Source organism: Simochromis diagramma, unplaced genomic scaffold (assembly GCF_900408965.1).
Source record: "Simochromis diagramma unplaced genomic scaffold, fSimDia1.1 OVJJ01000026.1, whole genome shotgun sequence".
NCBI lineage: Eukaryota > Metazoa > Chordata > Actinopteri > Cichliformes > Cichlidae > Simochromis > Simochromis diagramma.
This window is the reverse complement of record NW_024386985.1, coordinates 482,056-603,951: the sequence shown is the minus strand read 5'-3', so window position 1 is coordinate 603,951 and position 121,896 is coordinate 482,056. Positions and strand designations below refer to the sequence as shown.

At 40.1% G+C, this 121,896-nt stretch overlaps 5 protein-coding genes and 2 long non-coding RNA genes across 10 annotated transcripts in view; 5 read left to right on the top strand and 2 right to left on the bottom strand.

Annotated features, from left to right (window-relative positions):
* Positions 1–13,715: 13,715 nt before the first annotated feature.
* LOC120738626 (tumor necrosis factor receptor superfamily member 14-like) lies at positions 13,716–19,193 on the top strand. Its single transcript, XM_040039979.1, has 7 exons — positions 13,716–14,101; positions 14,218–14,343; positions 14,582–14,737; positions 15,323–15,410; positions 15,484–15,666; positions 15,792–15,848; positions 15,943–19,193. Exons 1-7 carry the CDS (start codon positions 13,924–13,926, stop codon positions 15,995–15,997), a joined length of 843 nt encoding a protein of 280 aa, XP_039895913.1. The 5' UTR covers positions 13,716–13,923; the 3' UTR covers positions 15,998–19,193.
* On the bottom strand, positions 17,678–35,152 carry LOC120738634. Its single transcript, XR_005697034.1, has 3 exons — positions 34,647–35,152; positions 30,527–30,530; positions 17,678–17,688 (listed from the first exon to the last, which is right to left on the bottom strand). It is a non-coding gene; the product is annotated as an uncharacterized LOC120738634 (long non-coding RNA).
* Positions 35,153–38,189: 3,037 nt separating this feature from the next.
* Positions 38,190–39,702, bottom strand: LOC120738632. Of its 2 annotated transcripts, XR_005697032.1 has the most exons (3): positions 39,519–39,702; positions 38,952–39,290; positions 38,190–38,809 (listed from the first exon to the last, which is right to left on the bottom strand). It is a non-coding gene; the product is annotated as an uncharacterized LOC120738632 (long non-coding RNA). The 2 variants fall into 2 exon arrangements; XR_005697031.1 differs by having other exon boundaries at positions 38,190–39,290; positions 39,519–39,690.
* Positions 39,703–47,154: 7,452 nt separating this feature from the next.
* Positions 47,155–55,197, top strand: LOC120738627 (tumor necrosis factor receptor superfamily member 14-like). Of its 3 annotated transcripts, none has more exons than XM_040039981.1 (10): positions 47,180–47,622; positions 52,247–52,388; positions 52,697–52,790; positions 52,893–53,018; positions 53,263–53,418; positions 54,018–54,105; positions 54,184–54,366; positions 54,458–54,481; positions 54,577–54,621; positions 54,717–55,197. In XM_040039981.1, exons 2-10 carry the CDS (start codon positions 52,347–52,349, stop codon positions 54,769–54,771), a joined length of 813 nt encoding a protein of 270 aa, XP_039895915.1. In that variant the 5' UTR covers positions 47,180–47,622; positions 52,247–52,346; the 3' UTR covers positions 54,772–55,197. The 3 variants fall into 3 exon arrangements, with proteins under 3 accessions (XP_039895916.1, XP_039895915.1, XP_039895914.1); XM_040039980.1 differs by having other exon boundaries at positions 47,181–47,622; positions 54,565–54,621; XM_040039982.1 differs by lacking the exon at positions 53,263–53,418 and having other exon boundaries at positions 47,155–47,622; positions 54,565–54,621.
* On the top strand, positions 48,746–75,590 carry LOC120738981 (NACHT, LRR and PYD domains-containing protein 3-like). The gene is made up of 12 exons (XM_040040603.1): positions 48,746–48,756; positions 55,572–55,574; positions 58,312–58,318; positions 61,782–61,919; positions 62,004–62,123; positions 64,739–64,817; positions 66,049–66,277; positions 66,420–66,742; positions 68,183–68,226; positions 69,171–69,344; positions 74,352–74,525; positions 75,407–75,590. The coding sequence occupies exons 4-12, from the start codon at positions 61,831–61,833 to the stop codon at positions 75,573–75,575; spliced, it is 1,401 nt and encodes a 466-aa protein (XP_039896537.1). The 5' UTR covers positions 48,746–48,756; positions 55,572–55,574; positions 58,312–58,318; positions 61,782–61,830; the 3' UTR covers positions 75,576–75,590.
* A 12,096-nt stretch (positions 75,591–87,686) lies between these two features.
* LOC120738980 lies at positions 87,687–119,182 on the top strand. The gene is made up of 10 exons (XM_040040601.1): positions 87,687–87,852; positions 100,213–100,291; positions 100,456–100,660; positions 100,792–101,118; positions 101,662–101,672; positions 101,856–102,034; positions 111,747–111,920; positions 114,937–115,110; positions 118,018–118,064; positions 118,239–119,182. Exons 1-10 carry the CDS (start codon positions 87,692–87,694, stop codon positions 118,760–118,762), a joined length of 1,881 nt encoding a protein of 626 aa, XP_039896535.1. The 5' UTR covers positions 87,687–87,691; the 3' UTR covers positions 118,763–119,182.
* A 2,078-nt stretch (positions 119,183–121,260) lies between these two features.
* LOC120738624 overlaps positions 121,261–121,896 on the top strand; it is a 5,463-nt gene continuing 4,827 nt past the window's right edge. Inside the window, exon 1 of the mRNA XM_040039976.1 lies at positions 121,261–121,521. The gene's annotated coding sequence lies outside the window, so the exon portion shown is untranslated. The remainder of the gene's footprint in view (positions 121,522–121,896) is intronic.

The window sequence follows — 121,896 nt, the reverse complement described above, 5'->3', positions numbered from 1 at the left end:
AGTCATTTTTGACCAGGATATGTCCTTCAATGCGCATATTAAACAAATATGTAAGACTGCTTTCTTCCATTTGCGCAAAATCTCTAAAGTTAGAAATATCCTGTCTCAGAGTGACGCTGAAAAACTAGTTCATGCATTTATTACTTCTAGGCTGGGTTAGGGTCAGGATGTCCAAAAAACTCCCTGAAAAGCCTTCAGTTATCTCAAAATGCTGCAGCAAGAGTACTGACGGGGACTAGAAAGAGAGAGCATATTTCTCCTGTTTTGGCTTCCCTTCATTGGCTTCCTGTTAAATCCAGAATTGAATTCAAAATCCTGCTCCTCACATACAAAGTCTTAAATAATCAGGCCCCATCTTATCTTATTGACCTTATAGTACCATATCACCCCATTAGAGCACTTCACTCTCGCACTGCAGGCTTACTTGTTGTTCCTAGAGTATTTAAAAGTAGAATGGGAGGGAGAGCCTTCAGTTTTCAGGCCCCTCTTCTGTGGAACCAGCTTCCAGTTTGGATTCAGGAGACAAACACTATCTCTACTTTTAAGATTAGGCTTCGAACTGTGGAAAACCTGGAACACTACCAGGTCACTGGTTTATGTATGTGGATGACACCTGTCATCATCCACTGGAGCACAAACTGGTTGCCACCATGGCGCTAAAACACAGAGTGAATAACATCCCCACAGACAGAGTGGCCAGGGAAGCAGAAGAACATATATCAAGAAGGCACTGAGTCAATTTGGTTATCCCAGCTAGACAAAGCTGGTAAGCCACCTAAAGAAAGCTCCAGGTGATACAGGAGAGAAGGACAGCTGCTGCCTACGAAAAAAACTTAAGTGATCCCTTATGTGTCGGGAGAATTGGAATAGACGCATTTTCTCTAAACACCGCATCTTTGCAGCTTTTAAACCCCAAAACAGTCTGCGCCCCAAGAATCGTGTGTCCCCCAGAGTCTAGTGACTTGAGGTGAAGTGTCTGCTTCACACTCCTGCCCACAAACCCACTGAACGTGACCGTGAACCCGCCCCCTACACTTTTGACGTATTCCGGCTGCTCCAGTTTATCTGCTGACGGGTTTACTGCAGCTGTCGACTCATTGAATTAAGCTAAATACAACCATGTTACTATTACGAAAAAGACACACAGCTTAACATCTTATACTTCTACAACATCTAAAATCACTCTGTTGTTAACTTGTTTGCTACATTAGCCTCTAGCATGTGCTGTGTTAGAGGCTCCTTGCTAGCTAGTTAGCAATGCTGTTCCTCTCAATGGCTGTATCCCAATTCAGGGTCTGCAGCCTTAAAGGCCGCATTTTAAGGCCGATTACGTCACAGCGTCACGACGAAGGCTGTCCCAATTCAAAGGCTGCTCGAAATGCAGCCCTCAAATGCGTCCTTCATTTCCCTGAATTTTAAGGATGTGGCGGTGTATAGTGATGTGTCGGTCGCAAACAAATTCTTCTTAGAGCCGGATCTTTGAAGTGAACGAGGCGAGCTGGCTCCTTATAGCGAGCCGTGGGTTTTTTTTCTTTCTCTCAACCTCTCTCTCGAACTTTTTTCTGCTTCACTCCCCACGCAAGCCTTGTGCTTTGCGCTGTGCAGAGGGGGAAGGGCAGTAGTTACACTCGCAGTAGCTCGGGAACAGAACAGGAGGGAGAGACAGAGAAAGAGAGCCGGGGACAACAACGTCACATTAGAAAGGTACAGAAGAGGATTAGGGCCACAGGAAAAAAAATCTGAGAAAAAAGTCAGAATTCTGAGATTAAAGTCAGAATTCTGAGTTTAATCTCAGAATTTTGACTTTAATCTCAGAATTCCGACTTTTCTCTCAGAATTCAGGAAAAGAAGAAAAAAAAAGACGTGCCCACTTTTTTTTCCCCAGTGGCCCTAATCCTCTTCCGTAGAAAGGTATTCATCCACAACTATTTTCAGTTGCAGATGATAAAGGATTCAGAAAGTTTATTCATGCAGGCCCATATGACAAAGAATATGCATCTTCTTTTTGTTTTCATATTTTAATTTATATTTAATTATGTTGTGGTTTGCAGTGTTTTGTGTTGTTTCACTTTGAATTTGTTTAAAAAGAAAAAGCTGAAAATTTAAATAGTTAAAAGTTGAACTGTGAATAGTTGTTTTTTGTATTATATGATTTATTTATTACATTTTATGTGGAGTGAATAAATAAAAGTATGTTTACGGTGGCACCAAGAGACAAAGCATGTACAAACTCCAAAACACGTAAAAACTCCATAGCACATACAAACTCCGAAACACGTACAAACTCCAAAACAGGTAAAAATTAGTGATGTGCGGATCGATCCTGAAATATCGATTCCTCTGATACCAATCATTTATGTTCTAGAATCGATTCTCACATTAAAATATCGATATTTTAGTAGTTTAGAGTAAATTTGTAGTTTATCATTAACAGGAACACAGTGGAAAGAAACTATAACATTCAGATTGTTTACATTCAAAGGCACTACTTCCTCTTCCGCCTTTCATAGTCATGTGCTAAATACGGCTGTATAAATGTCTCGCAGCTGCTGGCTTGCGCACTCACAACACTGGCTGAGCGTAATTGGAGTCATGTGCGGACATATTTTACATCCACAAACAGCCGAGACGTGGTTTGCGATACATGTGGCAAAAAGTGAGGTGTTGTGGCCATACTTGCCAACCTTGAGACCTCAGAATTAGGGAGACATTCAAAAAGGCTGTTGGGGGGTTGATAAATAAATTTTACAGTGTTTATTTATCGGATAAAATACGTTAAATGTCACCGGAAACAGCGGGGGTGTCCAAATTCAGAGGCTGCTTCCACCTGAGACTCTGCTCCTTGCTATCTAAAATATAACAGGGCACTGACTTAAACTCTCGACCGTCTCACACTTCTGATTAAACAGTTTTCTGTTTGACGTTTATTCAGCTGTGTGAAAACCCCGGAAGAACCCTCTCGAGGGATTAATGAAGTTAAATTTAATTTAATCTAATAACTTTATTCTCAGCCAAACCGATTTACTCACGAACAAATAAAACACTGAAAAAGCCAAACAATAACATTTTTAAGTTATCAAAGTGACTTATATATCATGGTTAACCCGGATAGTGAAAGACGGGGGTTTGAAGACGATGTGTCGGTCGGTTCAGATATTTGAAGTTTACACAGCTACATTCTCACCTGAAAATATGTTAAAAGTTTTTTTTTTTTCGACCCAGAAAGAGAAATAAGAGTAATATTAAAACTAAGTATCTGGAAACTGGAATAGGCTGGGCCGAGCTATGAATTTTGCGACATGGTTTTGTCATCCAGGTGGAAAATCGGGAGAATGGTGGCTCCAGGAGATTTTCGGGAGGGGCACTGAAATTCGGTATTCTTCTGGAAAAATCGTGAGGGTTGGCATGTATGGTTGTGGCAACATCACTAACTTCGTCAAACACCTCAAAGTAAATCATATCACAGACTATGACGAGCGTATGTTGAGGCGAACTGAAGAGGAGGACAGGGACAGGTGCTGCTAGGGCGAGACAGACGTCTCTCACGGAGTCCTTTAGTGCTGCAGGCAGGCAAGGTGGTCAAATAGCACAACTTCAGTTTTTTTTTATTTCTATATGATGAACTCTGCATTATTAAGTGATAAGAACAAGTAATCTGATGTCCTGTAATCATTATTATGCTATAACTTGAGATCCAATAAATAAAATACATTTTTGTACAAAGTATCAGTATCGGATCAGTATCGTCACCCTGAATATTACTTGGTATTGGATCGGAAAGGAAATCAGTGGTATCGCACATCACTAGTAAAAATTCAGAAGCACATAAAAACTCCAAAACATGTACAAAAGACAACAGAAGTGCTCCAAGATGCTAGGCATAGTGTTGAGCTTTTGTTACCTAGTGGCTACACAGGCCAGGAAGGTACCAACAACCGAATTTGGTGTGTGGTAGTAACAGGTAAATGAACTTTTTTTTTTTTTAATTATTTGAATATATATGAGTGCTTGTGTATAAATACTAGAGATGGACCGATCTGATATTGCTTATCGGTATCTGTCTGATACTGACATAAATTACTGGATCGGTAATCGGAGAGAAATAAAAAAATGTAATCCGATCCATTAAATATCAAAAAAGCACCTCACATAACTTGCGACACGGCGTAACTCGGCCCATAACCGTAGCACGTCGGAGCAGTGTGCTGACATGATAGAGCAGCTGTGTGTATTTGGAGCCTTGCGACCAAACCGGCATTTCATCTCCGAGGAAGTTATCCCAGAGAGAAGTAAAGCAAGTGTGTAAGTTCATCTCTGAATGTTTGTAAAGCATTCCCACGTTAAGTTTAACAACCGATATATGGAGCGACTGCCTCTTCTCTCCCCCTCCCTCTCCTGTTGCGACTTCAGTCATGAAACGGCTTAATGATCAGCTGATCGGCTTTTCTGTCGCGAGTCCGTCTCTCTTCTTTGTTTTTGGCCCACTTTGCACCAGAAAGAGGAAACCAGCGGCTGAACAACAGCAGCACGTTTAAGCTTGATAATCTGTTGTTAGAATTTATTTAATATTAAGTTCTAGACCAGGATCCTTTTCTACGTAGCTGACGGCTGGTAACTGTGCAGGGGCGGATCTAGCAAAGTTTAGCCAGGGGGGCCGATAGGGCATTAACAAGGAAAAGGGGGGCACAAAGACATACTTTTCTTTCTTATTCTCATTTAAAATGTCTAGCTTTTAATAAATAATTATCTGAATCTTACACCCAAAGTTTTAATCTGATGTAAGATGTATAGAAGCCCATTACTGTATATAGTAACTGTTAAGTCTAATATACCCTAGTAAGCTATAGTATTTTTTCCTTTGGGAAGATACCATCTGTGCAGTCTGCAATTCTGTTGAAGAAAGATGTTGAATCTATTTAATTATTCTCAAAAAATAATTTATTTCTGTGCATTTTTTCCCCCAACCTGCATCAAATTAAAGTTGATTACGTCGATTAAGCATCATGAGGTGGAGGGTGGTTCCCTATCTTTTTTTTTGCTGGGAGTTTGCAACCCTATTAGTTAGGTTGCTTAATATTTCTGCTAAGTACTCTTTGTACCTCTAATTTCCCTCGGGATGAATAAAGTATTCTGATTCTGATTCTGAAATACCAGAATAGGAAGGATGGAGTAGGTTTAAGTTTATTAGATTGATCAGTTTTGCTGAACTATGAAATATTTTGGGTGCAGTGTATTTTTTACATACAGGTATAACAGAATAGCTTTAGTGTTGTTGTTTATTTAACCCTTTAAAACCGGTCAGCGGGCACGCTCCGTTTTGCTTAACTATTTTTAAATCCCAGTAGCTCTGCAACCACGTAAGCTAGCGCAATAATTTTTTTTGCATATGAAACCGGAGGAGTTGTACTTACATCTTATGCCATCAGCTTGTCCTAGGTCACGGTTTCCTTCCACATATAGCAGAAGTGACGTCATTTTTGCAGAAATGTAGTTTTTTACCATTAAGGCCTCATGAGCCTATACTGGTGTTTTTAAAAGTTATGTTTGACTTTATGACTTTTGTGTCGTTTCTGGGATGCTTAGGACTCAAATTGCACTGCTGGAAATAGTTTATTTTGATGCAGATGCTGCTTTTTTGCAAATTTGCATCATAGGATTGTTTTTTCGTTTTTCCTGCAGTATATAAAAATTGGTGTATCTCCAAAATAAAACTATGAAGACACTCAAAATAAATTTCCTGTGGTGGGAAACTATTTTTGTGCAACTTTTTTGTATTTAAAGTTTTGAGGGATAAGCCTCTTAAATTTCTCTAACTAGAAATATATGTTAAAAAACAAAAACGATTTTCAATTTGTTTGTAGTTTATTGCACTTTTTTACAATTTATGTAATTACTATGCACTTAATGCAGACATATTAAAATTTGGGCTATAATGGTTGTATTGATGTATAGCAACTTGAAATGCTCCCAAAACTGGCTCCACAGCATGTAAAAATATAATATAAGCTCTGGCAGAATTGGTTCTATGGTAGGTCTTAAAGGGTTAAACTTGAGTATGAACTTATACAAAAATGCAGTAAGATTTAAAAAAAAAAAAAGTTTTATTGATTAAAAAACATACTATATCGGATTCATATCGGTATCGGCAGATATCCAAATTTATGATATCGGTATCGGACATAAAAAAGTGGTATCGTGCCATCTCTAATAAATACACAAACAATACACACATGCTTCCAATTGTGTAATTTAAGTGATCTAAGTAGCTCTGTTTTGGAAGTTCAGTTAACGCTAGAAATGTGTTTTGCAGTTTGTACGTGCTTTGTCTCTAGGGGCCACCATAAATATTTATATATAAACATATATAAATAAAACCACTTTCTTTTACATTAGTAATTACTTTTTTGCATAATTTTATATTATTGTTAATAATAAATTAATTAAAGCAACAAAACAACCTGAAGAGCTGGTTCGGAGCCGAAAGAGCCGGCTCTTTTTAGTGAGTCGAGCCAAAAGAGCCGGAAATCCCATCACTAGCAGTGTAGACTACGTGGCCCAACATATCCCAGAATGCATAGCGCGGCGGTGGGTGTGGATAATATTGCCGAAAAAACGGCAGAAGAGGGGCGGCGGAAGAGTAAACTTTTAAAAGTAAGTACTGAGTAATATCATGTCACTTATTTATGTGCGAATGTTGAATAATTAAGAACATTAAAACATTACTGTTGCCCACATGTCGGCAGAGTTATGTGACATTAGTGATGTTTGTACTAACTTGATCTTAAAGCCTTTACTTCAAAATATACGCCGTTCAATAGTCGATCTTAATCTTACAGAGAATGTGATGATTTTATGGATAATTAAAGTCAGTAATATATCCACAAACACAACAAGCTGAAAGTCAGTGATGCTGCTCGGTTTGCAGTCCTGAATATCACGGCACAAGCAGGATCCACTGCACTGTTAATGTTAGCTATGTTATATTGCTGCCTCTGTTCGGTGGTGTCGAGCCAAACGGACTTTAACGTGTGTTTGAACGAGCTGACGGTTCACTCGTTAAGCTGAAAGAAAGATGCTTTAATCACAGGAGTCACACATGTGTCCACTGTACCATCTGGGAACTCTTCTTGTTTAGCACTCGTAATAACACAAACACTAAATCCTCCTTCTCTTGTGCTGTTTTGTAGCAGTGTGTACACCTGAGACTGTCACCTGTCTGTCTGTCCTGCACTCTCTCTCTCTTTTTCTTTCTCTCTGATTGTGGAATAAAAGTATGAACATGTTACACATAAGTTACACTTGTGTTTGAATCCTGCAGCTTATCACACATTTGATATCCATGTGTGACAACAGCAAGTGTCCAGAGTGAGGGACCCACTGCTGCACATCATCTGTGAGGCTTTGCACCCCTGATGATCCACCAGGACAAACTCAGCAGTGTGTGAGGAAGAGGAGGAGGAAGAGCCAGCAGCAGCTGACAGATGGAGAGAATAGACAGACTGTTCCCTGTTTGTGAAGGACTGCTAGAAAAGTTTAGAATAACTAATTGTCTGTCCTGAATCAGTCTTATTAGGTAATGTTCAAATCATTTTATCATTCCAGTGTTTTCAGTGTGGGAGAAAGTACTCAGGGCCTTCAAGTTACACACTATGAAAGGCAGCAACAAGTTTAATATTCAGAAACCTAAAGTATGTATCAGCAGCAGAATGGAGCTAAAAATAAATGTTTGTTTCAGTTCTATGAAGCTTTGAGTATTTTGGATTAGTCGTACTGCTGTGTTTGTTGCATTATATTGCTGTAATTGTTTATATGCTTTATATATTCTGAGCTGAGTTGATCTATAGTGTTACATCATATTCTATAAGGATGTTATGTGTTTGGATACTTTGTGCCCAGTTTGACCCATTTAGCAGAAGTCAGCCTGTTTAAGGCTCTGATCTCTATTCTGTATGACTTAAAGCAGTTATGACATGGTCTGATTTTCTCACCCAATAAAGGAATATTTCATATATCAGTCTACTCTTCATTTTATCAGAAACAGTTTTCACAGCTCGTACATTTGCTTTTTACACATGTATGTAAGCATTGAGCCAAATGTAATAATGCCAACATACTGGAAGGAACAACATTTGTCTCTTATATATAATACATCTATATATACACTGTCAAAGATACTTGAGTGTCTTTAAGTGAAGATTTAAGGTGATAGGACATATAAATAGCTGCAACTTGAATCTTTACTGAAGTTCAGTATTTGACACAGAGTTCACTCACATGAATTTCACTCACATGTGCTGTATAGTGTACCTGCACATGTGATGTGACAATAGAAGTGATTTGATTTGAGAGTTCAAACTCACTGCTGTAATAACTAATAATGATTAGCATAATAACTATAATATTGGCCATATCATATTTACACTGACTTTAGTCTCATGAACAACATTAACTATTTGTTATTTACTAGCTAATCTTATATGACTGTTCAGTACAGATATGAAGCCCATCAATCATGTTTTACAGTCCTGTGGTCTTAGCCTCAGATACTTATTAAATCACACAAAGCTCATGTAGAAACAAACAAACGAACGAACAAAACATGTTCTCCTTCATTTCAGTCAACCACACGTTTCCAGCTATCATGGTTGCTAGGCAACCTGGGCAGCGCGACGGAGGCTAGACCGTCCCATTTCACAAGCCTCACACTTCCGGCCTTAGCGGTCTTTGAGTACGCGGCCCTTGAGGATCGTTGAGGCTGCATACTTTAAGGCTGCAGACCCTGAAGTGGAATACAGCCATCATCTGTGCACGAAATGAAGGTGGATGTGGTGTGACTTTGGTTTGTTAACTTTTATGAAATCATCCTAAATAAAATGGCATCATGTGTTTATTTTCATTTTATTATATTATTGCACAGCAGACTGTTTAAAACAACAATCACAGAAATGAAATGAAATTCCACATACGTCATTTTCTGTTTGTGAGCGTTAGAGAACACCGGAACCTGAACCTGTCCGCTTTCATCTTCTGTGTTGGTCAAGCTGAGGTGTCTCTGTTACAGAGCTTTATCACACGGTCAGTGTAATATAGTCACACATAGTCGTACAGCTCTGTGGACCATGGGTTCAGCTTTTATTGTAATATTCATGGATGGATTGGCACTTTGTTTTATTCACTGTTTCCACATTAGCTCAGGTTAAAAGGTGCTCTTATTTTGAAAGGCGATGAGCAGGAAGAAGAAACAGGAAAAGAAGAACAACAAAATGGAGAAAACGGCGGAACATAGCTGGTGCTTACGGTGTGGTTGATGAGGATTGTGTGGATAACCCGTCTGTCATCCACGGACAGTAAACTGATCGCGAACAGTTGAACTAGCACAGAAGCGAGCACGTTCCTGTCTAAGGGTCAAGCTAGCAGCTGTCTAACTACGCTACTGTAGCTAGCGACATTAGAGCCGTTAGCAGACTTTGCTAACTTTCGGGTGGGGCCCGAAGGTTACATTGGTCATTGTAAGAGGACGTTCCCTTCTCTTCTTCCTGTGACACACAAACAGGTAATAACAATAAAGACACTTGAGCATATCGGAGCTCCGTGACGGAGGAAAGATGACATTTTTGTTGTTTTAGGCGGAGAGCCGCCATAAGCATCAGGCCGTGACGGGAGAACAGAAGGCTTCAGGCGCAGAGCGTGTGTGTGATTATAAATATGTTATAAAACCCCTCAGGATTCATCTTTAATACTTGTTCCTGACTTAGTATACATCAGATTCTCGAATTTTACCACCCTGACTTGTTTACCATCCCTGGTGTCGCTGCAGGACGCCCCCTGCTGGTTGTAGTGAACAGAAACAGGTGTCTGTAGAAATAAAGATAATAAATTTACTAAATTTTATAAAGTATCATGATCATAATACAGTCATACTGATTATTACAGTATGGTAGAAGCTGCTGTTCATCTCTGTGGTTATACACTCAACATGAATCGGTGCAGTAAAATCATCACATCGTCAAAGTCAACTTTATTTGTCAATTCTGCCACATGTACAGGACATACGGAGAATAGAAATTTCGTTACTCTCAAACCCTAGATGAAATAGCAAATGAACATTTAAATATAAGAGTGATTAAAAAATGCAAATAAAATAATTAAAAAGTAAAAATTTAAATAAATAAATACAATACAAATTAACAAGAAAGCTATGCAATATACAATATACAATATTCAGGTAAGGGTAAATGACATTGAGTGTAAACCAGGCAGAGTAGTGCAAATAGGCAAATAGTGCAAATGGAGATTTAGTAATGTACGGTAAGAGATAGTGTAACAACAAAGTCTTATGAGGTAATGGCAGTCCAATGCTCCACAAAGTGACTGGTAACTGGTGCAGGCCAGTGAGTGAGTCAGAGAGTGTGTGTGTGTGTGTGTATGTATGTGACAGAGTTCAGTGAGACCATGGAGGAGAAGAGGGGAGAGGGGGCAGAATCGGGAGGGAGTTAAGCTTCCTGACAGCCTGATGGATGAAGCTGTCCTTCAGTCTTCTGGTCCTGGCCTGGAGACTCCGCAGTCTCCTCCCTGACGGCAGCAGCTTGAAGAAGCTTTGCATTGGGTGCGTGGGATCAGCCGCTATGCAAAGGGCTTTTTTAGTGAGACGGGTGCTGTAAATGTCCTGGAGGGAGGGGAGAGAGACACCAATGATCCTCTCTGCAGCTCTCACTATGCGTTGGAGGGTTCTATGACAGGACGCATTGCAGGCTCCAAACCACACAGTGATGCAGCTCGACAGGATGCTCTCGATGGTGCCTCTGTAGAAAGTGTACATGATGGGGGCTGGTGCTCCTGCTCTTCTTAGTTTGCGGAGAAAGAAGAGACGCTGCTGTGATTTCTTGGCCAGTGCTGTGGTGTTGTACGTCCAGGAGAGATCCTCTGTGATGTGCACACCCAAGAACTTGGTGCTGCTCACTCTCTCCACAGACGCTCCGTCAATGGTCAGAGGAGCATGTTGGGTGTGCATTCTCCTGAAGTCCACAACAATCTCCTTCGTCTTCTCCACATTCAGAGAGAGATTGTTGTCAACACACCACGTGGCCAGGCGTCTCACCTCACTTCTGTAGTCGGTCTCATCCCTGTTGCTAATGAGACCCACCACCGTTGTGTCATCCGCAAACTTGATGAAGAGGTTGGAGCTATATGATGGAGTGCAGTCATGGGTCAGCAGAGTGAAGAGGAGGGGGCTCAGCACACATCCCTGCGGGGCCCCCGTGTTTAAAATGATGGTGCTGGATGTATTACTGCCGACCCGTACTGCTTGAGGTCTTCCGGTGAGGAAATCCAACAGCCAGTTGCACAGTGAGGTGTTGAGCCCCAGCTGGACCAGTTTTTGAGTGAGCTGTTGGGGGATTATAGTGTTGAATGCTGAACTGAAATCTATGAACAGCATTCGAACATATGAGTCTTTTTTGTCCAGGTGTGTGAGTGCTGAGTGGAGTGCAGTGGAGATGGCATCATCATCGATGCCACGGGAAAGGTTGGCCCTAGCTGTCCTCAGGCTCGCCTCGTCTCCATCTCTGAAGGCAACATTCCGAGCTCGTATTCTGGGATCAATGATCGATGGATTCATGTTACAGGTTTAAGTCGTACACTTCACCTGTTTGAACACCTTTTACTCTTCACGCTGTGATAACAGAGCCTGTATAAAGCTGTTCACTCTGTGGAAGGTAAGAGATGTACTGCAAATGCTCAGAGTGATATGTAAACACTGAAACAAGTCAGACCTGTCTGTCTGTGTCAGTGCTGTGGAAGTCAAGTCAAGTCAAGTATTTATTTATTGTCATTGTCAAAGAACAATGAAATTGCGTTTGGGGCTTCCGTACAACCCGTAAAAAAAAACAAATACCCCTTAAAACCCAAGTGTAAATATTTAACCCAGTGTGACTTCAGTGCAATGAGACAATCCTTAGCAACAACATGAGAACAAGACAGGTAATGTTCATAGGACATTCAGACAAAGACCTGAGAAACATGACAAAATGCAACAATGCAACCTGTTCAATATTATTGTACTGTGAGATATGATGGTTGTCTATTTAAGAAAGAGGGGGGGAGAGAATAAAGATATAATGCACCAATGCAAACCAGTTCAGTGCTATTAAGAAGTTGGATATGGTTATTGTCCGTGAGAGGGGGGCAGAGAGGGGAGGGGGGCAGAATTCAGGAGCCTCACAGCCTGTGGATACAGGCTGTTGGCCAGTCTGGATGTTCTGGCCTGTATAGACCTGTACCTTCTCCCTGAGGGCAGCAGGTGGAAAAGGTGGCACGCAGGGTGATGTTGGTCCCGCAGGATACTGTGCACCCTCCTCAGACAGCGAGTGGGGAAGATATTACTAATCTCTGGCAGAATTGTTCCAATAATTCTGCCAGCTTCTTTCACCACCCGCTGGAGTGCTTGCTGGTCGGCCTTGGTGCAGCTGGGGAACCACACTAGAAATCCATGCGTCAGAACGCTGCTGATGGCACAGTTGTAGAAGTTCAACATCAGAGGTCTGGGAATGTGTGCGCTCCGCAGTCTCCTCAGGTAGTAGAGGCGCTGTTGGGCCTTCCGTGCAACTAAGGTGATATGGTTGCCCCAGGACAGGTCCTCAGTCACAGTTACCCCCAAGAATTTAAAACTGCTCACCCTCTCCACCGCCTCACTACTGATGAAGAGAGGCAGATGGTTGTTATGACCCTTCCTCCGGAAATCTACAATGATCTCCTTGGTCTTTTTGGTGTTTAAGACCAAGTTATTGTCGTGGCACCATGACTCTAGTTGTTGCACCTCTGTCCTGTAGTTTGTCTCATCGTTGTTGGATATAAGTCCGAGCACTGTGGTGTCATCGGCAAACTTAACAATGAGATTGGACGCGCAGGAGGAAATACAGTCATGGGTGAAGAGAGTGTATAGCAGAGGGCTCAGAACACACCCCTGAGGGGCACCGGTGTTGACCACAAGGGTGGAAGAGGTGTTCTTACCCACTCTGACACTCATGTTTTGAAGGAAGGAAGGTTCAGGGCTGAAGCAATCAGCATCATGGGCTCATCCGGTTAGAATAAGAAAAAGCAGCCATCTAATTCAGAATTATTCTCAGGGTTCTCCTTTTATTCTCAAATAAATAAGGCAAAGAAGGAAGGAAACAAAGACACACATGGACTGCCACAGCTGAAAGAAAACAGGAAAACAGATTTAAGTTACTCATTCCCTTAAACAATACATAAAATAAAACCCAAATAGAACCTCACCTCAGCTGCCGCCCCGTGTGGAAGTGAAGAAAGAGTGAGCCAAAAGTGAATGCAGTCCTTATATATGTATATGTTTCGACTTAAAGAGGTTAAAATAAAGTGAAGGTTTGGAATGTGTCAAGGTTGAAGGTTAAACAGTTTGTTAACATTAACTGAAATCCTGCCTCTGTCTGGTTCAGTCTCACCTGATGCTCTTTCACACCCTCACCTGTGTCACCTTAGTGGCACAGGTCCAATGTCTTTTGCTGGCTCATCTCTAACCTGTCATTTCTTGGTTTCCAGATGTTGTCCAGCTGTTCTTCCTGTTAGAACTCCATCATCCCAAATCTGAGGGACATGCGTCTTCTTTTGGACCAAGGAAACTTTCGACCTGTCAGATCAGATGTCTTCTGGAAGGAAACCTGTGAATGCCACAGCATTTCTGGTAATATATTTACTGGAAGTTTCAGTTCACCTGGCTCAGCAGCTCACCTATAATCACATAATTGACATTCATATTTACACTTAAATAGTGGCCTTGAAGCAAATCAGCAGAAAACTTATTTAAAAGTTGGTGTAAAATGCATCAACAGAGTATGGATGACCTATAAGGGTAAAAGACACAGATTTCAAATGTTTGACTAAAAAGAATATTTCCTGCATTAGTCCATGTTACAAAACATAACACAGCCAAAATTAAAGTGTGCAGTAACAGAATGTCACCAGATGCAAAAACCTTTTATTTCTATTCAGATAATAGTGATGACAGTCTTCAGTGGGCTCAGCCTCACATGTCATCCAGCAGAGTATCAGATTGGAAACGAATGCTGTCCAAAGTGTCCTCCAGGTAAGAATCAACTGAATGATGAGTGTATGTGTTTTTCTAAGCACACAACTTAGATGAACAATGGGGAAAGAATTAAAAAAGAAAGCTCTGAATAAACTTGTATTTAATTTCTCCAGGAAGTCGAGTGAAAACTCACTGTAATGAGTACAGCAGCACGTCCTGTGCTCCCTGCATGGGTGAAACCTACACTGATCAACAAAATGGACTAGAACGATGTCTTTCCTGTACAAACTGTGACTCAGGTACATTTATGTTCACATCTTTATTCCCTGAAACGGGTAAAATTAACTGAGTAATTTTAAAACAGATCATTAAGGGAAGTCTCTGTCCATGGATCCATACATTCAAGATGATGATGATGATGGTGCACATTTAATGATGTCACAAAGACCAAAGGTGTTTGCCAGTCAGAAATCATGAACATATAAATCCTTCACAAACACATGAAACATGTTGAGTATTTTCTTTTTCTGTTGGCAGGTTCAGGACTGAGGGTAAAAACACCGTGTACATCAACATCAGATACAGTATGTGAACCACTGGAGAGGTTCTACTGTGTTTCCTATGAGAAAGACAGCTGTAGAAGAGCACAGGAACACAGACACTGTAAACCAGGACAGTACATCAGACAGAATGGTAGGGTTGTATTTTTAAATATGAGAAGTTCAGGGAAACATTTACTTGTTATATTTATTTTAGTCAAAGTCGACAGACATTAATAAACATCAGCTTTTAGCTCCATCATGTAGAAATGTCTGATTTGACCTCAAAGGCTAATATTCAGCAGGTAAAGGAAACCAGAGATGCTGAAACATCTGAGTGCAGTTCAGCGCCAGGAGCATGGATCAAATTTAGTCATCATTAAACTCATATTAAACATCAGAGAAAACTTATTAGACTCATAGAAGCACAGACATAGATGAAGACTATCAAAAACAGGATTATGTGTGAGACTCCGGCTGGAGTCCAACATTTTTACTTTCTCAAGGCTTCTTAAAATCTTCCTAAAAAACACTTAAAGACTTGCATGAAAAAAGATTTCATTGATCAATTTATTGTTGATCTATAACATGAACCTTTAATGTTGGAGGTTCAATATGAATGCAGACAGATGGATACTGGCTGGGAGGTGGTGTTCAGCATCCGTGAGGGCAGATTAAGTTAAAGGGTTCAGAGTGTCAGTCCACACTTATCTACACATGTTATTGTTGTCATCATCAGGCACAGCCTCCACAGACACTGAGTGCTCTGACTGCAGCAGTGGAACATTTTCAAATGGAACATTTCACTCCTGTCAGCCACACACACAGTAAGTGAAGCTTCAGAGACACATGTGCAACATCTGTACACTGTCCTCTAACAGTGTCCCTCTGTCCTTCCAGATGTCACTCACTCAACCTTCAGTTGATAACAGAAGGAACACTTGCAGCTGACAATCAGTGTGGAGAAAAAAGCAATCATGTGACCCTGACTATCACCGTGATTGTCTTAATTATTGTAGGACTAGTATTAGTGTTATTAGTATTATTACACTTAAAAAAGAAGGGGATTGTATTTATATCCAGGTGAGGATGATAAAACAATGAAAATGTTTTATTTACTGAATCATCATGTTTTCTGACAATGATTTATTTTACTTTTTATGATGATAACACTGATTTATCTAAAAACTAATGCTGTCTTTCTTTAGTTTACCCAAAAGCTCTCCAAAAGGAGAACAAGCAGAACTCCATATGCAAAGTCGAAGGTAGGTGTGTGTGTGAGAGTTGTTGAGTGAGTGAGCGGCACTGATGTCTCTACAGATGTATCAGAGCCTTAATCACATGTGCGTCTCTCCTCAGAGGGAAACCGAGTGAAGATAAAGAGAAAGAAAATGGTCTCCTCCCCCCAGAATAACTGGTAAATGGACTGGTCCGTACATGGTGCTTTTCTACCTGAGCACTAAGAGTGCTTATACAACAACATGCCTTATTCACACGAGCACTTTTTTTTTCTAAGCTTAAACGTTTTCTAGCATTCACATTCCAGAGAAGCAGCTTGGAGTTCAGTATCAAAAGACTTGTAGGCATGCAGACCGGAGCAGCCGGGCTTCAAACCACCAACCTTCCACTTAGTAGATGACCCTCCACCTCCTGTGATACAGACACATAAACATGTCCTGTTCGCTGACGCGTTGTGTTTGCAGTGGACAGAAATCAAACATCTGGATCATCATCTCACTGCACTCACACTGAAACCTGCAGTGCTCCTGCTGACATGCTCTTGGTCATGTGACTGTACACAACTCACAGAGCTCAAAGCAGGAAGTGGAACAGACTGAAAATGGACTCATGGAATATTTACTGAATATAATTTAATTGTTTAAAATAAATTTAAACTTAAAAAAGACAAGTTAAAAAAATAATTCCAGAAGAGTGTGTGTTGGGATCGTTTTTTATATCTGTACAAAACTTTGATAATTGTATGTATGCAGGAGCAGCAGTAATGACAGATACATCGTACAAATCATTTGTGTGCTGTCTTATTGTATATGTACCTGATTGTTCTGGATACACTTTGAAGTATTTGTGCAGATAATACCCAAGACTTTTACTTCATTCCATGTAAAGCTTGTATATAGATTTGGTGTTTTGAAAGATTTTGGACATAAACAGTTTATCCATTAAACATGTTTGTGTTTTTCACAGTACAAATCAGACTTTTGATTTTTATTTTTGATCAGAAACAGTTGGGAGGTCTTCAGTGAGCCTCCAAACATAGCTGCTGGTTGGTTTTCTACCTGTTTACGTCCAACGCTCTACACATCTGTATGTTTCAGCTTTGTCCTTCAGTCTCAACATGGTTCATCTTAACTTCCTGCTAGCTTCTATCATGGTTAAAGCTAATGAATTTCATCACAGGATTCATGTGAACACCAGTAGAACTTTGTTATTGAAAATGTTGTTAGTACAGAGTTTGGATAAAGCTCAGCTGTTGATGCTGCTCACCGATTGGATTGTTCGTTTCAGCTCTGCTCCCAGTCTTTACTGCATAGATGAAGATAGAAGGTGTGACTGGATCTATAGACAGAAAGACAGAGAAATATGCAGAATATTTGATGCTTTGCAGTAGAAATGTTCATATTTTAAATACAACAGAGCTGATCTGGGATGTTCACACCTGCAGATACAACAAGGCTTCATGTCTTCACATGTCAGCATGTGAGTTTTACTCTGACATAGACTCAGTCTGAGCAGCCAGATGACATATTTTTAAAGTTCACACATCAGTACACACAGAGCTGAGCCCCTCCCACCTGTCCTACTCCAGGTGGAGTCCCGTCTCCTTCTAGCAAGCAGCTCACCTGTGTGTCTGTGTTTAGTGTCCAGGTGTGGAGTGGAGCTTGTTGTTTGTGTGTGTGTTTGAAGAAACTAGGTTCGTTTTGTTTCCTCCTTTAACAGTTTGTCTTTATGAACTTTACTATTTGTTTCTGCTCTCTAGTGTTTGGACCAGATGTTCAGCTCTTATTTCAGGACAAACTCTGGATCACTCTTGTGTTTGAAGACTAATCCACATCATTTTAGATTATTGATTGACTGGAATCCACACTGGTTATCCGTCAGTAACTCTGCACTGAAACATTTGTTACTTTGATAAACAGTATATATGAAACTTTAAACACTGATCAGTAATCTGATGGAACATTGCTTCCACTTAAAGGGAAGAACAATCAGATAAAATCAGTTTGTTCTCAAGAAGTCGACCTTCAGGTCTTACTAATGTTGAGAAAACAAGAAACAAAGCACCTCAGTTCAGGATCACTGCAAGGAATGTCAGAATAAAAAAATATATTCTCACAAAACCACCAACATTTACAGCATGTTTTAAACCCTGTACCTAACAATAATATCTGCATGCTGTGACTTACATCATGGATAATGTGCAGAAAAGTTTATGAACTTGGCCACTTTTCCATGTCTATGTGTTGTTGTCATGTTCACTTGTTCTTAATAAGTGGATTTGTAGTTTTCTTCTTTAGCATTTGAAGGCTTTAATCATTAATAGTTGGTCAGAGTGTGGTCACTTGTGTTTCTCTCTATTTTGAGTTCCCAAGTATATGGATTTCTTTTTAACACTTTTTTCTACGTTTGAACTGTTTTCAATCTCAACGAAGGCTCGCATTAAGTTAAGTGAATCACGTCTTTACTGTCGGAGTAATGTCTCAAACACATTTATACCTCTCCCTCCATAAATGAAGAACGTGTAAGATGTAAAGTGCAGAACCTAACTGTGATACTTTTGAAAAAGTCTCATGAAACCAGAGGCTCCCTGAATCTTTGCACCCTCGGTGCTCTGTGGAAAACTTCATTATTCTGTAAAAAGACTGTTTTAGAGCAGCCATACTCATGTAAAGGTTAACATCTCCACACAAGATACAACATGAATCAGTGCTAGTTCACTGATGTCAGAGTCCTTATATACCAGGCACTCAGTATGTTCAAATTCAGTTGAGGATGTTCAGATGTGAAGATCTAAATCACTTTAGCAAAGACTACACAGTTGTGTCCAGAAGATCAGGTCTGAGTCTGTCTCAGACCTTGTTGTCAGCAGAGCTGAGGAACTACAGAGCATCAACAGTCTGATCCAGACTGTTAGTGCTTTCCTTTAACAATGAGCTCCCTAAACGTTGTTTATTGACGACAAGAGATTGCCGCGGAAGAGCCTGATGTCCGTATATTTATATATTTCCAAAATCACATTGTAGTGACGTATACAGAACACAATAAATTATATAATGTAAACAACTACCTGAGAAACAGCAGATAAATTAATTATAGGCTATTACTTTTGTATCGTTTATTGCATTTATGGAGGGAGTGGTGTATGCTGGGTAATGGCACAGCTAGCGACTGGGTGACTTTATTCACCCGCTTCGGCTGTTATCAGTCCATCAGGCGTTATCAGCAGACATCAGTCCCATAGATATGGGCCATCTCCACCTGCTAGATTGTTCAGAAGGTTGTTATCATCCATCCAGATGGAGGATCACTAACAGGAAAGTGGGAAGACTCCAGAATCCACTGGCATCCGGTGGATACAGCAGTGTGTACAGGTAAGACCATTTAAAAGGACAGCATTTATAGAATGACTATTAAAAGTCAGCGAGTGTCAATAATGTTAATGTGGTTATGTTAGTAATACACGGAGTGCTAATATAACAGCTTTAAGATGCATTTGTAGATATTATTACGTGTTTTACCGTCTTTGTGGTGCTAGCTTAAAGTTACGGTGTAAACGTTAGCTTATATTGGAGTAAAGTTGTTACTGTTTAAATGATGTTAGCACAGAAATATTAGCTTCTGTCATGACTGATGAAGTTACTAGTTAATAAAGTTTCCAGTAAAGTGTTTAATCGCAGCCACAGATTGACAGTAAATATCTCGATTAGCTTCAGTGCATCTATAATAAATATGTGCAAGTTTCAGTGCTTCGTTTAAACTGTATGATACTTATACTGACCCAGGGTCAGTGTAAAATACAATCCTAGCTGTGTGAACAAAGCCTGGCTTCTTTAGTCCTGCATGACAAACCTCAGGATGCAGGTTATTATTACTCTTTCCTGCTGGCACACCTGTCACCAGAGGTGTGGACTCGAGTCACATGACTTGGACTCGAGTCAGACTCGAGTCATTAATTTTATGACTTTAGACTTGACTTGAAAAAATGTTCTAAGACTTGTGACTTGACTTGGACTTTTACACCAATGACTTGGGACTTGAATTGGACTTGAACCGGTTTACTTGAAAAGACTTGATATTTTACCCCAAATATAAAATTTAACATGCATATTATATAGAGATTGAAAATGTGACGTCATTCAGGGGTAAAACCGCAAAGGATTCTGGGAACTCGTGGCATGAGGTACTACCTCATGCAGGCTTTCAATTGAAATCACAGCGATAAAAAAGAAACACAAAAATGTCAAGAAGCTGTTGTATTATTAACTGCAATAGCCGGTCGCATGACAGCCACGGGAAGCCGACGGGTAAAGAGATCGGTTGTTATCGGATTACGTCGTTGAAGAGAAATTGTTCGAGCCATGTTTCCGAAGTAACAAAGACGCGACGGATGGCCTGGATTGCAGCCATTCAAAGACCAAATATAACGTCCCAGAACACTCCAGCTCACAGGTTAGTCTGCTCCAAGCATTTACACAAAGGCAAGTCTTCTGTTGTAGTTAATGCGTCATTTTTCTTAACATAATTGGTGATATAGGTTACAAGCAAGTCTGGCGCTGAACAGAAATTGTCGCGCTATGCTCCTTTATTTATTGTGCATAAATAGTGAATTGTCCTGACACAATATTGCGTTTCGCTTCTGTTATTATGGTACATTGACAAAAACATATACTTTTATTCACAGGATAAAACAGGCTTTTTGTATCACTAATTGCCCAGTACGATTACAGCATACAGTATTATTGTCACTGCTACATTTCTGTGATGCTACCAGAAATTATTTCCACTGCTAATTAATTACCGTTGAGCTTAAAGGTCCTATTAATAAACGGTTAACGATTGTGTATTTATGACGACGATTTGTGAGACTGGTAAACTTATGATACGTACGATGGTCTTTACTTTCTACACGGTGCATTTCAAGGTCCTGCACCCATCCGTCGGTAAACTGTACCTGGGCTTGTTGCAGTGACCTGAAGTTACTATCGTGCCAAACTAGGTATCCCCGACAGAATTTGTTTCCCCTGCGTCGGGAGCACACGCTGGACTGTCCAAATCACGGACAAACAGTATCCCGCATTGCTGATTTTTAGTTTACAAACACTTCTTATAATGACTAACTACTCCTGACATTTTTGAGATCTTAGCTCTTTATACAACGAAGTTATAGTGGGATACAAATAATATCAGGCTGGTCCTGCCACAATTTGTTCCCCCTGTGTAAATCACGGACAAACAGTCTCCCACATTGCTGATTTTTCGTTCACAAACACTTCTTATTATGACGCATTTCTCCTGAAACTTTGGAGGATTTAGCTCTTTATATAATAAAGTTACAGGAGAATAAAAATAGTTATTAGCCAAAATGTTTATGGTTTATTAAAATAATCCCATCTGATACCCCGTGAGCAATAAATATATAATTTTCTGTTGTAACCCTCAAACTGAATGGTAATGTAACGATACTAATTTTTCACAAAATGAAAACATCAGTACTTCCTGCGTGCTCCCAGCACAGGGGAAACAAATTCTGTCGGGGATACCTACTTTGGCACGACACCGGTCCTACAACCGCATCCAAGAATAACATGCAGCTTATCTCAGAACTGTTGGTGAAAATTATTCTTGGAGCTAGGTTTAATTGAGCTGCATTTTAAAGAGGTGCAATTTCACAATTTGTGTATATTTTCTAAGTTCACTATTTTGTCATGTGTTGAGAAAAACACAGATTTAAAAAATTACATGGTCTAATATTTACATTTAGCATATAACTGCAACATTCTTTTTTCGTTTTTTTTTTTTTTTTTTTTTTTTTAAAGACTCGAAAGGACTTGAAATTCAAAATTTCAGACTTGTGACTTGACTCGGACTTTTACACCAGTGACTTGAGACTCGACTCTGACTTGCCTGACATTACTTGAGACTTGACTTGAGACTTGAGGATAAAGACTTGAGACTTACTTGAGACTTGCAAAACAATGACTTGGTCCCACCTCTGCCTGTCACACCTGAGAGTCAGCTAGAAACTTACAGTGACGTGGACATCATGCAAAGACTGCCAGACTCTGTAATACTGCAAATGATCAGTGACTCAGGTTATCACTAAACTTTAAACGGTACCTCTGTGTCTCTGTTGTGTGATTGAGTCAGGCTGCATTGACTGTGGGACTTTTCTGTGTTAAAAGCAGGTTGAAGACGGCTCAGAAACATTTGAAGATTAAAATTTAGCATTTTGGTTGCTGGTGGTTTGTAAAGCCTCTCTGTATTTTTGTTACTAATTTATGTTTGTTGTTGTTTAACACAGATTTCAGGAGAGCAAAGATGAGCACTGTTGCTTAATCCTTAATAGTTTAACTGGATTGGAAATCAAAAAAATCCAGATTCTTCTTCCACAGAAGTTTTATTTGTCAGTGTGGGACTGCTGAGGTGACCTGAAGAACTCATTTTATTCATTCTCCACGATGTTGATTTACAGAAATGTTTCAAAGGAACCGATTCCTCCCAAAGGGTGAACACTACAGCTGTGGCTACAACTGTAGCTTGCCTCCACCCATGTGTGAATGTGAGAGTGAATGAATAGTGGAATTGTAAAGCGCTTTATAAATGCAATCCATTATTATTATTATATTAAGGGCAGGCGGTCATCACTGGGGGAAGACAAGAAGCAGACGTACTTCCAAAAGGGAGCTGCAGTGAGGACACAGCCTGGTCACTGAGGTCAGAGGTCAGAATCTGAAACAGCTCAGATTTATATTTTAGGGGTTATAAAAATTTTTTAAATGTATTTATAAAGAAACCTTTAAATAATATTTCAAATAATAGTCATAATTATGATTATTATTAGAAATATCAAACCTATAAGTGGATTTTCTGTTACACGTATTGTGTTAGCCCTGCGATAAACTGGCAGCCTGTCTTTGTCCTGTATCAGCTGGGATAAGCTTCATCCTCCCGCGACCTTGAATTGGATACATGAATTGTATTGAATTGTATTCCAATTATGTAATCTCATCATTTATAAACCAAGGTATCTAATCAAAATGTAAGTAATAATTATAAAATGGGAAAGCAGAAATAAGTGTGACATAAATGTAAATGTGTGAGCTGACATAGAGGACAGCTACATGCAGTCTGAAAAAACCTTTGTTGTCAAGTTTGCAGGTATATCAGCACGAGACATTTTTACATAGAAGAGACTGTTAAAGTCTCTAACTCAGTGAAGCATTATTAATCCAGTCTGTTTGGATAAATATAATAACCTGATGTATGTCCATTTATTGACACATTTTCTTAAGTGCTTATCCAGTTCAGGATCACAGTGGAGCTGCAGCTGGATATGTTCAGTAAATAAACCTTACAAAAGTTAACAATAAACCTGCATCTCTGTACGTTGTTGTCCATAGGATGAGAAAATCAAACTGGAAGACTGTGGAACATGTTAATAAATGTTTGTGTGTTCATGCCTGTGTCTTTCATAGGAGGCGCTGGAAGGTTTCCCTAATAGTTCCTGGTGAATCAAAGCAGAACCATAAAGGTTGCTGGACTGCATGATGGCCTTACCCTTGAGCAGTCATCCTGTTAAAGCAGGAACCAGTTAGAAGCTGTTTTCAAAGTAGCTGAGCAGATTTCATCTCAAGTAAGCAATTAACTGTTTGTTCATTTGTTTTGCCACTTAAAGGACATTTAAGGACGTCTTTTGAGTGTCCAGTTGAATTAATTCTACTGGCTCTCATGGTCATTTGTTATTATAGACATATTTTTCATGTACATCAACCATTTAGTAAATTCTATCTATTTAGTAATATCTGTCAGCTATAAAATGTAATATAAATATAAAAATATCTAAATATCTCCTGCCCTTTATGTTTTAAGGATGTAAGACCAGACGTCTGTTATTGTGTTACATTAGCATTCCTCACATATCAATGAGATGCTGTACAGTACAATCCTACTGACAGAGCAGAGGGATAACGACGGCTATTCAACATCGTTACACGACACATTCGAGCTGCATGATGCAGACAAAGTGACTAAATCATCTTTTTTGTGGTTTATTGTCTTCAAACCAGCAGACAAAGCCGATTGCAGAAGATGTCAGAGAAGAACTTCAGGCCGTGGACTGAAAACATTTTTTTGTCTTGTTGTCAAAAGACATTTGGAGTGACGGCTTCTACAACTGGTTGTGCTAAAGTAAAGCTTACAGTCTAAGAAATCACAGTGTTGATATTCAGCACAAAGAGAAAAGCTCACTAGTTTGAATTTATTTACAATCATAGTTTTTATAAATTCTGACTGTAAACAGATTTTACAGCTTTGATATTGTTTGACACTCGATATCAGGTGATGGGATTTCATTTAAAGGTTTCTTTGTCCCAGTGAGCCATTCACACTGACCAGTGTTTCACTTTAACTGTAACACATTCATTATTTAGATCCAACAGTTCTAAGAAAAATAACTGAATGTAAAAAATGGCAGCACTCAGGCCAGGTTTAATTGATAGAGATACATGCATGCATTATGAAATTTATGGATCCCAGATAATTGTTATTCATCTAGTCCCGGCAGACCCACCCCTTCCTCCCAAGTTAACTGCAACCCAAAAGGACTAGTGGGGGTATTTACACACTCAAAACCAGTGTGGGGTAGAAAGAGCCACCAAAAAGCTGTCAGCCTGCACAGCTACAGATGTGCTAAAAGCTATAAGAGTTAGAAACTCTACTTATGGAGAAACTTTCTAAGTCTAACAGGGGACAGGAACTCCTGCCCAAATAACATGATATAACCCCACATACAGCCCAGCCATAAAGTGAACCAAGTCATTTAGTTAAAGACTGCATGGGACCAAATGCATGTAACCAGCCTGCACCAACCTGGCATTTCTTCCTCCTGAATTAAATGAATGAATGGATGAAAGTTAAATGACTACAAACCTAAAGCCACTAGTTCCCACACTGGAGCTCCCCGACACTGTGTGCTAACCGTATTTAGCTTGTATCAACAGTTGTAACAGGCTAAGCCACCTGAGACACTGCATTGAATGATTGTTTCTATCTTAATGGTTTCAGCTCAGATGTTCTGCTTTTTCCTTTCAGTAGATCAAAGCAGCTCGTGCTCTGTCTTCTTCCATTTTGATGGTAAGAAGAAGAAGAATGCTTCAGCGAAGTGGCATTCATGGTCTCAGTGAACAGTCACGGTCACACACTGCATGTGGTTTTAAAAGCAACATGTCTGTTCACCACAACGATCGCGATGTATAATATTAGTGCAGCTACGGTTTGTTCTTGAACATCAGTTCTGTTTTCTACTTTGACCACTTAGACCAAAAAAGTGTTGTTTTCAGATTCTTTCTTTTAAATCTATAAAGCACCTGTTCATTTTTTTTATTAAAATTAGTTTCACATAAATGTTAGTTTTTCCTTTTATGATCTTTTAATGCTTACACTACACTGTACACGTTTACATTAGGGACATTTCTGTTACCTATTTATGAGACTGGGCTGCTTGACTACAATTTGGAAATGGATGCAAAATCACACGGATCATGCTATTGTTTGTTTTTTTAATACGATGGACTGAACACAGGGGGTATCTGACTAGGTATTCAGATAATAGGTATAATAGGTATTTTATTTGTGAATTTGCTGACTTCTTAGGTTCATTTTTATTAAGTTATGACCAAGCTCTTATCACTGGAGATTTTAACATACATATTTGTTGTGCTGATGACCCCCTAGCCAAGGATTTTCTTGCCCTAATTGACTCTTTTAACCTTACACAGTGGGTCAGGGAACCAACTCATCTTAAAGGTCATACCTTGGATTTGGTCCTCTCATATGCTTTGGATATTTGTACTATGGACATTGATAATGCTGGTGTTTCTGACCATTTTTTGGTTATGTTTGATGTTGAGCTATGTGCAATTGATTTAAATTCTAAAGGCTGTCATCGCCCTGTACGTATCATTAACTCTGAGACAGTGGCTAACTTCATTACGACCTTTCTAAACTTTGCCTTTTCTTGATCCAGACTTCACTGATACGAACTGTTACACACCTCCATTGGTTGATGATTTTGCCAATGCTATGCTATCCACCTGTTGTTCCATCTTAGATACTGTGGCCCCTATAAAAATGAAACGTCCCAGAACTTCTCATCAACCATGGCTAAATGACACTATACGAGCCTTACGTCGTGTCTGCCGTCAATCTGAAAGGAGGTGGAAAAAAGACAGGCTTCAGATATCCTATGACATTCTTTGTAGGAGCCGCTTTCTATACCAGAACTCCGTGAAGGCAGCTAAAGCAGCTTTCCTATCAGACATTACTGAGACTAATAGCCACAATCCCCAAATGTTATTCAAAATTTTTAATTCAATGATAAATCCCTGTCCAGACTCTTCGAGCTCGGCCTCTCAGGCTCTCTGTGAGCAATTTCTAAATCATTTTAGTGGAAAAGTTTTATTACTGAAGGCTTCACACTCTCACCGTCTTGTGCTGAACCCTGTTCCGGTTTTAGGATGCATGTCCACCTTTTCTCATTTTGAGCTGTTATCACTCCCCACTCTTAAGGGAATAATTGAACAACTGAGAAACTCAAATTCTATGCATGATATCCTTCTATCCTGAATTATTAAGGAAGGTTTTGAGGAAATTGTGCCTTGCATCTTATTCTTAATGAATTTATCATTGTTAGTGGGCTGTGTCTTGACTGCCTTTAAACATGCGGTAGTGCACCCCGTTCTTAAAAGAAGTAATTTTGATCAGAAAGACCCTGCCAATTATAGGCCAATCTCGAAGCTTCCGTTTTTATCAAAAATTTTAGAGAAAGCCGTCTTTCTCCAAATACAGGCTTACTTAATTGCAAATAATATCACTGACAAATACCAGTCGGGCTTTAAGCCACACCATAGCACTGAAACAGCACCGCTAAGAGTCTATAATGATCTTCTTGTATTTGCTGACTCTGGTCGCCCTGCCGTTTTAGTTTTATTGGATCTGTCTTCAGCCTTTGACATGGTTGATCATAATATACTCTTGAGGAGGCTAGAGCATGTTGTAGGCATCAAGGGTTCTGCCCTTAACTGGTTTAATTCTTACCTCACAGATAGATCCTTCTCTGTTGTGATGGGAGGATACTCTTCCTCTGTTGCCCCTCTCTGTTGTGGTGTGCCCCAGGGGTCTGTATTGGGCCCTTTATTATTCTCTTTGTATATGCTACCCATGGGCTCCATATTTGAAAAATACAATATTTCTTATCACTTTTACGCTGATGACATTCAAATCTATTGTCAACTGACTGCTGATTTGGCAGCATCACTGAACTCCCTGTACGATTGCCTGAGAGAGGTTAAAGATTGGCTGTCAGAAAATTTTCTCGTTTTAAATGAGAAAAAAACTGAAGTTATGGTGTTCGACAGCCATATTCCTCGAGACTAGCTTGTTGCCCTGCTGGGGCCCCTTTCTAACTCTCTCTCTGATTCTATGCGTAACCCGGGTGTCTATTTGGATAGCTCCTTTAAGCTTGATAAGCAAGTATCATCTGTAGTTAAATCTGTTTTTTTTTTTTTCAACTGCACCAGATTTCTAAAGCTAAGCATTATATACCACAGAGGGACCTGGAAAAACTTATCCATGCTTTTGTGACCTCCAGGTTAGATTATTGTAATTCTCTCTACTGTGGTCTCCAAGCCTTCTCTCTTCGAAGGCTGCAACTCATTCAGAATGCTGCGGCTCGCCTTCTTACTGGCACTAGAAAATTTGACCCTATTACTCCGGCTCTTGTTGATCTACACTGGTTACCAATCAAATATCGCATTGAGTTTAAAATCTTGCTACTCACTTTTAAAATCCTGAATAACATTTCGCCCAGCTACCTCACTGACCTCCTCAATCTGTACACTCCTTGTCGTGCATTAAGATCTTCAGGTCAATTACTCCTGGCCCAACCTAAGTTTAGACTGAAGACCAGAGGCGATCGTGCCTTTGCTTCAGCTGCACCCAACCTTTGGAATAGCCTCCCAGCTTCTATTCGAGCCTTGGACTCTATCCAGTCCTTTAAATCAAGATTGAAAGCATATCTATTTTACTTGGCTTTCCCGACCAGTTAATACCCTTTTAAATCTTTTAATTTTTAAACTTTTAAATCTTTTATTAGATTTTATTAAATTTATTATTTTTTATTAATTTTACTGCTGTTTTTGTCTTCTTAGCATATTTTGTATTTATCTAACTCTCCTGGTCTGTTAGTGCCTCTATCCTGTCTGTGCTAGTGCCTGATTTGTACCCTGTTATTGACTTATGTTGACTCTCCATATTACTGTGAAGCACTTTGGTGTGCCTTCGGGTTTTTAAATGTGCTATATAAATAAAATTGTATTGTATTGTATTGTATTGTAAGGCAAGGCAAGGCAAATTTATTTGTATAGCACAATTCAACAACAAGGTGATTCAAAGTGCTTTACAGAGACATTAGAAACAAAAACAAATAAAAGGCATGATTTAAAATTGATTAAAACAAGCAAGCAAACTAACTAATTAACAAACAAACTGCCACCAGAAGTTCTTAGGTGGCTGCTGTTAGATTTGTATTGTTGATTGTCATTTATGCTTAGAAATATTTACTCATATATGTTTAGAAGTGTATAATCAATTGTAGATTGAAAGAATGTCTCATCCTAGGAGGTCTGTAACGGCTCTGTGTAGCATGAAGGGGGAGTGCGTTCACTCCCTCTACAGAGTGTTCTGGCGTAGATCACACCTCCTAGGAGAGGTCGTATCTTCTCTTGCTGATATATGGTATAGCAAACACACGTATATCTGTTTAAGTATAAGAGCCCTTTGTTCAGATAGATCTGCTAGACGCCTGGCACCAGCTAGCACCAGAGTCTTCACAGGGTCACACCTTGACCTCACACACACACATACACACACACACACACACATACACAGTATTCTTTGTTCACATGTATACCTATGTAGACGTCATATGTTAATGAACCTATGCATATTCATGTAACCTCAATAAAAGAACAGTGGTACGGGAGAACGGACGAGAGCAACTGGGGTCAAGCGAAGGAACGGCGCCTGTCCGGTTCTCTCCCGTGCACGAGAAACATGAAGAACTTTGCCTACTTGTGTCTTGCTTTGCAGTGTAATTATATTGTCCTCAACGTTCCAGCGGATAGGTTTGTAGCTTGAACCTATCATTAATTGGTCCTTCGATGCCGGAGCCCTGGAATCGCATTCACCGAGGGGAGGAGAGGCACGCTGAAAGTCTGACGTCAGCCAGGAAGTTCCTGTGGATTCGCTGTCTGTCTTTTCTCCTCGATGAATGGCGATCGGCGGGATTCGAGGCTGATATTACACGCTAAGCAACACCAAGTAAGTTTAAGTCTTTGCCACTGTGTGCGGCAGAGCACGCGGTCACTGTGTGAGACTGCGTTGTAAGTCTTTGCCACTGTGTGCGGCAGAGCACGCGGTCACTGTGTGAGACTGCGTTGTAAGTCTTTGCCACTGTGTGCGGCAGAGCACGCGGTCACTGTGTGAGACTGCGTTGAGACAATAGGCCTAATTTTTGTTGGTTGTGAGTTCAATTCAATTCAATTCAATTTTATTTATATAGCGCCAAATCACAACAAAAGTCGCCTCAAGGCGCTTCATAGATACAGAGAAAAACCCAACAATCATATGACCCCCTATGAGCAAGCACTTTGGCCACAGTGGGAAGGAAAAACTCCCTTTTAACAGGAAGAAACCTCCGGCAGAACCAGGCTCAGGGAGGGGCGGCCATCTGCTGCGACCGGTTGGGGTGAGAGAAGGAAGACAGGATAAAGACATGCTGTGGAAGAGAGACAGAGGTTAATAACAGATATGATTCAATGCAGAGAGGTCTATTAATACATAGTGAGTGAGAAAGGTGACTGGAAAGGAAAAACTCAATGCATCATGGGAATCCCCCGGCAGCCTACATCTATTGCAGCATAACTAAGGGAGGATTCAGGGTCACCTGGTCCAGCCCTAACTATATGCTTTAGCAAAAAGGAAAGTTTTAAGCCTAATCTTGAAAGTAGAGATAGTGTCTGTCTCCTGAATCCAAACTGGAAGCTGGTTCCACAGAAGAGGGGCCTGAAAACTGAAGGCTCTCCCTCCCATTCTACTTTTAAATACTCTAGGAACAACAAGTGAGGATATTTGTTGTTGTTGTTGTTGTTGTTGTGTGAGTGTGTGCGGAGTAGAACACGTGGTCTGTGACACCGACTGCTGTTGTTATCATGGTTTCCTAAGCAGCCAGGAGTGTGTGGACAAGGCCAGTCCACATCAGTAGCACTTGAGATATGCTCTGGTGGATGGCTTTCCCCCCACCCCTTGCTGACACAAAATGTTTATTCTTTAGCTTGCCCTGATCAACAACAGCCTGTGTGCCAGACCATAGACGTAATTGAGGTGGATAGTTGCTAAAAGTAATCTACATTAAGCTTGTGGTTGCTCAAATTTTGTAAAATGACATATGAGGTGAAGTGATATAGATAAATATTTAAACTAATGAAGTGCATAGAGGCACTTGACCTGTGTGAAAGACTGTCGTCTTATTATGAGCCATTGTTGAGATATAGAGCACACCTGTGAAAACAACTAATATGCTGAACCCTGTATGAAACATCTAAAAGTACATGATGGAGAAGCTGTATTGAATATGAAAGTGTAAGACTTTGCTGCTGTGGGCAGAGCATGCAACTACTGTGTGATGTTGTGTTGCGTTTTTGCGTTTTTTTTTTTTTCTTTTTCTTCTGAGCTGATGAGCAAGCTACTACACATTATCGGATCAAGAGCTGTCTGAGAACTACTCAAAGAGAGGGAAACAGAGCTCTGATAACTGTGATGACTGGAGTGTGCAGCGTTCCCGTGAGCAGTTTTCCTGCACCTTGACTCGTGTGTGTGTGTAGCATCAGCATCATGTTTTTGTTTATTTGTTTTGTTGGGTTAAAAATAATTAAATAAACTGGTGATCATATTTATGGATCACCATGGTATCATCAGACATGTGATTTTATTTATGCAGATGAAAAAGAGAAAGAATTTATATTGTAGATGAAAAATAAATCATAGGAAAAAGGTTTTGTGTTGATCAGCCAAAAGACAACTACAACTTCATTTTATGCTTTTAAGAAGGGATTGTTCACAAAAACACAGAGAGAGAGAGAGAGAGAGAGATGTGTGTTGATTAAGCAGCGATGATAATAATGAAAATGTCTTAGTCACTTTCAGGTGAAAAGCAGACCTGAATCAATTTTCCACATGCAGCAGTCGGAAGAAAGTTATAGTTTAACATCATTGGAAACATGCAGGCCAAGTTTCTGGCTGACTTATTTACAGCACCGTGTGTCTCTCAAACTCACAAGCGAGTGCTCACTCCTCCCTGAAGAATGTAGCTCCAAAGAGCAATAACATGGCAGATAAAGACAGCAGCAAGTCCTGAGCAAAGAGTCCCAGCAAAGCAGCAGCAATGTGGACAAACAGCATCAGAGAAGAAGAGCAAACCCATCATCCTGACTGATCGGATGAATGGCACTGTGTCTACAACAAGCTGAAACTTCACTGTGCATGTGAAGAAAACGTTTGAGGAGAACTGAACAGTTGGAGTTTGACATTTGCCACCTGTGGAGTAAAATGGCAAGAAGAGACAGTGGAACATAGGACAAAGCTGAAGGAGAACTGCCGGAACTGATGAAGTGGGAGAGGACAACAGAGTGAGAAGACTAGGTGAGAACACATAGGAATTATTTAATGTGGGAAATCAAAATTTGGGTTAGCAAACCTGGGGAAAAGAAAACTGACTGCTTAAGTGGGAAAATTGTGAAGGAGTCTGAAACACTGCGAAAATAGAAACATACAAAATCACACAAACAAGCAGAACATGAATTAACCCTACTAACAATTCCAAACACAAAATGACTCATGAAGACTCATAGCACATTAGTTAAGAAATGATTAAATAATAGCAGAGAAGTGTGTAGGAAAGGCAGCTTTTAAGAACATGCTCTGCTGGATATGCAGCTCCACAGACATGCATTAGACCTGCCTAATAACACAAACACCCATGCAATGAAAATTATCTTGTTATCTTTCATCAGTGTTAAAATAGTGTCAATTTAGCAGACACTTGTTATTAAATACTGAATTTATCCAATGCAAAAAATTGACTCTCTAGGTTGCAGGACAACAATTGAAACTTTTGTGGGGGAAAAAGATTCTGGTTTGAGCAACCAGTGATCAGACAATAAATTTAGTTGTTGATATGGTAAATTGGGAGAAGCTTCCTGCTTGATTGAGGCAGCACATGTAATTTACTGTATGAGGGAAATTGTCTTTTGTGATACTATTTTGAACATGCTTTTCTGTCGTCCTGTCAACTTAGTGGGTTAATAGCTGATATGCAAATTAGTTGATCGTTCTTAGATCAATGAAAGGTGACTGAATTCTAGCACGAGTGAATGAGGTGTGTTGGAGTTGTTGTGTGTTGAGTGGAGACTCTAAAACACTGAGTTTCCTGTTTTGATGTGCGAGTGAATCCTATATTTAGATACACAACTCTGAATACGTCAGAACAAACTTCTTTTGTGAAGTGCATGACAGCATGTCACATGTTTTATGATGAAGGGAAAAAAGGAAAATTGAATAAAATAGATCTGTGGCCTAGATGAGTGAAGAGCACAGACCTGGTGATTAAACTCATAGCTAATAAGACATTAGGCTTATGTTGTGTGTTGTGCAGCTGATGGTTGGTTTGGAGTGAATCTAGCTGATGATTCTTCTCCTGTTGTGAAGTTGATGAGGAGTTTGTGTCATGACTTAACAAGGCCTTTTTATTTTGATACTTTCACAGTGCACTGAGAGTTTGTTTTGATAATCTCTGTTATTTTTCATTTTTCATTTTTGAACAGGCACTGATTTTGTTTGTCTATTTCTTTTCTTTAAGCAGATCTGCACGTCAGAAATTAAAAGTGCTATACGACCGGTCGAGAAAGCTGTTACAAGTGAGTTTTCTCCACATTGAAATGGGCTCAGGAGAAAGCTACTTATTTGGGACAATATTAAATGAAAGTCCCGGCCTAAAAAGAATTCAGCGATGTAATCCAAACTAAAGTTCTTTTTCTTTTTGAAATGACGTCATTTTGCTGGAAGTGGAAACTAAATGCGACGATGGGTTCCACTATCAGCAAAGAATGAATGAATGAATGAATGAATGAATGGAAATAAAAAACAAACTGACTGACTGGTAAAAGCTGACAGGACTTGACCACGACTCAAGGTTAACCCCCACCTAGACAGGACACAAGGGTGGATGAATTTATGTGTTTTTTGTTACAGGAGCAGAAAGATGACAGCAACATTCGAGGTTGCATGACGATTTAATCTTTTAAATGCCATTTTCTCTGTCTGTGAATTTACTATGTGTGTGTCATTCACTAACTAGTGTTGCTCACAGACATTACTGTGAGAAAGTGTACACACCTGCGCAGCGCTAACATTTACATTTCTTTTTACAGCAGATGGTTAATCATGTGTTTGATCATGTGATTTATAAGAGGATTAGTTAATGTTTTCCTACTACAGGATTTCTGGGTTTATATGTGAATGACATTCTTTCCACGGCTAGGGATGGCTAACTTTATGGTGTTTTTATGGCACCTCTGGAATGTGGATGGCCGACGCCTGCCCACCAGGATAATCAATGTGTGTTGCTAATGTTTGTTTTTCTGAGACTGCATGTAGAGGAGTCAGCGGAAGCAGACAAGTGACATGTGAAAAATATATAAGGGATTGTTTATGGAATAGTTGAAGATGGGCTATTGAGCTCATAGTGATTGATGAGTTGAGTGACTTTACTTAAGAGAAGTCACTGATTACATTAATGTTAGCTGAGCACATGGGATGATCCATGTCTGAGGCAAATTAGGGAAATAATTGTAGTTTACTGATTTGAGAAAACCTGCACATGACACTTGTCTTGCCCGTGCTGAATGCTTATTACTCTTATGATATAATTGGTTACAAGTGTGAAGTTTGATTTTATTTCCAGATCTTGTTTTCCAGGCCATGATGGTGTGTATGCAGGCTCCTGGTGGAGCCAGTTTTTAAGACAGGGATCCAGGTTTGGTGAGTTGACGCATGGGTGTGTCCGTGCGTCAAGAGGTGGGGTCCAGAATTAACATTAAACAATGTTTTCTATTATTGTTGCAGTGATTTGTGTGATTAGCCGTTTATTTACAGGTATTAAACCTATGCAAGTGGTGCATCCATGTTCAGATGAGGCTTTGATGGCCTATAAGTGAAGTTCACTGAACTAAAGAATGTGGTTTGATGATTGTTGACATGCTCTCCAAATAGAAGTTTTCCCTCCTAGCAAGGAAATACAGGTGCAGCAGTAATCTCCTGAGAAATCTTAAGAGGCCCAGTAAGAAGCAAGAACCATTCCAGGCATAGCTGACAGCCCAGGCAGTGGTTGAGGTCAAAGATCAAGCTGGTTGGGGCCCATCATGAGATCAGACTTTGGAGCCACAGCAAGGACCATGAAACTGCGTTGGAATGAGAGCTGTGCCACGGGGGGTTTCCAGAGGCCAACAGAGGAGATTGTGGACAACGGACGGGCACCTGAAGGATGAGGGGAGCGTGCCAAGCTCCATCGACAGCGCAGAAGGAGTCTAAGGATGACATCATGATTCTGTGAAAAGCACAGGAACCAGAAGCTATGGTGGTGATAACAGCAGTTTCCTATGAGGTCTGCAGCTTTGGAAATAGCTGAGACCCATGTTGACAAACAACAAAACTAACTGGTATGTTTGAATGTTTATTCTACATACATTTGGACTCTGGTCCTGTGGACAGTGATGGAAACAACTGGAAGAGACATTAATGACGCCCTGCAGAGCTTAAACCACTCTGCAGAGAGACATGTGATGTGCACACCCGGAGGAAGCACCACCAAGCTGAGATGTTTTTGAAAATGTTACTTTCTTATTTCAACTATTACATTAACAATTTCTTTGTTTGCTCGTAGGATGCAGTTTGCCATTGGATGAGATCAATGAGGAATGGGATAACTGCTGATACATTTGTTAAACTGTGTACTTTTACAGTAATTTAGGGTGATTTGACATATGCTGAGTATAAAAATGTTTGCATTGAAACTGTCAGACATGAAGTATTCATAACTGGGAACTTTTCAAGCATAAAGGTCAAAAAGGGGGGAAATGTTAGATTTGTATTGTTGATTGTCATTTATGCTTAGAAATATTTACTCATATATGCTTAGAAGTGTATAATCAATTGTAGATTGAAAGAATGTCTCATCCTAGGAGGTCTGTAACGGCTCTGTGTAGCATGAAGGGGGAGTGCGTTCACTCCCTCTACAGAGTGTTCTGGCGTAGATCACACCTCCTAGGAGAGGTCTTATCTTCCCTTGCTGATATATGGTATAGCAAACACACGTATATCTGTTTAAGTATAAGAGCCCTTTGTTCAGATAGATCTGCTAGACGCCTGGCACCAGCTAGCACCAGAGTCTTCACAGGGTCACACCTTGACCTCACACACACACATACACACACACACACATACACAGTATTCTTTGTTCACATGTATACCTATGTAGACGTCATATGTTAATGAACCTATGCATATTCATGTAACCTCAATAAAAGAACAGTGGTACGGGAGAACGGACGAGAGCAACTGGGGTCAAGCGAAGGAACGGCGCCTGTCCGGTTCTCTCCCGTGCACGAGAAACATGAAGAACTTTGCCTACTTGTGTCTTGCTTTGCAGTGTAATTATATTGTCCTCAACGTTCCAGCGGATAGGTTTGTAGCTTGAACCTATCAGCTGCCTCAAAACTGTTTTGCATGCTCCTGTGTCGCATACTGTTGTTGGAGCGACAGTTGAGGCTCATCAGCGTCGTGTTTCTGGCACAGGTTGTGTTATTCACACCTGTTTGCGCGATCCGAACCCTTATCGTAAGGGGAGCTACCAGTCCCTCTGCGGACGAGCTACTTTCTATTTTAAATTCCCTGAATTTAAAATACTCTCTAGACCCAGTCTAGACCCAGCTGGGGAGCTACCCAGAGCTCTACAAACAAACAAACAAAACGGTATATAAAATCAAAACAGATAAAATCAGAACAGTAGATAAAATCAGTAGTTAATGTAAGTTTTGAAATTTAAGCTTAAAAGTGTGGATTTGGTGCTTTATTCAAATGCAGCTGAGAATAGGTGAGTCTTCAACCTGGATTTAAATAAACTGAGTGTTTCAGCTGATCTGAGGCTTTCTGGGAGTTTGTTCCAGATATATGGAGCATAAAAGCTGAATGCAGCTTCTCCGTGTCTGTAAGGAAAGATGAATCTGATCCCATTTCTGACTGTCTCTACTGTTTCAACATTTTACTGAAGTTTGCTCAACTGTAATTGTATATATTTATTCCAGCTCTCGTAGGGCAAAGGAATGACTCAGACTTGTGAAATGTTCTTTGATTAGATGCACAACATGAAGTTCACAATTTTCTTACAAATAAAACTATAATGACAAACATGAACAGCTATGCTTATTTCTGAGACATGAGTTTTGTGTGCATTTTTATGCTGAAACTGTAATGGTGAACCTGAGGTGATGGTCAACAGAAGGCAAATATACGTAAATATAAAACAATATTGAAGTAATGTCTTTACCCTCTGCAGCGTGTGGACGCTTTGCACACAATCACCTTATTTACTGTAGTAAACATGCACCGCTAGCTCACGTGACTGACTGTCTCCATGGTTACATCGTATATTATTAGCTATGTAAACCGCTTCCAAAGATACCGCCATAGCTCTCTTCACCTGTAATACTTTCACGCTTTGCAAATCATTTCACGTTTTTGATAGTTATGAAGACATAATATGTCTTTAAGGTCATGGTAGGCTGTTGCTGTGGACTTGGGTGGACCGCGTCCGATTCCTGTTATTAGCTGTCCACCGTAGGAAGGCTGCGTTCCTTTTACAAGTAGTAGTCTGCTGTAAATCGAACTCAAACCCCGCTTTGTTTGGTAATTAAAGACATTTTATAGCCGTTCATGACACACGCGCACACACACACACACACACATAAAGCACTTTGCCTCACCATGACAATGCAACTTTACTAAAACCTTTAAAGTATCTGATATAAGATAGAAAAATGAAGCAACCAGAGATTTAATGATGGAGACTCTGGGTTCTGTAGTTCATGTTTTACAGTCCTGAATGACTCACTGCACATCCATATAATTTACTGAAGAGGAGTTTAGAATGCACTTTGAATTTAGACTGTTGCTGTTTAATTTTTTACATTGTTACTGTGTTATGTCATGAATAAGGTTCACCTGCTGGAGGTTTGATAGATCAGCTGGACAATACAGTCAAAGAGAAACTTCATTCATCATATGCAAGAATCCTAGTTGGATTTTTGTTTTCACTCATATTTTTTTAACCAAATATTAAAAACAACTGTGACAGACTGGATACCTGGTCAGGGTGTACATTACCTTTCACTCAAGCATCCCAGGGCAGAGCCCCACGCCACCATGAGCCTGGGTGAATATGTGGTTATAATATAAAATTGTACTGCATATGAATATTTCATGAATTATAATACAAATTCCTAGGCGTTTGTTATATCCAGGAAGAGTAATATTGATTACATATGTCTGAATTGCTAACCCTAGTTCAACAAACCACAATGCCCTGGACTGTCAGTATTATTACATGCTGTGAACATAAGTAGCTTTGATCAGTTTATGTTGTAAAAGAGAAGGAATATTGAAAGAAATATCAACATTGTGATATAATTTCTTCCAAACTGACCAGAAACATGCTTGTCAGACTCTCACAGCAAAGGATCAGACTCACTGTGCATGACAGCTCAGGCCAATGATGTCTGTTAGATTGTCAGTTGTTTAGTGCTGCTGTACAGTTAGGGTCACCGTCTCTATTTCAGAATAATTAATATGCGGAAAACACTAAAAGTTGATCGTCTTCCAATATTCTAGCATAATTAAAAAAAACTTTGACTTTGTAAGTACATATTGTTACAGTCCTAATGCCAGTATGATTTTTCATAATGCCTGCTTTGAAATACTGAACTTTAAAATTTACCTGATGAAAGATCATTTACAGTGGCACTCTGTCAGGATAATTCTGACTATAAGATCACTGTATTAATCTGAATCCTTCTGCAATGTGCTGTGAATGAATGCTGATGCAACTCACTGTGGGAAAGCTGTTAATAAAATGAATCTGTGACACATGCAACACATTCACAGAGGAAGAGGACACAAAGGGAGGACACGCAGAGGCTGTGTTGAAGTCAGAAATCCAAATCTTTATTAAAAAACAGGCGGCGGTTACAAACAGGAAGACAAGCAGTCCATCAAACAGTCTACAGGGTCAAACATACAGAGAATTCAAACAGCAGTAAAAAATAACTGGACACTGAAAAACTTAAAGCAATGTGTGACGCAATAAAAGGAGGCAGCACAGTATACTCAGTGAATTATCATCAATTACAAAAGAGAAAAACAATGATTTCTAAGGATTATTTTCTTAATTGCATTTAGAGTGTGGCTGGTAAAGATGGAAACATACAGAATGTAAACTGTGTGAGTTTGGTGAACTTTGTTAGTAGGAAATGAGGTAAAAAAACAAACAAACAAAAAAAACAAAAAAACCCAAAACAGACAAAACACAGAAAGAAGCTCTCAGTATTCATTAGAAAGTATCTAAACATTCTGGTCATGGATTTTTTATAGTCTTAGTTCTGCCTGCTGTCATCATTATTATCATCATGATCAATGGCGAGGTCCTGAGGTGGGCGGGACTGTCTCTGGTGATGTCACCATGAAGAAACAGTGTCTGGCACGTGTTGGTGAAACATCCCAGTATACTGGTGTATTTTCCTCTCCAGCTGTTTGACATTTGACACTTCAACATTAAGGGGAAGAAGAAGAAACAGTGTTAGGTCAGGTGACCACATGGTTTCTAAAGTAACTGACAGGAAGTAACCAGGCCGTTAGAAATGGATGGCATGTGTTTAGAGTTACTGTAGTTAGGTAATTCTACTTACCAAAAGCAGAAGCACACAGATGAACAAGGATCAGATGCTGAATGTTGCAGGAACATGCTTATGTGTGGTGGTCATTCAATGCTGCTCCGGCAGGTTAGACAGTCCAAGACTGATATCCTGCCCATCTGAGAGTTTGAAAACACACATGCAAAGATTTATTTTGTGTTACAGTCAAAGTTGGATGTTCATTTTTGTCCTTTAAAAATGTTTGTGTATTTGAAAGCACTAACATTTAAGGATGACTTGGATCGTCTCCTTTAAAGGGGAGACAAGTGTATCCACTGATCTACGTCACTTTACCTGGATGATGACTCCTCTCCCCCTCACTCAGAAACACTCCTAATATAACCAAGCAAATAAATAATACTGAAGATTTACTCACATTACAAAAACATCTCCCTTTGATTCCGTTTCTCCATTCCTGCTGAACATCTGCAACAAATATCCCAGTAACCTCTGCAGAGGTTAGACAAAGCAGAGAAAATATGTGTCAGTTGATTTCCTCAAGAAAAACATATCTGTAAGCATAAAACAAATATACATGTCATAACACGTCACTGGACAAACCTCGGTCAGTTGATTTCCTCTGTGCAGTGCAGACGAGCATCAGTCAGCAAGTCAAGGTGGTGAGATGGACTGGTGTCCTTTGTGACTCTGCTAGTTCTTCTGAGGAAACACCACCGTCTTTCCACACCGTCACCATCTGTGAGCACAAACTGCTGCTCTGCTCTGCCAGCATGTAGGAAATCAGATATCACACACACAACGGTGAAGAAACATTAGAGCTCAACTTTGGATACTTTAGATCTAAACAGATCAAAGTAGCTCTTAGTTTCAGCAATCAGTGAACAGACAAACAATGATACCATACTGATTCTGTATGAATACAATATCGGATTTTCAATACAGGTGTCAAATTAATGTATTAGTTTGCTAAATTAGTATATATTTTTATTTTTTTTTCTAGGGGTGCAACGATACACAAAATTCACGGTTCGGTTCGATATTTTGGTGTCACGGTTCGATATTTTTTTCGATACAAAAAAAAATGTTCATGCCTTTTTAATTTGTCATTTATTAAATTTCACAGCACATTCTGCACCAAATCTCTGTGCGTTCATCATTTGTTTGAAGCCAGCTCACCTCCTGCAACTACTTTTCCGAGAGTACGTGCTTCTTTTGTGGTTCGGACTCCTGACATTTCTTTGGAGGTGGGGGAACATCACAGTAATTGCTTAAAGGAGCTTCTTTGGCATCTTTAAGAGTTCTAAACAAATGTCTGTCCTCCTCCTGAAAATCTTATGTACGCAAACACGCGTTGCAACTTCTTATCTTGTGCGCATTTTTTATTTTGACAGCGAATGCGCATCTGCGGACCACTTATGTGCAGCCCTGGTTACACACGCATTCACATAACGCTCAGCGATTCTCTGCGCGATCAACCTCTCACATGTTTAAGCTTGCTGCGGGAGATTTCACTTGTCATGTTTGCATAGTAAGCTAACGATTGATAAGACGATGTCAGAGGAATTGGTGCACAAATTATCATCACTCACCAATCAGTACTGTCGCTCTCTATACACAGTTCGCGCGATTGCAAAGTGAAAGCAAAAAACAAGCGCAAATTCAAACGCGATTTCAATATGTCACATATTGACAGTGGCTCACCGATGCCAATGACATAACTACCCAGCTACATTTCCGAAAGAATGCAAAAGCATTGACATATATTTTTCCTTCCTACGATAGCCCGACGGGCAGGGCAGAGATAGATTTTGGTAGCCCGACTGGAAAAATCGCTAGCCCCGGGACGTCAGGCTAGCGATTTTGCAAGCCCTGTTTCTGATTGAGGAATCACTCATCTTTGGAAAAGAGAGTTTATTACAGAGAAATGGCTCTTTCCAAACTAAAGGCTATACTATACGCTTCTGGGCTATATTCTCAGCAGCATATTAAACACATTAAACATATCAAGTCCCCATAAGGAGAATCATGTGCTAATGGCTGTCAAAAAGTGACTCGGGTAAAGTTTGTAGCATGCATGCTTGTTGTTTTTGTCTGCTTCCACTTGTCTTTGCAATAGGATGATATCCGCGTAAATGTGCAGTCATATTCGTTGTGTTCTAGTGCTGTCAATGTAAATCTCGTTGAAATGACGTTAACGCCACAACATGGCAAATTTGGTGATCTCCACGGTGATCTCCGCAGATCACCCCGTGTGTGGGGCTGGACGGCCAACACGTTAACGAGCTAACTGGGCTAACACACTATGGTAAATGGCCTGTATTTATATAGCGCTTTACTAGTCCCTAAGGACCCCAAAGCGCTTTACATATCCATTCATCCACCCATTCACACACTGGTGATGGCAAGCTACATTGTAGCCACAGCCACCCTGGGGCGCACTGACAGAGGGGAGGCTGCCGGACACTGGCGCCACCGGGCCCTCTGACCACCACCAGTAGGCAACGGGTGAAGTATCTTGCCCAAGGACACAACGACCGAGACTGTCCAAGCCGGGGCTCGAACCGGCAACCTTCCGATTACAAGGCGAACTCCCAACTCTTGAGCCACGATCGCCACACTAGCTCCCACCCATGTAATTGAGCATTGCGTGGCACATCCAACATACCGTTTTACTTTAGTCCATGACACGCTTACCTTCAGGGTCATACGTCACATGAAAACCAAAATAGTTCCAAACGCCAGATCTGAATGAGGGTGGGGGAGGTTCAATTTGCCATGTTGCAAGGAGAGCTTAACTTCTGTCTTGCTAGCTTGCCCTGCGCTCAGTGAATCTGCGTTCGACTACTCCGCCTAGGCTGCACTGTCGAGCGCAGATCCACTGAGGGCTCAACACAGACAGCATCGTCAGAAGGAAAGTTGATAAAATAAATTAAAAATTTTGTATTGTTCGATACATATACACAAGCGCGACACCTTAAGAAGCTGGGAAAAATCCAAAGCACTTGGACGACGAACTGCAAAATATTCATTAAACTAAACGGATCACCAGAGGAAGCCAAAGTTCTGACCATTAAAAATATGGCGGATCTCGAAAAATATCAGTGAGCAACACGATCTGGACGGCAAACAAGGTAACAGACAACCACACACTCACTTATGACACAAACTGGAAGGAAGAACTCAGATACATCTGGAAGAATCAGCTGCATCAGTCAGACAGTTGCAGAATATGATCAATTGGAACTGAAAACATTTAACTATATGGATCACAATACACATGACTTGGAATATGAAATAGATCCAGACAACAACTTTTTCTCATCTAACAATAACAATTGCTGCTACTATACAAATAAAGACTACAATCAGAAGATTAAAACTGAGAATAAATTATCAATTATCCACTTTAACTGTAGAAGTCTCTATACTAATTTTAGTCATATCAAAGAATATCTTAACCAGTTTTCACATCCATTTAGTGTCATTGCCTTATCAGAAACTTGGATCAATATGGAAAAAGGAACAGACTTTGAACTGGAGGGTTATGAATTCACATTTATAACTAGGCGAAACAAAGGAGGAGGAGGAGTGGCCTTGTATGTGGACAAATCCTTGAAATTTAATGTGGTGGAAAAGATGACGATGGTGATTGATAATGTACTAGAATGTATTACAGTTGAAATTTGTAAAGAAAAAGTAAAAATGTAATCATTAGCTGTATATACAGAGCTCCAGGTAGTAGTATTGAGACATTTAAAGACTGGATAGAAGAAACATTTATTGAAATAGCTCGCAAAAAAGTTTTCATTGTGGAGACTTCAATATTGATTTGCTAAACCCAAATAAACATAAAACCACTGAGGAATTTATAAACACAATGCACTGTATGAACCTATTCCCTAAAATTACTAGACCTACCAGGATTACATCACATTGTGCAACTCTCATAGACAACATTTTTACAAATGACATTGAAAATAAGACTGTAAGTGGACTCCTGATTAACGACATAAGTGACCATCTTCCAATTTTTACAATCTATGATAGGAATTACAAGATCAATAAAATGGACAGTAAAAAAGAGTACAGACGAGTAAGAACAGAAGAAAGAATGAATGCATTTAAAAAAGATTTATTGAAGGAAAACTGGGGTGAAGTATATCAGGAACAGGACGTTAATAGTGCTTATAATAAATTCCTCAGAATATTTACATTACTGTACAATACCAACTGTCCAATAAAGCAATATAGTAGGAAACAGAAATATATGGACTGTCCATGGATAACAAAAGGTCTGCAAAATGCATGTACAAAGAAAAATGCTCTATACAGAGAGTTCTTAAGAACGAGAACTAAAGATGCTGAAATCAGATACAAAAGATATAAAAATAGGTTAACTAATATACTTAGATTTAGTAAAAAGGAATACTATAAGAAGCAATTAGATATAAATAGAAATAATAATAAAAGATTATGGGAAATCCTGAACAGTGTTATAAAATGTGGGACTGGACAAAAGAACTATCCCAAGTATTTCATTTGTAATGACCATGAAGAATACAATATGGATGTTGTGGCAAATAGTCTCAATGAATTCTTTGTAACTGCTGGACCAAATTTAGCAAGAACAATCACTGATCCTGGGAAAGCACAGGAAAAACCCGATACACTGATTGACAGAAATCCATATTCTATGTTTCTCACAGCCGTTGATGAAAATGAAGTTCTTGAAATTGTCAAAAAATGTAAAAATCACAAATCTTTGGATTGTAATGATATTGATATGATAGTGGTTAAAAGAGTCATTGAGGCTATTATAAAACCATTTACATACATCTGTAATTTATCATTTCAAACTGGTCGATTTCCAGACAGAATGAAAATAGCAAAAGTTATACCTCTATACAAATCTGGGAACAAACACCATTTCACAAACTACAGGCCTGTCTCTTTACTACCTCAATTCTCAAAAGTTCTTGAAAAACTGTTTAAAAACAGACTGGAAAAATTTATAGATAAACATAAACTACTCACTGAGAGTCAGTACGGATTCAGATCAAGCAGATCAACATCATCGGCACTATTAGATTCAATAGAATACATCACAAATTCCATAGACAAAAAGCAATATGTGGCTGGGTTATTCATAGACTTGACAAAGGCATTTGACACTATAGATCATGATATATTAATAAGAAAACTGGAACGTTATGGTGTCAGAGGGGTAGTTTTAGATTGGGTCCGGAGTTATTTAAGTGACAGAAAGCAGTTTGTGAAAATAAATGGTGGTTGCTCCTTATGTATGGACATTGCTTGTGGTGTACCCCAAGGGTCAGTTTTGGGTCCAAAATTCTTCAACTTGTACATTAACGACATCTGTAAAGTGTCCAAAGTATTAAAAATGGTTCTCTTTGCTGACGATACAAACATTTTTTGCTCTGGTGATGATCTGCAGAATTTATTGGAGGATATGACTAATGAAATAAGTAAAGTGAAGTTCTGGCTTGATAAAAACAAATTATCATTAAATTTGAATAAATCTAAACTGATGTTATTTGGAAATAGTAGTTTAAATACAAATGCAAAGATTCAAATAAATGGTGTTGATATTGAAAGAGTCAGTGAAAATAAATTTCTGGGGGTAATAATAGATGAAAAACTTAACTGGAGAGCTCACGTAAGATATATTCATTCCAAAGTATCACGAAGCATTGCAGTACTAAACAAGGCAAAACAGGTATTCGACAGAACATCACTTCATATTCTCTACTGTTCACTGGTTTCACCATACTTAAGCTATTGTGCAGAGGTCTGGGGCAATAACTATAAAACCACATTACATTCACTTTTTACTCTTCAAAAAAAAGCAATTCGAATCATCCACAATGCAGGTTATAGGGAACATACAAACTCACTATTTTTGCAGTCTGAAATATTGAAAATTGACGATATAGTGAAATTCCAAACAGCACAAATTCTATTCAAAGCAAAAAATAAAGAACTGCCAGGTAATATTCAGAGTATGTTTTTTTTGAAAGAAGGAAGTTATAATTTAAGGGGTTTTTGTAACTTCAAAACAATGAAGGTACGTACTACAAGAAAAGGCTTTTGTGTTTCTGTTCATGGAGTGAAACTATGGAACAATCTGCAAACTACGCTAAATTAGCATTTTTAGCTAACAGCTACAATAAGCATAAAAGTTACCTTACGGCTATCATTTGTTAACATGACGCTTGTTTTTATACATGTAATACATTTATTACCAACCTGAGAGTTTATCCGCTGGTCATTCGACATGACAAATGACTTCTGAAGTCTTAATTCAGCTCAAGACGCTGTAGATTCCCGTCAGTAACACTTTCGGTCCGCTAGTAAAACGTAGTTCTATTAATCTGCGCTTGAACCGGAACCGGATGTAAGTTCCAAAAAACTGAACTTTGGAACTGAAATTGAATTGTAGAACTGAAACTGAATGGTGAGAAGTGAAACTGAAATTATTCGAGAGCTGAATTTTTAAAGGATAAAATGCAGTTTCAAAGCAAATCAATTCATTTTCAAAATATAAAATACAATTTCAATTTAGTGATGATCATTTTCAAACCATAAATTCAATTTCAAATTAGACTAATTCAAATTCAGTTTTCAAAAGCATTTATTTAAGTTACAATTCAGATTCAATCTGAATTGTTCAAATTCAAATTTAACTTATTCAAATTCAGTTTCTGATGGCACAGATTTCTGCCCATAGGAACATCATCATGTAGCGTTATAATAACCTGACTTTGGTTTGTGAACTTGTTTATGAAATCATCCTAAATACAATAAAGTGAAAATAAATCCATGATGGCATTTTATTATTGTACAGCAGACTGTTTAAAACAGCAATCACAGAAATGAAGTTATAATCCACATACGTCATTATATGTTTGTGAGCGTTAGAGAACACCGGAACCTGAACCTGTCCGCTTTCATAATCTGCATTGTTCAAGCTGAGGTGTCTCTGTTACAGAGCTTTATCACACCGTCAGTGTAATATAGTTTGCCCAGTTTGACCCATTTAGCAGAAGCCAGCCTATTTAAGGCTCTGATATCTATTCTGTATGACTTAAAGCAGTTATGACATGGTCTGATTTTCTCACCCAATAAAGGAATATTTCATATATCAGTCTACTCTTCATTCTATCAGAAACAGTTTTCACAGCTCGTACATTTGCTTTTTACACATGTATGTAAGCATTGAGCCAAATGTAATAATGCCAACATACTGGAAGGAACAACATTTGTCTCTTATATATAATACATCTATATATACACTGTCAAAGATACTTGAGTGTCTTTGAGTGAAGATTTAAGGTGATAGAACATATAAATAGCTGCAACTTGAATCTTTACTGAAGTTCAGTATTTGACACAGAGTTCACTCACATGAATTTCACTCACATGTGCTGTATAGTGTACCTGCACATGTGATGTGACAATAGAAGTGATTTGATTTGAGAGTTCAAACTCACTGCTGTAATAACTAATAATGATTAGCATAATAACTATAATATTGGCCATATCATATTTACACTGACTTTAGTCTCATGAACAACATTAACTATTTGTTATTTACTAGCTAATCTTATATGACTGTTCAGTACAGATATGAAGCCCATCAATCATGTTTTACAGTCCTGTGGTCTTAGCCTCAGATACTTATTAAATCACACAAAGCTCATGTAGAAACAAACAAACGAACGAACAAAACATGTTCTCCTTCATTTCCGTCAACCACACGTTTCCAGCTATCATGGTTGCTAGGCAACCTGGGCAGCGCGACGGAGGCTAGACCGTCCCATTTCACAAGCCTCACACTTCCGGCCTTAGCGGTCTTTGAGTACGCGGCCCTTGAGGATCGTTGAGGCTGCATACTTTAAGGCTGCAGACCCTGAAGTGGGATACAGCCATCATCTGTGCACGAAATGAAGGTGGATGTGGTGTGACTTTGGTTTGTGAACTTTTATGAAATCATCCTAAATAAAATGGCATCATGTGTTTATTTTCATTTTATTATATTATTGCACAGCAGACTGTTTAAAACAACAATCACAGAAATGAAATGAAATTCCACATACGTCATTTTCTGTTTGTGAGCGTTAGAGAACACCGGAACCTGAACCTGTCCGCTTTCATCTTCTGTGTTGGTCAAGCTGAGGTGTCTCTGTTACAGAGCTTTATCACACGGTCAGTGTAATATAGTCATACATAGTCGTACAGCTCTGTGGACCATGGGTTCAGCTTTTATTGTAATATTCATGGATGGATTGGCACTTTGTTTTATTCACTGTTTCCACATTAGCTCAGGTTAAAAGGTGCTCTTATTTTGAAAGGCGATGAGCAGGAAGAAGAAACAGGAAAAGAAGAACAACAAAATGGAGAAAACGGCGGAACATAGCTGGTGCTTACGGTGTGGTTGATGAGGATTGTGTGGATAACCCGTCTGTCATCCACGGACAGTAAACTGATCGCGAACAGTTGAACTAGCACAGAAGCGAGCACGTTCCTGTCTAAGGGTCAAGCTAGCAGCTGTCTAACTACGCTACTGTAGCTAGCGACATTAGAGCCGTTAGCAGACTTTGCTAACTTTCGGGTGGGGCCCGAAGGTTACATTGGTCATTGTAAGAGGACGTTCCCTTCTCTTCTTCCTGTGACACACAAACAGGTAATAACAATAAAGACACTTGAGCATATCGGAGCTCCGTGACGGAGGAAAGATGACATTTTTGTTGTTTTAGGCGGAGAGCCGCCATAAGCATCAGGCCGTGACGGGAGAACAGAAGGCTTCAGGCGCAGAGCGTGTGTGTGATTATAAATATGTTATAAAACCCCTCAGGATTCATCTTTAATACTTGTTCCTGACTTAGTATACATCAGATTCTCGAATTTTACCACCCTGACTTGTTTACCATCCCTGGTGTCGCTGCAGGACGCCCCCTGCTGGTTGTAGTGAACAGAAACAGGTGTCTGTAGAAATAAAGATAATAAATTTACTAAATTTTATAAAGTATCATGATCATAATACAGTCATACTGATTATTACAGTATGGTAGAAGCTGCTGTTCATCTCTGTGGTTATACACTCAACATGAATCGGTGCAGTAAAATCATCACATCGTCAAAGTCAACTTTATTTGTCAATTCTGCCACATGTACAGGACATACGGAGAATAGAAATTTCGTTACTCTCAAACCCTAGATGAAATAGCAAATGAACATTTAAATATAAGAGTGATTAAAAAATGCAAATAAAATAATTAAAAAGTAAAAATTTAAATAAATAAATACAATACAAATTAACAAGAAAGCTATGCAATATACAATATACAATATTCAGGTAAGGGTAAATGACATTGAGTGTAAACCAGGCAGAGTAGTGCAAATAGGCAAATAGTGCAAATGGAGATTTAGTAATGTACGGTAAGAGATAGTGTAACAACAAAGTCTTATGAGGTAATGGCAGTCCAATGCTCCACAAAGTGACTGGTAACTGGTGCAGGCCAGTGAGTGAGTCAGAGAGTGTGTGTGTGTGTGTGTGTGTGTGTGTGTGTGTGTGTGTGTGTGTGTGTGTATGTGACAGAGTTCAGTGAGACCATGGAGGAGAAGAGGGGAGAGGGGGCAGAATCGGGAGGGAGTTAAGCTTCCTGACAGCCTGATGGATGAAGCTGTCCTTCAGTCTTCTGGTCCTGGCCTGGAGACTCCGCAGTCTCCTCCCTGACGGCAGCAGCTTGAAGAAGCTTTGCATTGGGTGCGTGGGATCAGCCGCTATGCAAAGGGCTTTTTTAGTGAGACGGGTGCTGTAAATGTCCTGGAGGGAGGGGAGAGAGACACCAATGATCCTCTCTGCAGCTCTCACTATGCGTTGGAGGGTTCTATGACAGGACGCATTGCAGGCTCCAAACCACACAGTGATGCAGCTCGACAGGATGCTCTCGATGGTGCCTCTGTAGAAAGTGTACATGATGGGGGCTGGTGCTCCTGCTCTTCTTAGTTTGCGGAGAAAGAAGAGACGCTGCTGTGATTTCTTGGCCAGTGCTGTGGTGTTGTACGTCCAGGAGAGATCCTCTGTGATGTGCACACCCAAGAACTTGGTGCTGCTCACTCTCTCCACAGACGCTCCGTCAATGGTCAGAGGAGCATGTTGGGTGTGCATTCTCCTGAAGTCCACAACAATCTCCTTCGTCTTCTCCACATTCAGAGAGAGATTGTTGTCAACACACCACGTGGCCAGGCGTCTCACCTCACTTCTGTAGTCGGTCTCATCCCTGTTGCTAATGAGACCCACCACCGTTGTGTCGTCCGCAAACTTGATGAAGAGGTTGGAGCTATATGATGGAGTGCAGTCATGGGTCAGCAGAGTGAAGAGGAGGGGGCTCAGCACACATCCCTGCGGGGCCCCCGTGTTTAAAATGATGGTGCTGGATGTATTACTGCCGACCCGTACTGCTTGAGGTCTTCCGGTGAGGAAATCCAACAGCCAGTTGCACAGTGAGGTGTTGAGCCCCAGCTGGACCAGTTTTTGAGTGAGCTGTTGGGGGATTATAGTGTTGAATGCTGAACTGAAATCTATGAACAGCATTCGAACATATGAGTCTTTTTTGTCCAGGTGTGTGAGTGCTGAGTGGAGTGCAGTGGAGATGGCATCATCGGTTGAGCGGTTGGGCAGATACGCAAACTGGAAGGGATCCAGGGAGGGGGGCAGGACAGTCTTGATGTGTTTCACGACTAGTCGTTCGAAGCACTTCATCAGGATGGGAGTAAGTGCAACAGGACGGTAGTCATTAAAGCAGGAGGGAGATGACTTTTTTGGAACCGGAATGATTGTGGTGGCTTTAAAACATGTGGGGACGACAGCCTGGATGAGTGATATGTTGAAGATGTCTGTGAAGACATCAGTGAGTTCCACTGCACAGTCTCTCAGTACACGACCAGGAATGTTGTCAGGACCCGGAGCTTTACGTGCATTGATCCTGCTGAGGGATCTCCTCACGCTGTCCGGGGACAGAGTCATCACCTGGTCACCAGGAGGGGGTGGGGTCTTCTGTGCAGTGGTGCTGTTTTGGACTTCAAAGCGAGCAAAGAAAGTATTCAGCTCGTTCAGCAGGGGGATAGTGCTATCACAGGTCTGTGGTGGGGGCTTGTAATCTGTGATGGTCTGAATGCCCCGCCACAGGCTCCGTGAGTCTCTGCTGTCTTTGAAGTGATGAGATATTTTCCTGGAGTACTGTCTCTTAGCCTCTCTGATGCCACGGGAAAGGTTGGCCCTAGCTGTCCTCAGGCTCGCCTCGTCTCCATCTCTGAAGGCAACATTCCGAGCTCGTATTCTGGGATCAATGATCGATGGATTCATGTTACAGGTTTAAGTCGTACACTTCACCTGTTTGAACTCTGGACTCTTCACGCTGTGATAACAGAGCCTGTATAAAGCTGTTCACTGTGAAAGGTTAGAGATGTACTGCAAATGCTCAGAGTGATATGTAAACACTGAAACAAGTCAGACCTGTCTGTCTGTGTCAGTGCTGTGGAAGTCAAGTCAAGTCAAGTATTTATTTATTGTCATTGTCAAAGAACAATGAAATTGCGTTTGGGGCTTCCGTACAACCCGTAAAAAAAAACAAATACCCCTTAAAACCCAAGTGTAAATATTTAACCCAGTGTGACTTCAGTGCAATGAGACAATCCTTAGCAACAACATGAGAACAAGACAGGTAATGTTCATAGGACATTCAGACAAAGACCTGAGAAACATGACAAAATGCAACAATGCAACCCGTTCAATATTATTGTACTGTGAGATATGATGGTTGTCTATTTAAGAAAGAGGGGGGGAGAGAGAATAAAGATATAATGCACCAATGCAAACCAGTTCAGTGCTATTAAGAAGTTGGATATGGTTATTGTCCGTGAGAGGGGGGCAGAGAGGGGAGGGGGGCAGAATTCAGGAGCCTCACAGCCTGTGGATACAGGCTGTTGGCCAGTCTGGATGTTCTGGCCTGTATAGACCTGTACCTTCTCCCTGAGGGCAGCAGGTGGAAAAGGTGGCACGCAGGGTGATGTTGGTCCCGCAGGATACTGTGCACCCTCCTCAGACAGCGAGTGGGGAAGATATTACTAATCTCTGGCAGAATTGTTCCAATAATTCTGCCAGCTTCTTTCACCACCCGCTGGAGTGCTTGCTGGTCGGCCTTGGTGCAGCTGGGGAACCACACTAGAAATCCATGCGTCAGAACGCTGCTGATGGCACAGTTGTAGAAGTTCAACATCAGAGGTCTGGGAATGTGTGCGCTCCGCAGTCTCCTCAGGTAGTAGAGGCGCTGTTGGGCCTTCCGTGCAACTAAGGTGATATGGTTGCCCCAGGACAGGTCCTCAGTCACAGTTACCCCCAAGAATTTAAAACTGCTCACCCTCTCCACCACCTCACTACTGATGAAGAGAGGCAGATGGTTGTTATGACCCTTCCTCCGGAAATCTACAATGATCTCCTTGGTCTTTTTGGTGTTTAAGACCAAGTTATTGTCGTGGCACCATGACTCTAGTTGTTGCACCTCTGTCCTGTAGTTTGTCTCATCGTTGTTGGATATAAGTCCGAGCACTGTGGTGTCATCGGCAAACTTAACAATGAGATTGGACGCGCAGGAGGAAATACAGTCATGGGTGAAGAGAGTGTATAGCAGAGGGCTCAGAACACACCCCTGAGGGGCACCGGTGTTGACCACAAGGGTGGAAGAGGTGTTCTTACCCACTCTGACACTCATGTTTTGAAGGAAGGAAGGTTCAGGGCTGAAGCAATCAGCATCATGGGCTCATCCGGTTAGAATAAGAAAAAGCAGCCATCTAATTCAGAATTATTCTCAGGGTTCTCCTTTTATTCTCAAATAAATAAGGCAAAGAAGGAAGGAAACAAAGACACACATGGACTGCCACAGCTGAAAGAAAACAGGAAAACAGATTTAAGTTACTCATTCCCTTAAACAATACATAAAATAAAACCCAAATAGAACCTCACCTCAGCTGCCGCCCCGTGTGGAAGTGAAGAAAGAGTGAGCCAAAAGTGAATGCAGTCCTTATATATGTATATGTTTCGACTTAAAGAGGTTAAAATAAAGTGAAGGTTTGGAATGTGTCAAAGGTTGAAGGTTAAACAGTTTGTTAACATTAACTGAAATCCTGCCTCTGTCTGGTTCAGTCTCACCTGATGCTCTTTCACACCCTCACCTGTGTCACCTTAGTGGCACAGGTCCAATGTCTTTTGCTGGCTCATCTCTAACCTGTCATTTCTTGGTTTCCAGATGTTGTCCAGCTGTTCTTCCTGTTAGAACTCCATCATCCCAAATCTGAGGGACATGCGTCTTCTTTTGGACCAAGGAAACTTTCGACCTGTCAGATCAGATGTCTTCTAGAAGGAAACCTGTGAATGCCACAGCATTTCTGGTAATATATTTACTGGAAGTTTCAGTTCACCTGGCTCAGCAGCTCACCTATAATCACATAATTGACATTCATATTTACACTTAAATAGTGGCCTTGAAGCAAATCAGCAGAAAACTTATTTAAAAGTTGGTGTAAAATGCATCAACAGAGTATGGATGACCTATAAGGGTAAAAGACACAGATTTCAAATGTTTGACTAAAAAGAATATTTCCTGCATTAGTCCATGTTACAAAACATAACACAGCCAAAATTAAAGTGTGCAGTAACAGAATGTCACCAGATGCAAAAACCTTTTATTTCTATTCAGATAATAGTGATGACAGTCTTCAGTGGGCTCAGCCTCACATGTCATCCAGCAGAGTATCAGATTGGAAACGAATGCTGTCCAAAGTGTCCTCCAGGTAAGAATCAACTGAATGATGAGTGTATGTGTTTTTCTGAGAAAAATTGGGAAAGAATTAAAAAAAGAAATCTCTGAATAAACTTGTATTTAATTTCTCCAGGAAGTCGAGTGAAAACTCACTGTAATGAGTACAGCAGCACGTCCTGTACTCCCTGCATGGGTGGAACCTACACTGATCAACAAAATGGACTAGAACGATGTCCTTCCTGTACAAACTGTGACTCAGGTACATTTATGTTCACATCTTTATTCCCTGAAACGGGTAAAATTAACTGAGTAATTTTAAAACAGATCATTAAGGGAAGTCTCTGTCCATGGATCCATACATTCAAGATGATGATGATGATGATGATGGTGCACATTTAATGATGTCACAAAGACCAAAGGTGTTTGCCAGTCAGAAATCATGAACATATAAATACTTCACAAACACATGAAACATGTTGAGTATTTTCTTTTTCTGTTGGCAGGTTCAGGACTGAGGGTAAAAACACCGTGTACATCAACATCAGATACAGTATGTGAACCACTGGAGAGGTTCTACTGTGTTTCCTATGAGAAAGACAGCTGTAGAAGAGCACAGGAACACAGACACTGTAAACCAGGACAGTACATCAGACAGAATGGTAGGGTTGTGTTTTAAATTATAAGAAAAGTTTAGGGAAACTAGCTCATTAACCTCTTACTTATTATATTTATTTTATTCAAAGAGGTCAACACACATGAATAAACATCAGCTTTTAGCTCCATCATGTAGAAATGTCTGATTTGACCTCAAAGGCTAATATTCAGCAGGTAAAGGAAACCAAAGATGCCGAAACATCTGAGTGCAGTTCAGAGCCAGGAGCATGGATCAAATTTAGTCATCATTAAACTGATATTAAACATCAGAGAAAACTTATTAGACTCACGTAGAAGCACAGACATAGATGAAGACTATCAAAAACAGGATTATGTGTGAGACTTGAGTCCAACATTTTTACTTTCTCATGGCTTCTTAAAATCTTCCTAAAAAACACTTAAAGACTTGCATGAAAAAAGATTTCATTGATCAATTTATTGTTGATCTATAACATGAACCTTTAATGTTGGAGGTTCAATATGAATGCAGACAGATGGATACTGGCTGGGAGGTGGTGTTCAGCATCCGTGAGGGCAGATTAAGTTAAAGGGTTCAGAGTGTCAGTCCACACTTATCTACACATGTTATTGTTGTCATCATCAGGCACAGCCTCCACAGACACTGAGTGCTCTGACTGCAGCAGTGGAACATTTTCAAATGGAACATTTCACTCCTGTCAGCCACACACACAGTAAGTGAAGCTTCAGAGACACATGTGCAACATCTGTACACTACACTGTCCTCTAACAGTGTCTCTCTGTCCTTCCAGATGTCACTCACTCAACCTTCAGCTGATAACAGAAGGAACACTTGCAGCTGACAATCAGTGTGGAGAAAAAAGCAATCATGTGACCCTGACTATCACCGTGATTGTCTTAATTATTGTAGGACTAGTATTAGTGTTATTAGTATTATTACACTCAAAAAAGAAGGGGATTGTATTTATATCCAGGTGAGGATGATAAAACAATGAAAATGTTTTATTTACTGAATCATCATGTTTTCTGACAATGATTTATTTTACTGGTTTTATTTGATTATAGAAACATAAAGAACAGCACATTAAGGTATGTTTGTCTCTGTTTCTCAGTGTTTACTTTTTATGATGATAACACTGATTTATCTAAAAACTAATGCTGTCTTTCTTTAGTTTACTCAAAAGCTCTCCAAAAGGAGAACAAGCAGAACTCCATATGCAAAGTCAAAGGTAGGTGTGTGTGTGAGAGTTGTTGAGTGAGTGAGCGGCACTGATGGTCTCTACAGATGTATCAGAGCCTTAATCACATGTGCGTCTCTCCTCAGAGGGAAACATAGTGAAGATAAAGAGAAAGAAAATGGTCTCCTCCCCCCAGAATAACTGGTAAATGGACTGGTCCGTACATGGTGCTTTTCTACCTGAGCACTAAGAGTGCTTATACAACAACATGCCTTATTCACACGAGCACTTTTTTTTCTAAGCTTAAACGTTTTCTAGCATTCACATTCCAGAGAAGCAGCTTGGAGTTCAGTATCAAAAGACTTGTAGGCATGCAGACCGGAGCAGCCGGGCTTCAAACCACCAACCTTCCACTTAGTAGATGACCCTCCACCTCCTGTGATACAGACACATAAACATGTCCTGTTCGCTGACGCGTTGTGTTTGCAGTGGACAGAAATCAAACATCTGGATCATCATCTCACTGCACTCACACTGAAACCTGCAGTGCTCCTGCTGACATGCTCTTGGTCACGTGACTGTACACACAGACTCACACAGAGCTCAAAGCAGGAAGTGGAACAGACTGAAAATGGACTCATGGAATATTTACTGAATATAATTTAATTGTTTAAAATAAATTTAAACTTAAAAAAAATAAGTTAAAAAAATAATTCCAGAAGAGTGTGTGTTGGGATCGTTTTTTATGATATCTGTACAAAATTAAACTTTGATAATTGTATGTATGCAGGAGCAGCAGTAATGACAGATACATCGTTTTAGGAGTGATACACTTTCCTGTTATCGGGCCTGTGATGTGTCTTAATGTCTGGAACAATTTTTTTCTAGTGGTACAAATCATTTGTGTGCTGTCTTATTGTATATGTACCTGATTGTTCTGGATACACTTTGAAGTATTTGTGCAGATAATACCCAAGACTTTTACTTCATTCCATGTAAAGCTTGTATATAGATTTGGTGTTTTGAAAGATTTTGGACATAAACAGTTTATTCATTAATAAACATGTTTGTGGTTTTCACAGTAAAAATCAAGACTTTTGATTTTTATTTTTGATCAGAAACAGTTGGGAGGTCTTCAGTGAGCCTCCAAACATAGCTGCTGGTTGGTTTTCTACCTGTTTACGTCCAACGCTCTACACATCTGTATGTTTCAGCTTTGTCCTTCAGTCTCAACATGGTTCATCTTAACTTCCTGCTAGCTTCTATCATGGTTAAAGCTAATGAATTTCATCACAGGATTCATGTGAACACCAGTAGAACTTTGTTATTGAAAATGTTGTTAGTACAGAGTTTGGATAAAGCTCAGCTGTTGATGCTGCTCACTGATTGGATTGTTCGTTTCAGCTCTGCTCCCAGTCTTTACTGCATAGATGAAGATAGAAGGTGTGACTGGATCTATAGACAGAAAGACAGAGAAATATGCAGAATATTTGATGCTTTGCAGTAGAAATGTTCATATTTTAAATACAACAGAGCTGATCTGGGATGTTCACTCCTGCAGATACAACAAGGCTTCATGTCTTCACATGTCAACATGTGAGTTTTACTCTGACATAGACTCAGTCTGAGCAGCCAGACGACATATTTTTAAAGTTCACACATCAATACACACAGAGCTGAGCCCCTCCCACCTGTCCTGCTCCAGGTGGAATCCTGCCTCTTTCCAGGAAGCAGCTCACCTGTGTGTCTGTGTGGAGTGGAGCTTGTTCGTGTGTGTGTTTGAAGAAACTGTAAGTTTTCTTTGTTTCCTCCTATAACAGTTTATCTTTATGAACTTTACTGTTTGTTTCTGCTCTCTAGTGTTTGGAGCAGATGTTCAACTCTTAATTCAGGATTTGGATCACTCTTGTGTTTGAAGACTAATCCACATCATTTTAGATTAATGATTGACTGGAATCCACACTGGTTATCCGTCAGTAACTCTGCACTGAAACATTTGTTACTTTCATAAACAGTATATATATCGATCTGTATGAAACTTTAAACCCATCAGACACTTATCAGTGATATGATGGAACATTGTTTTTCCCTTTAACTGGGAACAGTCAGATAAAATCATTTTGTTCTCAAGAAGTCGACCTTCAGGTCTTACTAAAGCGATGTTGAGAAAACAAGAAACAAAGCAGCTCAGTTCAGGATCACTGCAAGGAATAAAAAATATATTCTTACAAAACCACCAACATTTACAGCATGTTTTGTACCCTGTACCTGACAGTAATATCTGCATATGGAGGCTGTGACTTACATCATGGATAATGTGCAGAAAAGTTTATGAACTTGGCCACTTTTCCATGTCTATGTGTTGTTGTCATGTTCACTTGTTCTTAATAAGTGGATTTGTAGTTTTCTTCTTTAGCATTTGAAGGCTTTAATCATTAATAGTTGGTCAGAGTGTGGTCACTTGTGTTTCTCTCTATTTTGAGGTCCCAAGTATATGGATTTCTTTTTAACACTTTTTGCTACGTTTGAACTGTTTCCAATCTCAATGAAGGCTCGCATTAAGTTAAGTGAATTATGTCTTTACTGTCGGAGTAAAGTCTCAAACGCATTTATACCTCTCTCTCCATAAATGAAGAACGTGTAAGACGTAAAGTGCAGAATCTAACTGTGATACTTTTGAAAAAGTCTCATGAAACCAGAGGCTCCCTGAATCTTTGCACCCTCGGTGCTCTGTGGGAAACTTCATTATTCTGTAAAAAGACTGTTTTAGAGCAGCTATACTCATGTAAAGGTTAACATCTCCACACAAGATACAACATGAATCAGCACTAGTTATCTGATGTCAGAGTCCTTATATACCAGGCACTTAGTGAACTCAGTTTATTCAAATTCAGTTGAGGATGTGACGATCTAAACCACTTTAACAAAGACTACACAGTTGTTTCCAGAAGATCAGGTCTGAGTCTGTCTCCGACCTTGTAGTCAGCAGAGCTGAGGAACTACAGAGCATTAACAGTCTGATCCAGACTGTTGATGCTTTCCTTTAACAATGACTCAGGATAATTCATGAAAACAGAAGAATGGATTTAAATGTAGAAGGAACAGACTAGAATGATGCTTTAATAACTTTGGTAACGTTCAAACACAGACAAAACACATACTATGACACACTCAAACATGAGGAAATGTTCAGTTAAACAGTCAAGCAGTTCCTCTACTGATAGCTGATGATTGACAAGTCACAGAAACTTGTCAAGCTGGTAGACCAGAACAGGAAGTGATACATTTCTTATTTGCTTTAAAAAAAAAATCTGATAAATAATCTGGATTAATGAGTAAATAAACTCCTGATGTATGTTAGTGTTTTTACAGCTCTGTTAAATAACCTGTTGTTACTGCTGATGCATCCCAAAGATCAGATGTGCTGCAAACTGAAACTATGCTGCATGCAGTTTCTGGTTTTTCTAGTTTAAATTTTATCATACAAAGCATTTTTGTTTCTCACGAATATGATGGAAGACAGAGGAGGGAACTAATGCTTCTTCTCACCTGACTGTTTTCCTGTTATAAACATTATAGGGATATTATACAAATTGCTTTAGTTTAGAATATAGTTTTTCAAACATTTCGTTATGCCTATGTCCCTGAATTAATTTGATAATCATGTGAAGAACTTGTTGTCTACACATGAATTATGGTCTATTAATAAAGTCGAGACTATTAATTCTGATGTTATTATAGGCGATCTGTCAGCTTTCTGTTCAGCTTCCTTCGCTCACCCCAACACAGCAGATGGCGGCGCTCCCTGAGCCAGGCTCTGCTGGAGGTTTTTTCCTGTAAAAAGGGAGTTTTCCCTTCCCCCTTTTACCAAAGTGCTTGCTCATATGATTGATTGAGTTTTTTGGGGTTTGTATAACTGTAGCTGTCTTTACCTTACTATAGAAACAACTTTTGGTTTGTTGTTTTGGTGCTATAGAAAAAAAATTGAATTGAAGTTGTGCTGTCAATATAGAAACAGTTTGTTCTCATAGTTCATACTGAAAGTAATATAAGTGTGAAAATCGAACAGGATTCGATTTAAAGCTAAACAAATGACTTTTAGCTCAGTGTTGCTAAACAGTTTATTTTAACCCTAACCATGATGATGAAATACAAATCACAGAAACTCTGCTCTCTTCTGGTGTGTTCAGAGAGCAGGGAGGGTTCTCTGTTTGAGTTAGGATTAAGACTGTGTGTTGGTCAATCGCTCTAATCTTCTGTGCCGTTTAATAAAAAAACAACAACTACAGGATATAATAAAATAATTTCTCACATACTTGACTCCTCTGCTCAGCAGTATCAGAGCTCTTTTCTTGTTTTCTACTTTCTTGGCTTCCTGTCATGAAGCAACTGCCATTTAGTTTTTTTCTTCCATATCTAGTGTCTGTTCTCCATTTTAGAGAATGTAAAGCTGCTGAACCTGTTTTCATGTTAGTGTCTGTAGCATCCTTTGAAACAGCATTTCTACAGTGTAGCACTGAATCGGTTCACTAAACAGGTTCAGAGGAATAACTGGAATATTTCCCAAACAGAGAGAGCCTGATGAGATTTTTATACCCAGTGTACACTGTTTCTACTTTGAAATATACAATTTTTTGTGCTTTTTAATTACACAAGATAAAAATCTTTTGTTTCTTGGATTCCAATAAATTTTACTGAATCTTCCATTTGCAAAATAAAACCAATAAAGGCTCAACTAGAGCTTAAAGCCAGTGACAATAAATAGGTTTCAAATAGTTATTAAGTTGCTGTCAGATTAGGGAGCTCTAATGTGAAAGGGCAAGTTAAATATTAGGAACCACCACCGAAGAGACTCGCCTCTGCTTTTGAGCTCAGATCTATAAATGTCTAAGATTAGTTGGTTCATAGACTTCAGGGTCATGTTAAGACTGGCAGGCTGTAAACGTTCGGTTAGGTACAGTGGCACCATACCATCTGCACAGACAGCATGCTAACAAAAAGCTAGCCAGGAACACAGAGTGATGTCAAACCTGAGTCTCTGGAGCACAGCAGCCAGAGCCGGAGCTACAACTGATGAGCAGTCAAGCTGCAGCCTCCTTTTCTACCTGTTCATGTTTCTAAAGTAGAAACACTGTGATGTTCGCTTTGAAAATAGAGCTCATAGAGATCAAGAGAAAGTGATCTGTGTTGGTGTGTGGGGCTGTAGTCTGTAGGTTTATATTGTTTAATTGTGAGACAGTTTCAGGTCATTTATGGAGACGTGAAAATAGTGTAACAAGTACAGGAGCAAAATACTCCACCGAGTGGTTAAGTAACATTTTGCGTTACTTTAAAGAAAAATAGCCAGTAATATGTAAGACATTACTTTCTTTTTGAGTAACCACCCTAACATATCATGTGAACTTTATTCTGACTCAGAGTCAGTCTGAGCAGTCAGACAGCATATTTTAGGAGTGAAGACATGAAGGTGTGGCCTGCCTACACACACACACACACACTGAGAGACAAGAACCCGCAGTTAAATGGTTCAGGGTAGACACACTGGTCCACGGTGTCTCTTACATGCTTTGCCTTAATATGGGATTGGAAAGTGAATCCTTCTCTAAAGCTTGATGCTCGTGTCAACACTGTGGTAAACAAGTTGAAAGAACAATCAAGCCTCTTATAAACGCATCCTTGAAATAATAACACATTCTTTTGTTACTTCTTGTCTCGATTAGTTTTCTTTTTATCAGAATCAGCGAGGCCTCTGTTGCTCGTCTACATTTGATGCAAAACACTGGTGCTTGATTTTTATCTGGTGCAAGTGAAGAGCACCTGAGTTCAGTGTCAGCTTACCGTTAACGACTTTGCTTGTTTGTGAATATATTTTAAAATCATTTTTGTTGGCCTTTAAGTCTCTTAATGGTTGTCCCTATTTTATCTGTGTGAGCTGCAGCACCTTTATGTCCCACCTTGTACTCCCAGGTCAGCATACCAGATGTTTTTACTTGTTTCAAAGACACAATGTAAACTGAGAGAGATTTCACAGCTGTGGCGCAAAAATTGTGGAATGATTTGCCGTTGATGTCCAGCTCCTTCAATCCCTGTTTTGTAAATCTTATTTTTTTAAATCACGCTTTTACTCCGAACCTATAACTCAGTGTGAGATGTTGTCTGTGATCTTAAGTTACTTTTTATTTTGCCTTTTATTGTTCAAATTCTTTAACTCCTGTATCTGTATCTTTACATTCTGGTTTTTATGTTATTGTACAGCATTGTTGCTGTTTTTAAATGCTCTATAAATAAAGTGGTATTCCAAACTTACAAACACAAAGTGTGTGGAACAAGAACAACACACACACACGTACACAAGTTAAGAAAGGATCCTGTTTCTCTTGCTTCATTCTTTAAATCATTATAGATTATTGACTGGAATCAAAAAGTTTGATGAACAGCTCATGTTTGATTTCTTCACACAGCTGGACCAACGAGGCCGAGTGTGTCTGCCATTTTCTGTAAGTGTGTGATCAGAGTCTGGGAATCATACTAAACACACTGAATGAGCTCGACTGGAGAGACTCTGAGCCTTTATATTTACAGGGACAGCAGGAGATAGAGAGTGGACTTTTTGAATGATTATTCCTTACAAATGTATCTTAGATAAAGATCAAACGTGTCGGCTTCTGATTAAAAATACTACGCCACAAACTGTTGGCTCTGTTCCAACAGGAACCAGCGTTAGAAAACACATAAGGTTAGTATAGTTCACTGAAACTAAACTCAAAAGTAAAATTAGATCTGAGAAAACATTTTTAACTAACTAAAATTATAATAAAAAGTAAACTTAAAAAGATTACAACTAAATAAACTAACTGAAATTAAATTATTGGGGTAATATCCTTCGTTTTAGGTTTTATAGTTTGTTAAAAATCAATACTTACCTTATGAGGCTTTAAGAGACATAGTTACTTAGACTTTGGATGTCTCCATGACTGAGAGTCACAGCTTTCAAAAGGTTCTGTTTTTATTATAAAATCTGTACTGATTTTCTTTAGTCTAGCCTCTGACATACACAATTAATCTGCCTTCTCCATCTTCCTTTGGTTTGCTGTCTACATTAATCCTGAACTCACAGTGACAAAATATCACGTGTTATTTTTCTCATTACCAGTAAATCAAAGGAGAATTTCAGTTGATGTGCACATGAATGGTTTGTGTTTCCTCTGTAGGTGAAGGTAGAAAGTGTGCGTGAGCTGATGTGGATGTGAATTCAGCAGCATGGATCAGTGTGAGGACAGAGAGGAGGGAGTCCCTCCCTCTAAAACCACTCTGTGTGGGGAACATGAGAGCCAGACCAAAGCTCAGAGGTGAGATGACCATCTCTAACTGTCCATGACTCTTCTCCATGTCACAGCTCAGCACTCACATCACTGCTCCATCATTATTCACAGGAAGAAACGAGGAACTAAACAGAAACATGAACCTGGACCCAGCTGTGTGTCCTTACAGAGTGACCGGTCAAAGGATTTTTATATTAAGTTTAAAGCAGACCACTGTTCTTCTGCAGAGAGGTAATGTGAGGCTGAGTGTATATTTTGTCCAATCACTGATAAATAGTGAGATGCACTTCCTTTTTTTTTTTCATTTTAAATAAATAAATAAAGCAGCAAACTATTTCTCCAGCCTGAATGATGGTCTTCTAAGTTTGTGACACACCATTTCCTCTACAGCTTATGAGTTATCTGCTTTAGGCTATGTGTTTGAGAATTATACCACAGAGTCAAGTACTTCTGATTTGAGGCTCTATTTTTCACAGGAGCTACAGTATCCAGTGTCATACATAGTAAGGAGGCAAAATCATTAACAAGATAATCGACCTCTGTTGGAGTAGCGTTCAAGTAGCTGCTCTGCTCTATGTTGGTACAGGGTACTGAAGAAGATAACAGTGGGTTGATTATATTCTTAAACTCAGTTACAGCACTTTCAGAAAGACACATTCTGTGATGAAGTCTACTCCCTGCTGCTGTGTAATCAGTTATTGTAAGTGGAAATGTTATCAGGAAATGATCAGACAAGAGAGGGTTGTTAAAGATTTATTTAAGTTAACCTATTCATCCTGATGCAACCAGGTCTCTGTAAGGCCGAATGAAACGAATATCTTCATATCTTCTATATTCAATCATATACTAACAGGGACTCAAAAGATTATTAAACATCAGAGACCTAATAATACACATTTAACTGTTTTACTCAGTTCCGGATACTCTTGTTTTGTTGTTGTTGTTGTTTTTACTATATATATGCTTAAATAGTATTTGGATGACTTGGACTCCTCCCAGAGCATCAGCAAACCATCTTTGAGCATGGGGTTTGGGGGAGATGACAGGAGGAGAGAAGCAGCATAGAAACATACAAGACTGTACTCTGGTTCCTGCTCTCAGTTTTATGTCATCACATTTCATAATAATCTGTAAAGCCCTCGTCGTTTTCTGGACATCACTCAGACAGACACTAGTTTCAAGAGAACATGTCACCACTGGTCTGACTGGGAAGGGACCCAAACTTGTTGTTACACACCAATTAAATATTACTTTTGAAGACCTCAGATTGACAGTTTAATTGCAGTTTTGCCAAATCTGTGTTTATCCTTAGACATCAGTTTAACATTTAGTGTTTCCTGCTCTGAGCCCAAGAATACATTTGGCTGTGGTCGCTGCAGCTTCATATTCCTAAGAATGGTTAATAGAATAGTTGGTGGTATACTGCAGGCTTCTGTTTAGGGCTATGCTTCCACCTCAGAGTCACCTATGTGGTCTAATTCCCCTGCTGTTTGAGATATTTTGCTGATGGACAGCTAAAAGTCACATTTATAATAACAGAGAGACTTGTGAGGTGTGTATTAGGACTGACAGATACATTTATGGTGCAGTTGTCAGATCTCTTTGCATTTTAACTTTATCTTTGATGTATCTACTTTCAAGATACTGTCTATAAATGCACCAAAACTAGATGTGTCAGAGATCATCTGCATACTAAATGTTTGAGATCCTGAAATATGACCACACCAGACATTTAACAAATAAATCATTACTGCAGTGCTTAACTATAAATTTCAACATTCGTGTTTTATATGACACATCTTAAAAACATGCCTAATTTAGATTGCCATGCACTTACAATGTTATTAGTTAAACTTAAAAAGATAACACTAACATTGGTCAAGATATCCAGGAGCAGGTCTAGAAAAATTTTGTTAGGGTGGCAAGGAAATCAAATAAGGTTGCAAACACATGTACAGATATTACATTCTGTAATATGCATTATATATTGTTAAAATACATCAAATGAAATAAGTATACATGTTTCATATAATCATAGTCTATAACTTTTTTATTTTCTTTAGCCCACATAATTAAACATTTCAGTTACATAAAACATGTTAAATCTTTATTTTATCTTTATTTTATGCACTCTATGGTCTATATAATAAATAAGTATGAAGCCCAATAAGTATAACATCCAGAAAGCTACACATCATTCATTAACAAATACACATCTAACTTAGGCTTCACACTCTTTCCTTGATTTGAAAGAATGAAATTGTTACATGTTTACATTTATACAAAATGTCAGAAATCTGCACTCTTCATACACAAATGTTCAGCCAAAAATTGAAAACTAATTTTTCATGATTGATTATAACTTGTTATTTTTGACTACTTTTGATTTTAGGAGAAGGAGGCACTCACACGAGCTCCCACTACCCACTAGCTTGTAGTTTTTGTTGTTTTTTGTTTTTTGTTGTTTATTTAATTCGTTTTCAGATGTTCATAAAGAAAAGCAGGTTACATCAATTCATCCCTTATGTTCCAATACAGCCACCAGGCTGCGCTAGCTTTGGGGAGGATGGAGTCACTGAGTTTAATAAAAGCAGAGGAGGGGGGCTCTGTGCGCTTTTTGTGCTTACACAACAATTAGTGTAGCAACAGCAAGACTATTATCCAACTTTGGTCATGATTTGAAAGCACTTTAAGTGCTCAGTTAGTGCTCATCCCTAGACTAGGAGTCAGACAGGGTATCATCAGAGCTCCGGGTGTTTTATTTTTCTTGAAAAATCCAGAGGACTAGCAACATTTTAGGTTTTAATGTTTTGTTGTATTATTTTGACTCTTTGATTCCTCCACAGAGTGGACCAAGAGAGGTCAGAGGTTCCCAGTGGTCAGTCTGCCCAGCAGCATCAAACACACCTGGACTCCATATTTATGGTGTGTACATGTACAACAACTACTTTTACATCTGTTCTGTTCGGTTGTCTCCATGCTGGGCACCTGGGTTCTGATTTAGAACATAAAGTTTTTTTTTTTGAACAGAACGTTAATGGTCAGAATGGTATGTTGTAAGGCTAGCTTTAAAGACAGGGAGAGAATTAATGTTGTGAATGTGCTGTGGTAGTGTGTCCTAAAGATGAGTGGCCACTGAGCTAAAAGCTCCAAAGCCCATCATGGTTTGGTGAGTAGATGGTAAAATAACAGTAGCAAAGGAGGAGGATCTAAGTGTAGAGGAAGGTGTGAGAATATGCAGAACACAAGAGATGTAGAAGGGGGATTTTTTTGAGGGACTTGAAAGTAAAAAGCAGAATCTTAAAATGAATGAGATATTTAACAGAAACCCAGATGTTGAAGGACAGCAAGAATTTGTTCTATGGAAAGCATTGTGGCAATGACACAAGCACTTGCATTTTGCACAAGCTGAAGTCTTTGGAGAAGTTTCTGTGGTAAAGGAACAACACTGACAACTCTGCCAGCTTGTGATCTGAGAGTTTTCAACTGCACATACTAATTATGATCTGAGAGATACAATGTAAACCATTCATGGGAGTTGCAAACAGATCACTGTATCACAGACAGAGCCCAGATCAAGGAGTACAAGTATGGCTAACACCCAGAGTAAGCCACCATTAGAAAATATTTTGTGATTTTGACCAGGGCTGTCTCTGCACTGTGAAGTGGCCTAAAAATCCAGACTGAAATCATTCAAATAGATCAATAGATAGGAGTAAATCTGTACAGCAACAGAGTTTTCTAGAATTTTTGAAAGAAAATAAATTACCATTTGGATGGAACTGGAATTATTACTATTTTAAGAGGTAGAGGGGAAAATATGCATGTTAGGGAAACATGAATACTCTCAATTATTAAAGAGAAAGGGGAATGAACAGTGTTTAACCGTGTAGGAAATAGGTCAAGGTGCCAGGTAGAATCAAGATCCTCAGCTGCAGCCACCTCAAAGCAGCATTGTGAAGCTTCCTGGCACATATAAACCTTTATCCAACAGGGCTTGAAATTTCTTGGGGGATTGTGTTTATTGCACATAATTAAACTGGTTCTATTAACGCTAATTTTTCTTATAACCTTTCTTTCTTGCTTCTTTTTCTTCACCCCGCAACTGGTTGAGGTTTTGGGGCTACTGGGTCATTCATAAAGTATTATTTTCCAGATGCTTGAGGACAAAATCATCTCTTTTGTGAAGAACGAGCTGAAGAGGATTCATAGAGATCTCAGGCTAGAAGGCCTAGAAAGCTGCTCACCTGACCGATATGAGGATGAGTTATTAGAGGGTGAAGATGAAGAGCAGAGTAACAGCAGCAGAGAAGCATTTGTGAAGATCACAGTCGACTTCCTGAAGAGAATGAAGCAGAAGGAGTTGGCTGAGTGCCTGCAGAGCAGTGAGAATATTTCTCTAAATATTTATGCTGCTGGATAAATAAAAGCCTTTGCTAATGACTGAAGAAATAAACAAAAATAAATTCAAAATGTGTACACTTAGAAATACTTTATTGATGTATTTTCACTGGTTGGTTCTTTTAGGAACCACAACGAGAAACTTCCAATGGTGTCAGCCCATACTTAAATCTAAGCTGAAGAAGAAGTTCCAATGTGTGTTTGAGGTGATTGCTAAAGCAGGAAACCCAACCCTTCTGAATCAGATCTACACAGAGCTCTATATCACAGAGGGAGGGACTGCAGAGGTCAATGATGAACATGAAGTCAGAAAGATTGAAACAGCATTCAGGAAACAAGACAGACCAGAAACAACAATCAGACAAGAAGACATCTTTAAAGCCTCACCAGGAAGAGATGAACCAATCAGAACAGTGCTGACAAATGGAGTGGCTGGCATTGGGAAAACAGTCTTAACACAGAAGTTCACCCTCGACTGGGCTGAAGACAAAGCCAACCAGGACATCCAGTTCATATTTCCATTCACTTTCAGAGAGCTGAATGTGCTGAAAGAGGAAAAGTTCAGCTTGGTGGAACTTGTTCATCACTTCTTTACTGAAACTAAAGAAGCAGGAATCTGCAACTTTGAAGACTTCCAGGTTGTGTTCATCTTTGATGGTCTGGATGAGTGTCGACTTCCTCTGGACTTCCACAAAACTACAATCCTAACTGACCCTAGAAAGTCCACCTCAGTGGATGTGCTGTTGATAAACCTCATCAGAGGGAATCTTCTTCCCTCTGCTCACCTCTGGATAACCACACGACCTGCAGCAGCCAATCAGATTCCCCCTGACTGTGTTGACATGGTGACAGAGGTCAGAGGATTTACTGACCCACAGAAGGAGGAGTACTTAAGGAAGAGATTCAGAGATAGGGAGCAGGCCAGCAGGATCATCTCCCATATCAGGACATCACGAAGTCTCCACATCATGTGCCACATCCCAGTCTTCTGCTGGATCACTGCTACAGTTCTGGAGGATGTGCTGAGAACCAGAGAGGGAGGACAGCTGCCTAAGACCCCGACTGAGATGTACATCAACTTCCTGGTGGTTCAGGCCAAAGTGAAGAAGGTCAAGTATGATGAAGGAGCTGAGACAGATCCACACTGGACTCCAGAGAGCAGGAAGATGATTGATTCTCTGGGAAAACTGGCTTTCGATCAGCTGCAGAAAGGAAACTTGATCTTCTATGAATCAGACCTGACAGAGTGTGGCATCGATATCAGAGCAGCCTCAGTGTACTCAGGAGTGTTCACACAGATCTTTAAAGAGGAGAGTGGACTGTACCAGGACAAGGTGTTCTGCTTCATCCATCTGAGTGTTCAGGAGTTTCTGGCTGCTCTTCATGTCCACATGACCTTCATCAACTCTGGAATCAATCTAACTGAAGAACAAGAAATGACACCCCAGAAGTCAGAAATCAGACAATCTGGAGAGAAACATTTCTACCAGAGTGCTGTGGACAAGGCCTTACAGAGTCCAAATGGACACCTGGACTTGCTCCTCCGCTTCCTCCTGGGTCTTTCATTGCAGACCAATCAGACTCTCCTACGAGGCCTCCTGACACAGAGAGGACGTAGCTCACAGACCAATAAGGAAACAGTCCAGTACATCAAGAGGAAGCTCAGTGAGAATCTGTCTGCAGAGAAAAGCATCAATCTGTTCCACTGTCTGAATGAACTGAATGATTGTTCTCTAGTGGAGGAGATCCAACAGTCCCTGAGTTCAGGAAGTCTCTCGACAGATAAACTGTCTCCTGCTCAGTGGTCAGCTCTGGTCTTCATCTTACTGTCCTCAGGAAAAGAAATGGATGTGTTTGACCTAAAGAAATACTCTGCTTCAGATGAGGCTCTTCTGAGGCTGCTGCCAGTGGTCAAAGCGTCCAACAAAGCTCTGTAAGTAAACATAACACCCAGTACCACCCAGACCCATATAATGGACCCACAGCTTTTCTTTAACTCCTCAAAAATATGAATGAATACAAATGCAAAGAAAATAAAAATCATGATTTTTATTTTATTCTTTTTGCCTATAAAAAGTACATGGGACCATCAAATGTTCTGCTCCTGTAACATTCTCTCATCAGTTTTCAGTCTGATCCTGTCAACTAAATTCTTTCCTTCATTACACAGACAGTTGTAACATTGTTCTTTGTATGTTATGATTAGCCTTGCTGGTATACTACAGCATAATATGTATCATATGCCCTAGCTTTTGGTTTTCTGTTAAAGGTTCTAAGAATTGTTTTTACTGATTCGGGAAAAAAGTCTTTCTCCACACACTTAATATTGATTGAATTTTTCCCAGTTTTTAAGAAGTTTTTTAATTAGTGTTTTTGGTGGAACTTTGCCACTCAGAACTATCTGCACTAACAGCATAATTCAGCCTTCAACATCAAGTACCTCCATGCTCGATTTTTTCAACATAACAACATTGGCCTGATCCTTTCAGGTGTACACAACTCAGGTTGTTTACTCATAATCTTGTCTCCATGTCCAATGCATATAATTAAGTCAGCAAACTGTAACTACTGGAAGGCAGCTTGTATCAAACAGAAGATAAATAAGGAGATGCAACAACGTTCAGTTTGTAGTAAAATTTACATTATTTTGAAACCGTATCTAGCAACAAAAGTCCCAGATATTATCATTTGTAAATTATGTTCTCATGTGTAAGTGAGTATTGTTCTATCACTACAAGTACTAGCTCCTTACCTGTTTACAGAGCAAGCTCAAAGTTTTTTTTACAGACTTTAATTTTAAGTTGTATTCTTATTTATGAAGTGCACATGCAAATGTTTTTTGTAGCAGCATGACTATAAGCCATTTCATTTGTTCAGATTGTCAGAATGTAACCTCTGCGAGAGAAGCTATGAAGCTCTGTGCTCAGTTCTCAGCTCCCAGTCCTCTAGTCTAGAAGAACTTGACCTGAGTAACAATGACCTGCAAGATTCGGGAGTAAAGCTTCTGTCTGCTGGATTGAGGAGTCCAACTTGTACACTGAAAAGTCTCAGGTCAGGAATGTTTTTTGATGTAGTTTTTTTTATCAATATTGAAAAATTGTGTCATATTTGTGTTATTCTTTTGGACAAAGACAAATATTAGGGAATTTTAAATTGACCTTTTATTTTACATTTCTCTCTATACTACCATTTTATTTTTTCATTTTTCATTTTTCCATTTAATTAAAAAAAAACAATAACTGATAAGTATGAACCTGTGTGTATAACATACTTTTTAATATAATAGTTGATTCAGAGATTTGGGATAGTTTGCATTCACATCATATCAATTTCCTTTGCTTATTACCAACTGTTTGATGCAGGAGTGCATCAAATTTACGTCAAACCTTTAACTTGATGGAAATGACAATTCTAAAAGAGAAGTCAAACATGGGATATCACCAGAGAGTAAAAAAATCGGGACATGAAACAAAAGAAATATACAAGGAAGGTATACTATGATGCTACAGCAAAGGCCAAAGGGAAATATATACAATGGTTTCTAGAAATTATAATTTTATTTTGTCTAATCAGTCAGAAATGTTTATTTAACCAACTCTTTCATCAACAAAACTTTCCAGCTTGATTCCGGTCTGTTTTGTAGGTTAATACACAGTATGTTTATAAACTGGAAGTTGGTTACTCATGTTACTCCTAAATTCCTGGTCAAATTGTCTATTTTGGGCTCACCATTCCTTTTGCCTTCTTTTAAACATAAATATCTAAACGTAAATATCTAATATGTAAATAGAAACCTAATTGTGGTTTAAGAAAAAAAATAAATTAATAAAACGACAATGGGAATTTTATCACTATACCACATTTAATTACATGTGAACTAGATATGCTTGACACAGAAGTTACAAACATGGCATCTCAAGGTTTACAACACCTTAAAGCAGAGAAAGCATCAAACATCTCATTTCATACTGTGACATACACCTGTTTTTTCAGAGCATCTGCAAATTAAATTCAAAATGTGTCACTAGCACTAAGATGTGTCACAAGCCCTTTCCTGTCAATTTCAGATATTCTGTCAGATATTAGTCCTGTGCTTCTTTTAACTCTCATGGTACTTTAAAATATGTAGTAAATGTAGCTTGTTAGTAGCTGTTAAATTTTCCGTCCTTAGTGATATGCCAGTCAAGGGCCCCCAAAAACAACAAAACAAAAATCAAACAAAACAAAACAAAAAAAACATTGGTTATTGACAATTCTGTTTATAGAAATGTGACTCTAGACATTCCAAGTAACTGAGCCTTGTGCTATATTAACATGATAATAAAATAATATCAGTGGACGGGAATACAAATCTTAGAATAAAAAAAAAAAAACAGACTAATTACATTCAGCTTGAATCTGAAGAAAAACAAAGGAAATTAAAAATGCATATCCATTTCCTGTTGCCTACATTTTAGACAGTTACTAAATAGGAAATTGATGTTTGGTTGTAATACAGGCAGTGATCAGCTGACCTGCTGCTCTTTGTGGATGTACACAACTAAATTCAACCAGATGCCAGCAGATGTTTATTGAGTTGTCCTGGTTGATTTCCATCCTCTACACTGACAGTACACTGGTTATGCTGTCTTTATATTAGACTGTATAAAGTTGGTATGAAGGTGAGATTCAGTGAATTAATCTCAGCATCATCAGCTAAAATTCATATAAGTCTCTGCTACACTTGATATAAGCTAACTCTTACCATGAAACCACAGCCACTGTGCACCAGTCACACACTGTTCTTCACTTTAAATACATCACAGTACAGCAAACTAACCTGTTTATCCTGCACTAACCTGCAGAGGATTTCATTCAGCCTTTAAATAGCACAATTACCTTAGTTTGTTTTACAAACTGTCAGTGCGCCCCAGGGTGGCTGTGGCTACAATGTAGCTTGCCATCACCAGTGTGTGAATGGGTGGATGACTGGTTGTGTAAAGCGCTTTGGGGTACTTAGGGACTAGTAAAGCGCTATACAAATACAGGCCATTTTATTTATTTTTTTTACACCATGTTTCACAATATGAAAATACATAAAGGCAAGGCAAGGCAAGGCAAGTTTATTTGTATAGCACAATTCAACAACAAGGTGATTCAAAGTGCTTTACAGAGACATTAGAAACAAGAACAAATAAAAAGCATGATTTAAAATTGATTAAAACAAGCAAATAAACTAACTAACTAATTAACAAACAAACAAACAAAACAGTATATAAAATCAAAACAGATAAAATCAGAACAGTAGATAAAATCAGTAGTTAAATATAAGTTTTGAAATTTAAGCTTAAAAGTGTGGATTTGGTGCTTTATTCAAATGCAGCTGAGAACAGGTGAGTCTTCAACTTGGATTTAAATAAACTGAGTGTTTCAGCTGATCTGAGGCTTTCTGGGAGTTTGTTCCAGATATAAGGAGAATAAAAGCTGAATGCAGCTTCTCCGTGTCTGGTTCTGACTCTGGGAACTGATAAAAGACCGGATCCAGATGACCTGAGGGATCTGGATGGTTCATACTGGGTCAGGAGGTCATTGATGTATTTTGGTCCTAAACCATTCAGAGCTTTATAGACCAGCATCAGAACTTTAAAGTCTATCCTCTGACGGACAGGCAGCCAGTGTAAAGACCTCAGAGCTGGACTGATGTGGTCCACTTTTTTGGTCTTAGTGAGGACTCGAGCAGCAGAGTTCTGAATGAGCTGTAGTTGTCTGACTGATTTTTTAGGTAGACCTGTAAAGATGCTGTTACAGTAATCAAGCCTACTAAAGATGAATGCATGGACTAGTTTTTCCAGGTCCTGTTGAGACATCAGATCTTTTATCCTTGAGTCACACATACAAACTCAATATCTGACTTAAAAACATGAAGACTTATATTTGAGCTTTAAATGAGCAGTTCTTACCTCTAAATCTAAGGCTGAAACTCTGCTTTTGAAATAACATTACAGCTAAAAATAAATCAATGCCTTCATGCATGCTCTTCTTCAGTAGGGCTAGCTAATCACTGAAGTACAACAAACTCAACTCACAGACACCTGCAGTCATTCCAGTGCTGTGCCAAAAATAAACAAGCAAACAAAACAAAAGAACCCTGTCCTATACACGCCATCTTCTTTTTTGTCTCCTATCTCTTGCATCATCTGCATAAAATCACATAAAATGCACTTCTGTGCACCTTCTTCCATTCTTACACGTCACCCTATGTTTCTCCTTTTGCTTTTCTTGAAGTACATATTCAAATATTCAAAGTCATTTCCATTCCTTTGGAAAATTACACAAAACCTATGTCCTTCTGCATTTCTCAAAATTATCATTACCCAACACCTCCTCATCAACGGAGGTCACTTCACCTGTATGTTCAATAACGTCTGCTCCAATAACCATTCTCTCCCTCTGGGAGGATTGGATTCCAATTTATCCAGCTTACTCCAGAATTTTGGTTTCTCTTCTTACTGAAATCCTAGCTTTGGGGCCTATGCATTAAGGTTCAGCATAACTGAAAACAGAAATGCTGTAGGTGACGTCTGACGCCAGAGACTTGGCAGAAAAAAACTGAATTAAACAAACAAACGTAGTGTGCATAGTGTAGTGTACGCTGTTAAGTGCCAGGAGGATCGCCATGATTTATACAAGAGGAAAACCAAACAACCTCTGGCAAAGCGGATGGCACAACACAGAAGAGCTAACTTGTCAGGCCAGGACTCTGCAGTCTATTTACACCTACAGGCCAGAAAGGACTGAAGGTCCAGATGAACAGAACTAACCTTTTGGGATTTACTTACCTGGATGATTGAGCATGCATCAAAACAATTTTTGAGGCTTAAATTATACCAAACAATTAATGGGCAACTAACAACATTTGAAAAATAATTTCTAATACCCTGGAGGACAGCAAGGATAATTTGGAAGGTCTCCAATAATACATTTACTGGTGCTTCTACGCTATAGTCATGAAGAAGGCCCAGAGGTCATCTTCCCCAGCCAAGAACGAGACGTTTTCCAAGAGAAGGCACCTAGCAGGAACAACATGACAGACCAGTAAAGACATCCTGGAATCAATTCCTAAGTAATTTTCCAGCAATAACGCAAGGTTGACCCTGGTTGAAATTCTACACAGGGAATTGGAATACATGAGGGAATCTTTGGAATACAGCACACAAGTGGAAACACTCACTGCTGAAAACGCCTTGCTATGAGACTCGGTCAAGTCTCTAACTGAGAATGTCACCGAGGTGAGTAAAAAAACCAAAAAAAAAAATAAAAGAGACCATCATCGATCTCCAGGCCTGTAGCATGAGAGACAACCTGGTGTTTTCAGGCATTTCAGGCCTTCATTAAGACCCATCTAAGCTTCCAGAGGACATAGTGAAGAAAATCTCTGAAAGAATCCATGGGTGCAAAGAGTGCATGCTATTGTGGCAAAATTTGAACATTTTAAGAGAAGGAACTAAAAGTAATGGACTTGAGCATAACTGGCCAGTTTCTTAGAAAGATCCACTACATATATTTCTCCTGCTCTTCCCTACAACATCTATCTTGCCTCAGTCATGTCAATTCATTAAGCCAGTCGTGTCATAGCAGATAAAACACCACCAGTCTTTGTTAAAGTTATTGATTACAGGGTTCTAGTTTTCTCTTTCATCCCTCCAGCTTGCCCCCTTTTCATGTTTTCCGGTTAAGTCACACACAACTTTCTTGGAAGATGAAGTGCTGTTTGTTACTTTTTTCACTCCTTCTTACCCCTACCCTCACCACACTTTCTTGCACCACGTTCACGTTTTTTTTTTCCTCTTTACTTGAATAGGAATTTAATTTCCTATTCAATTCCTCGTCATCACACACAGCATTCAACATTAATACACACCCAACTATGGGCAAAGTAGGGATAAAGCCAATGACCAGCACATTTCTGCATCAGAGAATAAATGAGTGAGAGCAACAGCAACAACAAAAAACAATAACAAATAAAACAATACTTCTCTGCAGTCTTTACAGATGGCTTGTTGTTTTGTGTGTCTGCAGTCTTTCAGGCTGTCTGATCACAGAGGAAGGCTGTACTTCTCTGACCTCAGCTCTGAGCTGCAACCCTTCCCATCTGAGAGAGCTGGACTTGAGCTACAATCATCCAGGGAAGTCAGGAATAAACCTACTTATGGCTGGACTGAAGGATCCACGCTGGAGACTGGACACCCTCAGGTATGGCGAGAATGTCTGATAGAGAAGGAAGAGCTGGAAACATATTCTGTGCTCTGCACGCACTTCCTGTTTGTTTCAGGCAGATGTGACATAAACAATCACATACATGAACATTGTTCATTTGCTTGTAACAGCAACTCTGGTAGCACATTATAACTTGACCTGCAGGTGTAAGTACCCTATAATTAAGTGCAATTTGCAAGTAATAAGTCATGTCTTTCGCAGAAATAATAAAAAAAATAAAAATTGCACTTAGTCGTATATACAGCTCTAACAAGCTTATATGAATCCCTGACAACATCAGGCAGGTGTGTGGGCTAATAAAGTGTCAGCCATGTTAAATGTTTGCGTTTTGCATTCTGGATGAACAGCTTTAGATAGGATAAAAACAGATAAAGAAACAAGGCTGTGAATCGTTTAAGTCTGTATGTGTGACAAAGAGGCAGACAGGAGTAGCTAACATTCAGAAATTGCAGCTTAAATACTGATCTCAGCAGGATTAGTGTATCATACTGTTTATGGGCCATGGTAAAATCAATATTTCATTCTCATTCAGTTGTTTGACAACAATAACTGAAAAAGGTGTACTTGAGAACACATTTACTGTGGATTCAGCTGTGAATGTCGAGTGTCTCAGAAAAATCCAGAGCAGTGTAAAGTAACATAGATAGCATTAGAAGTTTACCTGCTGAAAGAGCATTTCAAATTAGCATTTGCTACTAACCAGAGCAGTTTGATCCATGTATGGATTGAAGTGTATTTTTAAAAATGTTGGACTGTTCCTTTATCAGTGTCTAAAAGTATGTGTATGAGAGTGATGTAATGTCCATGTGTGCATGCTGAAAGAGACTGTGCTGGTCTGACCCCCCTCCTCCTTTCAGGGTGGAGCCTGCTGGAGTCCAATGGTTGACACCAGGTCTGAGGAAGTGTAAGTGTGTTTTTAATGTGATTAATGAAACAAAGCAGTACACATTCAACCATCTTCAAACTGGCACATCACTCCTATACATCTCTGATGGCAAGAGTCATCATGAAAATGTCAATCAATGAACAGATGATGGCTCAATAACTGCAGCTGGATTGTGTTTGTTCTCTCCATCAGATTCCTGTCAACTCACAATCGACACAAACACAGTACACACAAACCTCAAACTGTCTGACAACAACAGGAAAGTAACAGGTGTGAAAGAGGTTCAGTCATATCCTGATCATCCAGACAGATTTGAAGTTTGGTCTCAGCTGTTGTGTAGAGATGGTCTGACTGGTCGCTGTTACTGGGAGGTCGAGTGCAAAGGACACGTTTATATATCAGTAAGTTACAGAAGAATCAGAAGGAAAGGAGACAGTTATGACTGCTTGTTTGGAAACAATGATCATTCCTGGAGTCTCATCTGCTCTGATGATGGGCCTTATTCCACCACTCACAATAAGATATCAGCCCCCATCTCCTCCTCCTCACCCTCTGTCTCTAACAGAGTAGCAGTGTATGTGGACTGTTCTGCTGGCACTCTGTCCTTCTACAGAGTCTCCTCTGAAACTCTGATCCACCTCCACACCTTCAACACCACATTCACTGAAACTCTTTATCCTGGGTTTAGACTTTACTCTTACCCTCCTGGTGCCTCAGTGTGTCTGTGCTCAGTTGAGTATAAAGAGTCTCATTTTGTTAGAGAAAAACTCTGACTGTTGAACAGATAGTTCAATCTGTACATGTCTGTCTCTTTCACTCAGAAACACGTTTTCAGATTCATGGATTCAATCCATTCATGTTTTAAACTGTTCTAAATGATTCCTTGTAAATGTTTTCCTGTCTTTTTTCCACTTAAAGCGTCACAGTGAATATCAGTATGCTGTATTTCTCTGAAGCTCGGATAACAACCAGCTCTTTTGTATTTTCAACAAGTCTGAGCTTATTATAATGAATCCAAATGATTTTGCTTTCTTAATTTCGTTTTCTCTCCACATGATCTTACAGTTTCACACATTTGTTTGAAGCTACACATTTAAAAATGCTCCAGCCATGTAAATTGAAAAAAATTGGCTTAATAGTTTTTAAGGGAGTTATAACCATAAAATAATTGTGTTTGAGGTATCATAATGCATGTGATTCATCTAATAAATAGCAAGACTGTATATACCATTTGAAACTAGTCTTGTCTTTTTCACAGACACCTTTGAACATGAATATTGTGCAGTATGTTGGTAAAAGCATCGTTATAATATTCTTAGAAACATTTAAATATGTCTTTATAACATTCAATATGTCGTCTACCACTTCAGTTTGTATAAAACATTAGAACTGTCACAAAACTTAATGTTAAAGAACCTGGTGGAATTCTTGTAGTGTATTTTAGTCATAGTTTTGTGTCCATGATTCCTTTTACACTATTTGAATTCAAAGTTTTTACTGAAAGACAATGTCAAATCAGGTGAATTTTGAATGACAAGAGTTTAGTTCATTATTTTTGAAGTTAACCCTTTCAAATTTGATTTACCAGGAACAAATATTGAGAGTTAAGCAGTTAAATGCTAATATGAATGTTGGAGTGAGTTTGTTAAAAGTTGTTATTGTTGTGCTTAAAATTGTGAACCTTTTTTTAAACTGCATGATTAAAGATATTCTTCTGTTTCTATACTCCTCCCCTGGTGGGGGAGGCTATAGCTATAGTGTTCAACTACAGGCACATTCCATGACTCATTTGACTTATTTGGTAAGGAATGTTCACTTCCTGCCCTTTAGGAGCTGACCTTTGCTTGTATATGGTGAACCATTAAACCCACATAGCAAAGTTGGTATGGCCCGGATCTGGCCCACAAAATGTGCTTACACATGGCCCACATACCGCAAAGAATGACGGCCCTTTGGTGGCCCAGATCTGGTTTGCCAAAGTGGCCCACACATGGGCCAGCACAGGGCCAGTTGCAGACATACTGGTGGTCCTGTGCTGGCCCATGTGTGGATTACCTCTGGCAAGGCTGATGGGGCCGTCATTCTTTGCGGTATGTGGGCCATGTGTAAGTTGTGTGCAGCCACGAGCCAGTTGTAGACACACTGCTGGCGAAGAACAGTTTCAGCTCTGGTCCCAGATGTCAGCCTAATGTGTACCTTAATCAAGCCATGTAATAACAACATGTGCCAGAACATAATAGTGCAAAAGTAATATGATAAAACACTTCAGACAGTGGATGGACTGATTCTTATACAGCACTTTTCTACTCTCCCGTATTATTCTATACAACATGCCACATACATCCAATCACACACTTTCTCTAAACTGAGTGCTTCCTAACTACATTCATACACATTCACACTCTTGACATGCATCCCTGGAGGAGCCAGGGATCTAACCACTAATCTTCCAATCAGTAGGTGACCTGCTCTACCTCCTGAGCTACAGCCACCCGGTGGTAAACATGAGTAAACCCTCACTAGGTTTTAGATAAAGTGTACACTCACAAACCTGTCGAACCTGCATTTTAAACGTTGGCTACCATAGCAGTATAGTATTGCAACATGGCATTTGGGTCTTCTAACTAAAATCGGAAAATAGGAACATAAACAGTGGCGTCATTGCCAGACCTGGCCCACATCTGGTTGACATACACCCTGCCATGACACCAGTCAGTCAGAAGTGCCAGCTTGATGCCGGATCTGGGCCAGACCGGTTTTCTATGAGCCTGGGCCACATAAACCAAACTATAATTGGGGCAGATGTGGCATGCCATCACATAAACAGTGCCATCTACGCCAGGCCTGGCCCATATCTCGATGACATACCACCTACCATGCCTGAAGTCAGCCAGCAGTGCCAGCTTGACACCAGATCTGGGCCAGACCTGTCTGCTATGCGGGAAGAGGTTAAGCCTTTATACGGGCCAGGGGAGATGACCGTATGATAACTAGGGATGTGGTTAAACGGTTGTAAGCATATATTGTGTAGCAGGAAGTCACGTATACAGAGACACATACACACATGCACACACACACACTTTCACTCACATGCTCGCACGTGCATGCACACACACAATGCCTTAGTTTTTACAACACGTCGCAGGGGTTTTACAGTGGGGGGTTGTGTTAGCTTTGTGAGTGCAACCTCACCTTGGAAGTGAAAACGTACGAGTGCCTCTTCTGTCCTGTTTCCAGTCTCTTGTGGTCTGATTCCAACAGGGTCAAATATTTAGATCCAACAATGGATAGTACCTTGGATAGCTAATCAATAGTGTCACACATCAGTTTGATATCATTGCCGCTACTGGTGGCTGTCAGCATTCATTAAATAAGGTATAACCCACAGAGTTATGTAAATGGCCGAGACAGAATATGTGGCTGTAGAAATTGCTGAGGAAGTTTGCTGTAGAATAAACTTCTATAGTCCTTGTAAAAAGTTCCAACTTCAATCTTTAGAAAGTCTAGAAAGTGAAGGAAATTAGAAAATAATAGGGTGTGGAGGGTTTAATTCTCATAGCACACTCTGGGGAGGAGAAAGTGTGTTTAAGCAAATAGTATTTCCACTCTCTGATTACATTTGTGAGGCAGTTTCAGCTGCTCAATAATTTAGGGTCATTTCTAAAGTCAAATCTAGAAGGAAAACACTGCTGTGTATGTTGTGATAAGCACACAGGTTTTCAGATGTTTTTTCTTTTTGGCTTCGATTTCTGCCAGCCTTGGAAAAAAACACCCTCAGGGTTTCGATGATTTTGGTTGACTCGAAGCTTTCTGTGAGTTTGTGTCATCAGGTTTGTTCTAAACACTGTCAAACAAAGGTAGAAGCTGCCATGACTTTAGCTTTGATTGGGCTTTACAGTCACAGCTGCAATTGTGAGGCTGGCTGCAGTAATCACTCCCAGTCTGCGGTAGCAGTAAGAGAGTGTGCTGTGCGGATTGATGTGTGGCGAGCCATTTGCACTGACCCGTCACCATTATGTTTCCATACAGGAAGTAAATATGCAACAATCAATCAGAGACTCCTTGCCTTCTTAGAAAAATACAACACGATGCAGAGTCAAGGAGTTTGTTTTGGCCGACCTGTTGCAGCATGGTGATGCAGAAACCAGTTACACAATAATAATGATGACATTGCTTTCTTTGATATGTATGTCTGCTTGGAATAAATAGAAGTGCTAGCAGCAAAAACATTCATTCAGTAATTCCAAGGCCAAACCCAGATGACTCTAGCTGATGAATATGGGAATCCTGGCCCCTCCCCTCGCTGGAAGCAAAGGTAAACCCCCTGTCCAAACAACCACTTCAGAGAAACGTTTCCAAATGTGCACTTCAGAAGCTCGACACAGCGTGGAAATGTCAGTGTAGAGTGTCCCATCCCTTTTGCGTATTTCCTTACTCCTCAAAGTTGAATTTGGCTTTTTACTGCCCTCACGTGGTCACAGTGAGGAACTGCATGATATTAAACCATTGACAGGTGCCTTCCTTAATAAAGAGCATTTTCAACCAATATATATATTCCAACAAAGAGCAATAAGAATCATTAGTAACACTGGCTTCAATCGAGCATCTGACTCCCTCTTCATCAAATAAAAAAAACACATCAATTTAATGAGCTGGTCAAGCTTCAAACAGTCTACAGGCCACTCAATCCTTATGCAGCCATTGCAAGAGCTTGGTCCGCATAGCTGGCAATAAGTCGGACCCATTGCTGGTGGATGATGGGCCACCCTTTGTCACCGATTCTGTTCATAATTTTTGTATGGATAGGATTTCTAGGCATAGCCAAATGGTGGAAGGCTTTCACTTGGGTGGTCTCAGAATCTCATCTCTGCTTTTCACAGATGATGTGGTTCTGTTGGCCTCCAGCTTGGTCTGGAATGGTTCGCAGCCGAGTGTGAAGCCGTGGGAATGACAATCAGCACCTCCATGGTCATGGTCCTCAGCCGGAAAAGGGTGGAGTGCCCACTCTGGGTCAGGGACGAGTTCCTGCCCCAAGGGGAAGAGTTTAAGTATCTCAGGGTCTTGTTTATGGAGAAGGGAGTGGGAGATTGATCAGTCAGCAGTGAAGGTTGGGGAACGAGCCACGTTCCCCACCCTCTGATGATGATGTGTCACACCGAGAGGCAGCTTGTCATTGGAGTGGCCCTGCTGTTCTTCACCGGGCTAACGATTGCCCTGTTGTGTAGCCTTTTGGGAGATCTGCAGCTGGAGATGATGTCACAGCCCAGACGAGCCTGAGCAGCAGGAGACAGCGGCCTGCAGACCAAAGTGGTGGTAACAACAGTAAAGAGATAATTGACAGTAGAATTTGCAGAATTTTATTTGTATGATGTGATAGAGTCTTATGACCGTGCTACTGCGTGGCAAAGCCACAATGTGTATATGTGTAATACCGGGAAAATATCACAGTATTGGATCCATAAGGGCAGCACGGTGGCATGGTGGTTAGCACTGTTGCCGCATGGTCTTTCTGTGTGGAGTTTGTATGTTCTCCCCATGTTTGCGTGGGTTCCCTCCGGGTACTCAGGCTTCCTCCCACCGTCCAAAGACATGCAGCTTGTGGGGATAGGTTAATTGGATAATCCAAATTGCCTCTAGGTGTAAATGTGTGAGTGAATGTGAGTGTGAATGGTTGTCTGTCCCTGTGTGTTAGCCCTGCGGCAGACTGGCGACCTGTCCAGGGTGTACCCCGCCTCTCGCCCTATGACAGCTGGGATAGGCTCCAGCGCCCCCCGCGACCCTGAAAAGGATAAGCGGAAGCAAATGGATAGATGGATCCATAAGTCTGTGTCCGGCCTGGAGCGGGGTTCTTTGGAGCACAGGGCTGGGTAGTTGGACAGCAACCCCCAGGGTAGGTAGCCTCAATGCACAAGGGCAGGCATATTTCTAACTGACCAGGGCTCAGGGAAGAGACGCAGCTACAGGGAAAGAAAACCCAAGTTTGAACAATAAAAATGCAACAAAATCTTGTTTTGACATAAGCTGCAGGAGCAGCGAATGGACATATTTCACCTTGGGTGTAGATGTTGGAGGTGCGGAGACACTGGGATTGTTAAGTGTGAAGTTTGGGATGCCCATGTCAAATGCGAAGGTAACTAAAAATGCAACCTCAGCCCATGCACCAGTGGAGCTGTGAGGACAATAGCTGGTTACTTATTTAAACATGAAGACGTGATGTAAATAGAAATAGGTTATAGAGATAAAAATTCATGGCTGGATTGGATAGCTGATACAGCCAAGTCTAAGACATGATAGAGTGTGTGGCCTTCTCTACAATGCGCCCCACACTGTTCACTGTGCTTGTCCCTTTATTGTTCTGGGAGGACAGGCCGGGATTTGATTGCATGCTACAACACCACATGAAGGAAGGCGTGGATCATGATTGCACTATATTGAATACACTCTTCCAAGTAGTTAAGAAGAGCATTACTCCCCCTGTATTTTCTCTGAGGGCTGGAAATTACACCTGCCTAACCAGGGTAAGTGTCACCCCCATAGGTACTCCAGGTGATTCATGGTGTGATAAAGTGATAGATGTAACTGAATGGACAAATATGAGCAGCGTTAATGTTGATCGGGAACTTAATATTACTATTGTAAGATTGGCACTCCCTATAGTGTTAGCAGGATCTCATACCACTGCAGAGACCCGTGTGGGTAGGATCCGTAGAACCACGTTGGAGAATTTTTATTTAACTAAAAACTCCCCAACTTACATAGATGCTATAGGGGTTCATAATGAGTATAAACTGGCCAACCAGGTCATGGGAGGGTTTGAGTCCATCTTCTTATGGATTACCCCAAACAAGAATGTAGACAAGATAAATGTGTGTGTGAATGGGTGGATGATTGTGTATAGTGTGAAGCGCTTTGGGGTCCTTAGGACCAAGTAAAGCGCTATACAAATACAGACCATTTACCATTTACGATAAATTATGTTCATTATAATGTTCAGCAACTGGCCAATTTGATACACGATGCAGTCATGGGCCTATAACCCTAACCCCTTGGAGGACTGGTTTAAAGCCATGGTAGTGTCTTTGCTAATGTCCATAGCCACATTTGCTGCTATACTTAGAAGCTGTGGCTGTTGTTTCATTCTGTGCCGCCGCATCCTACTGAATAGATTAATCACAACCGCATTGACAAGAGAAGATGAACCTCCTAAAATTTCACTTGTAACACAGCCCTCGTTACAGGCAGAAAATATGGATAGTGATGATGAGAGTGAGGATGAAATTTAAAGTACGAAATTGTTTTGTTTTATTTCTTTTCCTTCTTTTTCTGACATTGTAGAATGATGCACACTGTATAAAAGAGTTTAGGGTGGTGTCCCTCATCAGAAATCATTTTGGTGTTTGACCTGAATGTTTTCTCCACTGCAGTGTATTTAATAAATTCCATTTCAGAGACATGCTCACCAGGTGTTTGCAGTTTATTTAAAGAAGAAGAAGCAGCGTAACTAAGAAGACCGACAGAGACAGAGAGAAGAGCCAGGATGAAGATGAGGGAGAGGAGACGTGTCTTGATGGTGTCCCTTCTTGGCTCGGTACATTTCTTCTAGAGAAAAGGTTGCATTTGCCGTGTACAATACCATACGGTGTACCATATACTTTACTTGTATAACTACAGTTTCACTCTGCAATCATTATTATAACTAGTTTTTCAAATTAATTAGAAATTAGGTGACAGACTAATAACTTTGCATGCTAATGGTCAGAAAGACACATTATATCCACTTAATGTGGAATGCATGTCCTCTGTTCCTACAGAGTTTGGACTCTTGTGGAGACCTTCAAATCCTTCTGTCTGTGAAATGTGCTATGTGAATAAACTTTTACGTACTTACTAACGTTGCCATCAACATTGCTCTTTAAAGATGGTTTCCATGGTTTCTGTATTCAAACTTGTCCACAGTAATAAAAAATAAAACTCTTTCATGAAGTGTTGAATTAGACCTGTGGAGAGCTTTGATCAGCTGCCTCACAGCAGGTCAACACTCAGTGCTAAAAGTCTCGAGTCCCCCTCAGTTCTTACCATTTTGGTAGGAAAGTGTGAAATGAGTGCAGACATACATGTAAATACAGAGTATAAGACACAAAGCTTTATTCTGCAGCACAGTCTGAACTCTCTGAAGCAGCTTCCTATCAGCTCTTTAAGGATTTTCAAAAAACAAGTTCTCCAGGCAAAGACATTCCAACATTATGGTATAAAGATGAGTTCCACACATACTGACAGCTCTGCACTGACATGTTCAACACAAATAACATGATCCAGGTATGAAGCTGACTTTTGATCTCAAACCCATAAACAAACATCACTGATGTGTCAGTTATGGGGCTGATGACATCACTGCCCTGTCACTGTGCAGGGACTGTGATCATAAATGTGTGTTCATCATATTAATATCACCTCAGATGTGTTCTTATAGAACAGCTTAATCCTTTTATTTTAGCTGGTGGCTCAAACAGAGCTGGGAGCTCATAAAAATATAAAATCAGAATTCAAAGAGCTTTTAATAACTCATAAATGCAAGGCTTCATTTATGAGTTAAAATCTGGAAAATAACTCAAAATGTTAGAAATATTCCAGTGTTAGAAAATCAGCACTGCTCAGTGTTAGTCTTTGTTAATCTTCAAAACTGACTAGGTTACTTTTAAACATATAACACTGTCAAAAGTGTTAATTTAACACTCAACAGTGTTGTATTTAACACTCAGAGGTGTGGACCCATATAGACACTCTCCAGTGTTAATTTAACACTGGAGATTTTGCTGTGTACAACACACAATAAAGAAAAAGCTCCTATGAAACTGATTATTGAAAAATGTTCCTTCAATTTACACTTGGATGCTTAGTCAATAAAATTGTGGCATTATTATTATACTTTTATCATATCCCATACGCGCCACCATGGGTTTACAATGTGCAGCCTGAAAAATCCCTTCCCTTTGACTTTTAGGCACCATCTACTAGGTAGGTTCCAGGTTTAGCAGCACAATGCTATATTTGTATATGTTCACATATAGACACGTAACCTCCACCCACTCTGCCTCCGCCAATGCCCCTGGCCAAATAAGGGTTTGGTGGACAACACTCTGCGTACAGCCTGAGTTCACACAGCCTTACGCATACCCCTTAGCACCTTAGCAGTATGTTGTACATCCCTCTCAAAGCAAGGGTCAGCAACATGGAACACTTGTCCCATGTCCATTAGCTGGCAGTGATGAAGGATGTGTCTTGGTCACCAGTCCGTCCACAGTCCTGCCCCTGCACTCCCGTTGAGTTGGGAGCAGCATCTGTAGCCACCCAGACTTGCGGAGAAAGAAGAGGGAAACAACAGTGGCCTGTGGAAGCTGGCCGAACTACAGCCTTGACGTGGAGCCATCTCCTCATGGTAAGGACTGGCCGACTCTCCACTGTCAGCGGTGGCTTTCACCATGATTGCCTGACATTGGCAAAGCAGTAACATGCTGCTGCAGCGAGGCTAAGGGATGCTACCTGGGCATCTCCTGTCAGCAGCAGCAGCCACAGCACTCACTTCTTTTCAGGCCAATGGCATGCCTCTGTTGCTACATGAAAAACCTCAAGGAAGTCCTGGTCATCATCTGCCTTGTCCGTTTGGTGGAGTATCACTGCTGGGCCATGGTGAGGGGCAGCGGCCAGGGCTTCTTGAGCTTTCATCTGGACCTTTGCTTTGTCATGCAACCAGTGAAGTTGATGCTCTGCCACCTGCTTTTGATGCATATTGTCCAATCCTTCAAGTATTTCCACTGACGTTGTCAGTCATAGGTCCTTCCAGTACCCGATGCACATGGTGTTGCAAGATGCAGAATGTTTATTTGCATGGTTTCCTTGCACTTTTTGTCTGCACAGCTTTCCACCTGCCTTATGCTGCTAAGCACACTACACACACTGCTCTCCTCTGGCCCAGGCAGCTGAAATAGGAAAGGCATAGTCGGTGGATAACTGCTGTGTCAGCCAGCCTTTCCTGAACCCACTTCTACACTTCTCCCCTGTATGGGCTCAAATTGTGGTTATAAATATTTTGCACTTGTAAATCAAATGTGTAGTTGTGAACTGAGTTTTATAACCTTTTAAACCAAAATGTCTGAAATTTTTATATTTGTGCTTCTATAGATGAGAATTTGTGTGTGTGTAAAAAAAAGATTTGTGTTCATAAAAATTATTTACACAAGTTATAAAAAAATTTTAATGTCTTGTTACAGATACAAAGCAAAAAACTATGTGTAAAACTCTGCGCTCAAGTTCCCTGGCTGTGTGTGAGTTTCAACTTACAAGTACCAATTTTGACCCAATTTTTCTTCCTTTCAGCTGATTGGTCAATGTCATGTCAATCATAAATTTAACAATCCAATCAGAGAACAGATGGGTTTGGCTGTCGGAGGGGTGCTTTACTGAGCTGCAGGTCCTGGAAGGGTGCCAGCATTTTCCTTCATCACCATGAAGAAAAACATTCTGTGCGTGTCTGGAAAAATCCCAAATATGTTGCGCTGGCCGCAACATATTTGGGATACTTCGCTTTTAGTTAGCGGTTAGTGCAGTGCATGCCGGGTCCGTTGTGAAAGGGTCTTTATTCTGCACAGTGTGACTCACAGCAATTGTCACACAGGGAGAAGAGGGGCGGGGTGGTGGGGGATTCTCTGGCTGGCTGGAGCGGCATCTAATAACCAGCTCGCAAAATAAAACAAAATAAAAACAAACCAACAAACAACAATTATTCTAACATATCTGACCTGTTTTTATTCAATACACATGTAATATTTTTTATTAAGAGAGTTGAAGTTTGTGTTTCGGTCATTTAGTCATGTAGTGACTGTAAGTACTTAGCTGCATGAAAGTTATTACACATGATAAAACAGATCATTTAAATCTCTGGAAGTTTAAAAGACAGCTTATAATGGTCATTAAGACTAAAGGTAGGTGTGTGTTCTTTAGACCTAAAAACAAGTTTAATATAATAGTCAGCTCTGGAGTTTACCTGCTTACACGGTGTTCACCTGTTTAACATCTGGCTGCTCACCAACATTGTCTCAAACATTGAAACAAAGAACACATTTATTTCTGAGGTAGCTGTTGTGGAGTAATCAGTTTATTTCTCAATTACTAAAATAACTCATTTATCGAGGATACTTTTTAAAATTAAACTTACACAACACTGATGATGCTTGTGTATTCTCTGTAACACCTGGCACTGATTATTTAAAAATTATTTTAATTTTCACAATAACCACTGAATGTCTCAGACTATCACCATTTAATGTGAGTGTGTTTACTGAATCATGATTGCGTTTGATGTCCAGTTATATTTTTCAGATCGGTGTCAGAAACAAATTATTCAGGTACACGCGTGCTAATATGATCAACCAGTTTTATTGATCATATTAGCAATTCAGTTTTATTTATGTAGTGTCAAATCACAAAAACAGGTCCCTGATATATATATATATATATATATATATATATATATATATATATAAGACCCTACAATAATACAAGCGAAACAAAGAAAATCCAACAATCATTTCACTGAATCAATTTATTTTCATCAGAACATTTATTTGTAGTGTTGCCTGCAGACATGCATTTACTATGATCTGGGAATTTGGAGGGTGAAATCATCTCTCTGTGACATTCTTGTAGTAAACTGATGAAATCTGTTTGTGACAGAGCTAACTGTCTGGCTGTGGACTCTCAGTTATGACAGGAAACAGTGTACAGTGAACATTTATACTGTGAAATTTACTTTTTTATCCTAATAACATGTTACTGTCATAAATATATTTGTTTGATATATTCATTTATTTATTTTATAATTGATAACATAATGTTGATTAACTCTGATCGAAGAGGCCCCGACGGACTCGAGGGTCAACACTGCATGTTGCTGTTAGTATCCACTTATTGATATGTGACAGCAGATATTTCATATTATCTTGACTCAGATGGAGTGGATGTTAGTCCAACACATCAGACATGACCTCAGCAGCTCTCAGTTGATGTGCACATGAATGATTTGTGTTTCCTCTGCAGGTGAAGGTAGAAAGTGTATGTGAGCTGATGTGGATGTGAATTCAGCAGCATGGATCAGTGTGAGGACAGAGAGGAGGGAGTCCCTCCCTCTAAAACCACTCTGTGTGGGGAACATGAGAGCCAGACCAAAGCTCAGAGGTGAGATGACCATCTCTAACTGTCCATGACTCTTCTCCATGTCACAGCTCAGCACTCACATCACTGCTCCATCATTATTCACAGGAACCAACCTGGACCTGGACCCAGCTGTGTGTCCTTAAAGAGTGACCAGTCTAAAGCTGACATGATTGTTTTTAAAGTCCAGCCTCTGTCTGCTGCAGAGAGGTGAGCTGTTAGTAACATGAACTCTTTGATTTAACTGCTTGATGTTGTTGGATATAAACTGCAGTGCAAACACATCATTCCCTCAATCCCATTTAAACTGTCTCTTAAAAACAAGCCATTGGTTTTTAAACAACTGAAAATCCACTAATGTAGGGGAGAGCAGTGTGTCATGGCTTTTGAGATGAATCATCATCAATTTGCAAATTCTTATCACATTTTAATGACCACTACATCACTGCTATTTTTGCTTTCCACAAAAGTTAACAGAACAAAATTTACATTTACAGTTTTCATGTATTCTGAAACTGGGTTTTTTTGGACCTGGAATGTAAATGTAGGCCTACTTGTCTCTAAAGGCCTTTTACTTAACTTTGGTTGTTTAAATGTACTCTGGGCAATATGTAACACGACAGAAACAAAACATCAATCCTGTCACACTAGTATAAACCTAATACCAATTCCAGGGTTGGTATCAATATTATTTATATTTGGATTGATCCACCAACTTCTATCATGCTCATGTTTTCTTCCATCAGTCATGTTGTGCTTTATGTTGTGGGAAGTTAGAGGAGGTAACACTAACTTTGCTGCACAAATTTCACTTTCACTCATAAAACTCATAGCATCAAAAATAACTCAAACACTGGTTATTATTTTTAACTTCTAAAAACTAAAAAAACACTATTCTCCACTTTTCTGAAAACCCATCACATAAAAATCAAAATGTAATCTGCTGAAATGTAGAAAACAAAGTTTCTTCTCTGACTTTGTGCCTGTTGGAGATCAGTTCATCTTCTGCTCACTGAACTGCTGTCAGAAACAGTAATTTTTAGTTTTTCCAAGTAAATGTAAGCTTCAAGCATCCATCTGTCCACACAGGCTGTGCTGTTTGACTTGCTGAGTTGAGTTACCTGGTGGGTGCAGCAGAGACCGGCATCACTCTGACTCTCACTCGGTTTGTGTGCTGTCCCTGGTTTGGCCCTTGTTGTGATGATGAAGTCCACTGCAGATAAACAGGTCAAAGTTTGCCAAACTTTTAAGGTGGGCAGGAAACTGAGAAAGTTCTAGAGTAAGATGGCCGACGTTTCAAACAGCTGTCAAAGCCACCATGTGGTAGTCATGGCGACCTCTGTAAAGCTGCTTTGTGTATGTGAACTTTAGACAAAAGTCATGTTCACTTGTTGACCCTTGTAACTCTGAGTGAGGCTAGCCAATACCTAATGTACCTCATGCTCACTGTTGTTGGTGTGAGTCTGTAACTGTGCAGCTCGGCAGCCTGCAGCCTGTAGGTTATGGGCTACTTGAAGGGTTCAGTTGTGCTGATTGCGTTTTGGTTTTTTGCCAGTTTTGAATTCTAGTTGGTGTTGTTTGCTGTAGTTGTTTTGAGCCCTACTGACCTATTGATACCATCTCTTGTTAGCGCAGTCTTGGTTTTTGGCTGGTATGTTTTTATGCCACTTGATTAAGGAGTCTTTGTTTTAAGTTGTTGTCCAGGTGATTGATTTGGACATGTTTGTGAAAGATGCTGATACCAGTCAAATTTTTAAATGGTGTGACTCAAAAAAATCCTAGCTCACACCAATGTGACCAACTTTTTGAATACAAATTTTTTTAAAAAAAAAATCTGCAACTCTGAAAGTCTCCGTGTGGTCAACAACTGACACACATTATGCCCCTATCGTGGTCTAAACCAATCAGAGATAGTCAGAGGCTGGACCCCTTCATGTGTACGTTTGAAAGTGCAGGTGGATAGAGGGAGGTGAGTAGCTTGAATAAAGCGATATCAATTCATGAAAACCTGAATCAACTTTTAAATATAACTGTGTATTTTGCCAGAAATGCCAGAATCTCAGGTTAAAGCTCACAAACCTATTTGAACAACCACCAAACAGTAAATGAGAGCAGGTAAATGAATTCCACGTAAACACAGAGCGTGGACCCGACGCATCAGAATCAGCTTTCTCTTTCTCGGCCCGTACACGGACACACCGTCAGGGCTGAAAGCCGACAGCTCGCTGATTCTGATGCGTCTGGTCCGCGCTTTTGTTTACATCTTTTTTGCGCTAGATTCTGAGCTGCAGGTTTTGTCTCTCACCAACCAAAATTCACTGACCAGCAGCAAAAGAAGATCCAAACTATGCTTCACATTTGATAAATATTGTCATGAATTCCCTCTGACTTCTGCTGTTTTGCTTCCACCACGATAAAATCACACTTCATGCACAGCTCTCTCTCTCTCCGTACTTCAAGAACAGTTTCCCATCTCAAATCTCTGTTTTCTGCGTTATTCATTCGCTTATTACCCACCAGTCTACTGTTGTTTACAGCCCTGTTGGCTGCTCTTTTTTCTTTTTTTTGTTTTTACTTAAATGACCTTGGAAAAGAGAGGCTAATTTTTGTTGTTCAGTACTGAAGAAATTTAAACTTTTTAAAATTATGTAAAATTGGAGAATATGTTTAAGTTTATCTGCTATAAAAAGCATGCAGGCCAGGAAAATCTCCTTTTTCTGTGTTTTATCCTTAGTTACTTTGACACAAAGGCATCTGCTGTGATGCTCACACCTCTGATGAAGTCTCACATGTATCAGTACTGATAAATGACCAGAATTATAATATTTCTGACTATCTGAGGAAAAATTTAATCAAATCGGGACCTTGTGAATCGGAATTGAATGGATTTTAGAAATCAGTGATGATACCCAGTCCTAGTGAATAGCCTAGGCCCGACAGAAGTAGATGTAGCTGTGGGTAATAAGAAAAGAGGAAAAGAACTATTGATAAATTTTGTTAAGGCCTGATCCATCTGAAATTCATAGCCAGTGCTCTGACATGGAACCATCAATCTGTTTGCTGCTGCCTGCTGCAGCAGTAACTTATCTTTCTGGTAGAATTGTGCTCCAAATAAAGAACTTTGTGTTAACAAGATTGCTAGTTAATCATTTACAAATTAATAGTGTCTATATAGACAGCAATCCCCCCCCCCCCCCAAAAAAAAGTGCACATGTAAAACTGCGGTTTTAAGCGATGCGGTTGAAAAATTTGGGTGCGCCTAAGAAAAAGTTAGGCGCACCAGTGCAACCGTGGCAAAAAGTTAGTCTAGAGCCCTGCCAGTATGGTGTTAGTTTTCAGACAAATTTAAGAAAAGAAAAACTGTGTGCTAAAGTCATGTCTGATTGAACAGGAAATACTGACTGAAGAGTTTGACTTTGCCTGTTGATAAGATGACTCAAACACTGAAGGAGAAAAAAGAGGAACTGAAGAAAGTAAATGGAGCAGTGAAGGCAGCGCGTCGAGAAATCATATGCAAATAGTGTTGTCTCTCTGCACAATAAAGCAACGCAACTAATTTATTGAACCACCTGAACATACATCCCAATCTGCAGAATAGTTCATGCATAATGCGGATCAAGGGCGTAGATTTGGTTTTGGCATTGGTGGGGCTGGATGATTCAACTACCGAACCCTGCCCTGTTTCTTTTTCCTTTTTGTCTTTACTTCTTGATAAAAAAAAAAAAGGAGAAATATACTTTCCTACATATGCTATTCTACATGCTTTAAACCATTTAAAATTACAATTCATAGTTTTATATGTGAATTATATAATGTTAAATTACTATTAAACAAATGACTTTCCCAGATGAATGTGCCTGATCCCATCTGCCGGTGGATCACTGACTTCCTGACGGACAGGAAGCAGCACGTGAGGCTGGGAAAGAATGTCTCGGACTCCCGGACCATCAGCACTGGCTCCCCTCAGGGCTGTGTTCTTTCTCCTCTGCTCTTCTCCCTGTACACCAACTGCTGCACCTCCACCCACCAGTCTGTCAAGCTAATCAAGTTCGCAGATGACACCACCGTCATTGGGCTCATCTCGGACGGGGACGAGTCTGCCTACAGGAGGGAGGTTGAACGTCTGGTGACCTGGTGCAGCCACAACAACCTGGTGCTGAATGCCCAGAAGACAGTGGAGATTATTGTGGACTTCAGGAAGCACACAGCCCCACTCCCCCCCATCATCCTGACTGACACCCCCATCACCTCTGTGGACTCATTCCGCTTCCTGGGTACCACCATCACCCAGGACCTGAAGTGGGAGCCCACCATCACCTCCGTCATCAAGAAAGCCCAGCAGAGGATGTACTTCCTGAGGCAGCTGAAGAAATTCAACCTGCCAACACGGACGATGATGCAGTTCTACACTGCAATCATCGAGTCCATCCTCACCTCCTCCATCACTGTGTGGTACGCTGGAGCCACTATCAGGGACAAACAGAGACTGCAGCGTGTTGTGCGCTCTGCTGAGAAGGTGATTGGCTGCAAACTCCCATCTCTGCAGGACCTGTACACCTCCAGGACACTGCGGCGTGCAGCCCGGATCTCAGCTGACCCTTCTCACCCTGGACACAGTCTGTTTGACCTGCTCCCCTCAGGCAGGAGGCTCCGGTCCATTCGCACCAGAACCTCTCGCCATAAGAACAGTTTCTTCCCCTCTGCTGTTGGACACATGAACAATAACCACATGACTGTCCCCGCCACTAACACATGACCCTACGCTGTGTCACTTCATCATTTCATGTTTGGCACTGATCACCACCTGCACTCATGTATATATCTTTCTACGTAGCACTCATAATTCTTATTCTCATGTATATATCTCATGTATATCTCATGCACATATCTTTCTTTCTACATAGCACTTTAATTCTTATTGTTTGCACTGAAGCACCGCAGCAATTTCCTAATGTTGTAAACCTCAACATCTGGCAATAAACCCCATTCTGATTCTGATTCTGATTCTGATTCTGATGACTAAGTATTTTAGGCTTCAGTTTACTTCAGCCATATTCCATATAAATCAGGTGTCATACAAAAATAAAAAATAGCTTCAAATACAGTCATGACAATAAAAGAATATGACTTTAAGGACTTAACAACATTAGTTCAGTCACAGTACACCAACATCTGTTATATTTTGGCACTAAGGGAACACTGAATGACCTGGTGAATTTTTGTCCATAAAACTACTCATCTAAGATTACCACAAAGTAAAAGATCTCTCAGAAAAATTATGCAACATTTTGGGCACACTATTGCCCCGATCAAATCAATGAGCTGGGATTTTTTATTCTAAACATGAACTACTGTTACAGCAACAGACATGGACTACTGATGTCCCACAACAACTCAGTGTCCAAACACATGCTTTCTCCTCTTGTTAATCTATAGCACCAAATCATCAGTCAGTCACCTGTGAACTTGCCTCTTCACCTCTGTCCAAGCTACAACATGGCAGAGCTGCCTCTATCACCTGATAAATAACAGTGAGACATTTGAAATGCATGCAGTCACACATGTGCTTCAAATACAGTAATGAACCAACAAGTCATCATCCAATTTCACCTGTGATCTTGTATCACCATTGCTCTCTGAGCTTTGTGTTGGTTCTTCTGTCACCTGGCAAATAGGACATACATGACAATAAGAATAAAATGGGTAGCAGCTTCAGTGTGTCTGTCATTTAAAAAAAAATGTGCAAACTGCACTACAAGGTGGAATATTTGCAAAATCATGACTACCTCATTATATTTTGTCTCAAAAATTAACCCTATGAAAATATCAGTACCATTAGGATGAAATTATTGTGTCACCAACATTTTAACGTTGGACATAATTTTAACAGCCTCTGTAAACTAATATCCTGGCTTGCTTGAGGCTGCTGTTTTCTCTGACAGTTTCAATCAAAATTAGAAATGCTACTCTGAGACTGAGATAACTAATAGTGGTGGCTGTTGTGCAGTTAGTTTCCAAAACACGTACAACTTTAGACTGATGTGGGCCAAAGCCTAGCATAGCCTGTAACGTTATTATGACGGACATTTTATGAGTTAAGTTGGCTTTAAGTGACTTACAGGTTTCTTTGAAAAATGCTTTCTTATATCCAGATTCTTCCTTTTTGCTGCCATCCTCCCCTCCTCCTTGCAGGTCCTGGCAGCGCAGGCTTGCCAGGTGTTGTGCCAAAAACTGATTTTCAATGTTTCCGTGTATTTTTTACATGTAATATCTTTATGTATGTAAATAGAACGGTGAACAGCGTTTATAAAGGGGTTATATATAGAATTTTAAAAATTATCTGTTTTTTCAAGTATCTTTACAACTCTGTGTTATTGTACTGACATTATAACCAATCCGGTCCTTTATCCCCACTTAAAATAATTTTACAGAACTATTGTAATATTTGCTGCCATTTCTGCTGTCCTCTTGGCCAACTTACTCTTACAAAAGACATTTTTAATGTTAATGAGATTTTTTGTAATTGCATAAACGTTATATAAAAGTCACTGCCAAAAACTGATTGCAGCTTCTACCTTGTTACACGAATGTTGTTTGTGGCTCCAGATGACTTTATGTCATCAATGAGGGATGCATTTGACATATGTTTCACATATTATAGCCCAAGAAGTTACTTATAGCAGTATACATACGAGCCATCAGTTTTTGGTAAATACCGGAAATCAGACAATCACTTTCTGGCACAACACCGGCCGCTGCTAAAACTAAACAGAGCTCCCTGAAAGGCCCAGCCAATCACATTGGCCATATTTGGCACATGAGGTAGGACTCCAGTAGAGAACGTAATTTAACTCTTTCTGCACCGCTAGGTGAATGAGACGATGACAGATCGTTTTTTTTTCTTTCTATCGGGTTTGTTTTTCTTTACTCGAAGAGATCAAATTATTGGTGGAGACAATTCAATAATCGCTGGATATTGGTGGGGACATGTCCCTTCCATCCATGCCAAATCTACGCCCTTGATGCGGATCCATCCAGCTCACAAAGGCACTGAAATCACCAACAGTCTTACACTATCTGGCTAAAGATGTTTTTCCAGAGAAAGTAACAGGTGCTTCATGATAATTGGCCACTTCTCTGGACAAAACACACGTCATCCCCTCTAGCATTTTTTTCCCAAAGTGGTACAACCTGCACTGTGCACATCTCAAGGAAAAAAGAGAGGATCTCACAGCTGTCCAATACTTTGGTTCAAGTTTCATTCACATCCATCATGCAGGTACAAGGAATCAAGTGAAAAACTTTATATAATTTGTGTCCAAAGGTTAATTATGAAGACTCATTAACAGAAATGTATCACTATGTTTAGATAAAGACAGAGTTGCTGACCCCACACAGCTGTAAACTAGTTTCCAGATTCTAAAAGTTCCAATTTAGTGTGTCACCTATCGTCACAAAAACTTGACTTCTACAATTTCACAGTCAGCTTAATCAGACATGTGTTATTATTATTATTATTATTATTATTATTATTACTATTATTGTTATTATTATTATTATTATTATTATTATTAATAATAAATTTTATTTAAAAGTGCCTTTCAAAACACCCAAGGACACTGTACAACAAATAAAACAGGCATAAAAAACATGAAATATAAACAATAATGAGAGTAGCATATAGAAAGTTTAAGATCAGGGATAGGTTATAAGTAGTAGGCAATTTTAAACAGGTGGGTTTTGAGGTCGGACTTAAAAGGATGGGATAAAGTGATATTTCTTAGGTCTGTGGTTAAGGAATTTCAAAGTCGGGGTGCAGAACAGCTAAAAGCCCTGCCCCCCATAGAAACAAGACAAGAGGAAGGAACAAGAGGAAGCGGCTCTCCAACGGGAGATCGAGAGACCAGTGTCAGAGTGCTAAATTCGGAGCTGCTCGCATAAAGGAGAAATCAACAATATTCAACATATGGACACCACGGCGCCAGCTGCTCAGGCCCAAGGCTGGAGCCCACCAAAACAACTCCCTGATAACGACTGTGTGATGACTATTCTTCCCATCCCATGCAAGGCCACCTGGGTTGGCTGGCAGACTGTTTACTTAGCCTGATAGGGCGAAGGACACTGTCTCAGCTGAACTCTGGACACGGACACACATACACTTACACTGATAAGCACGCACTCATCCCCCTCCCTTTCCAAACGCCTTCGATGCTTGTTTCCTGCGGGGGAAGACGGCGGGTCTGCGTGCCACGCTGAAATGGTAGCGCTGCATAGGACGACTGCTGTGTTCCTTCGGATTACCCCCCCTATCCACCCCTGTGGCTAGTCACGTGCTCTAATGTTGTGATGTGGACATTAATGTGCTCTCTGTGCAGAGGAGTTTTTTTTGTTTCCTGTTCTCATGCTGTCCTCCCATAGGTGCCCAGCCTGAGAAGAGGTCTCTTTTTTTCCTCTTGTACTTTTTCCCATTGTTGTGTAATTTTTCAGTGTTTTCTCTGCAACGCTGCCGATCTCCGACTGTATTCCCATGTGATGTCTTTGTTGTGTGTGTAAGTCGGGGGGGGGGGGGTCCTATTCCTCTGCGGGGCAACCTGCATATGGCCAATAAAGCATTCAATCAATCAATCAATCAATCAATCAACAGAAAGAGAAAGGGAGGAGGATGATCTGAGGCACCAGGATGGGGTGGCGATCTGAACCAAGTCAGAAAGTAATGGTGGGGAGAGAGAATGAATAGCCTTAAATGTATGGGGTAGTATTTTAAAATTAATGTGAGATTTGACCAGGAGCCAGTGAAGCTGCTTCAGAATAGGGGTGATGTGATGGGTAGAGGGAGTCCTAGTAATAATACGGGCAGCAGAGTTCTGGACACGTTGAGGCTTATTGATGGATTTTTGTGTAAGGCCAAATAAGAGTGAGTTACAGTAGTCGATCTGAGAGGTAACAAGGTAACGATAGCAGTAGCATGTGGAGTGAGGAAGGGGCCGAGGCGATTGATGTTACGGAGGTGGAAATATGCTGAGCGAGTAACATTATTGATGGTATTGAAAACCATAAATTAAGTTCAGCTAAGCAGAGGGTGAGGGAGGGTGGAGGGAGAGTAGAGTCGGGTTTGGTGGATAGGTAAAGCTGGGTGTTGTCGGCATAACAGTGAAACTGAATATTATAGTGGGAGGAGGTAAATAATGAAAAGGAGGGGACAGATCCCTGGGGCACCCCAGTAGACAGAGGAAAAGGCTGAGACGTGAAGGATTTTAATCGAATGAACTGAGTGCGGTCAGACAGGTATTATTTGAACCAAGCTAGCCTGGTATGAGAAAAGCCAATAGAAGCCAATCTGCTGAGAAGGATGGAGTGAGAGATGGTGTCAAAGGCTGCACTCAAATCGAGGAGAATAAGGATGGAGAGGAGACCGGAGACAGCTGTCATAAGAAGGTAATTCGTTATTTTTATAAGAGCAGTTTTGGTGCTATGAGAGGGACGGAAACCAGACTGGAACTGTTCATAAAGGTTATTGTTGGTTAGGTGTAGGAGAACTTGTGAAGCAACTATGTTTTTCAAAATCTTTTTAGAGAAATTGTAGATTGGAGATAGGACGAAAGTTATTAAGGTTGTTGGGATCTAGACCTGTTTTTTTTTTTCCAGAATTGGGGTGATAGCAGCAACTTTGAAAGAATTCAATTCAATTCAATTTTATTTATACAGCGCCAAATCACAACAACAGTTGCCTCAAGGCGCTTTATATTGCATAGTAGATTGTACAATGATAGAAACAGAGAAAAACTCAACAATCATATGACCCCCTATGAGCAAGCACTTTGGCGACAGTGGGAAGGAAAAACTCCCTTTTAACAGGAAGAAACCTCTGGCACAACCAAGCTCAGGGAGGGGTGGCCATCTGCTGCGACCAGTTGGGGTGAGAGAAGGAAAACAGGATAAAGACACACTGTAAAAAATGTGCTGTTTTTACAGGAAAATGCTGGCAGCTGGGGTTACCAGGGACTTCCTGTAAAAAATACAGTAGATAGCTTTACATCCAAAATATGTAAACTGATTTACAGTGACTGAAACTCACAACTGTTAAATCTACAAAAAAAAAGTTAATTTCACACAACAATTGTTGTATATTCATAGAATATATATATATATATATATATATATATATATATATATATATATATATATATATATATATATATATATAAATAATAGTAGTTATATTACATGTAATAATTACTTATTGTGGATCCATTAATTTTAAAATTAACAGGGAAAATATCAAACAAAAAACTAATTTGAACTGGTAAAACAACTGTGAAACTGCATTTTAAAAGGAGCTGCTCTGTATATTATGGTAAATTTACCATTTACAATAGTCTGATCTAATTCACAGTGTGCATTCTACTCTGATCTGATGAAACCTTTGTCAGTGGTAAGCTTTCATACAGGGACCTCTCCCTGGTTCTTTTGCGACCAAACACTGAGATTTCAACCTCTTAGATATGTATATGGTTGACTACCAGGAAGTGGGTGAGTAGGAGACAGTTATCAACTCTGTAGTCATGGCCAAAACATATCAGATGATTAAGTTTGGGAGCCAAAATTATCTTTTTTTAAACTAAGGTTGTTGAGCTGAAGGAGGAATTATTCATATATTAAACGGGTGATTGTTATATAGCAAATTGTTTGTTTTTCCAAAAGAGGATTTGTTAGCAACTGATTTTGGGTTTTAGTTAGAATAGAGAATAGAATAGAATAATCCTTTAATTGTCCCACAAGGGGAAATTTGGTTGTAACAGCAGCCAAAAAGACAAATATACAAACAAACAGTACACAGGACACGGAACAGAAACATACACAATTTTTCTTACATATTTACATTAAGGACAATGGTTACTATAAACAGAGAGTACTGTATAGTTATTAAATTAAATAAAAATAATTACAGGTAAGAGGCAAACCAGGTTGTAGTGCGAATTGGCAGTGTTGGGAAGGTTACTTTTAAAATGTATTCCATTACAGAATACAGAATACATGCCCCAAAATGTATTCTGTAACGTATTCCGTTACGTTACTCAATGACAGTAACGTATTCTGAATACTTTGGATTACTTAATAGATTATCATGCTTTTTACAACAACGTGAATGTACTATTGCTGTGTGATTTATTACTATTACTGAAGGTCCGCGACTCCGAACTGTAGTAAAGGGACCTCTGACTAATACGGCGGGGTCCCTGTCGACTCGTAGCCGAAAAATAGCTTTACTTTGTTGTGTGGGTCAACTTTTCTTGCGAGAGACAGAGAGAGGCGTTGAAAGACTGCTCCAACGGAACTTATTGTTTTCGGAGGAAAACACGAACACGGTGTACAGTCGAGTCTTAATAGCTTACTTACAACTGGCCTCGTCAGGCACTCTTCTTGGCTGCAGTGGTTATTATTATATTTACATGCTTCCAGCTCCCGTTTTTCCTCGATGACAACTCGTACCTTTCCACTCCCCTTTTTCTCCCTCCTCGCGCTCACAGACCCATAACGTGTATGGCAGTCCATTCTCCCTGCAACACGGACTGCACTGCCCATGATGCTACATTCTTTAGAGCTATGCTTGTAGCATTCAGCCTGTTAGCTTAGCACAACAACAACAACAACGAAAAGGCGCTCTCTCACCCAGGAAACACACAGTCACAGAGAGAGCGAGAGAGAGCGTCGCCCTGTAACCATGGCAACCGTAATGCTGCCGCCTGGAACAACAGCACGTAGCTGTCAAACAAAACCCAAACAGTCCTGACCCGCGACAAAATGAAACAGGAAAGTACCGCAGTGTAATCCATTTATTTCAACAAAGTAACTGTATTCTGAATACCACCTTTTTAAACGGTAACTGTAACGGAATACAGTTACTCATATTTTGTATTTTAAATACGTAACGGCGATACATGTATTCCGTTACTCCCCAACACTGCGAATTGGTTAATTAACTAACTTATTGCAGTTACAGCATTGATGTAAACATCTATGTTTGTTGGGAGCAGTTCAGATTGTACAGTCTGACAGCTGCAGGGAGGAAGGACCTGCGGAAACGCTCCTTCATGCATCTAGGATGCAGCAGTCTGTCACTGAAGGAGCTCTGCAGTTCAGCAACATCTACATGCATGGGGTGGGAGACTCTGTCCATCAGAGATGTTATTTTGGCCAGAGTCCTTCTGTCTCCCACCACCTGCACTGGGTCCAGGGTGCATCCCAGAACAGAGCTGGCCTTCCTGATGAGTTTATCCAACCTCTTCCTCTCAGCTGCCGATAAACTGCTGCTCCAACATACAACACTGAGGACTCAGTCAGGTCAGAGCTGCTGATACTGGCTGCCAGCTCGGAGCGGCGCCGGAAGCTGAAAAAAAAAAGTTGGAAGACTGAAATTACAACACTAAGCAGAGCTGTGGATTTTTAGTGCAGCTGAAGTAGTAGACATTTAGAAATATGGGGAGCTATCTAAATCATGGTCTTTGTCAACATTTCTATGGCTGAATAGTGACTCTGTACTTAATCTAATTTTTTGTGATTCCCCCACAGAGTGGACCAGGAGAGCTCAGAGGTTCCCAGTAGTCAGTCTGCCCAGCAGCATCAAACAGACCTGGACTCCATATTTATGGTCTGTACATCAACAACAACTACTTTTACATCTATTCTGTTCAGGGTCATCTCCATGCTGCTCTTTGTAGACAAGTGTCGGTAGTCAGTGTGTCCAACATGGATCTGATATTTGGCTCCATGATTTCAGTCTGATTGGGTCATTCATAAAGTATTCTGTTCCAGCTGCTGGAGGACAACATCATCAGTTTCATAAAGAATGAGCTGAAGAAGATACAGAAGGTTCTGAGTCCAGATTACCCAACTGCTCATCATTCTCAGATGGAGGATGATGAGCGGAAGAGGAGCAGCAGTGAGGCATTTCTGAAGATCACACTAGACTTCTTGAGGAGAATGAAGCAGGTGGAGCTGGCTAACCGTCTGCTGAGCAGTAAGAGATAGATAAAAATTTAAGCTGCCTCATGAATGAGACATTTACCAGTGTCTCAAAGATGGAATGAAATGCATGCATGTGCACATAATAAATTCTAAATGTAGACTTTCATTCATTTGTTCCTTTAGGAATTCCCATGGGAGGTTTAGAACTAAATCTTAAGTCTTTCTTGAAGAAGAAGTTTCAGTGTGTCTCTGAGGGGATTGCTAAATCAGGAAAAACAACCCTTCTGAATCAGATCTACACAGAGCTCTACATCATAGAGGGAGGGACTGCAGAGATAAATGATGAACATGAGGTCAGACAAATTGAGACAGCATCCAGGAAAATAGACAGTCTAGAAACAACAATCGGACAAGAAGACATCTTTAAAGCCTCACCTGGAAGAGATAAACCAATCAGAACAGTCCTGACAAAGGGAGTGGCTGGCATTGGGAAAACATTCTTAACACAGAAATACACCCTTGACTGGGCTGAAGACAAAGCCAACAAGGACATCCAGTTCATATTTCCATTCACTTTCAGAGAGCTGAATGTGCTGAAAGAGGAAAAGTTCAGTTTGGTGGAACTTGTTCATCACCTTTTTACTGAAACCAAAGAAGCAGGAATCTGCAGCTTTGAAGACTTCCAGGTTGTGTTCATCTTTGATGGTCTGGATGAGTGCCGACTTCCTCTGGACTTCCACAAAACTAAAATCCTGACTGACCCTCGAAAGTCCACCTCAGTGGATGTGCTGCTGATAAACCTCATCAGGGGGAAACTGCTTCCCTCTGCCCACCTCTGGATAACCACACGACCTGCAGCAGCCAATCAGATCCCTCCTGACTGTGTTGACATGGTGACAGAGGTCCGAGGGTTCACTGACCCACAGAAGGAGGAGTACTTCAGGAAGAGATTCAGAGATAAGAAGGCCCGCATGATCATCTCCCACATCAAGACATCACGAAGCCTCCACATCATGTGCCACATCCCAGTCTTCTGCTGGATCACTGCTACAGTTCTGGAGGATGTGCTGAGAACCAGAAGGGGAGGACAGCTGCCCAAGACCCTGACTGAGATGTACATCCACTTCCTGGTGGTTCAGGCCAAAGTGAAGAAGGTCAAGTATGATGGAGGAACTGAGACAGATCCACACTGGACTCCAGAGAGCAGAAAGATGATTGAGTCTCTGGGAAAACTGGCTTTTGATCAGCTGCAGAAATCAAGAAGTCTCTCGACAGATAAACTGTCCTCTGCTCAGTGGTCAGCTCTGGTCTTCATCTTACTGTCATCAGAAAAAGATCTGGATGTGTTTGACCTGAAGAAATACTCTACTTCAGAGGAGGCTCCTCAGAGGCTGCTGCCAGTGGTCAAAGCCTCCGACAAAGCCCTGTAAGTAAATATGTGATCATGCGTTTAGTCTTTAAGTATTTTTTTGAACAAAAGAATATTCAATTCAACTTTATTTTATTTATATAGCACGGAATCACAACAACAGTCGCCTCAAGGCACTTTATATTGTACAGTAGATCCTACAATAATACAGTGGCTTGCAAAAGTATTCGGCCCCCTTGAACTTTTCCACATTTTGTCACATTACAGCCACAAACATGAATCAATTTTATTGGAATTTGTATTGGTCTTTCATGTGGAATTCCAATAAAATTGATTCATGTTTTTGGCTGTAATGTGACAAAATGTGGGAAAGTTCAAGGGGGCCGAATACTTTTGCAAGCCACTGTATATATAGAGAAAAACTCAACAATCATATGACCCCCTATGAGCAAACACTTTGGCGACAGTGGGAAGGAAAACCTCCCTTTTAACAGGAAGAAACCTCTGGCAGAACCAGGCTCAGGGAGGGGCAGCCATCTGCTGTGACTGGTTGGGGTGAGAGAAGGAAAACAGGATAAAGACATGCTGTGGAAGAGAGACAGAGATTGAGAACAGGTACAATTCAATGCAGAGAGGTCTATTAACACATAATGAGTGAGAAAGGTGACTGGAAAGGAAAAACTCAATGCATCATGGGAATCCCCGGCAGCCTACGTCTATTGCAGCATAACTAAGGGACGATTAAGGGTCACCTGGTCCAGCCCTAACAATATGCTTTAGCAAAAAGCAAAGCTTTAAGCCTAATCTTAAAAGTGGAGATAGTGTCTGTGTCCCGAATCCAAACTGGACGCTGGTTCGACAGAAGAGGGGCCTGAAAACTGAAGGCTCTCCCTCCCATTCTACTTTTAAATACTCTAGGAACAATAAGTAAGCCTGCAGTTTGAGAGTGAAGTGCTCTAATAGGGTGATATGGTACTATAAGATGATTAAGATAAGATGGGGCCTGATTATTGAAGACCTTGTATGTGAGGAGCAGGATTTTGAATTAAATTCTGGATTTAACAGGAAGCCTATGAAGGGAAGCCAAAACAGGAGAAATATGCTCTCTCTTCTCTTTCTAGTCCCTGTCAGTACTCTTGCTGCATTTTGCATTAATTGAAGGCTTTTCAGTGAGTTTTTTGGACATCCTGATAATAATGAATTACAGTAGTCCAGCCTGGAAGTAATCCATGAACTAGTTTTTCAGCGTCACTCTGAGACAGGATATTTCTAATTTTAGAGATGTTGTGCAAATGCAAGAAAGCAGTCTTACATATTTGTTTAATATGTGCACTGAAGGACATATCTTGGTCAAAAATGACTCCAAGGTTCCTCACAGTGTTACTGGAGGCCAAGGTAATGCCATCCAGAGTAAGACTCTGGTTAGATACCATATTTCTAAGCTTTTCAGGGCCGAGTACAATAACCTCAGTTTTATCTAAATTAAGAAGCAGAAAGTTAGCGGCCATCCAGGTCTTTATGTCTTTAAGACATTCCTGCAGTTTAACTAATTGGTGTGTGTTATCTGGCTTCATAGATAGATAGAGCTGGGTGTCATCTGCATAGCTGTGAAAATGTATGCTATGTCTTCCAATGATACTGCCTAAGGGAAGCATGTATAGTGTAAACAGAATTGGTCCTAGCCCTGAACCCTGTGGAACACCATAATTGACCTTAGTGTGTGAAGAGGACTCTCCATTTACATGCACAAATTGGAGTCTATTAGATAGATATGATACAAACCACTGCAGCACAGTACCTGTAACACCTACAGCATGTTCTAATCACTCTAATAGGATATTATGGTCAACAGTATCGAACGCTGCACTAAGGTCTAGCAGGACAAGCACAGAGATGAGTCCACTGTCAGAGGCCATAAGAAGATCATTTGTAGCCTACACTAAAGCTGTTTCTGTGCTGTGATGAGCTCTGAAACCTGACTGAAACTCTTCAAATAAACCATTCCTCTGCAGATGATCTGTTAGCTGTTTGACAACTACTCTCAAGAATTTTTGAAATGAAAGGAAGGTTTGAGATTGGCCTATAATTAGCTAAGACTGCTGGGTCTAGAGATGGCTTTTTGAGTAAAGGTTTAACTACAGCCAGCTTGAAGGCCTGTGGTACATAGCCGATTATTAGAGATAGGTTGATCAGATTTAAGATTGAAGAATTAATTAATGGCAGGCTGCGACAGACTGGCGATCTGTCCAGGGTGTATCCTGCCTCTCGCCCTATGACAGCTGGGATAGGCTCCAGCGTCCCCCGCGACCCTGAAAAGGATAAGCAGAAGCGAATGGATGGATGGATAGAATTAATGGCAGGACTTCTTTGAGCAGTTTTGTAGGAATGGGGTCTAAAAGACACGTTGAAAGTTTGGAGAAAGCAATTATTGAAGTTAACTCAGAAAGATTAATAGGAGAAAAAGAGTCTAATTGAATATCAATGGTACTAAATGTAGCTGAAGATAATATTAAATCTGTGAGATAATTATGGGTAATTTTTTCTCTAATGATTAAAATTTTATTTGTAAAGAAGTTCAAGAATTCATTACTAGTTAATGTTAAAGGGATGGTTGGCTCAATAGAGCTCTGACTTTTTGTCAGCCTGGCTACAGTGCTGAAGAGAAACTTGGGTTTCTCTTATTTTCTTCAATCAGTGACGAATAGTAAGACGTTCTAGCTTTACGGAGGGCTTTCTTATAAAGCAACAAACTGTTTCTCCAGGCTAAATTATGATCTTCTAAATTTGAGACACGCCATTTCCTCTCCAGCTTACGAGTTATCTGCTTTAGGCTACGTGTTTGAGAATTATACCACAGAGTCAGGTACTTCTCATTTGAGGCCTTTTGAGGCTACAGTATCCAGAGTCGTACGTATTAAGGAGGTAAAATTATTAACAAGATGATCGACCTCTGTTGGAGTAGCATTCAGGTAGCTGCTCTGCTCTGTGTTGGTACAGGGCATTGACGATGATAGCAATGGGTGGATTAAATTCTTAAACTTAGTTGCAGCGCTTTTAGAAAGACATCTACTGTGATAAAGTCTACTCTCCACTGCTCTGTAATCAATTATTGTAAATGTAAATGTTATCAGGAAATGATCAGACAGGAGAGGGTTTTCAGGAAACACTGTTAAATGTTCAGTTTCTATGCCATAGAGTGTGATTAACGTGGTGGGTGGGTTCTTTTACATTTTGAGAGAAGCTAATTGAGTCTAATAACAGATTAAATGCCATGTTGAGGCTGTCATTTTAACATCTACATGTATAACTCTACATGGATGTTAAAATGAGCCACAATAATTATTTTATCTGAGCTGAGCACTAACTCAGATAAAAAGTCTGAGAAATCAGACAGAAACTCTGTGTGAGGATCAGGTGGACGATAGATGAAAGACTGGTTTCTGAGTTTCACAGCTGGGGTGGACAAGGCTAAGCATCAGGCTTTCAAATGAATTAAAAGTCTGTCTTGGTCTTTCGTTGATTAATAGGCTGGTGTGAAAAATTGCTGCCACACTGCCCCCTCGGCCTGTGCTTCAAGGTTTCTGGTAGTTAGAGTGACTTGGTTGTGTTGATTCATCTAAACTGACATAATCAAGAACATAATAATGTGGTAATCATTTCTAAGGTATTATTCCTCAATTACCCACGGCAGTTTCTGTGTAATAGACAAGAAACAGAGCTGCCAAATGCAAAAATTCCATTTTCTCATTAATAACATATGAATAACCTATTAAGCTAACTTAAATAAATGTGAGGCAGCACGGTGGCACGGTGGTTAGCACTGTTGCCGCACAGCAAGAAGGTCCTGAGTTCAATTCCACCATCAGGCCGGGGTCTTTCAGTGTGGAGTTTGCATGTTCTCCTCGTGTTTGCGTGGGTTCCCTCCGGGTACTCCGGCTTCCTCCCACCGTCCAAAGACATGCAGCTTGTGGGGATAGGTTAATTGGATAATCCAAATTGCCACTAGGTGTGAATGTGCGAGTTATCTTTCCAGAATAATTCAGATGTCAACACTAAGTACCTCCAACATGGACAAAGGAGTCAGAAGAGACCCTGCAGGGATTCTTTGAGTCAACTGACTGGGATGTTCTTTGTGATTCTCATCAGGACAATATTGACAATCTGACAGGCTGTGTTACAGATTATATCAACTTCTGTGTGGACACTGTGGTTCCCAAAAAAACATTCTGTGCTTCCCCAACAATAAGCCCTGAGTTACCAAAGACATCAAAGCAACCCTGAACAAGAAAAAAAGAGCTTTCAGAAACGGTGACAGAGATCAGCTGAAACTGGTGCAGAAGGAGCTGAAAGCCAAGATTGCAGAGGGTAAAGTGTCCTACAGAAGGAAGCTGGAAAACAAACTGCAGGAAAACAACACCAGGGAGGTGTGGAATGGAATGCGGGCCATCACTGGCCTGAGACAAAAGAGAGGTGTTGGGATGGATGGGGATGTCGAAAGTGCTAACAACCTAAATCTGCACTTCAATCAGTTTGACTGCCCTGCGTCTCCTGTCTCCACACCCAGCTCTTCCCATCTCCTCCTTTCTCCTCCCCCCTCTCCTCCCCCTCAGACTGTCTCACCCTGTCCCTCTCAGCAGATGACATCAAAAGAGAATTGGGCAGACTCCACTCCAGCAAAGCTGCTGGCCCTGACGGTGTCAGTCCCAGGGCCCTCAGGTGCTGTGCTTCCCAGCTGTCTGGAGTTCTACATCGGATCTTCAACATGAGTCTGGTAATGCAGAGAGTCCCATCACTCTGGAAGACGTCCTGCCTGGTTCTTGTCCCTAAAAAGATTAACCTGTCGACCCTTGGTGACTACAGGCCAGTGGCTCTGACCTCACATTTCATGAAAACGTTAGAGAGACTCATCCTGAAACATCTGCGTCTGCTGGTGGAGCCTTGGCTGGACCCCCTGCAGTTTGCTTATCAACCTCGTATCAGCGTGGAGAATGCCATCATCTACCTGCTGGACCAGGCTTATTCTCACCTGGACATTGTTGGGAGCACTGTGAGGGTCATGTTCTTTGACTTCTCTAGTGCTTTTAACACGATCAGACCATCACTGCTGGGGAATAAGCTCACGGAAATGCAGGTGGACGCCCCACTGGTAGGTTGGATTACGGACTATTTAACAAGTCGACCACAGTATGTCCGACTAAAGAGCTGCCGCTCAGATAACATCCTGAGCAGCACTGGGGTGCTGCAGGGGACTGTCCTATCACCCTTCTTCTTCACCCTCTACACATCTGACTTCAGGTACAAGTCTCAGTCATGTCATCTGCAGAAATTCTCGGATGACTCTGCCATTGTGGGCTGTATCAGGGATGAAGAGGAGGAGGAGTACAGGAGTGTGGTGGACAGCTTTGTCGAGTGGTGTGAGCTAAACCACCTACAACTTAACATCACAAAGACAAAAGAACTGATTATGGACTTTAGGAAGCAGGCTCCTCCTCCTAACCCTGTCACCATCAGAGGGGCTGATGTGGAGATCGTTGAGGACTACCGGTACCGGGGGGTACACTTGGACTGTAAACTGGACTGGACCAAGAACACCAATGCTATCTTCAAAAAAGGGCAGAGTCAGCCTTTCCTACTGAGGTGACTCAGGTCCTTCAATGTTGGTAGGAAAATGCTGACCATGTTCTATCACTCGGTGTTGGAGAGCATCGCTTTGCAGCAGTGTGCTGGGGAAGTGGGGTGAAGACAGCTGATGCCAACAGGTTGAACAAAATGATTAAAAAGGCTGGTTTCTTTCCTGGGTGTCAGACTTGAGAACCTGGAGGAGGTGTCTGAGAGGAGAATGCTAAAAAAGCTTCTTTCTATCATGGACAACCCCTGTCACCCCTTGCATGCCCCCATGATGGACCATCGGAACAAACACAGTAAAAGACTCATTGCCCCAAAATGCAGAACTGACCGCCACAGTAAATCCTTTGTACCGGTGGCAATAAGACTGTATAACTCTTCCTCACTCTGTAGGTGATTTTCCTGAGACTATTACCAATGTTATTCTGTTCCCTTTCAGACTGTGCAATATTACCCAGTTCAGTTACAGTTACAGTTCAATAATGTAATTATTAATCTACACAATAACTGTCAACTATAGAGCTTGTTGAAGAAACAGTAACAGTAAGTTATAAAACAGTTTCATTTACCTGCATGGCTCAAGGACAGTTGCCAGCTTTTGGAGTTTTACCAGCTCTGATGGAGTTAAAATGACTACAGTCGTGGCCAAAAGTTTTGAGAATGACACAAATATTAGTTTTCACAAAGTTTGCTGCTAAACTGCTTTTACATCTTTGTTTCAGTTGTTTCTGTGATGTATTGAAATATAATTACAAGCACTTCATACGTTTCAAAGGCTTTTATCAACAATTACATGATATTTATGCAAAGAGTCAGTATTTGCAGTGTTGGCCCTTCTTTTTCAGGACCTCTGCAATTCGACTGGGCATGCTCTCAATCAACTTCTGGGCCAAATCCTGACTGATAGCAACCCATTCTGTCATAATCACTTCTTAGAGTTTGTCAGAATTAGTGGGTTTTTGTTTGTCCACCCAGGATTGAGGATTGACCACAAGTTCTCAATGGGATTAAGATCTGGGGAGTTTCCAGACCATGGACCCAAAATTTCAACGTTTTGTTCCCCGAGCCACTTAGTTATCACTTTTGCCTTATGGCACGGTGCTCCATTGTGCTGGAAAATGCATTGTTCTTCACCAAACTGTTGTTGGATTGTTGGAAGAAGTTGCTGTTGGAGGGTAACATTCTTTATTCATGGCTGTGTTTTGGGGCAAAATTGTGAGTGAGCCCACTCCTTTGGATGAGAAGCAACCCCACACATGAATGGTCTCTGGATGCTTTACTGTTGGCATGACACAGGACTGATGGTAGTGCTCACCTTTTCTTCTCTGGACAAGCCTTTTTCCAGATGCCCCAAACAATTGGAAAGAAGCTTCATCGGAGAATATGACTTTGCTCCAGTCCTCAGCAGTCCATTCACCATACTTTCTGCAGAAGATCAATCTGTCCCTGTTGTTGTTTTTTTGGAGAGAAGTGGCTTCTTTGCTGCCCTTCTTGACACCAGGCCATCTTCCAAAAGTCTTTGCCTCACTGTGCATGCAGATGGGCTCACACCTGCCTGCTGCCATTCCTGAGCACTCCGATCCCGCAGCTGAATCCTCTTTAGGACTTTCTTGGATGCCCTGAAGCCTTCTTAACAAGAATTGAACCTCTTTCCTTGAAGTTCTTGATAATCCTATAAATTGTTGATTTAGGTGCAATCTTAGTAGCCACAATATCCTTGCCTGTGAAGCCATTTTTATGCAACGCAATGATGGCTGCACACGTTTCTTTGCAGGTCACCATGGTTAACAATGGAAGAACAATGATTTCAAGCATCACCCTCCTTTTAACATGTTAGGTCTGCCATTCTAACCCAATCAGCCTGACATAATGATCTCCAGCCTTGTGCTCGTCAACATTCTCACCTGAGTTAACAAGACAATTACTGAAATTATCTCAGCAGGTCCTTGAATGACAGCAATGAAATGCAGTGGAAAAGTTTTTTTGGGATTAAGTTAATTTTCATGGCAAAGAAGGACTATGCAATTCATCTGATCACTCTTCATAACATTCTGGAGTATATGCAAATTGCTATTATAAAAACTTAAGCAGCAACTTTTCCAATTTCCAATATTTATGTAATTCTCAAAACTTTTGGCCACAACTGTAGCTTGTGCTTTTGTTTTTCTAAAGCAGTAAAAACAGTCTCTTGATTCTTTAGCAGACGAGAAACCATACGCAACGTTGAATTCCACCGTGTGGAAACATCCTGGCTCTTTCTGTTGCCCCAGTCTTGTTTGCTCCTAGTGTACTTCCTATATATTAGCAGGGCTGTCTGTAATACATCCAATTTTGTTTACTTTTCAGTGTCATAAAGCTTTTGACACGGCAGTTGGAAAGTTGGATCACATGACGCTAACTGTAGCACATTTTCTAACCCCCTATCTTCTACCACTGATAGTGGTCTACAGTCCAGAGCAATCCATTTTGCGAAAGAATTTGTAATTTTGTCCAATGTTGACTTACTAATTTTGGTCCTGAAGCCAGTCCTCAAGTTTGGGCTGACAACACGTTTTGTTGGTACTCGGACTGCTAGTGCTAACAGCTCTGCAATATGTTTTGCATTAGATGGTACCATAAGGTTGAAGTGCTTCCGTGGTATGCAAACTCCTTTTTGCACAGTTTGCACAACACCACGCTTTTATCAAGGCTTCCGTCTGGTAGTCTTTTGAAATTAAATTAGCCTCCGATCAATGCACTTTCTTCAGATTCTTCCATTTTTGTAGCCGTATCAGTATAATTGGTATACTAAGAAATCATGCATTGCCAAAAGTTCCTCTTTGCTTGGAATGCTAAGTACGATTAAATGCGTTAATTTTTTTAACGCCTTATTTTTTTCAAATTAATTAATTAACCACTTCCTGTGGGCAAGCCTCCATTTCTAGGCTCCAGTATCTCACCTGCTCAAGTCTGCCCACCTGTGAATATTACTCTGTTGTCTTGTACCACAGCAAATTAAAACAATAGCCCAGGAAACATATGAATTTTAAAATGATAATTTATTTTGGACATTACCTAATAGGACTATCAAAATAAAAATAATATAAATCAAAATATGATTTTATACAAACTGAAATGCTAGTAGTATTTAAACAAAAGAAATAATGTGCAAATAGAAAAAACTTAAAATGGATTCTTTCCATAAGGTAAAAAAAGCTTCAAGTTAAATCAAAAAGATTTTATTTTTAAGTTTCCAAAAGTTTACAGATGACTTAGTTTATGAATTCACAATTGCAATGGACATGCTCTAAAGTGAGGCTTGCTGTTGTTGCTTGCTGAAACTATTCTCTGTCATGATTATAGCTATTTGAAAGGTTCATGAGGCTCTTTCCTGGACAAACTAATTCATATGGCTTTGATTAATACAGAACAAAACAGAATTAGCAAAGATAATTACGAATCACAAATTTGGTTGCATATCATAGTCTTTTTAACTGAGGAGTGCTTTAATCTGGCAACTACCATAAAGACAGAGTAGTGGAGTACTGTATAAATGTTTGTCTTTCTAGAACATTCTCCTCTCTTCTACTTTGTTAGAGTCAACACTGGATTTTTGGTTACCTCCCTGTTTTTGCTCTGAAATGCACACTGTCACCTATGGGACCTTTTGTAGACCAGCAAGTGCCTTTATGAATCATACCCAATCAACAGGTGGACTCTATTCAACTTTTAGATATATCTGACAGATAACAGTATCAATGGAAACAGAATACACCTGAGCTCAATTTTTAGTTTCATGGTTGTAAATACTTATGTAAGTGTTATATGTATTTATTTGTTCCTTTGTTTGCTTGTTTGTTTGTTTTTTTATGGTTTTTATTTTAAATGCTTTTGCAAGAATATCACGCGAACTTCCAGGAGTTTTTATTTTTCTATTGCATTCTATTGGAAAGTGACCAATAGTGCCTTTTGACTATGCCAAAAGGAGTATTTAGACAGAGTGATTTAATTGTTTTTTCACAAAGGAAATTTAAAATATTTCATTTTTGCTCCAACTCAAATTTTAGTTGTTTTTTAACCTTGAAGTGGGTATAGAAATTTCTTTTTTCTCTTCTTTTGTCTACGTCTACAGTAATTTACTCTTATCACAAATATTGCTTTTCAGACTGGATGGCTGTAATCTCTCAGGAAAAAGCTGTGCAGCACTGTCCTCTGTTCTCAACTTCCAGTCCTCTAGTCTCAGAGAGCTGGACCTAAGTAACAACGACCTGCAGGATTTAGGAGTGAAGCTTTTCTCTGAAGGACTGAAAGATCCACATTGTAAACTGGAATCTCTCAGGTCAGGAATCTGGTATTTTTGCTGATCGTAACAAATTGAATTGTGTTAATACTTAAACAGCTAACCCTCACAGAATCACCAAATTACTTTTAACTTTTTCCTGTGGTGTTATGCTCTCCATAACTGTAGATTTTTTTTAATATTCAGATTTTCTGTTTGTTTGTATGTTTTATATTTCATAATAACAAGTGACTTCATACACATTTGATAGCTGACTAATAGTTGGCTGGGCTGAGTTCAGGGCTATTTTGTATTTGAGATATATTAATTCCCTTTTATTGTTATGAATTGTAGATATAGAATACATAATTCAGAAGACTGCAGGAAATGAAAAAAATGACCTAAAATTCCAATTCTTAAAACAAAATTGAAAATGGAAATAAATAAATATTTATAGGTCTTGTGTAGAACAAAGAAAAACCAAAGAAAGTACACAGGCCAAAGGACGGTAAGACTATTCTCACAGAAATGGGACATAATTTTGCCATACATATTTCTAAGGAATGTTTTTTTTTAGCATTGCACAATGCATGACACTTTATTGACATTATTATGCACAAAGACTGTCATGTTGCCTTCCTCTCTGTCTCTTTTTCTCCCTCTTGCTCTGTCCGTTCCTACTTCTCTCATCTCTGTCATCCAGATAGGGGATGGAATAGGGGAGACAGGAACAATGAGGAAATCTCCTCCAGCCTCCTCCTCCGGTGTTAATAAACACAGTTTATTAAATAGAGTTATATGAACAACAAAAAAGCGCATCACAATACACAGAACAGCAAGAAAACATACAGCAAAGAATGCAAAGCAAACCCTGGGGTGTTGAGCCTTTAAGTACAAACAGCAGAGACACAAAAAGACAGAAAAAACTGCTGGCGAGTGTACAAGTGGTATGAAGGTTCAATATAAATGTGCATAATGTTTGAGCTAAGTTGATGGGTCATATACAGTTTGAATATATAGGTTAAATGATTAACATGGCGATTCCAATATATAAAAATCTCCAGTGTAGGTTGATAGTGTATGTGACTATATTTGACTAGGTACACATGTCCAGTCTGTGTTGTAATCTGGATTGTATTCAGTGGTTGAGAGGAGGTAGCAGAAACACTCAGCAGGACAGTCAAAAACCCATGACCACACTGGTACTGGGAATTCCACAGTGCTTGTCCTGTAATAAACATACTCTTCATCAATCTTACAATGGCCGGTTAAACGTCTCTTATCACACAATATACCAGCATGTGCAGGATTTACAAGGGGATGTTCTGTCCTTACTGCTGCAATGAATAGGCCTGAACCCCCTCAACCAGATCATTAACTACTCTAGCTATAGATACGAACAATGGAATGGAGCAATCCTTAGCTAGGTGTGTTACATGGATGATATCAAGTTGTACGCCATGAAGTGAATGATACATTGATTCACTGATCCACACCACTAGGATGCACAGCATTGACATCTGAAAATCATTTGGACTGGAGATGTACTCTGACAGTAACAAAGAGAAGGGGGGTAGTCAGAACAGAGGGAATTGGACTATCAGAAAGCAGTAATGCAGACACTAAGGACAGTTTCTAGTACCTGGGAACCACAACCACCCAGATAATAAGACAAGTTCTGAGGAGTCAGCCGAATGGGAAGTACAAGATCTGGGCAATTAATACGTATGCCCTACCAGTGAGCAGATAATGAAATGGCTAAAGGAGGAGCTAAACCAAGCAGAGGAAGATGGCCCTAGTAACTATATAAAGTTATAGCAATATCAGGAAGAAGGAATATAAGAAGTTTGAGAAATACCATGGGATGAGAGAGGAGCTCACAGAGATATGGAAGATGAAGGCAAAAAGTGGTTTCTATAGTAATCGGAGCAGTCGGGGCAGCGACCTCCAAACTGGATGAGTGGCTTCTGAGGATCCCATTTACAAGTGTTGGGGAGTAACGGAATACATGTACTGGTGTTGCGTATTTAAAATTTAAAAAATGAGTAACTGTATTCCATTACAGTTACCGTTTAAAAAGGTGGCATTAAGAATACAGTTACTTTGTTGAAATAAATGGATTATGCGGCGGTATTTTCCTGTTTGATATGTTCGGCTATGCCCTCTCTATTTCTGGTAATTCCACGCCGGTGTAAACCCAAACAAAACACGCGTTAAGAGGCTCTAATGCCTGTGTATCAATCTCATGGCCCATGCCATCCCTGCTTGCTGCCCGCATAATGACGTGAAGAAATGTTTTTAAAAGTTATTATTCAAAAATTATTTAATATGAAGACAATAGGCAGAGTGCTACAGGCATAGCCCTAAAGAATGTAGCCTCATGGGCAGTGTAGTCCATGCTGCAGGGAGAATGGACTGCCATACCCGTGATGTGTCTGTGAGCGAGGGAGAGAGAAAAAGGAAAGTGGAAAAGTACGAGATGGAAGAATGTAAATATAATAATAGCAACCACTGCAGCCAAAAATAGTGCCTTACGAGCCCAGTTGTAAGCTATTAAGACTCGACTGTACACTGTGTTCGTGTTTTCCTACGAAACAATAAGTTCCGTTGGAGCAGCCTTTCAACGCCTCTCTCTGTCTCTAGCAAAGTTCACCCAGACAAGACAATAAACACCGAACCCGTCGTATTAGCCAGAGGTCCCTTTTAAAGAAACAGCAGGACTGAAGTTCCAGAAGGTTGATTCTGTTAATCTGGATGTAGTGTTTTCAGTGGGAGAAGCATTTTAGTCTCAGCTGACTGCAGGCTTCATGTACTATAAGTAGTACATGTGCATACTGACAAGAACTAGCAAATACAATAGGCAAAGAAAAAAACAAACAAAAAAAATAAAACCTTATAGTACCTCATTATCATAATAAAAGTTGACACAACTTGTATTATGTGTTCTAAATTGTTGCTGCTATAAAGAAATCTAAAATTAACTAAATACATGGCAATTAATCTTAAAAAAAAAAAAAAAAAAGCAAGGAGCACAGGACCAAAAAAAGTGTTCACATATCAATTGTTCTGTCTGCAGTCTATCAGGCTGTCTGATTACAGAGGAAGGCTGTACTTCTCTGGCCTCAGCTCTGAGCTCTAATCCCTCCCATCTGAGAGAGCTGGACCTGAGCTACAACCACCCAGGTGACTCAGGAATAAATCTCCTTTTGGCTGGACTGAAGGATCCATGCTGGAGACTGGACACACTCAGGTATGGAGAGAATGTCTGATAGAGAAGGAAGAATATACTTTCCTCAGGGAATGATAGAGTAATCTGATTCTGAAATGTTTTCTCTGTTGTTCACTCAGTTCCTTTTTCTCATGTGTGTTACAAATGTTACAAAGTTTGTTCTTTGATCACAACAGAAACACTAGTCTAGTTTAATGATAATGAGATATTTATGTTGTGGAACTCCAGGAGTTTCTCCGGGAACAATAATAACTGTTTTTCTTGTTGCCATTTATTGACTTTTTGGATTATTTCAAATAAACAAAAAATAATGTGTAAATAATCACAAAATGCTTTATTTGCAAGCATATTTACATGTCCCTCATGACTGTTTGCACAGTTTAGCTGAATATCAAATATAAGAAATATATATAAATATATTCGAATTACTACGAAACATTTAGCATTAATGTGTTAATTTACATACCTACTTTAAATAATAATACATTTACTTCTAAAAGAATTGTACAACTTATCTCTGAAATTCCAATATTTCCACACGATCTCCAATGCAATTCTATTTAAGCTACTGGTCCTCGGTCGGTAAACCAGTGTTTTGAGTTCTGGTGTTAGTCTGTATTACGGTTTTTGTTCTGATTGTCTAGTACTGCTGTTTTGGTTATTACTATCTGGTGTTTCGGTTTTATTCTTGTTCAGAGTTTAGCTCTTAGGTTTTGATTCCGTGCTCATTCCTGTTCTGTGTCTTCCTTGGCACTCTTGTCTCTGTGGTCTCTCTTCTGTTTCTGTGCCTTCCTGTATGCCTGGTGTCTTAACCCTGGAGAAGATTAAGTCTGTTCAGTTTTATCTCCGTATGTTGTGTGCTTGGTGTCAAACCTGTTATGTCTATGTCTCTGTGTCAAGTCTGCTTTTGTCTTGTGCTTCCTGTTTTGCCCTCCCCCCGTCTCATCTGTGTAATTCGTGTCAGCCATGTCTCCCAGCTGCTTCCTCTTGGTACTGTTCACCTCTTGTATTTGGTGTCTGCGTCTTCCCCTGCTCATCGTTGCGTCATACCCTCATACTCGCCTGTGTGTTCTGTTCCAAGCTCTGTTTCTAGCCTTATCACTTTAGTTTTCTGTTTTGATTTATGCCAGTAATAAAGCTGAGTTCTTTGAGTTTACGTTTCGTCTCCACAAGTCTGCATAAGGGTCCCTCTTTCCTGCCTGCTGCACACAGCACACAACATGTCAACTGTCTTATTTTAAGTTTTTTTAAACCAGATGAAACTTGTCAGGATCAGTACTTGAACTCTGTTATTTGCATAAAGGATAGTGTGTGGTGGACCACCAGGTGGCTCCACTCACACCCAAGTTGAAGGGAAGTGCTGGGGTGGAGATTTTGGCGCTTACTGTATGTGAGGTTGTTCAGAGTCAGTTAATAAAGTTGGAGTGAGACACTGAAACCTCTCCGGTCGTTATTGCATACCTCCACAAGTGTACAATTGTATAGGAAAAAATAAGTAATAATCTTTTCATGCCCTAATTGCAATGTGGCATTACTGTGTTAGCAAAATATAGAGTTACTGCTGTTATTAACCATCATCAATCATCAATTCTCTTGCATTTTTTACTGCAACAAGGTTGAATAACTGTAACATGGTTGAATCTTTGATGGTCTTTTTTGAGTTGGTCTTGCACTTAAGTATAAAATGTCTGAAATAATTTTTAAGCTTTTTTTTGCAACATATTTCCAGATGAGGGCATGACAGAATCAGCACAGGGGCAAAGAACACAAAAGGAAATGCAGACCCAGAGAAAAGGGAAAATATTAGTAGAAGTGAATGCGAGGGATGGAATAGACTGTGACTCAGGAAAAAAGAAAACAAAAGAGTAGCTGCAAAAAACCAGAAAGATCCAGGATCAGTCCAAATCATTAGCAGCTTGATCAATGTATGGATTCAAGTTTAGTGTGAAAATGTTGGACTGTTCCTTTATCAGTGTCTAACAATAAGTGTATTCAATTCAATTTTCAATTCAGTTTTATTTATACAGTGCCAAATCACAGCAATAGTTGCCTCAAGGTGCTTTATATTGTAAGGTAGACCCTAGAATAATCCCCCCGCCCCCCAAATAGTATGATGATGATTTAATGCAGAGAGGTCTACTAACAGGGAGCAATGTAATGTCCATGGCTGTATCCCAATTCAGGGTCTGCAGCCTTAAAGTACGCAGCTTTAACGGTCCACAAGGGCCGCGTACTCAAAGACTGCTAAGGCCGGAAGTGCGAGGCTTGCGAAATGGGACGGTCTAGCCTCCGTCGCACTGCCCAGGTTGCCTAGCAACCATGATACTAACAGCTGGAAACGTTTCATACAGCATTGTTTGACAGAAATGAAGGAGAAATCTTTTGTTCATTTGTTTGTTTGTTTCTACATGAGCTTTGATCATTCTCTGTAAGATTAAGGTCAGCTATTGAAGGGCGTATATTTTAAAGTAAAGGCTTTAAAACCAAGTTAGTACAAACGTCACTAATGTCACATAACTTTGCCGACATGTGGCCAACAGTAATGTTTTAATGTTCTTCGTTATTAAACATTTGCACATAAATAAGTGACATAATATTCAGTACTTACTTAAAGCTTACTCTTCGGGCGCCCCTCATCTGCTGTTTTTTTTCGGCAAAATTATCCACATCCACCGCCACGCTATGCATTCTGGGATATGTTGGGCCAGGAAGTCTACACCGCCACATCCTTAAAATTCAGGGAAATGAAGGACGCATTTGAGAGCCGCATTTTGAGCAGCCTTCGAATTGGGACAGCCTTCGTCGCGTCGCTGTGACGTAATAGGCCTTAAAATGCGGCCTTTAAGGCTGCAGACCCTGAATTGGGATACAGCCCATGTGTGCATGCTGAAAGAGACTGTGCTGGTCTGACCCTCCTCCTCCTTTCAGGGTGGAGCCTGCTGGAGTCCAATGGTTGACACGAGGGCTGAAGAAGTGTAAGTGTGTTTTTAATGTGAAATATGAAAACAAAGCAGCACACATTCAACCTCTTCAAAATGTCACATCACTCATTCACATCTCTGATGTCGGGACTCATGATCAAAGTGTCAATCAATGAACAGATGATGGATCAATAACTGCAGCTGGATTGTGTTTGTTCTCTCCATCAGATTCCTGTCAACTCACAATCGACACAAACACAGTACACACAAATCTCCAACTGTCTGACAACTACAGGACAGTGACACATGCGGAGGAGGTTCAGTCATATCCTGATCATGCAGACAGATTTGATGTTTGGCCTCAGCTGCTGTGTAGTAATGAACTGACTGGTCGCTGTTACTGGGAGGTCGAGTGGAGTGGAAGAGTTGACATGTCAGTGAGTTACAGAAGAATCAGAAGGAAAGGAGACAGTTATGACTGTGTGTTTGGATACAATGATCAGTCCTGGAGTCTGAACTGCACTGATAATGGTCCTGATTCTGTCTGTCACGCTAACAGTCGAACATCCATCTCCTCCTCCTCTGTCTCTAATAGAGTAGCAGTGTATGTGGACTGTCCTGCTGGCACTCTGTCCTTCTACAGAGTCTCCTCTGACACTCTGATCCACGTCCACACCTTCAACAACACATTCACTGAACTTCTTTATCCTTCATTTTATTTCTTTCCTTGTGCCTCAGTGCGTCTGTGCTGAGTTGAGAGTAAAGAGTGTCCTCCTGTTAGAGAAACACTCTGACTTTATAGCTGATAGTTCAGTCTGTACATGTCTGTTTCTTTCACTCAGAAACACATTTTCAGATTCATGGATTCAATGAGTTGATGACGTTTCTAAATGATTTCTTGTAAACTTCTTCCTCTTCATTCCTTTAAAGATGGAACTATGATTATTCCAGGATCCACGTTTTTTTTTTCCACTCAAAGCTTCACAGTCAATATCAGTAGGTTGTGTTTCTCTGAAGCTCAGTTCACAACCAGATCCTCTGCATTTTCAATAGGTCTGAGCTCATGAAAATGAATACAAATGTTTGATTTCTCTTTCTTAATGTGATTTTTCCATAATTCTTAAATAAGCGGACATCCAATAGTACTCAGTGTATAAAATATTCAAGACATTCAGCGTCTCTCATGTTTCTGTCATTTTATAAAATCAACTGCTTTTAAAAACTTATCCAATCAAAGAAACATGGACTGTCACTAACATCTCCTTGAACTCTTCATCAGTGGTGATTTGTCACCCTCTCCTGCTGAGAAGATGAATTGCATGGTGTCAATTTAATTAACACACATGACACGAAGTGTTTTTAAATCTACCTTTTCTAATTGTTCGCAAATATTTATTCACTTGAATTCAATTTTATTTATATCGTGACAAATCAAAACAGCAGTCGCACCTACAATAATACCTGCAGAGAAAAACCCGAAAATCATATGACCCCCTATGAGCAAGCACTTTGGCGAACATGGGAAGGAAAAACTGATTTTAACATGAAGAAACCTCTGGCAGAACCAGGCTCAGGGAGGGGCGATCATCTGCTGCGACCAGTTGGGGTGAGAGACGGAAGACAGGATAAATGACATGCACTGGAAGACAGACAGAGATTAATAACAAGCGTGGTTCAGTGCAGAGAGGTCTATTAACATATAGTGATTGAGAAAGGTGACAGAAGAAAAACTCAATGCATCATGGGAATCCCCCGGCAGCCTACCTCTATTGCAGCATAACTAAGGGAGGATTCAGGGTCACCTGGTCCAGCCCTAACTATATGCTTTACCAAAAAGGAAAGTTTTAAGCATAATCTTAAAAGTAGAGATAGTGTCTGTGTCCCGAATCCAAACTGGAAGCTGGTTCGACAGAAGAGGGGCCTGAAAACTGAAGGCTCTCCCTCCCATTCTACTTTTAAATACTCTAGCAACAACAAGTAGGCCTGCAGTCTGATAGTGAAGTGCTCTAATGGGGTGATATGGTACTATAAGGTCATTAAGATAAGATGGGGCCTGATTATTTAAGACCTTGTATGTAAGGAGCGGGATTTTGAATTCAATTCTGGATTTAACAAGGAGCCTATGAAGGGAAGCCAATACAGGAGAAATATGCTCTCTCTATCTAGTCCCTGTCAGTACTCTTGCTGCAGCATTTTGGATTAACTGAAGGCTTTTCAGCGAGTTTTTTGGACATCCTGATAATAATGAATTACAGTAGTCCAGCCTGGAAGTAATAAATGCATGAACTAGTTTTTCAGCGTCACTCTGAGACAGGATATTTCAAATGGAACAAAGCAGTCCTAAATATCTGTTTAATATGTGCACCGAAGGAGATATCCTGGTCAAAAATGACTCCAAGGTTCCTCACAGTGTTACTGGAGGCCAAGGTCATGACATCAAGAGTAAAAAAAACGTTAGATACCATATTTCTAAGATTTTCAGGGCCGAGTACAATAACCCCAGCTTTATCTGAATTAAGAAGCAGAAAGTTAGCAGCCATCCAGGTCTTTATGTCTTTAAGAAATTCCTGCAGTTTAACTAATTGGTGTGTGTTATCTGGCCTCAGGGATAGATAGAGCTGGGTGTTATCGGCATAGCAGTGAAAATGTGTTATGTCTTTTGAGGATAATGCCTAAAAGAAGTATGCATAATTTACACAACTCTTAATTTACATAAACAAATTGGATTCTGATCGATAGATGTGATACAAACCACTGCAGCGCAGTACCTGTAATACCTACAGCATGCTCTAATCGCTCTAATAGAATATTAAGGTCGACGGTATCGAACGCTGCACTGAGGTCTAGCAGGACAGGCACAGAGATGAGTCCACTGTCAGAGGCCATAAGAAGATCATTTGTAACCTTTACTAAAGCTATTTTTTGTGCTGTGATGGGCTCTTTCCGACAGAAAATAGAGCAAGTGCAATCATATAAATATCTTGGGACTATAATAAATGAAAAACTGAACTTTGATGAGAATTGCAAATCGGCCTGTAAAAAGGGTCACCAGCGCCTTTACTGCCTCAGGAAACTTGCTCATTTCCACATTGACTAAAAAATTTTAACTTTGTTTTATCGTTCTTTTATTGAGTCTGTTTTATCTTTTTGTTTGGTAGCATGATTTGGTCAGACCTCTGTCACAGAGAAAAACTCACTGAATCAGATAGTGAGATGGTCCAGTCATCTGATAGGTGAGTAACAGTCCTGTTTAGCCTCCCTGTACACAGCAAAATCCGAAGTGTTGATGTGAGTTAAAATTACTGGTGTTAAAAATTTCGAGTTGAAAAGTGTTGGTTTGAGAGTTACAGTAACACTAACGGTGCTGAAAAAGCTCTGTAGCCGGAGTTATTTCAAAGAGTCAATACTATAACACTCATTTGGAGTTGATTTCCACATCCGGGTTTTTCGCGCTCATGGGCATGAAGGAGTCCGCCAGAAGTTTGCTGTCAAGATCGAGGAGGTTGTTCAGGTAAGAACTATACAACAAGACCTATGTTATTTTATCATTATTAAATATTGTAACTAACTAGCCTATAACATTATTTATCAGAAGCATGCAATATTTTCCTAATGTGGAGTGTATTCATCTGCGGTAAGAGATGGGATTCGTTAGCTTAGGTAGCTAAACTATCCTCTATAACAAGTTAATATTGCAGCGAAAATAAATGCGTGCTTAATATAATTCTCAATTCTAGTTAGTTCTAATGTCATAAGAGAAATGCTTTCCAGTGTTCAATGCTTATTAAATGAAACGAGGGAGGAGTTAGCTATCCTCTGGATATGTTAAATGTAATGTTAAAATTTGAATTTGTGGTAGCCTAGCTGGCAGCTAAGACAAATGCGT

Coding starts and splice junctions, on each gene's coding strand:
- LOC120738626 (XM_040039979.1), top strand. CDS start 13,924: ATGTTACAAAACATAACACAGCCAAAATTAAAGTGTGCAGTAACAGAA. Junction 14,738..15,322: donor ACAGTACATCAGACAGAATG/GTAGGGTTGTAT, acceptor TGTCATCATCAG/GCACAGCCTCCACAGACACT. Junction 15,849..15,942: donor CTCCATATGCAAAGTCGAAG/GTAGGTGTGTGT, acceptor GTCTCTCCTCAG/AGGGAAACCGAGTGAAGATA.
- LOC120738627 (XM_040039980.1), top strand. CDS start 52,347: ATGTCTTCTAGAAGGAAACCTGTGAATGCCACAGCATTTCTG. Junction 52,389..52,696: donor TGAATGCCACAGCATTTCTG/GTAATATATTTA, acceptor ATTTCTATTCAG/ATAATAGTGATGACAGTCTT. Junction 54,106..54,183: donor TCCTGTCAGCCACACACACA/GTAAGTGAAGCT, acceptor CTGTCCTTCCAG/ATGTCACTCACTCAACCTTC.
- LOC120738981 (XM_040040603.1), top strand. CDS start 61,831: ATGGATCAGTGTGAGGACAGAGAGGAGGGAGTCCCTCCCTCTAAAACC. Junction 64,818..66,048: donor ACCTGGACTCCATATTTATG/GTGTGTACATGT, acceptor ATTATTTTCCAG/ATGCTTGAGGACAAAATCAT. Junction 69,345..74,351: donor TGTACACTGAAAAGTCTCAG/GTCAGGAATGTT, acceptor GTGTGTCTGCAG/TCTTTCAGGCTGTCTGATCA.
- LOC120738980 (XM_040040601.1), top strand. CDS start 87,692: ATGACTCTTCTCCATGTCACAGCTCAGCACTCACATCACTGCTCCATC. Junction 87,853..100,212: donor CCTCTGTCTGCTGCAGAGAG/GTGAGCTGTTAG, acceptor ATTCCCCCACAG/AGTGGACCAGGAGAGCTCAG. Junction 100,661..100,791: donor GGCTAACCGTCTGCTGAGCA/GTAAGAGATAGA, acceptor TTGTTCCTTTAG/GAATTCCCATGGGAGGTTTA.